Source organism: Phocoena phocoena, chromosome 19 (assembly GCF_963924675.1).
Source record: "Phocoena phocoena chromosome 19, mPhoPho1.1, whole genome shotgun sequence".
NCBI lineage: Eukaryota > Metazoa > Chordata > Mammalia > Artiodactyla > Phocoenidae > Phocoena > Phocoena phocoena.
The window spans coordinates 18,995,782-19,098,502 of NC_089237.1; the positions used below are offsets into that span (position 1 = coordinate 18,995,782).

At 49.6% G+C, this 102,721-nt stretch overlaps 5 protein-coding genes and 1 pseudogene across 9 annotated transcripts; 3 read left to right on the forward strand and 3 right to left on the reverse strand.

Annotated features, from left to right (window-relative positions):
- Positions 1-16,195: 16,195 nt before the first annotated feature.
- LOC136138665 (eukaryotic translation initiation factor 1 pseudogene) lies at positions 16,196-16,537 on the reverse strand (annotated as a pseudogene).
- Positions 16,538-19,746: 3,209 nt separating this feature from the next.
- EZH1 (enhancer of zeste 1 polycomb repressive complex 2 subunit) lies at positions 19,747-37,118 on the forward strand. Of its 3 annotated transcripts, none has more exons than XM_065897766.1 (19): positions 19,747-19,875; positions 20,000-20,128; positions 21,003-21,122; positions 22,529-22,649; positions 24,438-24,614; positions 26,013-26,115; positions 26,576-26,739; positions 27,124-27,215; positions 29,444-29,624; positions 29,873-30,069; positions 31,810-31,901; positions 32,827-32,867; positions 33,348-33,473; positions 34,490-34,668; positions 35,144-35,239; positions 35,650-35,731; positions 36,193-36,273; positions 36,691-36,775; positions 37,058-37,118. In XM_065897766.1, the coding sequence occupies exons 1-19, from the start codon at positions 19,759-19,761 to the stop codon at positions 37,116-37,118; spliced, it is 2,244 nt and encodes a 747-aa protein (XP_065753838.1). In that variant the 5' UTR covers positions 19,747-19,758. The 3 variants fall into 3 exon arrangements, with proteins under 3 accessions (XP_065753838.1, XP_065753836.1, XP_065753837.1); XM_065897764.1 differs by having other exon boundaries at positions 19,759-19,875; positions 20,000-20,101; XM_065897765.1 differs by lacking the exon at positions 21,003-21,122 and having other exon boundaries at positions 19,759-19,875.
- Positions 37,119-40,423: 3,305 nt separating this feature from the next.
- Positions 40,424-54,744, reverse strand: CNTNAP1 (contactin associated protein 1). Its single transcript, XM_065896864.1, has 24 exons — positions 54,678-54,744; positions 53,706-53,807; positions 53,418-53,611; positions 52,821-52,968; positions 52,527-52,730; positions 51,741-51,925; positions 50,979-51,122; positions 50,093-50,354; positions 49,455-49,604; positions 49,025-49,196; positions 48,453-48,559; positions 48,187-48,306; positions 47,613-47,816; positions 47,254-47,410; positions 47,039-47,166; positions 46,556-46,741; positions 45,114-45,335; positions 44,618-44,857; positions 43,360-43,713; positions 43,072-43,199; positions 42,522-42,615; positions 42,089-42,334; positions 41,933-41,980; positions 40,424-41,102 (listed from the first exon to the last, which is right to left on the reverse strand). The coding sequence occupies exons 1-24, from the start codon at positions 54,742-54,744 to the stop codon at positions 40,834-40,836; spliced, it is 4,131 nt and encodes a 1,376-aa protein (XP_065752936.1). The 3' UTR covers positions 40,424-40,833.
- An 851-nt stretch (positions 54,745-55,595) lies between these two features.
- Positions 55,596-57,716, forward strand: CCR10 (C-C motif chemokine receptor 10). Its single transcript, XM_065897286.1, has 2 exons — positions 55,596-55,634; positions 56,489-57,716. Exons 1-2 carry the CDS (start codon positions 55,611-55,613, stop codon positions 57,554-57,556), a joined length of 1,092 nt encoding a protein of 363 aa, XP_065753358.1. The 5' UTR covers positions 55,596-55,610; the 3' UTR covers positions 57,557-57,716.
- A 2,455-nt stretch (positions 57,717-60,171) lies between these two features.
- On the forward strand, positions 60,172-68,513 carry PLEKHH3 (pleckstrin homology, MyTH4 and FERM domain containing H3). 2 transcript variants are annotated; one of them, XM_065897387.1, is made up of 13 exons: positions 60,172-60,361; positions 62,375-62,430; positions 62,769-62,848; positions 62,947-63,138; positions 63,225-63,382; positions 63,494-63,614; positions 64,395-64,701; positions 65,279-65,486; positions 65,730-65,866; positions 66,158-66,290; positions 66,486-66,944; positions 67,223-67,414; positions 68,128-68,513. In XM_065897387.1, the coding sequence occupies exons 1-13, from the start codon at positions 60,200-60,202 to the stop codon at positions 68,299-68,301; spliced, it is 2,379 nt and encodes a 792-aa protein (XP_065753459.1). In that variant the 5' UTR covers positions 60,172-60,199; the 3' UTR covers positions 68,302-68,513. The 2 variants fall into 2 exon arrangements, with proteins under 2 accessions (XP_065753459.1, XP_065753460.1); XM_065897388.1 differs by having other exon boundaries at positions 60,200-60,361; positions 65,730-65,857; positions 68,128-68,301.
- Positions 68,514-69,410: 897 nt separating this feature from the next.
- On the reverse strand, positions 69,411-74,487 carry TUBG2 (tubulin gamma 2). Of its 2 annotated transcripts, none has more exons than XM_065896448.1 (11): positions 74,200-74,487; positions 73,796-73,908; positions 73,424-73,591; positions 73,047-73,115; positions 72,627-72,706; positions 72,094-72,220; positions 70,984-71,070; positions 70,721-70,870; positions 70,170-70,322; positions 69,925-70,086; positions 69,411-69,801 (listed from the first exon to the last, which is right to left on the reverse strand). In XM_065896448.1, exons 1-11 carry the CDS (start codon positions 74,246-74,248, stop codon positions 69,604-69,606), a joined length of 1,356 nt encoding a protein of 451 aa, XP_065752520.1. In that variant the 5' UTR covers positions 74,249-74,487; the 3' UTR covers positions 69,411-69,603. The 2 variants fall into 2 exon arrangements, with proteins under 2 accessions (XP_065752520.1, XP_065752519.1); XM_065896447.1 differs by having other exon boundaries at positions 69,604-69,801; positions 72,627-72,742; positions 74,200-74,248.
- Positions 74,488-102,721: the final 28,234 nt, after the last annotated feature.

Genomic DNA, 102,721 nt, shown 5'->3' on the forward strand with positions numbered 1-102,721 from the left:
TCACCTCCCCCAGGTATTTTGGACCTAAAAAAAGCATAAATGGGAATTAATATCCTTGTTCAGCGACTTTTTAAAAATTAGTAATGTCTTGGGTCATCTTTCCATGATACCATATACAGCTGTGCCTCTTTCGTTTTAACTGCAGTGTAGTATTGTCTTCAGTCTTTTTTCCTTATATCTAGTAGAGTCTAGGCTTTGAGTTTCCTACACAATCCCTTATTCCTCTGTCCTTAGCCCACTCCCACCACCAGTGCTTGGGAAGAGAGGGATCTGGTTCTGATCCAGCTGGACATTGACTTGAGATTTCTGGCCTCAACCTATATTGACTTCTCCTGGGCAGGGATCTTAACTGCCATGTAAATTTCCCTTCCTATTAGGGGCCAAAGGTCATCCTGCCTGGAGCAGGGGGAGAGGTAACTTGATCATAAGGAGGAGTGCCACTTCTAATCCTCAGCCTTCCCCCTATGCACACAGACAAGTCCAGAACAACATAGGGGGAGTCAAAAGCACTGGGGGCCTCCTACACAATGAAATTACATGCAGAGCATCCAGGAATTAGCTTTTCTACTGCATAGAGACAATCATACGTGCTGGCCTCTTCCCCAGCTGTCTGCAAAATAAAGAGCAGAGCACAGGAGAAGGTGTGGGGGAGAGCCAGGGTCAGGGAAGCCCGAAGTTCTGGCTGGGGGCAGCTAATCTTTCCAATCTGGAGAGAGGAGACAGGCTTCTTCAGAGGGCAGGGAGGCAGCAGAGAGAACCAGAAGAGCTACAGCCAGGGAGCCAGCTGGCTAAGGGAGGGAAGACAAAGGGGTAGGGACACAACTACTCCGTCTATCCCCAGCCTCCTCATCTCTAGGGTGCTGGCGTGAGGAGCCTGACCACCTCTCACAGGGAAGAATGGTTATTGGAGAAAACGCTGGCTCTCTTATAATATCTATAAGTTATATGTAAAAAGCAGAGAAAATTGTCAAGCCATGTTCCTCATCAACTGCTGGGGACTTAATAGTAGCAACGTTCATTGAACAATTACTATGTGTTGCAGAGTGTATTCCCTGACAGATATGCTGAGTGATTTCCAAGCATTTCTTAAAACTTCACCACCATAACATCAGAATTATCTTGTCCACGGGTGAAATGGGGGAAAACAGGAGTGATTTTCTCAAGGTCCCAGAGGAAGTAATTGGCAAAGCCAGGATATGAACCCAGGACCGTTTGATGCTAAGCTTCAGGTCTTAACCATTAGATTTATCACCTCCCTCTCACTCCAGATCAGAATATTGATTCTTTACTGAGTCTTGAAGGGAGGGGAGAAGGGTAGAGAGTTTCTTCCAGGACCAGATGGGCCCCTCCAGAGATACGAAGATCCTGTTTCACCCAACTCTGTACGCACAACCTCCTCCCTGCTTCCTTCCCTGACCAAGACTGAACCATGACATCACATGGTGGAGGCTGTTTTTCTGAAAAGAACCCAGGCCAGATTTATAAGAATGACGTTCAGACAGTGTGACTGAAGAGGACCATGGCCAAGAGACCACAGCACACACCCAGCAGTGCTGAGAACACTGCTGGTCCCTCGGCACCTGGGGCTGACTCATGGTTGCTGTCAGGACCCAATGCCAGATGCCAGGATTGCTTTCACCCTTCTTCCATTCCTTAGGACTGTCCTCTGAAACCATCCCCAGGAATCCTTCCACCCCTCCCCAGCACCCCAGAAGTCTAGGTGTTGTGTAACATGGGGATGCCCTGAGGGAGCCAAGCAGTGTGCTCAGTGCTTCATACAAATTGTTTCACTTAAAAATCACAACTCAGGGAATTCCCTGGTGGTCCAGTGGTTAAGGCTACACGTTTCCACTGCAGGGGGCATGGGTTCGATCCCTGGGTGGGGAGCTAAGATCCCGCATGCCTTGTGGCGTGGCCAAAACAAACAAACAACAAAAACCACCACCACCACCATCAAAAAACCCCTCACAACTCCATTATAGTAGGTACCATAGCAACCCACTTTACAAAGGAGGAAACTGAGGCTAAGAAAGGTTAACACCTGATGGAAGTCAACCTGCTGTCCAACCTGTAGACAGAAGGTCACTTATGTGACCTTGTGCAAGTTACTTAATCCCTTTGAGCTTGCCTGTTTTCTTACCTGCAGAAATGGGGTTACTAGCATGTATCTCACTGAGCAGTACCGATGAAGCGTGTTAAAGCATTTGGCCCGATGTCTGGCACTAGTAAGCATGCAATAAATGGTAGTTACTATTATAATGTGTACCACATATAGTTATGAAACTCTGTTTCCAAGATATTCTGGGATCCTTCCCATTTCATAATTTTGGTTGTTTTCATTACACAACACTCTTTATTGAAAAGAATACAGGCTTTGGAGTCAGATAGTCCTAGCCTGGGTTTGAATTCCAGCCCTCCTACTTACCAGTCATGTGGCCATGGCCAACGTTGTCAGTCTCCCTGAGCCTCAATGTTCTTCTCTGTAAAACAGGGATAAAAGTACCTACCCCCAGGCATCTTGCAAGGATTGTACGAGATGATGTAGGTTCACCTACAGTCCAATAGCTAATGAATATGTGAATGCTAAAAGCAATTTGTTAAATGTATAAAGAAATGTGATTTATTTTTGGTTCTTTCCATACAATGTCGTTCATGGAATCTGTAGATTATGTATTATACTTTTCTTTCTCCAAAAGAGTTTCCATAGCCTTGTATCTCATCCTAGCTGCAGTGGGGTGCAAAGGGCCATAGTATCAGCAGCATGGGACCCTGCGGATAAGCCAGGGAAGAAAGGGGGAGTCACAGAACCAAGGGGAACTCCCCTTTCCTGTCTGGCTAGGATTTGTTTGTCTTTCACACAGGCTGTGCCCTGCTGATATGGGGGTCTGTCCAGTGTCCAGCTTTGATTGGCATCTCTAGTACAGAGGAAGTAAGGAGCCCCTTGTCTATTAGGAACTGTTTTCCTCTGAACTTGCAGAGGAGAGTCCCAAACACATTTCTCTTCCTGGCACCACCAGTGAAAGGAAAAAACCATGGAGAAAATCCAGACTTGTGATTCAGAGCTAGAAGACCTCAGAGAAAAGAGGAGGTAGAGTGGAATGGTTTAGAGAGTAGGTTTGGAGTCAGAATGATGGGGCCCAAATCCTGGCCCTGCCATTTACCAGCTGGCTGACCTTGGCCAAGTTCCAGAATCTCTTTAAGCCCTGGTTTCCTCAGTTGTAAAATGAGTGTAAGAATATTGCTGGCTTCATATGGAACAAGATGGCCTACTGTAAAGCACTTAGCACAATGCCAGGCACCTACTGAGTGGTCAGTATTTGAAGGCTATTATTGTCTTTCTACTTCTGCAGTTTTACAGTTGAGGGCCCTGATGGCCAGGAAGGAAGCACAGCTCATTAGCTGTCCACCTGATCAGAGCTACTTCCCAGGCAGCGCCGTGCCAAGAGCGTGTCCCGTGGGATCAAGGCCCTGCATTAACTGTGCCAAGAGAGTGAGAATGGGCAGCACCACCCTAGCTGTGGGGTTGGAGCTTTCTCAGTATGTGCAAAGCAAGGCCTGAATCCCACCGAATAATCCCCCAAAGTAATTCTCCTTCCTGCTGGAATTATTTATTTTGTAATTAACAAAAGCTAAGGAGGCCCTTTCTAATATTTTGGCTTGAAGTTTCAGAGTTTAAACTTCTAAGAGCCATGGACAAGGGTTTATTGTGGGCCTGTTCTTACTTGCTGAATTGAATGCATTATTATGATCCTTAAGCAACTAGGGGTCAGGAGATAAGTACCTGAGGCGGAAAGCTGGGTTTTTGAGATTAGAAGACAAAATGTCCAGGAGTGGAGAGGCTTCAAAAATCGAGCCATGTTTCCAGGCTCGGTAATGTCCAGACCTCAACTTGCTTTGGAGCTGCCTTTGCTCTAAGTGTTCAGGGAGGGGTCTGGCACTTCAGCTGGCCCGGTCAAGGCCTGGGCAGCAGCTTGTTTCTGGTGACCTTCATGCAGGCTTTAAGGCTGTGCTTTGTTTTGTTTGCTTGTTTGTTTCTCCCCAGCAGGGTGGCCTTTCCCTGCTTCTGGGTGGGAAATGTGGGAGGAGGGAAGATGGGTTGCTCCCATCTCCACAGCTGTGTTTACATTTCCCTGTCAGGGACTGTCTGGGGCCCAACGGTTCCTCAATCCTCTGTGTCCCTTCAGAGAAAAGCTATTTGATATCCCTGTGGGCTTTACAAGGGAGGGGCAGAATGAGCAGAGGGGTTACCGTGGAAGGGAGGAAAGTTGGAAGGGAGGATGGAACAGTGCAGAAAGCCCTGTTTGAATTCTGGGAAGCATCAGCTCCCTCCCTTTCTACTAGTGGCCTGAAGACCAGCAGGGGACAAAAGTACACTTAGAACTTGCCTGCCCCAGAAGAAACAGAACACGTGACATGTCATTTCTAATCACTGGGTGGAACAAAATCTTGCTTGTGATGGGGTTGTGAATGCACAGAGCAGAACAGTCTTCCCTGAGGCTTCTTTGGGGCCAGTGGTCAGAGATACAGCATGTTAAAGCCAATAAGATCATGCTAAAATACATGCAAATTAAAAAGGATTTAAGAAAATGGTCAAGTAAATAATGCTCTTCTTCTCCAGGGAGCAAGTTGAGCTGGTATTAATCAGTATATTAGTGTTGCTGGACTCTCAGCCAAGCCCAGGAGAATGGCTGCCAAGGCAAATCAGGCATCAGGTTTCAGAAATTAAACACATTATTTTATTTTTCCACAATGGGGAACTTTCAGGAAAAAAAAAAAAGTCCTATTAGGCTACTCAGCACACTTTGTCCAGTTTCCTTCAGCCCCAGAGGCCTCCAATTTAAGAGCAAGATGAGCAACTGGAAGCCAGGAGTGACACAGTTATTCCTTTCTCCTATTAACTGCCTGGGGGTGGGGCTGGGAGGAGTGGGGCAGGGGTGATGGTACTGTTTTTCAAAGGTCTAGTAGCTGACCACTTGCCAACAGTTTTTCTACGAATTTATAGGGCAAAGACGTAAAGGGTTGGAAAAGAAAAAGTTAGAGGAAGCGCTGGCCAAAGATTGGCTGATAATGTCTCATGGACCATGGTCAGCTAAGAAGGAGCCTGGTCTCAGGAAAAACTCTCTCCCATCAGAGAGGGAGAGAGGAACCAATTGGCAGACAAATTTTCCCCAAGAACCCCATACTTACTGGTGATGTGGAAAGTTGGTTTTATAATCCTCTAGTGAACAAGGATAACTAAACCCTGGGTTTAGTCCTATGTCAAACATTGTGATGGATATCAGAGAGGTAGACAGCCTGGTAGCGAGTGTAAAGTGGTAATGGAGTTGAAGCTGGGGGAGATCCTGGAGGGCTGGCAGGAGGAGGTGGAGCTTGAGCTGCATTGTACACTCTGATATGTACAGATAGATCCCCTCTCCTTCCTTCCTTTCCACCTCAAAATATTTTTGTAACCATATTTTCTTTGTTATCACAGAATGTCTTTGTATCTCTCCTCTTGTCACTTGGCATACTTCCTGAAAACCAAGTGGTCCACTCCCATGGTATTAGTTAACAACAATGAGCTGATGCTTCTCAAACTGCTCTCCAGTCTCAGTCCTGACATTCAGATCTTCTGAACATCTCTCCTTAGATAACCCAGATTCCTTTTTTTTTTAACCTGCTGCCTGTCCCCTTCCCCCCCCTTTAAACCCATATTCTTTTTTTTTTTCTTTTTGCGGTATGCGGGCCTCTCACTGTTGTGGCCTCTCCCGCTGCGGAGCACAGGCTCCGGACGCGCAGGCTCAGCGGCCATGGCTCACAGGCCCGGCCGCTCCGCGGCATCTGGGATCTTCCCGGACCGGGGCACGAACCCGTGTCCCCTGCATCGGCAGGCGGACTCTCAACCACTGCGCCACCAGGGAAGCCCTAAACCCATATTCTTTATTTCAACAATTATTTATGTAGTGTAATGGTTCTCAAACTCGGTTACACAGTGGAATCACCTGGGATGCTCTGAGAATTCTTGAAGCTCAAGCCAAACCCCAGACCAATGTATCAGGCTCTCTGAAGGTGGGAGGAAGAAATCAGTAGTTATTAAAACTCCCCAGGTGATTTCAATGTGAACCAAATTTGAGAACCACTGGTCTAGAAAGCATTTGGAATGGAAAGGAACATCACTGAAAATTGCCAAGTATTAAGGAATATTTGCCTTGATTTGCTTGTGAATTGGATATAAGCAAGAGGAAAACAGAGAAGTCAAAGGTTCTGATATAAGGAAAAGAACACTAAATCTGCAATCCAGAGACCCGAGTTTAAGATCCGACAGAACAGTTTTTCATCTGTGTGAGGCAAGTCTTTTAACTCCTTTACACCAGAATAGCCTCGTGTGTAAAACTGAAATCCTTCCTACCTACTTCATAGAGTTGTCATGAAAATTATTTGAAGAAAAAAATGATTATAGGCTTTAAAATTATGTCTGTGGAGACAAATTTAAGGTAATGTTATTTTGTATTTTAAGTTTTAACTTTATATTTTGAAATAATTTCAGATTTACAGAAGAGTTACAAGTGGTAGAGAGTTCCTCTATGCCCTGGAGCCAACTTCCTCAAATGTTGAAGAAATGCGATTGCCAAAACCAGGAATTAAGATGGAAAAAATACTATTAACTAATCTACAGACCTTATTCTAATGTCATCAGTTATCCCACTGGTGTGCTTTTTCTGGACGAGGATCCAAGCCAGGATCACCCGTTACATTTAGTTGTCCTGTCTGCTCAGTCTCCTCTAATCTGGACAGTTCCTCACCCTTTGCCTTTTTGACCTTGACATTTTTGAAGATACTGGCTAGCTATTGTGTAAACTGCCCCTTATTTTGGATTTGTCTGATGCTTCCTCATGATTAACTCAGCTTATGCATTTTTTTCAAGACAACTATGTAAGTGATTCTGTACCCTTCTCATTGCATCCTATTGAGAGGTACCTAGTAAGAATATCTCTCAGCACTAGTAATGTTAACTTTGATCACTTGGTCGAGGTGATGTCTGCCAGATTTCTCCCCTGTAAAGTTACTCTTTTTCCTTTGGTAACTTATAGGTATCTTGTGAGAAGATACTTTGACTCAAGGCAACTGATTTGAATCTGAGTGACTGAGAAAACTATTGACAGAAATAGGGCAGTCCGGTGTAAATAAAGCAAGAATGATAACTTAGAGCCCATAGACGGGCGTTTGGGGGTATTTGTAGATGTGAAGGATCTGCAATGAAGGGGTTCCAGGTTGGTTTCAAATTATGAAGTGAGGCATGTCACTAGCGTGTGGGGATGATGCAACTACTGGATAAAGTCTTAAAGATATTAATGGCTCCGGGAGGTTTCCCAAGAGCCCTTCCTGTCCCCTGACAGCGCCGCCTTGGAAACCGTCGGGATCGGGTTGCACCACCTCGGACTCCCGAGTTTGGGGTATTGGCGCCAAACCGCAGAAGTGCGAAGAAGGATGCCCAGCCGGCCTGACCAGCGGTCGCGGGCAACGCAGTGCGCACGCGCCGGGAGGAGGCGCGGGGCGGGGCCGCGGCGTGGGGGCGGGGCCGCGGTGCGCAGGCGCCCTAGCGGCAGGTCCCTGCGGCTCAGGATGGAGGATGAGTGAGTAAACAATCCTGGGCCCGGCGGTGGGGTCGGGCCTCCGCACCTTGCCACCCGGGGCCTGAGGGAGGAAGAGTCGAAGGGGTCAGAGAACTGGAAGGAAGCGGAGGAGCACACTATCTGCCTGGCGGGGGGTAGCGGGGCGCCCACTCCCCGTTCCGAAGGCTGGGGAAAGGGGGCAGCGGGGCGAGAGAACCCCCGGCGAGAACCGCGTCTGCGGCGGGGAGGGCGGTGTGTCGGGGAGGAGGAGCGGCGGGGGCGGGCCCGGGGACGGGGAATCCCGTTGGAGGGCGGGGTGGGGTGGGCGGGAGCCCCAGCGCCGGGAGGGCGTGGGTGGGCGGTGGCAGCTGCGGGGGCCCTTAGCGAGGTGGACTCCCGGGGACCTGGGGCAGTGCACGGGAAGGACCAGACAAGGGGGCTCAGCGTGCGATGACTTTGGGGGTGTTGAGGAAGCGGTGGCAATAAAAACAGGGTGAGGCGAGTGAGGCTCCTAAGGAGCAAAATGGAAAGGAGAGCTCACTGTTGGGGTCGAGCCGGTGCCGCGTGCCTCCTTCGGGTTTGCGCACTAGGCGCCCAGCTAGCCTCCCCCTAGTCCCGGCCCTGAGTAAGAGGCTTCTCTCCAAATTTGGTCTTGCGCCAATCCCTGCCCACCCCAGAATTCTCTTGGGGATCAAATAATGTAAGGGAAAGAGCCTTGAAGCAAGGCAAGGTGGTGTATTTGGGACATGCCTGTTAGGAAATGTGGGACAAACTTATTTAGGTATAAAGCGACTTCTGAGAAATTGTTTCGGGGGCGGGGAGGGGAAGGAAGGTGGAAGGATGTTCGTGCCGCCGATGGAAATATTGAGAGTGGGCTTTTCACAGGTGAAATATGGGATTGTTAATAGAGTCGCCTAGGTATCGAGTCTAGGGCTACAGGGGTGAGGATGGGGGCTAAGAGCCGAGGTAGCCGAACCACTGGGTGCGTGCGAAGATGGCCTTGAAAGTGTAGGTCTTTTCTTCCGCGTTTGCTGCCGTGACGCCTTTGAAGAGAAAAATCCCCCACCCGGTGCTTTTAAGTTTAGGAAACTTGAAAGACGTTTCCAGCCGGAGAAGGTGCTAACTCCATCAGAGGTTTCTGTGAGAGCTTGTCTATTTTAAGCCTTGGAAACCCCAGGGCTGGGATATGTGGCATTGATAAAGGAGATTACTTAGTTGCGTAGAAGAAATTATTAGGAGATAAAGTACTTAAAACACACACACACACGTTTATAATAGAGGAAAGGATCATCTGTAAAGATGTAATAATACTGTTATTGTCAGGGTGTATGCTGAGTGTGTACAGACAGTGTGAATTAATTCTCCCAGGGCAGAGATGTTGGTTTGTTTTATCCACTGATGCACTTTAAGTACTAAAACATTACGAGGCACACAGTAGGTGCTCAATACATGTTTGTGGAATAAATAAGTAGTGGGACGATCTCTGGGACTGGGAGTTGGGAGATCTGGATCCTAGTTCTTCCACTAACTGGCAGAGTACTTATAGGCCAATCACGGAACTCGACGCCAGGGCACAGCTTTAAAACTTACTGAGGTGGAAATGACTTTTTCATTATGGTGTTACTTTATTTATTATTTTTTTAAAAATAAATTTATTTATTTATTTTTGGCTGCGTTGGGTCTTCGTTGCTGCGTGCCGGCTTTCTCTAGTTGGGGCGAGCGGGGGCTACTCTTCGTCGCGGTGCTCAGGCTTCTCATTGTGGTGGCTTCTCTTGTTGTGGAACACCAGCTCTAGGCACGCGGGCTTCAGTAGTTGTGGCACGTGGGCTCAGTAGTTGTGGCTCGCGGGCTCTAGAGCGCAGGCTCAGTAGTTGTGACACCTGGGCTTAGTTGCTCCGTGGCATGTGGGATCTTCCCGGACCAGGGCTCGAACCTGTGTCCTGTGCTTTAGCAGGCGGATTCTTGTTTTTAATTATTTTTTTAAAAGTAATTTATTATATTTTTGGCTGCCTTGGGTCTTGGTTGCTGCGCGCAGGCTTTCTCTAGTTGTGGTGAGCGGGGGCTACTCTTCATTGTGGTGTGCAGGCTTCTCATTGCGGTGGCTTCTCTTGTTGCAGATCACAGTCTCTAGGTGCACAGGCTTCAGTAGTTGTGGCTTACGGGTTCTAGAGAGCAGGCTCAGAAGTTGTGGTGCACGGGCTTAGTTGCTCCACGGCATGTGAGATCTTCCCCGACCAGGGCTCGAACCCATGTCCCCTGCATTGGCAGGTGGATTCTTAACCACTGCACCACCAGAGAAGTCCGGTGTTACTTTAATTCTCTTTGAAACAGCACTAGAATAAGGAGCCTAGGATTGAAAATGAAATTTTATTCCCAAGAAGACTTTCACGAGAAGGGAAAAGGGGAGAAAATGTAGTTGGACTTGTTTCTCTTATACTTGCCTTTGAATTAGCATGCCTTTTAAAACCATTTAAAATATTATTTATGTCTCTTTAATTCTTGAGATCTGAAATCTGGCTTCCTTAGTTCTCCAGGTAACAATTCCTGCCCTTGATTTGTGCCTTATGTGAAAATTGTAACAATTTATTTCGCTAAGTATATCTTTTTCCTGTCTTGTACTAACTTTAAAAAGTCTCTACTTTGTTGACTAGCTACTTCCCAAAGAAGGTTTGAGGCAGCAATACTAAAAACACATTACATTTCTACAAAGGATAGTTAACAACAGAGAAAGAGAAAAAAACAGGATAGGCATTTTTCCAATGGAGACAAACTGATGGCCAACAGGCACGTGAAAAGATGCTCGTCATCACTGATCATCAGGGAAATAAATACAAGTAAAAACCACAGTGAGATACCACCTCACACCTGTTAGAATGACCATTACCAAAAAAGACAAGAGATAACAAATGCTGGTGAGAATGTGGAGAAAAGGGAACCTTGGTGCACTGTTGGTGGGAATGTACATTGGTACAGTCACTATGGAAAACAGTGTGGAGGTTCCTCAAAAAATTAAAAATAAAACTGCCATACAATCCATCAATTCCGCTTCTGGGTATTTATCTGAAGAAAATGAAAACACTAATTCAAGAAGATATTTGCCTCCGGTGTTCAAAGCAGCATTATTTACAATAGCCAAGATATAGGAACAACCTAAGTGTCCATCAGCAGATGAATGGATAACATATGAGATACACACACACTCACACACACACATACACAGAATATTACTCAGCCATAAAAATTTTTGCCATTTGGGGACTTCCCTGGTGGTCCAGTGGTTAAGAATCCACCTTCCGGGGGCTTCCCTGGTGGTGCAGTGCTTAAGAATCTGCCTGCCAATGCAGGGGACACGGGTTCGAGCCCTGGCCCGGGAAGATCCCACATGCCGTGGAGCAACTAAACCTGTGTGCCACAACTACTGAGCCTGCGCTCTAGAGCCTGCGTGCCACAACTACTGAAGCCCACACGCCTAGAGCCCCTGTTCTGCAATAAGACAAGAAGCCACAGTGAGAAGCCTGCACACCACAACGAAGAGTAGCTCCCGCTTGCCGCAACTAGAGAAAGCCCGCTCACAGCAATGAAGACCCAACACAGGCAAAAATAAAAACAAATAAATTAATTAAAAAAAAATCCTCCTTCCAATGCAGGGGACGTAGGTTCGATCCCTGGTCAGGGAACTAAGATCCCACATGCTGAGGAGCAGCTAAGTACACATGCCGCAGCTACTGAGCCCTCGTGCCACAACTAGAGAGAAGCCCGTGCACTGCAATAAAAGATCCCGCCTTCTGCAACTAAGACCCGACACAGCCATAAATAAATATTTAAAGAAAAAAAATTTTTTTTGCCATTTGCAACAACATGGATGGACCTGGAGGACATTATGCTTCTTGAAGTCAGACAGAAAAAGACAAATACTATATGTTTTCTTTTATATGTGAAATCTAAAAGATAAAACAAAAGAACAAAATTTTTAAAAATATGTTGAGAAAGATGAAGAGAATTATACCAGATTAAGATTGAGGGAGAGGGTTTTAAAAGGAAAAACTTCTTTTAGAGAACACCTCCATTCCAGAAACTCCCTAGTTTTGTTTGTTTGTCTTTAATTTGTCCAAACTGTGTATTGGGCTCTTTCCTGGCCTCTTTAGTCCAACAGACTATCAATGGGGACTTCAGTGCTCCAAAACTTAAAGTCAAGAGTTCCTTAATGGGTAGAGTTCAGTGCCTCTGATGTGTTGTGTTCTCTGACACACTTGCCCTAATATTTTGATTCAAAATGGAATAACTGAAAAGTCTTGTTTTACTGAATGATAATGAGCAGTCTATATATATATATATTTTGTTGTTGTTGTTGTTTTGGCCAAGCCATGCGGCTTATGGGATTTTACTTCCCCAACCAGGGATCGACCCCGGGCCCTTGGCAGTGAGTCCTAACCACTGGAATTCCCAGCAGTCAATAAATATTAAGCTTTATGCTAGTGTAATGCAGAACCAGCCAAGGTAGGGCTCTAGCTTATTAGGAAGTTCCTTTAACTCTTCTGAATCAGTGTTGTACGTCCTAAGAGCCAGCGTTTGGGTCTCATAAAAACTAATCCTGCTTTGATATTTATCACCATTGTCTCAAGTGCACGTGACCTGATTCTTTTAATAAAGCAACACTAGAAAATATTAATGCTATAATTTTATTTTAAATAAGAATTCAGGGGCTTCCCTGGTGGCACAGTGGTTGAGAGTCCGCCTGCCGATGCAGGGGGCACGGGTTCGTGCCCCGGTCCGGGAAGATCCCACATGCCGCGGAGCGGCTGGACCCGTGAGCCATGGCCGCTGAGCCTGCGCGTCTGGAGCCTGTGCTCCGCAACGGGAGAGGCCACAGCAGTGAGAGGCCCGCGTACCGCAAAAAAAAAAAAAAAAAGAATTCAGTATCGCAACTTCTTGTTAGTAAGGTTCTTTGTGTGTGTATAGTGCCCAGAAACCCAGTGAGTTTTCATAAAAGTACACAGTCCTATAACCTTCACCACAAGCAAGGTATAGAACATTTTCAACATCTCAAAAATCTCCTTTATGCTTCTTTCCATTTAATCCCTTTCTAGAAACATTCTAGTAGAATGTCATGTAAGCGGAATCATAAAGTATGCAGTTTTTTGTGTCTGAATTATTTCGCTTAGCATAATGCTTTTGCGATATATTTTGCATATACAGGAACTGTTTGTTCCTTTTTACTGCTGAGTAGTATTCCATTGTACGTATACACTGCACTTTGTATACATTCACCAATCCATAGATATTTGTGTTATTTCCACTTTTTGGTTGTTACGAATAAAGATGCTCTGAACGTTTGTGTACAGGTTTTATGTACATATGTTTTCATTTCCCTTGGATAAATAATGAGAAATTGTGTGCCAGGTTTTACGGTAAGTATATATTTAACTTTATTAAAAAAAAAAAAACTGGCGGGACTTCCCTGGTGGTCCAGTGGTTAAGAATCCGCCTTCCATGGCAGGGGATGTGGGTTCGATCCCTGGTCGGGGAACTAAGATCCCACATGCCACAGGGCAACTAAGCCCACGTGCTGCAACTACTGAGCCCATGCGCCAATACTAGAGAGGCCATGCACCACAACTAGAGAGAAACTGGAGAGAAGCCCGCGTGCTGCAACAAAAGATCCCACGTGCCGCAACTAAGACCCAATGCAGTCAAAAAAATTAAAAAGAATAATAATAAAAAAAAAAAACCTGGCAAACTTTTCCAAAGAGGCTGTACCAGGGAATTCCCCAGTACAGCCAAGTTCAGTCGTTAAGGCTCTGCACTTTCATTACTGAGGATGCGGGTTTGATCCCTGGTTTGGGAACTAAGATCCCACAAGCCACGCAGTACGGCCAAAAAAATCATAATAATAAAAATAAAGTAAAAAAAATAATGTTGCAAAGTGGCTGTACCACTTTGCATTCCCACCAGCAATGTGTGAGGATTCCAGTTGTTCCACATCCTTACCAGCAATTAGTATTATAACTCTTTTTAATATTAGCCATTCTTGTGGTTGTATAATAGTTATGTCAATGTGGTTTTAAGTTGCATTTCCTTAATGACTAATGATGTTGAGCATCTTTTTGTATGCTTATCTGCCATTTCTGTATCTTTTTTGGTGAAGTATCTGTTCATATTTTTATTATTTTTTAAATTTATGGCTGTGTTGGGTCTTCGTTGCTGTGCGCAGGCTTTCTCTAGTTGCCGCGAGTGGGGGCTACTCTTTCTTGCAGCTCACGGGCTTCTCATTGCGGTGGCTTCTCTTGTTGCGAAGCACCGGCTCTAGGCGCGTGGGCTTCGGTAGTTGTGGCTCGTGGGCTTTAGAGCACAGGCTCAGTAGTTGTGGCACACGGGCTTAGTTGCTCCGCGGCATGTGGGATATTCCCAGATCAGGGCTCAAACCTGTGTCCCCTGCATTGGCAGGCAGATTCTTAACCACTGTGCAACCAGGGAAGCCCTCTGTTCAAATTTTTTGCCCACTTTTTATTGGGTTCTTTATTTTATTGAGTTGCAGGAGTTATTTAGATGAAGACTTATTTTTAAACTTCTTGACCATAATAGCATATTTTGGAATTTATTCTCAATGTATAGGTGAATGTAATGAAAAGCTCTTAGCTTAGTACTTAACTGGAATATAAATAGTGTTTTGTGTATATAAGTAACTAAATAACAGATCTAGTAAAATTTAAAGTATTTTTTGTGTGCCACTTCCTTTGCCTAAGATGAATGGACCCATTTCTCCAAATCTGTTCTAGTGAATGCTGAGTTTTTTGTTTGTTTGCTTTTTTTTTATATGTAATCTTGGAAGTGATAGCTGTTGTTAATGTCCAGATGCTGTGAAAACCCATCCTATGGCTGTGTTTCAGGTGTTTATTTTAATCAAACTTATCTGTTCCAAACAGTATGTTTCATCTTCCTCATTCACTTTGTGGGGATTGGCCAAGTGCCAAATAAACTTTTTGAGACACCGAAAACACATTAAAAAGCCAAGCAAAATAAATATTGACCCATGGTCACATGAGATTCAAATATCACTTAAATTGTAAAAGGAGGAAGCATGGCTTATTATACATTATGATTGGTTAAAACGCAGTGACATTTTCATGTACATGTGTGTACTGCTCTGGCCAAATAAAGCACTTGAGTAAAATTAGGAATAGTGGGGCTTCCCTGGTGGCACAGTGGTTAAGAATCCACCTGCTAATGCAGGGACACGGGTTCAAGTCCTGGTCCGGGAAGATCCCACATGCCACAGAGCAACTAAGCCCGTGTGCCACAACTACTGAGCCTGTGCTCTGGAGCCCACAAGGCACAACTACTGAGCCCACGTGCCACAACTACTGAAGCCCGTGTGCCTAGAGCCTGTGCTCCGCACCAAGAAGCCACCGCAATGAGAAGCCCGCACACCGCAACGAAGAGTAGCCCCCGCTTGACGCAACTAAAGAAAGCCCGCGTGCAGCAACGAAGACCCAATGCAGCCAAATAAATAAATAAATAGAAATAGTGCCATTAATTATTAGACTATTGTGGTGTGCTCACAGTCATCTCTTTTGGAAGACTGTAGGAGATCACATTTCAGCCATAACTCCTTTTATAATAAAAATAGTGATGTTTTCCTGTGGCCATCTCCTCTAAGAAATCTACACACACACACACACACACACACACACACGCGCACCCTAGCAGCTGTGGATTCTTTTCTTTTCCATTACTTGGCCTCCATTTTTACCCTTTTTTCTTTCTTCTTTTCTTCTTTTTTTTTTGTTTTTGAAAAGTTTTATTTAAATAAGGGTTTAAATACAATACATAACATTAAAACTGAAGGAAAAAACCAGTTACTTCACGTGGCATTGGGCAGCTGTTGCTAGTAAGTTGCGAGCTCTACAGCTACATGACTGATACATCGGTTTGAAATTTGTTCCCTTGTCAAAAGTTTAAAAAAAAAAAGTTTAACTCTGATAGAAGGTTGGCCTCACATTCTAGTTTGGACGTCGATCAGCTAGGATATGTCTGGTCAAAAAGACGTTGGTGGCAAGCCAGATGTCCTGTCACCTCAATAGAAGGAAGGTGGCTGCTCTAAGCTCTGCCCACCTGGTCACGTTGGAGATACCACGGGATCTTTCCCCTGATGATCAAAGACTCCCTCTAGCAGTACAGCTGCCGTCGCTGCCTCACCCCATCCTCCACTCTCACCTTCACCGAGGGCTGTTCAGGTGGCGACATTCTCTTAGGGCAGGGAACTCTGTAGAGGGATTGCTGAGGAGCTTCTGGCCAGACATAGCCGCCTGTGATCTTGGGGCTCTGGACTTGGCTGAAACATCGCCGTTATTGCTTTGTTTCAGGCTGGACACTGCCAGGTGCCTACTGCGTGACCTCTGTTTAAATGAGGGACTTCAAGACTAGACAGCACGGCTCTTTTCAGTTTATTGCGTGAAGGAGTTACACTAGTCCAAGTTAAAAGCAGACCCCAAATGGTTACATTACACAAGCTGTGAGGTTTTTAAACTTGTGACAAGGGACAGGAGGAAAATTCTACTCATTGCAAGGAAATCCTCACTTAAGCTTCAGTGAGCCAGGAGCACTTAGAACCTATGAACCTTCAGCTGATCGTCCTTAGCCAGTCCAATCTCTGCGAGGAACTGGCATATGTTCTTGCGCTGGTCACCCTGTAGCTGAATTACTTCTCCATATTCTGGACGCTCAATTACAGTTCCATCGCAGGCAAATTTCTTCTGAAACGCCGTCACTAGTTTCTTTTTATCGTAATCATCAGCTATCCCTTGGACAGTAGTAAGGGTCTTCCTGCCATTTCTCTGTTGAATTCTTAGATGGCTATGATCCTCAGCGGCAGCAGGAAGCAGATCATCCCCCGTACTGGCCTCAGCAAAGGGGTCGAAAGAGTGGAGGTTCTGGATAGTGGACATACCATATGATTCCTTTTCCTTGGTGGAAACGACTTGCACCTGCGTAAGACAGAAGACGGCGGGTTGGGGGGACGGAGCGTCAGGAAGCGAGGGGGCTTGAGGGGAGGCTGCTGAGTCCTCGGCTGTGGCTCAATGACTGGGACCCTTTCCTTCCTTCCTTCCTTCCTTCCTTCCTTTTTTTCTCTCTCTTTCTCTCTCTCCCCCCCTCTCCCTCTCTCTCTCTTTCCTTTTCTTTTTTTTGGCTGTGCTACATGGCTTGCACGATCTTAGTTCCCCGACCAGGGATTGAACCCCAGGCCCTTGGCAGTGAAAATGCAGAGTCCTAACCACTGACTACCAGGGGATTCCTGGTCTCCAGTTTTAAATGGATGGAGCAACCTACCTTAAGCTTACTGTTTCAAAAAGGGAAATGAGTGGGAGTTCCCTGGTGGTCCAGCGGTTAAGACTCCACGCACCCAATGCAGGGGACCTGGGTTCGATCTCTGGTTAGGGAACTAGATCCTGGGTTAGGGAACTAGATCCCGCATGCTGCAACTAAGGCCCAACGCAGCCAAACAAACAAACAAATAAATAAATAAAATTTTTTTTTTTTTTTTAAAAAGGGGAGGGCTTCCCTGGTGGCGCAGTGGTTGAGAGTCTGCCTGCCGATGCAGGGGACACGGGTTCGTGCCCCAGTCCGGGAAGATCCCACATGCCGCGGAGCGGCTAGGCTAGGCCCGTGAGCCATGGCCGCTGAGCCTGCGCGTCCGGAGCCTGTGCTCTGCAACGGGAGAGGCCACAACAGTGAGAGGCCCGCGTAACGCAAAAAAAAAAAAAAAAAAAAAAGGGAGGGCTTCCCTGGTGGCGCGGTGGTTATGAATCTGCCTGCCAATGCAGGGGACACAGGTTCGAGCCCTGGTCAGGGAAGATCCCACATGCCTCGGAGCAACTAAACCCATGTGCCACAACTACTGAGCCTGCGCTGTAGAGCCCAAGAGCCACAACTACTGAAGCCCACGCGCCTACAGCCCGTGCTCCGCAGCAAGAGAAGCCACTGCAATGAGAAGGCCGTGCACCGCAACAAAGAGTAGCCCCCACTCACCGCAGCTAAAGAAAGCTTGCGCGCAGCAATGAAGACCCAACGCAGCCAAAAATAAAGAAATTTATGAAAAAATTTTAAAAAATGAAAAAAAGGGGAAAATGAGTTCCAAAAGGAATGGGAGAGGGATTGCAGTACAAAACCAATTGTTTGGGTCATGTGGGTCTCGATAAGGGTAACCTAAGGTTTCTTAGGGAGGCATTTTGTCCTAGATTTGAATCATTTTTTCATTTCCTAAAGCAGATTATTATTAAGCTTGTTCAGGGCAGAAATTATATGAGCAACTACTTAATATTACATGTGAGCAGGGTGTATGTTCTTAAATGGTCTTTTCATTCTAAAAAAGAGTCCCTCTTTTGGTCCCCATTCCATAGAGGCATGAGAAGTACTTAAAAGATGTAGGAAGAAGAGAGATGCTGTAATTTATAGGAAAGAAATTCAGGTCTGCTTAATTTTTGTTATAACCCAGCACCGTAGTACCTTAGCTTCTGGGATTCAAATTCTTAGGTTATGGTATTGTCGTTGTTAAATTCCCTTCCCCCAGAGAGATAATATTTAACTCACAGAGAATTCTGTTTTTAAGAGCTTGAATCACTTGATTGCTTTAACAGTAAACACAGTGAGTCTGTCTGCTTCTTTGCTATTCTGTCCTTACTTCATTTATCCTTGAAGTTTAACATAGCATTACACCAATCCGTCTGGTTCTTTAAATGAAACATTCAGATATAGTCCTCTTGAAGTCCAGTAGCATGAGATATTATTATGATCTGGTGGTGGCATATGTGTGACAGTGGGTTAAATTTTGCTGTTTTCTTGTCTGTGCTGTCATTTCTTATGGGTGAAAACAGGTAATTTAAAAATGCTTCTAGGGGACTTCCCTGGCGGTCCAGTGGTTAAACCTCTGCACTTCCGCTGCAAGGGACACAAGTTCGATCCTTGGTCAGGGAACTAAGATCCCACATGATGCAGCCAAATAAATAAATAAAATGCTTCTAAACTTTAGTTTCTGTTTCAAATTTTGGCTCTTCATAGCTCCTTGTAATGTTTTTAGAAATATAGAATGTTAGGTGAAATAAATAGGCTTAGTTCTCCAGGAAACCTAAGTAGTTGATGTAGAATAAAAACATAGCCTTGCAGATTTTATTGAATCTTTACATGCACTTAATATTTGTTCTTTCTCTGAAATATTAATTTTTGGGCCTGCTGGCTGAGCCTAGAAATTGGTAATTGTGAGAATATATTTGTATGTATGACTGGAAGGATAGAATTCAATAAAATAAAGCCCACTTCTCAAATGGCATCAAGTATTATTAGGACCTGACTTATATGCAGATATAGTGGTAGCAGAGACCTCAAAGTCTTCATAGTTCTTAGGGAGCATCCTACTGAGGGAATCAGGGTCTAAACATGCTCCACTGACTCGAAACTGCTGTCTATTCTCTTTTGAAAAGCTGAACATTTGTTTGGCCTTTGTGTCTTGCCATTCCTCTGAAGAACAGAAGACACCTGTAAAACTATACCCTTTGCCCTGCATTCTACGAGGTAGGTAGAGTGTGGTACAACAAGTACTTCTTTAAAACTGTGAACCTTAATTCAAACAGTGCCCCCCCCAAAAAGTGATTTGCAATGTTACATATTTCTATTTGTCTTGATTTGGAGATAAGATTATGCTGTTGTCATATCCGACCTTTATTGCTAGGCATGTGGTAGATTTAGTCAGTTTGGCGGGTGTAGTTTTATCCTGTGGGTGGATCTTTCCACGAAGCTCTTTGATATTAACTTAGTTCTTGCTAAACATTTCTCTTGATAAGGTAGTGGGTAGACTTCCAAATTTCCAAGTAATCCAAGTTCCTAAATATCTGTGAAAGAACTTCTTGAGAGCTAAATTAAAAACAAGGTACCACAGGAGGACAGAGGCTAAGCTTGTGGGTAATCAGACCAGAAATTGCTGGTATGAAATCTTTTCTTAATTGGAAGTTTCTGTTGAACTCATAGATTTGGATTCTCTAAGCTTATGTTTTTATGACTGAACGTAACGGGAATGAAAGCATAATTGACCATGTTTATTTGAATTTGTGGAATGCTTCATTTCCAGGCAGTTGAATGCTATTTGTCATCTCTGTCTCTCTTTGATTACAGCAAAATGGATATACCAAACCCCCCAACTTCCAAATGTATCACTTACTGGAAGAGGAAAGTTAAATCTGAATACATGCGACTTCGGCAACTTAAACGGCTTCAGGCGAATATGGGTGCAAAGGTAAAAATACTTCTTAACTGAAAGGTTATGTATTTTAACATATTGATCCAATATGGAGGGGTTGGATTTCTTTTTTCTTAGTCTTCTCTTGAAATCCTAACAGTTTTTTCTTCGGCTCTGCTAGGCTCTGTATGTAGCAAATTTTGCAAAAGTTCAAGAAAAAACCCAGATCCTCAATGAAGAATGGAAGAAGCTTCGTGTCCAACCTGTTCAGTTGATGAAGCCTGTGAGTGGGCATCCTTTTCTCAAAAAGGTACTTCCAGTGTCTAAGCTCAGCCTTCCTCTCGTCCTTGAACTTAAGGGTTTTTTTCTGTATTTGTGATATTAGAAAATAAGGATAATGGATACAGCTACTGTAGTCATCTTTGAATAACTGGGATGGTAATTGTTCTCCTCAGTTAATGAGTATAATCATGAGTTTTTCATAGAAAAATAAGACATTTACTGTCTTCCATCCTGGGCTCTGTATACAAGCTTCAAAGCAGCCTTTTTTGTGTCTTGTTTGGCACCTCCACTACTTTGAAATTGGGAAAGGAATGCCATGGATAACGGATAGGAGTGTATTGATCAAAGGGACATCCCTTTCTGTAAACTAAAAAATCATCCTAGTTTCTTATAGAGATAATATTTTTAAAATATAAAAAGCAGATAGTTTATTGAGAGCAACTTTCTTTCCCAAAGCAGAATGTGTCTGTAATCTCTCTACTACTTTGCTTCCGCCTGTCCCCGTCAAGCTATGCAGCTAAGTTGATGTCCACTGTCTTAAAGTGTAGGTCTTCAGGAAAACTTCCTTATCTTCCTCCTTATCTCCCAGGACTCTCAGAGGCCCTTTGCTGTTGGGTTCAGCCCAAGGAGACCAACAGTTTTAGACTGAGATAAACATCAGTTGAGTGTGGGAGGCACTGTGCTGGACTCTGTAGAGGATGCACAGGTGAATAAGAGACCGTTCCTGCTTTCCACAGGTTTACACTTGAGTTGTTCCTTTTAGGAGCTGATTGTTACAAAACCCTCAGCTTATTAATTTGTAAGAAGTAGAAGGCTACTGGGATCATTTTGGAAGGAAACTCCAATTCTCTCTTGGGCTGTGTGCTTGCCCTTCCCTTTCCATGTCATTTCTTATATTTCAGTGTACCATAGAGAGCATTTTCCCGGGATTTGCAAGCCAGCATATGTTAATGAGGTCTCTGAACACAGTTGCGTTGGTTCCCATCATGTATTCCTGGTCCCCTCTCCAGCAGAACTTTATGGTACGTATTGAAAGTACCGTGGTGATTGTTTAAACTTAATGATTTTTTTTTTTTTTTTTAATGTTGATATGCTGGCACTCCTCTCAGGGTAAATGTTGTCAGAATATACTTAACAAAGCTTGGACCTGCAGAGCAGAATGTTTTTGTAATTTATTGACTCTGAAAAACACATATGGCAAGTTGTTCTAACTTGTTAGATTTTGGGCTCTCTGAAGTGTACCTCAGAATTGATGCTGGTTCTTTTTTGAATGAAAGAGACTGGGCAAGAGTCCAATTTTCCTTTGCTACCTTGGCCCAATTTTATAACATTATGTGCAGTTAAATGCAGTCTAAATCAGACACTTCTTTCAGCAGGTTGACAACTCCCTGCTGATGGAGCAATCCTTTCCTAATCCCCTAAAGGCAAGATGCTATGAAAGCAACTAAGATAACAGAGGTGCACATGGATCTACAGTCCTTTCATCTGCACCTTTATGCTGACTCCTACTAGGATTATTTGTGGTTCTGATAATCAGTCCTCTCTAAATATGATGGCAATCGCTTATCATGCCTGGTGACAGATAGCAGTTCTGCTGACTGGAATAGGGTATAGGTTTACAGAAGGAAATCATCTCTTAGAAGAAAACTTCAGAGTAACTTTACTTGATAGTTGGAGAACTAAGAATGACCGTTCTCTGCTGAACCAAAAAATAAAATAAGATAAAATAAAATAAAATAGAATAAAATAAAAATGATCCATTAGTATTGTTTATTGCCAGAAAATATACATAGCTTGTACTGCAATTGACTTTAGATTCCCACTGAGTGTGAGTAATTTGAATTGTAATCATAATTTTTTATTATGTTTATCCGAGGTTAGTCTTAGTCTATATAATAGAATATACAAATACTTTATGGTTGTCAGTTTCTGTTATAAACATTCCAGTTACACTGCAGATTATACTCTTGGAAGCCTTCCTTTCATCTGTCTCTCCACTTATGAGAAGAATTAGAATTGAAGACCTTCTAGGCTGTTGTTTATGTGATATTTGTACCTATTTCACAATGATGTTTAGTGGATAAAATGACGTAATAGATGGAATCACTGTGAAAAAGAAATGTGCTGTCACATTCTAGATGTTGGTGAAAATATCATTGTTAATATCCAGCTTAACATTTGGTAGTTAATATTCTCCAATAGTAAAACTGACTTCTTTTTTTCTTCCAAGAGTAGCATTACCCCCTTCCATTTGAGGTTTTGTTGGCAAAACAAAATGGCCAGTCTTTAAAATGTAGTTAACTTTGTAACCAAAGGCATTTTCAGGGGCTTCAAAGCAGCAAAAAAGGCTTGGCAAAGGTTCCTTTAAACAGGAAAGAGGAACTTCACAGTGGATTCATGGGATGAATCACATCTGGTTTGATTTCAGGTAGAAGATGAGACAGTTTTGTGCAATATTCCCTACATGGGAGATGAGGTGAAAGAAGAAGATGAGACTTTCATTGAGGAGCTGATCAATAACTACGATGGCAAAGTGCACGGTGAAGAAGGTAGTGGCACTGGGCTCCTGGACTTTGTTAGGATGGTGCCTCTTATTTGCTGCATCATTGTCTTGCTTTTATCTACTGCCTCATGGTGTATACACTGAAGAATATTTCAATGTCACCACATGGCTGGGAGTAAACATTTTATATTACCAACACCCCTGTTAAATTTTAAAAGGAAAAAAAAAAAAAAAAAAAAAATTTTAAAAGGAGTTGGGGGAATTCCCTGATGGTCCAGTGGTTAGGACTCCGAGCTCTCACTGCCAGGGGCCCAGGTTCAATCCCTGGTTGGGGAACTAAGATCCCACAAGCCACGTGGCATGGCCAAAAAAAGGAGTTGGGACATAAAAGTAATCAGTGGCTAGAGAGAAAGTTTAGCGAACAAATAAGTTTGATCTTAGGAGTTTTCCATAAATCCATCCAAGGCTGTTTTGTTCTTTGTTTCCCTTTCTGTGAGACTGGCAATGAGTATAACCTCTCTTCTTAGATCCAGATACCCCCTGGATCTCCCAGAAGTTGGTTATAATATTCTGACTTTCCTAAAAGTGTTACCAAACCAAACTTGGATCTGCTTGTCTGCGTGTAGTAAAGCCAATCTTCTGACACCAGGTTGGGGTGAAGGAAAGTACAGCATTTATTGTAGGGTGCCAAGCAAGGAGAAAAGACAGGCCATGCCCAAAGGACTGGAACTCCCTGATGGCTTTCACAGAAGGGGTTTTAAAGGCAGTGTGAGAAAGGGGGCTGCAGGTGCATGATCAACTTGTGCCCAGTTCTTGGATTGGTTGGCATCAGGGTGAAATTTCAAGCATCATCAACTTTCTGGTTTCAACCAGTCTAGGGTCTGCATACTTGTGGTCAGCAGTTTTCCTCTGGTGGGGGTCTGCTTCTTGTAAGACAACTTAAGAACATGTGTCAGGCCTGTATCTATGTCTTTTGGGGAACTGGGACTACGGTGATTCTCCTACATTGTAGGTTTATAGTCTAAACTGTTACCAGTTTCCTGGCCCAACAGCTATTCTTTGTTTCTGCATCTTCACATTTCCTAATCGTTACCTCTTGAGCCAGTCTTTTGGTGACTCAGGGAAGACCTGGGAGACTAAAGCAAAAGCCTTTTACTTCAAAGGACAGGGACACAGTGGCTTGTATACGATTTCAAAAGCAAGTCATTTGTATTTAGTTGTAGTTCTAGAAAAGGCGTTAGTGAGGCGTTAGTGTGTAAGAAGGGGAGATAGGGAGAGACTCTCCATGGACTTGCAAACCAATAGCCTCGCCTGATCTTTTGACAATTGTGGGTGCTGCTGTGATGCTGTTGAAATGCATTATTTATACACAGTGCCCCCTAGTGTTCAGAGGCTTTATCCTAAGTTGTAGTATAACCCCATGTATTGATAGTATGATTTGTTTTTTAAAGTATGCTGTCTTTTGATTCAAAGGAGTCACTACTGACCCATCAGCAGCAAAACCAAGTACATTTTCATTTTATCATCTTCCTCTGTCCCATCTGTATTGTTGGAACACTTTTGTGATATTTTGGACCATAAATACAGGTTGATATTACTGAGGAAGTGAAGACCCCAGTAAAAAGAAAGCCCATAACTGGATTTCCCACTCTAGCCAGCTGAACTGTTGCAGTTGTATGAGCCAATCCAATTATTGTAATTCCCTGGTTGTCCACATAAAAATGTACATATATTATCTATCTGGGTCTCAGGAGTGAACACAGGAAAATCTTCCGAGGAGGACTAATGGACTATAAAATGACCGCTGCTCATCCATCTAAATCTTATATTTCAGAGATGATTCCCGGGTCTGTCCTGATTAGTGACGCTGTTTTCTTGGAGTTGGTAGATGCTCTGAATCAATACTCAGATGAGGAGGAAGAAGGGCACAACGACACCTCAGATGGAAAGCAAGATGACAGCAAAGAGGATCTGCCAGTAACAAGAAAGAGAAAACGACATGCTATTGAAGGTGAATAGCACGACTTCCTAATTCCACCGTGAAAGTGACAGTGAGAGGGAGGAAGGCGAAAACGGAAGTTTATTGCTTATTAAAGGCTGTTGGTGCTTCTCATTGGTCCACATAAAAGGAAAATGTGTTCACTGACTAATGGTTTAAGATAGCTGTGATCTAGCTGAAGAGGAAAGTAAGAGAACTTAGACAGTAATCATTGTGCATTTCTAATTATAAAAATAGTGTCTTTGGAAAAGTATATAGAAGAAAATAAAATTACCCTGTTATGCTGCTGCCTAGAAATAACCAGTATTAATACTTCCTTCTAGACTTAAAAAATGTATATATATAAATATACATATGTACACCTAAAATGGGTACAATATTATATATCAATTATACCTCAATTTTTAAAAAGTACATATGTAAATTAACATACATATGTGGTATATGAAATTGGCGTCACGCCACATATGTGTGTATACCCATACATAATTTTATACCCTTATTTATTTAATCTTATACATCATGAGCATTTTCCCGTGTTAGTCAATATTTAATTATTTAATTAATTTCACATTTAATTATACTTTATGTTATCTAATTATACTATATGTCTAGACACATAGTGTCTCTCTCTTGTTATAGCGAAGTTTAAGTATCCATCTTGTTCTTCAGCATCAATATTATGGTGGGGTCCTTCTGCACTCAGGTGTCTCCATAAAAACTTCTGTTTTCACCTCCAGATTCTGTCTGGGACTGTGGATTTTTTTTTTTTGGCCACACCACACAGCTTGTGGGATATTAGTTCCCTGACCAGGCCCTCGGCAGTGAAAGCTCAGAGTCCTAACCACTAGAGCACCAGGGAATTCCCCTGGACTGTGGATTTTGTTGTTCACATGTAGATGAATCTGATTTCCTTATTTACTGGTGGCCTATTAGATAGGTCCAGGTAGCACTGACCTTCTTTATGTATTCCTAAACCGTCCATGGTTAGGTTAACAGAGCAGCTCTAATCAAAATGCTGTGACAGGGCTTCCCTGGTGGCTCAGTGGTTAAGAATCTGCCTGCCAATGCAGGGGACACGGGTTCAAGCCCTGGTCTGGGAAGATCCCACATGCCGCAGAGCAACTAAGCCCGTGTGCCATGACTACTAAGCCTGCGCTCTGGAGCCCGTGCTCCGCAACAAAAGAAGCCACTGCAATGAGAAGCCTGTGCACCGCAACGAAGAGTGGCCCTCGCTCACCGTAACTAGAGAAAGCCTGTGTGCAGCAACAAAGACCCAACACAGCCATAAATAAAATAAATTTAAAAAAAAAAAAAAAAAATGCCGTGACAAAAGGAGAGACAATCGAATAGCTTTGTTTGCATATTCTGATTATGGCACTCAGGAACTTTTTGTCATTTCTAATTCAGGCAACAAAAAGAGTTCCAAGAAACAGTTCCCAAATGACATGATCTTCAGTGCGATTGCCTCAATGTTCCCTGAAAATGGTGTCCCAGATGACATGAAGGAGAGGTAGGGAAAGCTGCCCCCTGCAGGCCACGCAGAGCACCGGGGGGCGGGGGGAAACTTTCATACAAGCTTGTTTTTGGTTAATAAAAAGCCCCATTTCTGGTAAGCGCATTATGATTTGCCTACACTTCTGATTACCTCTGAATGCCCATTCCCATATTAAGGGACATCGTTGGCTGGCTTTTAAGTAAGTCTGGGCAGAGAAGTTTAAAGATTTTGCCACTTTTCTGGAGAATTACTCCAGCACCACATTTATCAAATCTTTGCCTCCCTTTACTTTCAGACACACGCCGAGCCCAGCGTAATTACAGCGGTGAACCCACTTGGTTATACATCAAGACCTATAAAAAAACGCCCATTCTCCCTTGGCAGACCATTCGCGATGACTGTCACTACTCAGTGTGCATTTTCTCAGTGCAAACATTCCCTTGGAAGGAACTCTCACCTCTCTTTTCTTAACTAGGTATCGAGAGCTCACAGAGATGTCAGACCCCAATGCACTGCCCCCTCAGTGCACACCGAACATCGATGGCCCCAATGCTAAGTCCGTGCAGCGGGAGCAGTCCCTGCACTCCTTCCACACGCTCTTCTGCCGGCGCTGCTTTAAATACGACTGCTTCCTTCACCGTGAGTGGGGTGGCCCCGAAACGCTCTCCCGTTTTCCATCCCCAGCCACCACTTCCTTCTCTTTATTTCAGTTTATCCGATAGAGTTCCCGGCTTCTGATCTGATGAGGGTTTTACAAAGGGCCCATTCTGTTTTCTCTTGCTCAGTTATAGTGCAGTGTGCTTTGCACGGTCAGGACAGAATAACCAGCAACACAGTTGTCCCCGAGTACCCCCTAGCTTTGGAAGAAGTGTGTTGATGTCAGAAATGATTTGGTTTTGTGCACCTTGATGATAGCTGTTTATATTTAAATTCTCTTGCAGTAGCTCCCTAATTCAATTTTGTCCCTCCCCCTCCTGTCAAGTGGATGAACCACTGGCAACAGGACGGTTTTGTGTTTTCCAGCTTTTCACGCCACCCCTAATGTATATAAACGCAAGAACAAAGAAATCAAGATTGAGCCAGAACCATGTGGCACAGACTGCTTCCTTTTGCTGGTACGTTTTTAAGCTGTTCTGCCATTGTTAAACTTTGTTGAAAACTGAGCAGGAAATGGTCCTTGGGCTTTCTACCCCAGGAAAAACAAACCAAGTGAGCTGGTACATAGCACCCTGGGGGTCACACAGTACAGATGAAACATGGCTTCTGCTCTTAAGGAGCTCCCAGTTACTGCAGTAGTAGGACTGTGAAGTTAGTCTTGTGGAGCGAGGTTTGAAGAACATTGGAGGCCTTCTCGCTCTAAATATCAGCCACTCAGATTTCAGAGTCTGAAACTGTGTTGTTTGAACTGGAGCTGTATGTGTGTGTGAGACACCATTTTCTTTGCTGTCTCCCTTTAAATGCATATAAATGTAGGAGGAATAACACGTGAAGGTGCTGATGTCTTATGTGAGTTAATCAACCAGATGGACCCTTCCCCGATGGACAGACCTCATGCAGCGGCATAAAGTCTCCTGCATTCATGTGGGGAGGCGGTACACTGAGAGCTCGAAGGGAATAGGTTCAGTTGGACTTGCCAAAGACACAGTTCTGCTTTCTACACAACAGGGTGAGCTTAGGTAAAGAATAAAATACCTTGATAAAATTTCTGCTACCAATTAAAATGAGGTTATACAGCCAAGTGCCTCTGGGACCATCTTTAGTGGGATAATAGAAGGAAGATGGTAGAGAGTTTCACTGGATAAAAATCTGGAAAATGTGCCATATGGTAACGCAAAAGAGTAAATAGACTCTGTCTGATTTATTTTTTCCCTAATATGTATTAACGCTTTCCTACGTGTCAAGCAGTAGGCTGGCCCTTAACATATATTATCTTATTTTCATGCTTATAACAACACCTTGAGGTGGAGAAACTATAGGTTATAAAAGTTACATATTTTGCCTAAAGATTGTTACTGTGTCAGTGGTGTGGCAGTGAGGAAATTCAAGCTGTGGTCTAACTCCACAGTCCATGCTTTTTTGTTTTTAACACCATGTTATGTCAACATACCAGCATTTATATAACTCGGAAGGACACTGCCCTCTCCACAGTAGTTTTCCTGGAATCTTGTGTATGTCACATCATAGCATAGGCCCTTAATATCAGATTCAATTAAATTCAAAACTTCTCTCTTGGAATTTCTTTTAGGGCCTTCTGAATATCCTTAGTCATGGTAAACCTTTATCCTTTACTTGTAGATTTAGTTTTCAGAAACAGCTAGAAATCTTTGGAAACCAAGTCTGGTGAGAAGATAGATGATCAAGCTGAATGATGTTACTTGGTCTTTTTAAAAAAAAAAAAAACCCACAATAAACGTAGCTATAAAGTAACAAAACAGTATTCTTCCAAGTTTAAAATACTGACTTGGAGGGAAGTTCCAAAATTAAGTAGTAATATTATACAAATTCAGGGATTATACATTTTCTTATTGAAACAGAGACAGTGTGATTAAATGTAAAGAAGAGTGAGGCCTGGAGACCAAGAGCCCTGATTCTTGTACCTACTCTGGAATATTAACTCCATGCTCTCAGCAGGTCCCTTCCCCTCTCTGAACCTCATTTTCTTTCTTTCTTTTGTTTTTTTGGCTGCTTTGGGTCTTTGTTGCTGCACGCAGGCTTTTCTCTAATTGCGGTGAGCGGGCGCTACTCTTCTTCGCTGCAGTGCCCGAGCTTCTCATTGCGGTGGCTTCCCTTGTTGCAGAGCATGGGCTCGGCACGGGCTTCAGTAGTTGCGGCATGTGGGCCCTAAAGAGCACGGGCTTCAGTATTTGCGGCACGTGGGCTCAATAGTTGTGGCACATGGGCTTAGTTGCTCCGCGGCATGTGAGATCTTCCCGGACCAGGGATCGAACCCGTATCCCCTGCATTGGCAGGCAGATTCTCAGCCACTGCACCACCAGGGAAGTCCCTGAACCTCATTTTCTCATCTACAGGAGAATGTGTTCTCAAATTCCAGACAGCTAGCGTGCAAATGAACGTAAGATACAACTCACCGGACAGTTGAAGATGCATAGATGCATCGATTATATCTTTATAAAGATTATTTTATAGGGCAGCTCTTTGGTGAAGAGGTGTAAGTTTGTAAGCTTTAGAATGTTAAGAAACTATCATGTGGTCATACTTATGTGGTACAGAGAAAAGAAAGAAAAAGAAAAAGCCCAGATATTGAAGATAGTTTGTGGTGACGGGAGCAACGTGGTGGCTCTGGGCCTGGTTCTGTTTCCTAACTGTGACACGGCCATTGCAGGAAGGAGCAAAGGAGTATGCCATGCTCCACAACCCTCGCTCCAAGTGCTCCGGGCGTCGCCGGCGAAGGCACCATGTGGTCAGTGCTTCCTGTTCCAACACTTCAGCCTCTGCTGTGGCTGAGACCAAAGAAGGGGACAGTGACAGGGACACTGGCAATGACTGGGCCTCCAGTTCTTCAGGTACAGTGAACAGAAAATGATCTCTTCTTTCCACACGAGGTAAACCCAGGATCATTGCCTAACATCTAACATCACTACCTTTTAAAATTGTTCATTCTTTCCACATGTTCACCTGTAAGCACTAAGGACGGGGAACATTTTTGTTCCTAACGATTCTGCCTTTAGAATGAAATACTGAGTCTGTGGCGCACCACTGATGACAACTGCACTCCACCTTCTTCTGTTTCTCTTATTTCTTCCTTTCTTAGAGGCTAACTCTCGCTGTCAGACCCCCACGAAACAGAAGGCTAGTCCGGCCCCACCTCAGCTCTGTGTAGTGGAAGCACCCTCGGAGCCTGTGGAGTGGACCGGGGCTGAAGAATCGCTTTTTCGAGTCTTTCATGGAACCTACTTCAACAACTTCTGTTCAATAGCCAGGCTTCTGGGGACTAAGACATGCAAACAGGTACTGTCTGAAAGGAACAAGAACAAGCTGCTACTCTGGTGGCCCTTTTGCCTTTTTTTTTTTTTTTTTGGCTGCCTTGGGTCTTCGTTGCTGTGTGCGGGCTTTCTCTAGTTGTGGTACGCGGGCTTCTCATCGCGGTAGCTTCTCTTGTTGCGGAGCATGGGCTCTAGGCATGCGGGCTTCAGTAGTTGTGGCGTGTGGGCTCTAGAGCGCAGGCTCAGTAGTTGTGGCGCACGGTCTTAGTTGCTCTGCGGCATGTGGAATCTTCCTGGACCAGGGATCGAACCTGTGTCCCCTGCATTGGCAAGTGGATTCTTAACCACTGCGACACCAGGGAAGTCCCCTTTTTGCCATTTTGTAAGACTGCCTGTCTGGACAAGAGCTGTCTAAGGCTCAGTCCTTCATGAGCCTGTGCTTCTGGGCCATGAGGTGGGTTCCCCAAACATGGGGCCTCCTGCGAATGCCAGGCCTAGCAAGGTTTGGGGATCTGCTCTCCTTGCTGAATTCTTATTTCTGTCTCTAGCCACTCTCTACCTCTTCTGGATGTTTCTACCCTCTTCAGCTTTTGTTTTTTTTGGTTCCTGCCTTTCTTTCTAAATGTGGGCCCATTTCCTAGAAAGGACTCCTGGGTCTTTCTGGGGATCTTCTTATCTTGCATTTCCACTGCTGCTCCTGCTTCTGTAGCGGCAGCTGCCACTGCCCCCACCCCACCCCACCTGTCAGTCTTCTGAGTTGCTTTATTCTTCAAATGCTGAATCATCAGATTTTCTAAATATGACCCCTAAGAGCTGGGCCTGGAACTTGTCCATCTCACTCAGATCATCTGAAGAATCACAATCCGATAGCAGCTACTGATTACTCTGGGGGCAGGAAAAGCCTGCGGTGAGGAGACAGACTGAAGCACAGGGACAGGGAGTCAGGTGTTAGGGCCAAACTGTCCAAAGAGAGAGGAACGCCAGAGCCTGAGCCCTGCTCGCGTAGCTCCCTACCTTCTGAAAGTGTCTCTGTGACGTGTTCCTCATGCTCCCTCTACTTAGAACAAATAGAGCCGTGAGCTGAAGTGCCGTTTGCTTTCATTTTGGAGCTCACATCTCTTTCCCCAAGGCACAGGTTTTCTTGACCTAAAAATCTGCAGAAATGTGTGCAGAACCATTTTTGTGTGTATTTTCCTGAGAAGAAGATTCATAGTTTTCACAGAATCTCAAGAGGGCCTGTAACCGAAAAGGAGAAGAAAAAGCTGAAAACGAACGCTCTAAGGGAAGCAGCACATTGAACGGGAACCAGCCTTCCTGAAATGCTGTGCTGCTGAAATAGTCAAGGCTCTGACATCTTTACGCCAACAGAGGGAGCTAGTGCTTAGCCGGGTGGTACCTCTGGTCACGTCAGACTCAGGCACACAAGGTACACGGTGCTGCCCTTCCTAAGAAGAGGCAGATACTGTTGGTAAGAATCGGCCCACTCAGGGCTTGGTAGGCGGAGCAGTAGATGAAAGCTGCTGACCAGGAAAGCTGTACCTGTACTCAGTATTTCTCCTTCTCGAATCAGGATAAACACTTAAGAGTTAACTTCAGAGCCAGTAACCCGATGTCCCAGGGCCACTCTATCTCTCCCTACTGAAGATGCTCAGTCATCGGCCTGTGAGCTCTCCAGATCTCTCCCAAGCCCAGCACCTGGCTGGGTCACTTATCTGACCAATCAGCTCAAGGAGAAGTGACAGGTCCTGTTGGATTTCTCTTCCAGGTCTTCCAGTTCGCAGTCAAAGAATCACTTATCCTGAAGCTGCCAACAGATGAGCTCATGAACCCCTCACAGAAGAAGAAGAGAAAGCACAGGCAAGGGTCGGACAGAGGGCTTTCTATGGCCGGGCTGTCCCTGTGCTCTGACCTCCCCTAGGACTTCCCTTCTGCCTCCCTCTTCAGCCACTGCCCATCAGTTCAGCATCACCCAGCGGGGGGCCAGCCTTCTCAGTGCTCCCTGTGGGTCTGTGCCTTGGACCAGCCCTCCCCTTTTCCCTTGATGCTGTGGACCATGAAATAACTGGTTTTCCGTCTAAGCTCCCGGCCAGTAGGACGTGAGCTAGCCTCGTGGCTCCACCCTGAGGCCATTTATTCTCATTGGGCTGTTAGTTACCACTGTGCCCACTTCTCAGCTCTGACCAGAGTTCTGTTTTGTCTTTGGTTTTTTTTGTTTTTGGCATTTATGTTGTTTTTCTAAGTGGCATGACAACACTGCCTCCTAGCTAGTCTTTGCTTAGGGTTGGAAGTTTTTTTTTGTCTTTTGGTTTTTTGTGTGTGTGTCCGACACTCTGCCTGGCTTTATTCCCCAAGGAACTGACACCAGTTCTAGATGTAGAAGGAAATCCCTGTGGCTTCTCCCTTTCAACCTCCCCGTCCTGAAATGCCCCCACATCTCCACCTCCCCAAAGAGAGGGAGGGCAGGGGAGAGGAGACGGGGAGAAACGATAGCATTTTAATAGACGTAGAGGGTTGGGTTTTGTTTTGCATCTGGTTTTTGTTCTTTTACGTATGTTTGTTTCTTGAGAGGGGTGTTGTTCATGTCTAAATCTTGAGGCATAGGCCAGCTGCAGGTAGGATGGACTCCAGCTTCCATGGACCAACGTCCAGGCCTCCTGTGAAGGGATTTGGGGAGGATCCCCAGTCATCAGACCGCAGTCCCTCAGAGCAGGTCATGTTATCACTTACCCGAATCTGCAGAGTTCCCCAGGGCCATGACCCTGAGTCGTACCATCTCTTGCAGGCTGTGGGCTGCTCACTGCAGGAAAATTCAGCTGAAGAAAGGTAAGTTCCACCAGGGTGATCCGCTCAGGTTGCAGCCTGTGGCCGCCCCTCCCGCTGCCCCACCCATGGCTGCACTTGTTGACCCGGCACGGCCTCCACACACATTGCAGGTCCCCCTGCAGCAGCTGAGAACAGCTCAGCACCTCACTGCAGCCGAGAAGACCTCTTAGGAGGTAGAGTCACAGGCCTGTGGTCTCTGACTTTCATCATGGGCCATTTGCCAGGTTTTAGGCTTCGTTTCGTGTTTAAAATAGCTGCCCTGTGATTGGACCATTTCCACACTCTCCCCACATAGCAAATCACCCCACTGTAGCTTATGAACCATCACCTGTGATTGCTTCTCACTTCGGGTGCTAAATGTGTGTCCAAGGTTATGATCAGAACAAGCCTCCTTTGAATGGGGGCACCTGGACCCTTGGGAGGGAGGGCAGCTTGGGAGTATGGCCACAGCAGTGTCCTGTCTGTTCTTTTCTCTCCTAGATAACTCCTCCACCCAAGTGTACAACTACCAGCCCTGTGACCACCCAGACCGGCCCTGTGACAGCACCTGCCCCTGCATCATGACTCAGAATTTCTGTGAGAAGTTCTGCCAGTGCAACCCTGACTGTAAGAGTTCTCCGTTTGCTGCAGTAGTCGGCCTCAGCACCCTAGGTTTCCCTCCGCTCCGGCCCCCACCCCCCAGGCCCTTTGCTGCTTACGGGCCTTCTCATATCCTCCTTGCTGTGTTTGAAGCGTTCTCCAGGGAAAACAAGATACTTAAGATCTGGAAAAACCATTTTTTAAAAACGCTGATGTGTATGATTTTAAAAGCAACGATTACACAGAAATCAGCTGCTTTTCCAGCTTCACCTTTCAGGGCAGCATTAAGAAACAGGGGCATCTTTTTCCTTAAAGTGCAAAAACACAGCCTCCCTATCCAGGATATTGTTTTACAACGTATACAGGTTACAAATCTGTGTGTGTCTGTTTTAGTCTCATATCTGGAGTTTTAGGTCATCCAGGTCAGTCTGGATGTCAGCAGAGCGTGGAACAGGGGCTCAGAGTGCTTCTCTCTCACGTCTTATCCCCGCGTGCCCTCCTCCACTCAAGGCTGAGCAGTATGAAGGCAGCCCCCAGAGCTTGCACACCTTGGTGCCCAGGCAGTTGTGCTGGAAGCACCTCCTAACCCAGAGCAGATATCCATCTTAACCACAGTGGAGGTGATGGGTGTTCATGCTGGGAGGAGTGGAGGAGGATGATAGAACGGATGCATTCTGAAAGTGATTCTTGTTTTGGTAGTGAGGATTTACCAGTGAAAAGCACTGATTTCTTCTTCTCTGGGGCACTCTCCACCTCCCTTCCAAATTCTACTAACAAAGCAGGGGAGAGCATTGTTAGGGAATCTCTAGGAAACACATCTCCAGAGTCAAAGCTGCTTTTCTGACTTTCAGGCATGGATGTTGGTAGGCGCTCCATTTTCTCTGAAAAGCACTTGAGTATGTGATTACTGGGAAGGCAGCTTCTCTCCTCTGTTGCCACATACCCTTGAACCCATAACATGGACTTCCCTGCCGTCCCTTGAGTCAAACCCGAGCCCAGCACCAGGCTGCTTCTCTCTCCACCCTTGCCTGCACCCTGCACAGGTCAGAATCGCTTTCCCGGCTGTCGCTGCAAGACCCAGTGCAACACCAAGCAGTGCCCGTGCTACCTGGCGGTGCGAGAGTGCGACCCCGACCTGTGTCTCACCTGTGGGGCCTCGGAGCACTGGGACTGCAAGGTGGTCTCCTGTAAGAACTGCAGCATCCAGCGTGGCCTCAAGAAGGTGAGGGCTTTTCCCGGGACTCGGGGCCAGATGGAGTGGGAAGGACTGACGGTCCGAGTGGCCCCTTTCTACTGGTTCCTTAGGCAGTTTGTACACCAGTGTCGGTAAATCCTAACAGACACACGCTTTCTGAGTTTATCAAGTGTTTGGTCCCCTTGAGGGATTAGAAAAATGATCCCCTGACCTGGCCAGGCTGAGAGGAGCAGAGAGGAGGGCCATGTCGTTGACATTGTCTGTCTTTACTGGACACCCACAGTGGGTTCCATGGGCTCAGGCCCAGGAGGTCCCCAGGGCTAGAGGAAGGGGTGTCATATCTCCTTTCACCACCTCCCACCAGAACACAATGGCTTAGAGCCTTTTCTGTTTTCAGATCCTCTTACAGTTACTAGCTCTTTCCACCCTGCTCCCCGCAGCACACATCCCCCACTGGCTTGCACACGCCCTGTAGTCTGAGGTTTGACTCCCTCTTCCCCAGCACCTGCTGCTGGCCCCCTCAGATGTGGCCGGATGGGGCACCTTCATTAAGGAGTCTGTGCAGAAGAACGAGTTCATCTCTGAATACTGTGGTGAGGTGAGTGCTGTCGGTTTGGCCCACATTCTCATCTGGGGAGATACTGATGAGAAACCCTGATTTTCTGTGGGCCAGACTTCTGTGAATTAATCTCTAAATAACTCAGCTGAGTTCTCATGTGGCCTCTCGGGGGATGCCATAGAACGGTTTGCAGTCCTGAAACAAACCACTCTTTCTTGGGCTTTTTGGCAAGTCAGGCTACTCAAGGGGTGCGGGCAGGAGACTCTGGTCAGCCTTAGTGCTGGGCAGTCTGGGTGGGTGGGGATTGGGAGGAAGGAAGGCGAGCTGTCCGTCCGACGATTCTCATCGTGGTCCTCGATAAGCCCCCTCCCGGCCCTTTCTAGAGGCGGGGTGCGGAGCCCTGAACAGACAGCCACGTCCCCCTGTTTGTTCCTTGTCTGTCTCTGCAGCTCATCTCGCAGGATGAGGCTGACCGACGAGGGAAGGTCTATGACAAGTACATGTCCAGCTTCCTCTTCAACCTCAACAACGGTAGGGAGGCTCTCTTGCATCCCCAGGTGGTCTCGGGCAGGTCTTGCTACCACCTTTCCCTGGTCGTAGTACAGGTTCAGGTCAGCTCTGAGTCTTCCAGGAGATGCTCAGAGCACAGCGGTGAAACTGAACTCAGAGACTCCATGAGCCGTAGTTCACTTGCTTCGGGAGAACCTCCATTTCCGGGTTGTGTTTGTATTCAGAGCACCGAGCACTTACACCTCAGAAATCTCCCTCCCCAGTAGATGGGAGGGGAGGTATGTGCTTCCAGCAAGAAGAGGGGCACCCACGGGGAGCGCTTCCACACAAGGCTGGTTTCTAGCTCCTGTGGGTGTGCTGGCTTCAGAGGCCCCCCTGCATTGTATTGTCTCTGTTACAGTTTAGTTGATTTCAGACTCAGGCTCAGGAAGCTGTAGAGTTGCCTGGTGAGCTCATGGTCTTCCTTGGTTTACTTTATACAGATTTTGTAGTGGATGCTACCCGGAAAGGAAACAAAATTCGATTTGCAAACCATTCAGTGAACCCCAACTGTTACGCCAAAGGTGAGTTCCCAGTAACCTGGGAGGTGGGGTGGGAGATGGATGCTTCATTTACTATGATTTCTATCCATTATTCAGTTTTTTTCATAGCTGAGTTATTTCTTTGTCCAAAGATAATCACGGTTCACGTCTGGTATCATTTTGAGCCTCTCTCGCTCCGTTTTTCAATCTGCTTTTTTCACTGGATACATTATAAACATTTTCCCCAAGACATGAGTCTTTTAAAGATAATTCTTTCCCCCTGTCACTAGCCAGAATAACAGATCTAAAAGCAGAGAGACAACTACCTTCATTGAGTACTTTCTAACTCCACTTCATGTATGTTTTCACTGGGAATTTGGAGAAAATCAGCCCGGACTCACTACTGACTGTTGACTTGGAGTTAAGTAGAAATCTAGCCTTGGGTTTATCCTGTTTCAGTGGTCATGGTGAATGGGGATCATCGGATTGGGATCTTCGCCAAGAGGGCGATTCAGGCTGGTGAAGAGCTCTTCTTCGATTACAGGTGAGGTAGCCAGGAGTAGTCCTAGGGAAGTGACCCCAGAGGTATAAGGGGTGGCTGTTGAAACTGATTTGGGGACTTAAGGTGAGTGATACGGATGAAGGAGAAGATCTCATGGTGGGCAAGGCTTTTTCTTTGTTCTGATCTCTGATGCCTTGCCTCAGAGCGGGAGCCTTGTAAACTGCTGGTAGGGAGTGGGAGGGGAAGTGAAACGGGAGGGGACTCCTTATTTTCAATCTCAAAAGCCTTGGTAGTAACCTGGTTCCTCCTCCTGCTTTGGGACAGGTACAGCCAAGCTGATGCCCTCAAGTACGTGGGGATCGAGAGGGAGACCGATGTCCTTTAGGCCTCCTGGGCCCCTCGCCAGCACTTATGGTAGCGGCACTGTCCTGCTTTCATGCACACACCACTGCTGCCCCAGTTTCCTGCACTGTGTGTCTCCCACACCGAGAAACCCCCACCCGCTCCCTCTGTAGTGAGGCCTCAGCTGTGTCCAGCGGGGGCAAAACTGTCTCAGTGAGAGGGGAGACAGAGGCAGCTAGGGCTTGAGCTCCCAGGAGAGAGCTGCACAAGCGGGAGACCGATCTCAGGCCTCGGAGGAAGAGAGCACAGGCTGGGGGCGGGTGACTTACGCTTGAGTTCTCATCAGCTACCCAGGCTGTGGGCCTCGGGAGTTAACTTGGACGGTTCCTAACAAGCATTACCCTAACTTTCCAAATCAAGAGTCCTTCTGTAGTTGGGTTGCCAGCATATCTCTCTGTGGTCCTAAGACCTGGAGAGGAGAGGCTAAGTGAAGTTTGGTACCTGGAGCTTATGAGTGGTCAGGGTTCAAGGCGAGCCTGGCGGGCAGCACAGACCGAACTCAGAGGGGAGATGGGTCATCTTACTACCTCTTTCCTCCTGACAGGCTTCAAACTGAAAGAGTGTGGGTTCTAAGTAAAGATATTCAATGCTGGGAGAAGGAAAGCTGAGTGCCATCCTTCCACAGGCAGAGAGTGAGAACCAGCCTGACGACAGTAATTAAACTGCTAAGCTTGGGGCCCAGCAGGCTTTGAGCAACCTTCTCTGTATACTCTGGAGATGGATAGACACGTTTTCAGATTCCCGGGAGCAGGTACCAGTGCCCTGTCAGCCCCTTCCAAAGTTCTGGCTTAGCGACTGCAGGCAGGCATTACGCCACCACTGAAGAACTGGGGGGGGCGGGGCGGGGGGTCGTGCAGCCTGGGTGTGATGCTCTGGTTCCCTGCAGATATAGTTGTTTTCAGGCCTTTCATTCCCCTTAGAGGCTGGGAGCCACTCTTGCTCCTCTCTTCCGGGTACAGGGGTACAGGCCTGGACTAGAGAGGGGGGAGGTTAGTGGTTGATTACTTTCCTGTCTGTAGCCCCTGCTGTTGGAAAGGATGAGTTGACAGTATGTGTGGAGGTGAGCAAGGAGCTCCCAAATTGCACGTGTTTGGGATGGCATCACGCATGCGGTGCAGACTGGCAGAAGGTATCTGAAGTGTCGAGAAGCAGGCCGGCCACCTGTGCCAGTTCATGATGCCGTTCTTTCTGGGATTCACGCAAAGCACTTTATTTCCTTTAGAAGGTCTATAGATTGAGGTGGAGTTTGAGCTAAGGTCTCTGGGGTCCCTGCCCAAATCTCGTTCCTGAGGGAGGAGGGGGAAAGAGACAGCGGAAGACTCTCCTTCAGTTCTGTCTTATGTCATGGTGGAGGCAGGAGGAGCTGCCTTGAAACAGAAGAACTGAGTGAGAATGGCGCCAGCTCTGAGAGCCGCCCCTGTGTCAACAGCTGGTGCTGAGCTGCAGGGAACAAGGAGCATTGTGCTGGGGAAAAAGACATGAGCAGGTACAGACTGGCCTAGGGAGTGTTAGGTACGGGAGCGGGCTTCTCCCTTCTCTCTGGGGAATTAGAGCCTCTCTTCCCCAGTCTGTGTCGACCACCCCCTTCCCCTAACCCCACTGGCTGTCCCATGAAGCAAGGAGTAGGGTTCCCTCTGGCCAAACTGTCACCTAGGGATTTTTGTGGAACGTGCTTGCACGCACGTGCGTGCGCGCACACACACACACTCACATCCTCTCACTCACCACACTTGTGGGCACACATGCAGCCAGCACTGAGCACACGCCTAGCTAGTTCCTGACAGAAGCCTCTTTCCACCAGACTGGGCCAGCCCCCACTATGATTCTGAAATCTACACCTGCTGTGGTCTGTATGCATCGTGTATAGGGGACACCCTCTAGCTGGACTGTGGGCTCCAAATTACTCATCAATTATAGGGAAAAACCAGAGGCAGATGAAGGAGGAAGAGTTAGGGCTGTCTGAAATGCCGGGGGCTGGCTATAAGGAGAAGATGGGGGAAAAATTATATCCAGCCTTTGAGAGGCTAGGCTGACCCCACCCTTCCCTCCGTGTACAGAATCACTGTGGTTGATCCCCTCCCCCAGTGTCAGACCACTACTACTGCTGTTCCTCCAGCATTCCCGTCCTTATCCCCTGCTGTCCCCCACCTTTGAATGACGGGTCTTAACCCCTCCCCCTCAGACATGTAATGATGGATGGAGCAAGGTGCTGGGGACCGGCGGGGGGAGGCTGGTATATGTGCGGCTCTATTGCCAGTGAATTTCACGCACTTTAAAGTCCTGTGGCTTGTGACCTCTTATCTGAATAAAGTGGTAGAATCCATTTTGGCAAGTTGTATACTGTGTGCTTCGGGGTCCAGGGATGGACCCTGGAAGGATCCAGGGATGGTGGTACAGGGGCAGCTCGGGTTGAAGCTGTAGCATTCTGATCTCCGCTTGTCCACGGAGATCTGGGGTTGGGGGAGATCTGGGGTTGGGGGAGATCTGGGGTAGGGTGTTGGCAAGAAGCAAGCAGGCTTCCAGTAGGTGATGCAAGGATTTTGAGTGCTCCCCATAGAGTTTCTGGAGCCGTCAGATTAGCTGCCTTAAAATCATCCCACTGTGCCCTAACCACGACGCCAGCTACCACACACAGACTTAGGCTCTGTCACTCTGCTTTATTAGAACAGCTCCAAGTCCGAGAGCACAGCTTCAGAGTGGAGGCCGGATCAGGCTTGGGTGAATGGCCAGCAGACCTCATGAGACTTCCAACACAGGAGAAGCACACTACAGACCGTGGGCACAGCACAGGACAGGACAGTCGATTGATTTTTTTTCTTTTATATATAAACTGATAATTTAAAAAATTAGAGTAATATATAGAGTTTCTCTAGAGAGAGACATTGCAACAAAAAATATATATAAAGAATATGACCTCCGGGGCAAACGAAGCAGCATCTCTGAGCGGAGGAAAGAGGGCTCCTCATGCATTGGAGAGGGGGGCCAAGCCTTTGGACAGGCACCAAGGCTACTGCATATCTTGGAAGAGGGAGGAAGAGTAGAGGGCTGGCTAGTCAGCGTGTCTGCGTTATTCTCTCTACATTGCAAGTTTTTTATGGCTTTGGCTAAAGCATGTAAAGCAGTGGAGGTACTAAGGTGCTAAACTGAGGCCTCTCGGTCTCTGTAACAAACAAAAAACGGGGGTGGGAGACATCAGTGAAGCCCTCCCTAATCCCCAACTGAGTGGAAGCCATGGAAGATGTTCTGCAGGGGAGGGGGGAGGCTGGGGGGTATGATTCAGCAGACTCCTCCCCCCATACCCCGTGCATCCCTGCAATCCCACACACCTGTCCCTGCTGAGATTGAATATTTGAAGGGAGGCAGTTAATCCCCCCTGCACTCTGTTGTTAATCCCTGGCAGCAGCTGGGACAGGGATGGCAGGAAGGGCCTGTCTTAACCCCATGAGGCTTCTCTGGGGCAGGCAAACAACCAGGAGCCTGGGGAAATGGGGACGGGCAGGGCATTGGTTTAGGCAGTGAGGCTCAGCCACTCCCTTTGGTCCCGTCTGTAGCTCTGCCCACCACACTTGGCAGGAGGGAAATCCCCTGCATGAGCAGAGCCAGCTAAGAGGAGCCAGATGTCCCTAACGGGTGGGGTAGAGGCAGGGATTGGGGAATTTGGAGGAGATGGACTTGGTCCCTGAAGCCCTTCTCCTGATTCATTCGGACCTAGACTCCTCCAGGATCTGGGGTAGGTTTTGGTCCCGGGGGCCAGGGGCTGGGGCTGGAACTTGGGTAGAAGCTGGTGTTGGGGCCGGTTCTGGGGCTTGGGCCGGGCCTGAAGTAGGTAGGGGAGGTTTGCTGCCAGGGTGGTAATCGTGAGTGGCCTTGGGCTCATTGGTGTGGTAGGAGCCCTTGTAGCGATGATTTTGCAGATAGAAGAGCACCAACATTCCCACCAACCCCAGCAGCAAGAAGACCACCAAAACTGAAAGAGAAAAAAAGGAACAATTCAGGGCAGATCTTTGGGGCTTCACCTATATACATACACACATGTATGCTTTTGGCCTAAAGCATACGTGTACAAGAGCGTCAGCTGTATGGCCACATCAAGCCATTCCTAAGTATCTGGTAGGTCTAAATTCCTGGCTCATCCCCCTATTTCTAACATTCTCTTTCCACATCCCTGGTACTTACCCCAATTTCTCATCCCTCTGGATGTTACTGCACCCCCATTTCCTCATCCCTTAGCTTTAGCCTCATTTTATTTTTTAATTTTCTTATAACAGTTTTATTGAGATATGGTTTACGTACCATAAAATTTACCTTTTTATAGTGCAGTAAAGCTCCTTTTAATAAACAGTTCCTGCCCAGTTCTGGGACCTTTTAGGTATTGAACACCTGACTTTGGTGGAACGTAATGACCACGATCTAGCAGATAAGCATGTGACTTAAGCTGCTCATCAGGAAGTGGAGATTATCTGATCCACAAGGTCATAAGGTCAGATGTGACCAGCAGTGGACTACCACTGAGAAGAGATGGTATATGGGATCAGGCACTGATGGGCACGTCGCTGTAAAAGCTTTAGCCCCATTTTGATATTTCATTTCAATTAAAAGTCTATAGCATCCTCAGACATTTAAAAATCTCCAACCTGGTTATCAGCTACCTTCAGCATAGCCTGTCTCATCCTTCTGGGCGCCACCACGCACCTAGTGCCTTCACCACCCCTCAGCCCTGAGGATACGGGGCAGGGAGGCAACGCTGACGGCCAGAGGGTAGAATGAGGAGGTCAGGGTAGTGACTGTGCTACTCACAGCCCAAAAGTATGGCAACCCATCCGTCATCGTGGTAGTATGGGAAGTCTGAAAAAGAGAAAGCACCAGGTAGGAGAAGCCGCCTCCAGGTTAAGAATCATTTCCTTTCCCTGTTGTCCCTCTCTTCCCTTCCTTTACTGTGTCCCAGGGATGTACCTGGGGGCAGATACCAGGGGTCCAGCTCAGGTGGCACCTCTGAGACGAGACGTGGCATGGCTCCGCAGTTAGACTCAGACAGTTCTCCCTGAACGCGAAGGGCCTCAGCCAGCTCCGAGGTCATGGGTCGAGGTGTTCGGAAGTGGCTCTTGAGGGGGGCCACATTGTTGAATCGGACACCAGACAGGCAGCCCGAGAAACCTGGTGTGTTGTAGCGCTGGATCTCCGGGTCAATCACTCCCGTCTCTGAGGGAGAGGCAGCCAAGAAAGAAATGGGCTTGGACCACCAATAGCCCTGCCCCCTCTCACCATCGCTAGGTTCCCACTCTTTATCAGCACCTTCAATGCCACTCCCCGTCCTTCACTCCCCTCTGGGCTCCAGGGACTTCACCCACAGCTCCTTACCCAAAACGCCCTCTCAGCCCCAGCTTACCCATAACGCGCCCCAGATACAAGGCCTTGGGTGAGTCCAGCTGGCTGTCCACCAACAGTGAGAACTTCTGTTCTGTCAGGGGGAAGTAGTCCACCTGAGTGGGGAGGGGAAAGGAGATGAGGGAGGGAGAACCGGGGGCAGACGTAGCCTAGGCCAGGCTGGAACTCTCCTCTCCCAGTTGGTGGTGAGTCCTAGCTCAGTCCCAGGTGGGGAACCCCTGGACCCAGACATAGGATTTGGTATTAAAAACCCGACAACCTGGTTTTGAGCCCTGTCTTCGCAGCTTACGGTGGTTTGACTTTGGGAACACCACTTTACTGTCTGAGCCCCTTTAGTGATTTGTCAAACGAAGATAAGAAGAGCTGCCTACCTGAACCACCTCACAGAGAGGTTGTGAGGTCCCATGAGATTACACACATGAACATCCTCTGTAAATTGGAACATGCTCTACAAATGCTAAACATTTGGCATTTCCCACTGCCGCAACCTAGATGGCGAGGTTGAGGTCTGAACGGGCCCGCCTCCCTCGTCCCCCTCCCCCTGCACGCACCTGGATGAAGAGGTTGCGGTAGACCCGGGTGAGGTTGACGCTGTGGGGCTGGCCGTCAGTCACGGGGCGGGTGGTTAGTTGGTACACGTAGGGACTGGTGCCCAGCTGGTAGCGCAGCTGCAGGGTCCCTGTAGGGTGTGGAGGAGGAAGAGGGGGGTCTCCTCTCAGCTCCCAAAGCCCCCATCTTGTAAGAGCACTTGAGTCCTTGTATTGGTCAATCGATAGTTACGAGAATGGAGGGCACCCAGAGACAGCTGGAATTGAGAGCGAGAGCCTCGGAGGGCTTACCGTCTTCCTTGATGAGCACAGCCATGTAGTCACGCACAAAGGAGCTGACGTAGAGCAGGACGGCGGGGGCGGAGTGGGTGCTGAAGCTGAAAGACACCTCCTCTCCAGTGACATTATAGACAGGTCCACGGTAGCCCGGCACCGGCCGGCCAGGCCGCGGGTAGTCAGGCAGGCGGTACCCAGGGCCGTGGTAGCCGGGCGCGTAGCCGGGGGTGTCGTAGCCGGGGATGTAGCCGGGCTCGTAGCCCGGCACTGGCCGGCTCAGCATGTGGGAGAACTCGCGGGCTGCGGAGCGCAGCGCTGACTGGAGGTTATAGCGCATCCAGGTGCCCGGCTCAAAGAAGCCGCCAATGTCTGAAGGCAGAGGTAGTGAGGTCAGGGCCCCCGTTCCCACATTCAGACGCTGTGTATGTCATCCACACACACCCTCTGGCACGTGTCCCCAGTTTCAGCCACCACCACAACCCGTCTCCATTCACTTTTAGGTCCTCTGGCACCCCTGTATCACGGAATGGAATCTTAATATCATGGGAAATGTAAAAGATCATCTAATCTAACCCCTGTGTTTTACAGCTGGGGAAAGCGAGGCTCAGAAATGGGTAGCTACTTGCCTAGGGATACACAGTAAGTGGACAGTCAAGATTAGAATCGAGATACCATAAGCCCATCTGGTACACCTGCCACTACTCACACTTCCGAACCAAAACCAAAGGTCTTCTGTCAGTCCCTTAGTCCCTGTATCTCCCTACCTCACCAGACTTCTCCCACCAGTGACCTCCCTGCTCACTCATCCCCCTAGACCAGGCTTAGGGAGGCTGCAGTCTGGGTATATGTGCAGAATCTTGCGATGGTGAATGTCAAGGCTTGCCTTAACCAAGGACCAGGTTGTAGACATGTTTTAGGAGTGAAGCGATTGTCGAATAGGAAATGGCATAGGAGGGCATCGTGCAGCCTGAGGGGGATATGCTTGCAAGTGGGGTGACCTGTGTTCCCTCGGTGACAGTGGGAAGATGGGGAAGTTATTTGCGTGTTGCTTTTGATCTTTTTCGTGCCAGCTAGCTGTACCATCCCTTCCTTGCCCCACTTTATGCCTTTGGAGTCACCCAACATCTTCAACTGCCTGACTGCCCCAGCTCAGAGCTCAGGAGCCCAGGACGACCACAGTTTTCCCCGATGCTGACTTTGTGCCCTCCTTCCTTTCCTGCCCTCCCTACATCCCATTATGGCTCCCTGTCCTCCCATAACCAGCAGCACTAACCGTGGTTGCAATATGGCCCGTCAAAAGCCGTGAGGTCACAGTCACAGGTGTAGTAGCTGTAGCGCTCCACGCAGCGGCCTCCATGGAAACAGGGGAACCGGGGGTGGGCGCAGTGGCCCGTGCAGTTGGGTGAGGTACCCTCAGAGGCATTGGCACGGCCCTCCAGGTTCAGAGTCACTCCGTTCAGACGCATAGCCCTCAGGCAACCCACGAAGGGCCGCCTCTTAAGCTCCGCAGACCCTGGGGAAGTTGGGCAGGTCAAGAAATGGGTGTAGAGCCAGAGACAGGGATAAGCATTGGGGTTCGGAAGGGAGCCAAGGGGGCTAGAAGAACAGAATAGATGCCAGGGACTGGAGAGGAAAGGTGGGCCTTTGGCTCACTCTGAGGTCGAGGGGATCGGGACCTAAGACACAGGGTTCCTGGAAACAAGGAGAGTGGCCTTGAGAGCGGGGGAAGGTGTCAGAGGCTTCAGACCTGCCTCTGGGTTGCTGCTCACCAACATAGAGGGGCTGGTCGTACTCCAGCCAGATGTAGGTCTGCAGGGGCATCGGCCGCACCACCCAAGGCCGGTGATCCACGCGGAGCCGGGCCTGCTTCACATTGATTTCAGCCCGGACCAGGTGCCACTCGTCATCGTTGAACTCAAAGTCATCGGAGTGCACTGTCAGGTTCTCATCCCCATTCCCCACGTCGAAGGCGAAGACCACATCCCGGGATGCTGGACAACGTTGGGGGTTAGGGGGAGAGGACTCAGACCTCCAAGATCCCTCACAGGTTCACCTGATACAACCCCTCTTCTTCACCCTTTGGAGCTCCTTGAATGTCCCTCCAATCTGTCTACAGCCTGGGACAAAACCCATAAACGGCTTAAAACCTCATACCCCGGACTTCCCTGGTGGCGCAGTGGTTAAGAATCCGCCTGCCAACGCAGGGCACATGGGTTCAAGCCCTGGTACGGGAAGACCCCATATGCCGCGGAGCAACTAAGCCCGTGTGCCACAACTACTGAGCCTGCGCTCTAGAGCCTGCGAGCCACAACTACTGAGCCCACGTGCCACAGCTACTGAAGCCCGCACTCCTAGAGCCCGTGCTCCACAACAAAGAGAAGCCCCCGCAATGAGAAGCCCACGCACCGCAACGAAGAGCAGCCCCCGCTCGCCGCAACTAGAGAAAGCCCGCGTACAGCAACGAAGACCCAATGCAGCCAAAAATAAATAAATAAATACATGTATAAAAAAAGAAAAAAACCCTCATACCCCTGGTCTCTCTCAAATTCCCAGACCCATGGAGCCAGCTTCCCAGCCCCACTTCTCAGGTTAGAAGCATAGCTCATCAGGTAGAAGACCCCCACACACCAGGAGTCCAGCTTCCTTACAAGTCAGGGACCTAAGGCCCAGAGAGGCTAAGTGGGCACTCGGGGTCACGAAGCCAGCTGTCAAGACAGAGCTGGGGGACTTCCCTGGTGGCGCAGCGGTTGAGAGTCCGCCTACCAATGCAGGGGACGCGGGTTTGATCCCTGGTCCGGGAAGATCCCACATGCTGCGGAGCAACTAAGCCTGTGTGCCACAACTACTGAGCCTGTGCTCTAGAGCCCGCGAGCCACAACTACTGAAGCCCACACGCCTAGAGCCCGTGCTCCGCAACGAGAAGCCACCGCAATGAGAAGCCTGCATACCACAACGAGGAGTAGCCCCCGCTCTCTGCAACTAGAGAAAGCCCACACAGCAACGAAGACCCAATGCAGCCAAAAATAAATAAATAAATAATAAATAAATTTATAAAAAAAAAAAAGAGCTGGGTGTAGAAGCCAGCGCCATCTGAAGCCCTTTCCATGCTGCCTCGCAGAGGGGCATCTTACCCCTTGTCGCTTGTCCCAGCCTCCACCCACCCCACACCTCCCCAGGGATCTTCATCCCCCGGCAACGTCTGCCTGCTCACTGTTGAGTTCCACCCGCACGTAAGGTCGGCGCCACTGGCAGTAAGGGCCCCCTGTATTCTCCAGGAAGACTCCTGAGGGAGCCGAGGTCCTGAAGTAGAAGGAGACATCAAGGCTGTGGTTGGCCTGGATTGGGGGAAAGCGCAGTGCAGCCCCAGTGTGGAAGGCGATGGTGTTCCAGGAATTTCCTACAAAACCAGATGGAGGAAGGCCTTGTCAGCGAGGTAGGAGGGGGGAAGAGTGAGGCAGCCTCAGATCGGGGGGAGACAGGGCAAAAGGGGACAACTAGGGGTCCCCAGGGAAACTTAAGGCGTGTAATGAAAGAGAGGAAGGTGCCGAGGAACAACACAGGTGTGGGCATATCACACCAGGAGCTGGGGTGTCTGGCAGTGTGTCGTAGAGACCCCCAGTGGATCAGGTAGACTAGATTTTGGAGACTGGAGAGCTGACCCTGGGAGGGTACACAAAAAGGGTCTGTCACTCACGATCACCATAGCAGCGCAGAGGCCTCAGGAAGAACTGGGCCTCGGAATTGGAACGGTTCGTGTCCCCCACCACCACCTGAGTGACAGGCAAATGGTCCACAAAAGTCAGCAGGCCCTTGTCGGTTCTCCTGTGGGGACAGGATGTGGTGGCTCAGCCTCTGCCGCTCAGCTGTCCCTGGCGTCCTGAAAGCCCTGTCCCTTTGCCCCCCCCTTACCACTGGGGCTGGTCGGCATCACAGTTACAGTGTAGAGCGGGGTCCACACAGCTCCGGTCCAGACCACAGGCACAGCGCTGAATGCCGGGCTGCGAGCCACCCCAGTAGAAGTGCTGCTCCTCATTTCGGCCAATCCAGAAGCTATAGGGGTAGCCTCCTGGGGAAGAGGTGCAGGCAGTCTCCAGGCCCTGCCCTCCGTTAGCCTCTGGGCTCCTCTCTCACCCTTCCAACCAGCCCAGACCCGTTCTTGAATCCTGTAGCCCAGGGCTCCCTTGAACCCTCTAATCCTCTTCTCCCAGACCCCACCAGTCTCTCCTCCAGCTCTCCACCTTGCCCTCCCCACCCCCACCCCCCCTAACCTGCAGTGTTGAGCAGCCGGGAATTGTAGCAGGAGAACTCAATCCACTGTTCACAGTGCTGGGAAGCATTGGCCAGGGCACTGACTTCCTCCCAGGATGCATTCCAATACTGGACGGCCCCGAGGAATGGCCGCTCCATGCTAGAACCTGTCACCCGAGTTGTCCACAGCCTGTCATGCCTCACAACTGTCCAGGCCCGGTTCTCTGCGGGAGGGGGATGAGACAGAGCTGTGGCTGGAGACGGGCATTCCCTACCCATCTCCCTGCCCCGCCCCCAGCACCACTACTGCAATCCAGAGACAAGAAACATGGCCAGCAGCTCCATTTCAGCCCAGCTTTAGGCCCCCAACGTCATAGGCCGGAGATGAGACAGCTGGAATGGATCAGGAAGCTGGGATCTACCTGCAAGGCTAGATTACAAATCCCTGAGTGTCCCCTTCCCCCTTCTGTCCTCCTTTACCCCCACCACCATTTAATCTCACTGGCCCCTGTCCACGCTTCCATCCTTCCATTTCCCCCACGCTCCCGCATTGCCTCGTCAGCTGCCCCTCCACCACCCGTCAGAGCCACTTACCTCGGATATCACAGTACACTACAAATGGCTTCAGGGGGCCACTCCCATCAGGATCAATGGTGAAGTTGCCAGAAGTTTTCCCACTGAGCCGATAAGCCTCACAGGATTCCTTATACAAAGCTGGTTGGTGGTGAGGTGGGGAAAAGGCAGTTATAGGGTCAGGGGGCTAGGAGGGCCAGCCCTACCATCTCTAGCGGCCTCAGGATTGCCAGAAACCTCCTGACCTCCCCTGTCTCTGACTCTCCCCCGTACCCAAGCTGGCTTACGTTGGTGGCAGGTCTCCCCCTTGTAGCCTGTCAGTTCACAATAGCAGATGAAGTCATCCCAAGACTGGTAGCAGCGTCCATCATGCTCACACATATTAGGGCTGCACCTAGGTGAGGGGGTCAGCACCGAGGGAAGGAGCCTTATGGGGAGCTTGAGAGTACGGTCTGATCCTTACACGCTTCACTCCCAGCTCCTGGGAGCACCAAAACCCAGTGTGAAACCTACTCCACCTAACAAGCTTAAATGCTGGGGCATTAGGCAGGCCTCAGGGCTCAAGTACTATACTGTCTCCCCTTCCCCAAAGGAATAAATAATGCCTTACTTCCCCCACCCCCCAAATAAAACCCTCAAGGACCAAAAACAGATGCTTCGTTTCCATTCTGAGCATGTGTCACTTTAAGGGAAGAAATAGAAGGTGAGAGGACAAGGAGGAATCATCCCCAGGTAGGAGACTTTGGAGCTGGGACCAGGAGAAGGGAGATCATTGAGAAAGGCCATTCCCATCATTGGGAGACCATGGAAGAGGGCTTTGGAGGGGTCACCTCTTGTAGGGAGAGGGGCTTCTGGATACCTATCAGTGATGCCACATGTGTCAAAGAGGACCTCAGCATAGTATCCAAGCCGCCGGCCCTCCACCAGAGTCAGGTTGACCAGTTGACCATCCACCTTGAGCAGCTCCATGCAGCCATGGAACGCCGTCTGGTTGGAGTGGCAGCCCGATCGACTGGCTGGCTTGGGACAACCTGGAGCAACCACCCCTGTGAGGCCCTCCCCAGGGGAGACTCCAGCGACCCTCCCCCAGGGAGATGCCAAGGGAGAGCCAGACACGAAGGAAGGAAGGGGAATAGTAGACAATGACAGTGACCTTCCAGTCCCCAAGGCCCCAGAGGGACAAGAGGGATTTACTGCTACAAAACTCTCCATGTAGCCCTGTCTGGGTGGACTTAGATGGGGCCTTCCCACCCAGAGACAGGGGTCTAGGCAGGTCGGCCGCCACTTACCTCCAAAGAAGTATGAGGTTCCTGTACGGATCAGCAGTGGGTATGAGACCCTGACCTCTGCCCCCTCCACATCATCAATGCTGATGACTGCATGGTTTTCCTGTGCCACGAAATTCACCTCGTGCCAAAAGCCATCATTCAGGCGGAACCCTGGACAGGACAGGAGGATGGTGTGGGGGGGGGCGGAGGGGCACCACGTTCTATAAGAGTACCTAGAGCGGGGAGGCAGCAACCCCACTCTGTGTCCTAACAGTAGCCTCTGTGCCTCCCATTTTTACACTTATCAACCTGAGTGGTGACATCTCTGAATGTCTCTCTTCACTGTGTGGAACCCCAGTGGCTGACACAAAAGTCGTAACTGAACGACACCTCCAGAGACCCTCCGGAACTGGAGAGTACCAGGATTCTCGGCCTTCCTGCTTCTCCTTAGCTCCTCAGATCTGCCCCGCCCTCCAACTCCCAGCAGCCTCCATCCACTCCCACCTTTTCCCAGGGCCCGGGGACCTCCTGCCCTGCTCCCTCCCTTCACTCCCTCACCCCTCTCTGGTGTGCAAAGGCTTCAGTCCAGGCCTACAAACTCCTCCGCTCTTTGCCCTTCTCTGGCCTCCCTGTGCCTCCCCCTTCCCTCCTCCCCTCACCAGCAGCAAACTGAAGTTTCTTTCGGCCAGTCTGCACGATGGACACATTGACCTGCCCTTCACTGAGCATCAGCTCCACGTGGCCCAGCCCATCCCCCAGGCGGGAGAAAAGTAGCAGCCCGGTGAGATCCCAGGTACGGAAGCGAAAAGAGACCGCGAGGCGGCCTCGGCGAGGGAAGCCAGGCACTTGCACGAAGTTGTGAGGACCTCCAAAGTTGATGGGGTGAGGAACCGGGTCCAGGCAACGGAATGCCACCTTACCCTAGGGACGAAAGTGAGGATCCGTCAGCACCCGAGCCGACGCCCCGCCCCACCTCTGTGAGGAGTGAGGTTCCCTGGGTGCACCTGCCCATCTCCCCCAGAAACATGTCCAGCTGTGGAGGAGGTCTCCAGCCACCAAGTCGGCCTGCAGGACTCTCTCCTGATCTACATCGTCTCCAGGGGCGACGGCTCCTTCGCTTCCTTCCAGCGTGGAGAGGCGATTTCCCGCCTGCTTCCCGGAAGCAGTGCCTGATTACGCTCCTGAGTTCGGGTGGGGGGAGCACCCACACCCACACATCGAAACAGCCCTGGGTTCAAGTCCCTCCTCAGCCCCTGCGCAGCTGCGTGACCCCTGGTGGAGCCACTCAGGGTCGCTACACCTTATTTTCCTCAGTTATAATTGAGGAGATGCTTAGACCGCACCACAGCTTTTAACTGGGGGGTTGGGAGCTGGCCTTTTGCACTTCCTGTGAGTCAGTGATGACACCATCACCCCCACTTGAGCATCCAGCTGGGGAGAGGGGTCCTCGGCTTTTACATGATTCGCAATATCTCTTCCCATTCCACCTCGTGGTTCCAAGTGGCTTTGACGCCCCAGTCCTCCCAGATCCCCCTGCCCACTGGCCTCGAAGGTGATCCGTGAATGGCGCCGCACGGCCAGGTCCGCGATGTTGACTCGGTTGAAGATTACGTTTTCCATGCAGCCGCGGAAATTATGCCGATAGGCAAGGTTCTTCTGCGCGGCGCCCACCAGACCCCCGATGAACATCTGCGGGGCGGAGTGAGGAGTACACTACAAATGGCTTCAGGGGGCCACTCCCATCAGGATCAATGGTGAAGTTTCCAGAAGTTTTCCCACTGAGCCCGGCAAGCGCGGCAGCGCGCACGCCTTTCTCACGCTCCCCCCCCCCCGCCCCACCGCTGCCGTATACTTTCCCACGCTCCAGGCAGATTGAGTTCTATAAGACTTGAGACACACAGTGCCCCAGTATTGAAGCTGGAAGCTCGCTGGGCCTCCCCAGGCTTGGGTTCTAGCCCTGACTCCACCACAAATTGGCTGCATGCCCTTAGGTAAGTCAATGAACCTGTCTGGGATTCTTTATCTGCAGATCAGGGCCTGAAGGGGGCAATTTTCTCATCCTGTCCGATCCCCCAAATCCAGATTTCCAGACTCCATCTCAGTAGTTCTGGGGTGGAGTCCGGGAATCTGTGTGCTAACAGCAGCAGCAACAACAAAAACCCAGGCCTTTCTGGGAGTTTGCCAAGAGCTGCTAGCATATGCAGACACCCGAAAGCAGAGTCTTACCTCTGGTAGAGAAAAGTGCTGTCCCCCACCGGCCCACCCAGCATCCCACTTCACCAAATGGCTCCTCCCCTCTCCGCTCACCTCGGTGTCCAGGTTCAGTCTCTCGAAGTCGCCATTGAGCACGAAGCGCTGCTCGTAGCCGTCCAGGGTGAGATTTGCTTCGCGGCCAAATCGGTCCACGCGTACGTAATGCCAGTGCTGGTCATTGAGGACGCCACCAGCGCTCACGGTTGTGTGACCGGGCCTTGGCTGGATGGGGCTGCTGCCTGAGGGTAGGGTGGGGCGGGGTCAGACCTGGAACCTGGAAAACCCAAGTGAGCCCTACTGCCCAGCTAGTCCCCAGGCAGAGCAGCACAGAGGAGGGACTGCCCAGGGCCCAGGGCAGCCAGGGAGGGTGGGCATACAGAGACTGGACCACCCTCAGCCTGGGATGGAGCAGTGGCCACTGGCAAGTATGGACTTAGAGTAAGCCATTTAACCTCTCTGAGCCTCTGTTTTCCTATCAGTAAAACTTGAGGCACGATAGTTGCTTCTACCTCATCATGTGGATGTTATGAAGAGCGATTGAGATGCAAAATAATAACACTTTAGGCGTGTGTGTATACGTATATACAACGTTTTTACAATGAGGAAACAGACTGCGGGAGTGCTTGTCCCTCTGGTAGGTGGTAGAGCTGAGACTGGAATCCGCTTCTCCTGATCCCGAGTCCAGTGTTTTGCTAGCACCAAATTTTACACAAAAAAGGTGGGTTGGTCCAAACACTAAGGAAGGGAAGGATAAGGAGTGGGGTGCGGCTTCGCGGAGGAGGTGCAACAGGAGACGTGGGAGGAGAGCCTCAGGCTTTGCGCCGGGATCTCTGAGCTCACCCAGGCTCATGTGCAGCAGCAAGTGCGCCCCCTGCAGCTCGAGTGTCACGTAGTCTCCCTGGGCGCCCTCGGCGTGCAACAGGAGCCCGTCCTTCTCTTCGGTCTTGAAGCTGAAGGCGAACACGTCCCACAGACTCCGGCTGACCCCTCGCGGGAAGCGGTACGAGATGGCATCATCGCCATCGAAATAGAGCACGTCGGACTCTGCGCGAGGGGCACTAGGTGGGTTGGGGACCGGGGAGACTCTGTCTCCCGGGCACCACCCCCACCCCGCCCACGACCTCACACCCTTACTGTAAGGGCAGCCGTAGAGGCCGAGCCTCAGGCCGATCTTGCCGCGCGGGTTCCAAGCCAAGGGCACGATGCGGATGTAGCGCGCCGTGAAGTGGTAGTGCAGGTCGTGGCGAACCACCGCCGACTCGTTCACGTTACCGAAGAAGGTCTGAGGGGCAAGGGAAGAGGAGTGACCACGCCCCCACCCTCTGCTTGTTTCTCCACAGCCTCCCAGTCCACAGTTGTCGCATCTAGCCAATCTCGACTTCTGGAAGGCAAACACTCCTTATCTCCCCTGCCTTCATGGCTTTACACAAACACAGTTTCCCTAGCCTAGAGCGTCCCATTATATCCTCAAAGGTCAACTCAGATGTCACCACCTTCATGAAGCTCTCCCAGATTTTACCCTGAAGTATGTTAAACCCTGTCACTGGGAATATCCTGCACACATGGGGAGCCGACAATCCCTCCGGACTGAGTCCCTGGGGAGGAAGTCACTGCTCCTCATCTGTGCCCTCACCACTGCCTGCTGCCCCTCCCCCAAGATTGTGCCTGGCCCAGCCCAGTTCACAGAGCTGAAAAGGTTCCCCAAGTGTGTGCGCAGGGAGCCTGGAGTACCGCGTTGTGCCCTCGCTGATAGAACGGTGTCCAGCTGTCCACTCGGTCGCCATAGAGCAGCATGTAATGTGTGACCCAGTCCCAAGAGTTAAAGGAGCCCTGCGTGGCCACAGCCCGGATCCGGTGCTTCTTCATTAGGTCGATCTGGAGCCAGGGATTTGGGTCTCCAATCCGGGGAGACCATCCGCTTATGCCTATAGAAGGGGCAAGGCCTTTCACCACTGGCTCCCCATTCACCTCCAGCCCTCCAGAGTCCCCCACCCCACCATGGGGCGCCACCACGCTCACCGTGCAGCCGGGCAAAACGGGGTGCGGTGAAGAGCCCATAGTAGGAGGAGGCACCCAGGGAGCGTGCATACAGGGGCCCAACCAGCTCCTCGTCACAGCCGTCTGGGTTGGGGGAACAGACATGTTGATCAGGGTGGCCCCTCCCAGTCTTCCCAAAGGCCCAGCACGCTGAGCAACCGGAGCTCTTTCTTCTCTCTCCCCCATTGCAGACCCAGCCCTAACTTAAACCATCTACTCAACCTGGTCTGCAGCAACAGCTGCACGCTTCAGGGAGGCTGCCTTCTTCTTCTGAAAGAACCCGTAGGCCAGACCCTGCCTAGTACCAGCTGGGGTTCAGTACACCCACAAACACAATCCCAAACCTCAGCATCTTTTAGAACCTGAGTCACCCCAAGACACCAATCCAGCCCCAGCCTTAGCCTCAATCCCAGTCAGCAGCACCCACAGACCTGCACCAACCCCAAATCCAGGCCTTGGTCCCAACCCCAGCCAGTCCAAGCACCATCACCAGTTCCACGTGCAACCTTAGCATCATAAAGGGTCACCAAATACTGCATGGATCCCAACCCCAAAATCCAGCCCCAGCCTCAGCCCAAAACTCTGGTCCCTGGGCCAGCTCCAAGCCCAGCCCCAGCCCCTGGCAAAACCTTAACCCTAGCGGGGTCACTGGCACCACCCTTATTCCCAACACTCAAACCCAGGCACTAGCTCCCGCTTGGATCCCAGTCCCAAATCCCCGCCCGGGCCGACTCTATCTTCAGCTCTGAGCCCAGCCCCATCGCCGGGCGCGCGCGCCAGCCTCGGGGCTGCATTGCGGAGCGCCGGGGAGAGGCAGGAAAGGATGAAAGCGCACGAGCGCGCGCCGGCCGGGAAGGGACCCGCGACCACCCAGCCGCAATGCGGTGCGGGACCCGCCCTGCAGACCTTAGACTCCCAGGCCCAACCCCGCCTGCCTGCGAGCCCCGCACTCACAGTAGCCCCAGCCCCGGGCTCCCGAGACCGCGGCGAGCAGGATGCAGAAGAGTCGGAGACGCATCATGCAGGGCTGACGGATCCCGGCGGCCGCCTCCCAGTGCCCGTCTCCGGCTAGGGCTCCAGTTCCAGCTCGGGCTTTCCTCCTGGGGTTCGCAACGGATGGCTATCTCTCGGCCCCTTACCCACCCCTTCCTCTTTCCTCTCTCCCCCAACCTTTCTCCCTTGTCTCTCTCTGTGCTGTTCCTGGTCCTCCGCTGTTATCGCCTCTCCTTCCACCCTCTCTCTTCTCACCTCCCCCCTCCCCCAGCCTCTCTCTCCTGGCACGCGCCGCTTTCCCGGACCCCGCGCAAGCGCGCGCCTCAGCCCTACTGCGAATGGGCGGGGGTAGAGAGCCTCCCGTCGCCGGGAAATACCCTGAATAACCCGAGGCCGACAGGGACTGTGGCCGCAGGGATGGGGGAAGGGAGGCTAGGGCCGGTTAGGGGGTCCTGAAAAATCCAAGAAAAGGGAGTTGTAAGGGGAGGGTGCTTGGAGATGAGGAGAAGAGTAAGTAAAAGAATCTAACATTTTCTGACAGCAAATTATGCTCCAGGCACCCGTACAAGGCACCCTCAGCACCCTGTGAATTCTGCATTTTTACCTCACTCCACTTTGCAGATGAAAAACCTGAGGCTCAGAGAGGTCAGACAACCTACTTAAGATCACACAGGTGGCTAGCAAACGATGATATTACAAAACCCATTCTTTTTCTACTGGCACGGTAAGGAGAAATTATTTTTTAGGACGTAGAATAGGAAAGTTAGGTAAAGACGGCCCACAGACCCTAATCCCCACCGCCCTCCTGGCCCTTCACCCCGCCCCTTCCTTCCTGTCCCACTAGTTTAACTTCTGTCCCCAGTGGCTTTACCTCAGAAACCTGAGTAGCCAGAGATGGGGACTGAGCCCGCAAAGCAGGTGGGAGTGGGGGCAGGGGGGTAATGGTTACAGAGAGGGAGGGTAAGGTGAAGGGACGGGATTCTCTACCTAGCACCAGGCCTCTGCCATGCTGTGACCTACCTAGGATGCCTGGAGCCCTCTGGGACCAGGGGCCCTCCAGATAGATCGGGCTGGTAATGAGACGCTGGGGTTCGGGGACGGGACTGGGGTTCAGAGGGAGGATGAGCTGAACCTAGAGATCTAAGGTCCCAACTGAGCCCAGAAAACCTGAGCTCCAACCCTTACGACCCCCTTGTCATGAGTAGTTCAGTGCACCTGTACTGGAGGCTAAGAGGTGGGGGTGAGAAGGGGAGAAGGGAAAGGGGACATAGAAAACCTCTCCAGGCCAAGCATGGAGTCCAGGGACCAGGTGTCAGGCAAAGTCTGCATGTGGATGTTCTTCCAGGAGAGGGCGCTGCAGAGGAACTGAAGCGCTAAGATCTATTAACAATACAGACGCTTGGCCTATGGAGAGCACAGATGCTTCACATTCATTACCTTCCTTATTTCAAACAACCCTGCCGGGGGGCTGGTCAGGATTTCTAATCTCGACATTATGTATTAGGCAACTGGAGAGCCAGAAAGAGCAAGTGATTCACTCAAGGTCACCGAGGAAGCTGGATGTAGAGGCAGGAGGGGTGCGAGGGAAGCCAAGGCCTGTCTGAGGGTGTGCTAAGAAGAGTGTGGAGAAGAGTTTATGTCTTCTCCCCGGGTACTGTACCATTGTACCTGGTCACACAGGAGCCCCCAGCTTGGAATGCATGTGTGGGAGGGGGAGGTGTGTGGTGGAGGCATGCCTCATAAGGGCTCTCTTCTCATTTTGGCCTCCCCAGGTCTCCTGGGGCCCCTACTCCGGGGACGATGAGGAGGCATACTCGGCTGAGCCGCTGCCAGAACTCTGCTACAAGGCTGATGTCCAGGCCTTCAGTCGGGCCTTCCAACCCAGTGTCTCCCTGACGGTGGCTGCGCTGGGTCTGGCTGGCAATGGCCTGGTCCTGGCCACGCACCTGGCGGCGCGACGCGCTGCCCGCTCGCCCACCTCCGCCCACCTGCTCCAGCTGGCCCTGGCCGACCTTCTGCTGGCCCTGACCCTGCCCTTTGCTGCAGCCGGGGCTCTGCAGGGCTGGAGTCTGGGAAGTGTCACCTGCCGCGCCATCTCGGGCCTCTATTCGGCCTCCTTCCACGCCGGCTTCCTCTTCCTGGCCTGTATCAGCGCCGACCGCTACGTGGCCATCGCGCGGGCCCTCCCAGCTGGACCGAGGCCCCCGGTGCCGGGCCGTGCACACTTGGTCTCAGTCATCGTGTGGTTGCTGTCGCTGCTCCTGGCGCTGCCTGCTTTCCTTTTCAGCCAGGACGGGCAGCGAGAAGGCCAGCGGCGCTGCCGTCTCATTTTCCCCGAGGGCCTCACGCAGACGGTGAAGGGGGTGAGCGCCGTGGCGCAGGTGGTCCTGGGCTTCGCGCTGCCGCTGGGCGTCATGGCGGCCTGCTACGCGCTCCTGGGCCGCACGCTGCTGGCCACCAGGGGGCCCGAGCGCCGGCGCGCGCTGCGCGTCGTGGTGGCCCTAGTGGCTGCCTTCGTGGTGCTGCAGCTGCCCTACAGTCTCGCCCTGCTATTGGATACTGCCGACCTCCTGGCGGCCCGCGAGCGGAGCTGCCCCGCCAGCAAGCGCAAGGATCTGGCACTGCTGGTGACCGGGGGCTTGGCCCTCGCCCGCTGCGGTCTCAACCCCGTGCTCTACGCCTTTCTGGGCCTGCGCTTCCGCCAGGACCTGCGGAGGCTGCTACGGGGTCGAGGCTGTAGTCCAGGGCCTCACCACCGCGGCCGCTGCCCCCGCCGGCCCCGCCTTTCTTCCTGCTCGGCTCCCACGGAGACCAACAGTATCTCCTTCTGGGACTACTAGGGCTGCGAATCAAGAGGAGGGGGGCGGGCTGAGGAAATGATTCCAGGGAGGGTAGCGGGAAGGGGGAGTAGGTGGGGGACACTGAGAAAGAGGTAGGGACATCAGGAATTGCTTCTGTACTTCGGCACATTAAACTGACAACATGGAAATGAGGGGCAACACAACAACTGTTACTATTTTTGACTCACCGGCTTGGAAGTGATTTGCAGCACGGCAGAGCTGGTGGGTGCCCCACGGCCCCGCCCCTTCGCACTCCGCCGCGCTTGGCTCTGAGTGGAAGGCGCTGAGAGCCTGGGTTGGGGTGAGGGGCTGCTGAGCCTGCTAAAGCTTTAGGCACTGACACCCCCTCCACCTTCACCCGGTCTCTGCCAACAGAGGTGAGGTGGGGAAGCTGCCAGGCGACGAGGGGCGAGCGTTCCTCCTGAAATAGTGTAAGAAAGAGCTTTCTAACAACCAGAGTGCTATCCAGTAATGGCTGCCTTAGCAAGTACCGAGTTCCCGGCCTCTGGAATGTTCCGGCTGAGGCTGTCGGGGACTGTGTGTGTGCCTATGCCTGGTGTGGGGGTAGGAACGGGGCCAGGAGATTCCCGTTTTGGGTTGGATTCGGTTACCACTCTACAGTCCCTTCTAAGGTTCGCTGGTGGAGAGAAAAAGTTATTTGAAAAGTTGAGTCGCAGTTTTTCACCTTGGAGAAAATCCAAGGAGAGAATTCCAATTTGCAAATTTCCAAAGAGTGGTTAGCACGGGCGGGGTGGGGGTGGGGCGACAGCCATTCTCCGTCTTCCTTGGGGACGGGCTCAGAGGGAATGTACTGAGCCTGCCGGAGAGAGGTTAGACAAGGGAAAGAACTTCCCTGCAGGCAAGGGCCTGGGATCCAGATAGGGAAGAGAGTATATGGTGTGGTGTTTCCATCCCTAGGAAGTCTCAGCGCAGGCCACTCTCATCTGGGGCGAGGGCAAGTCTGGGATGGCCTCTAAAGACATTGATCCCTGGTCTTTGTTTTACACAGTCACGACAGGCAGGCTGGTGTCCACGTGCGACAACTCTCGCAGTTTAATATCCGGTCAGCCAGGCTGCCCCGACCACTCCAGCCTGGAGTCTGGGGACCAAGGGCAAGAGGGGCGGAGCGTGGCGGGGATGTCTCCAGGGAGGCGCTGGCCTGTCGTCCCCGCCCTGTCCCGCCGCGCCCAGCTCCGGCTAGCCTTCCTTCTCGGAGTCTCCGGCGGCTGAGACCAAGAACCACGGCCTCCAGGGGCCAGGATCCAGGGAAGTCCCGGTCACAGAGCCGATCTTCAAAGGGTCCCACACGCCAGTCACTGGGGGCCAACCTGGAACCCTCCACCAGTGATCTCAGGAATCGCCGCTGAGTCAGCAACGCACGCGCGCGCCCGCGGTCGCCCTGGCCCCGCCCCTCCTCTGGCCCCGCCCCGTCCGCTTAGAGCCTTGGTTAACCCCTTCCTACACAGAATCGCGGGACAGTCACCCTGAGGAGACTCCACTCTATTCGAAGACCACGGAATTCCCTAGAATCCGAAGTCACTCTCCCAACTGGAGTTCAGTGAGCTGTGCGCTCTACATTAGATTTTATTTCCGGCCTTGGTCTGCACTCTCTCAGAGTCTCTTCCTCAGCTTCTTCACCTCAAGAGGAGGTGACTGGAATCGCGGAACTGGACTCCTTCATCCAGGGGCGGAGGGCTACCTCTAGGGCTGTGCTTGGCGCAGGTAGCTAAGGCTCTTTCCTTTCTCTGGAACCCTGAGACGAGACAGGGGTGCAGAGGACAGCAGTCGGACCCTTTCTCTATGCCCTATGGGCACTTTGTTCTCCAAAGCTCCTGCTCGAGTGCTTTTAATTTGTTGGTTGGTGAGCCAAGAGTTAAAACAAGAGCTTGAAGGCGGGCTTCCGTGACGTCCCTAGCAGTCCGTGTCCGACCTCCGAAGCGGGGGCGTGGCTAACATCGCATTGCCCCCTCCCTCCTTATTCCCCTGCCCCTCCCCGCTGTCACCAAGCCAGGGACACATGATGCAACCCGCCGCGGTTTCAGTAGCTTGATTGGTGGCCGCGCCCGGCGCCAGGCACAGGGATTGGGCAGAGGAGGCTGTGACGAAAACTGGACACAGCCCTGTAAAGAAGGGAGGAGAGAAAGAAGGGGGGGGGGGCCGAAGGGGAGGGGGTTGGGGAGGCGGGGTCCCGGCACTGTGCTCGCGCCCCTAGCGCGCCAGTCCCGGGGCTGCAGGGAGCGCAGCGCGCTCGGCCCGGGCCCCGGCCACCGGACGCCCTACCGGACACGACCCTCCCTGGAGCTTGGACAACTGCCCACCTCGGACACTGCACCGGACACTGCCCCCCACAGGGCTGGACACTACAACGGACACTACTTCCCAGCTCCGGACATTGCTCCCTCCTCCCCCACCCCCGCTTCCCCCCTCCCCCTCCGGGGGCCCAGACTCTGAGCCCCCCGCAGGCTCTAGCTAGCGACCCCTTGCACCCCAGAGCCAGACACCGCCTCCTCCCAGTCCCCCTCTCCCTTGCCCTCCTCCCTCCTCATCTTTCCCCCCGCTCGGGTCGGAGCCCCGCCAGTTTCTCCGACCCCCTGCAGCTCGGCCCCGGCTGCCCGCACCCCAATCCCCCGGCTGCTCGCCCGGATGCCTCTCCCCGGGGGATTGTGGTGGCTCCTCTGCTGCCGTCGAGGCTTTACTCTTCTGCACCGGGACTACGGGGACGGCGAGCTTAGCGGGGACGGGGACGAAGACGAGGACGAGGAGACCTTTGAGCTACGGACCCCGAGTCCAGCGGGCGGCGGGAGGGTAAGTCCCGGGGGGTTTGAAGCCTTGTCTCAATCCCTCTCACTACAACCGGCCGTCACGCCTGATCCTGCTCCAGACTCGAGCCAAACGCCGTGCTCTTGTGGACTGGGGACTCGGGAGACGTTTTTGCCTGGGGGCCAGAAGCCCCCGAGAGCTCAAGCAGCAGCCCGCCTCGGGATGTGCCTGTGGGCCTCGCGCAGCACGCTGGGCGCTGTCCACCTGCTGGGGGCCCTGAGGCAGGGGAGGCGTCACGCCTGGCCCGACCTGGCCCAGCCTCTCCCTTCCCCGCTGGGCCCGCGTCCCATCCCGTCTCCTTCCGCCTCCGCCAGCGCCGAGGAATGTGGCGAGGCCGGCTGGGCGGCTCGGACACCTGGGTCCGCTCCGCTTCCAATTCATGAGCGCTGAGCGCTGAGCGCTGGGGCCAGATGCGGGAGTTCCCGCCGCGGGGACCTGGGCAAGGGGAAGCAGGCATCCTCAGACTGGGGTCCGTGGCGGGGACCCCATGGAGAGGGAGCTGGGGGCCACAACTCTCCGAGGACCCCTCATCATTACCCTGACACTCAGGGCCTCCCTGGTGAGGCTCCTGGGGAATCCCTGAGGGAACGGTGAGGGACACTCGGCTCCCGGGTTTTGTCGAATCTCCCCGTGGCGAAACTGAGGCTCTATTGGTGTGGGAGACCATCATCCCCTGACGTCCCCTCTCTGATGCCCCTGCACGCCAGCAAGCAAACTTCGGGCAACCAGACTCGCGTGTGCTGTGGCCTGGGTCAGGCTCCCTTCCCCCGCTCAGGGGTCCCCAGCAGGCCCGGTGGCTCAGTGCCCGGGTGGGGCGGGCTGCGCCGCTGGGGCCGGCGCCAGCACCTGGCGGAGGCGGAGGGCGGATAAATATAGAGGGGGGGCGGGGAGGGAGGGAATCAGGGGACTGCGATTAGGGGAGTTGGTCTAAGAGAGGGGTCAGCACCTGCCCGTATGGTAGTGTGGCTGAGAGCCCCTCTCAGACCCTCCAGAAGAAAAGAGGATCTGCGCCCCCGAAGGCACAGGACCCAGGCGTCCCCAAGGTTCCAGCCTGAGCAGGGTCGGCTTTGTGAACCACTGCCACTGCCTCCCTCATGCTCCACCTCTACCGCCGCCCCCCTCCTCGGAGCTTGGGGACAGGTGTCCCTGGCCCCCTTCCCCCACCTCCCCCTCCTGACTTTAGCTGCCTGGATGCAATGGGACCATGGCACAGTTCCCGCCTGACCTGGCTCCTGGCAGGGTTTTAGGCCTTTCTTAGACCCCAGTCTACAGTAGAAGTTCCAGGGCACAGGGAGTGTGGTAGGGGGAGGGCAAAATCCTGGACTGTACCTCCCATGGAGAGTATTCTTCAGCCTGGCCTGAGCCCCAGCAAAAGGACAGGGTCTTTACTTCCTACTGAGTTTCAGGGGTCCCTGTGGGAGGGTATAAGAAGCTCTTGGAGAAAGCCCTATACCGAAAGGGTCCCTCTTCCCTTCATTCACCTCCGTGCCTACTGCCTGCCTGCCAGCCTGAACGCCCGCCAGCCAATGAAGGGAGATGAGGAGGGGGGGGTGACTTCGACTGCCAGAGCAAGAAAGGACTTCATCCACCTCTCCCTCTTCACAGATCGGGAACCTAAGGCCCAAAAACTCGAAGGGGCTTGCCAGGGTTCCTCAGCAAGTTTGTAGATCCGAGTTAGCGGTTGAGCCGGTATTAGAACCCAGGTCTCCTGACTCTCTGCCCAGTGCTTTTTCTACTCTACCCCAACACCTGATCGCCTCTTTAAAGAATCACAGCGACCAGGCGAGAGTCTTGGCTTTTTAGCTTGGGCTATTCTGTAGAGACTGGTGGAAGGGGCTAGCCCAGTGGCTTCAGCTCGCTCGGTCACAGTCACAGTCACAGTCACCATCCCACTCCTTGATTCCCCAATCCTCTGAGCGGCACTGTCCTGGGCCAGAAGCCACTGGCATCCTGCGAGGAGGGTTCTTAGCCTGAGGGCCGCCCTGCCTGTTTCCCCAGGGCCCCCTGGATGTGACGCTGACTCAGCCTGTGAGGAGCGGTCCAGTCTCAGACAGGTGAACTCAGCCCCCGCGTCCCATGGTCTGGGACCCCCATGTTCACCGGCTTCCCTCCCGTGGTTGTGCAATAAGGGAAAGGCCTTACGCCGGACGCTGTGGTTTGGCCGGGGTCCCGGGGGGCGGTCCGGCTGGGGGCGCGGGGAGGAAGGGGGGGGGTCCAGGCTATTTCTGGTGCGAGGTCAGAACGGCCCAGCAGTTCCCACAGCCTGGGGGAGGGGTGCCCAGCCCGGGGAGTAGGCACCCCTCGCTGTCTGGGGAGCCCATAGAGAGGAGCCTCCTGGAGGCGGGGTGCAGGACCGGCAGGCTTGCCCAACCCTCGCTCCCTTCTTGCCCAGGCTGCAAAGCTGGGAGGAGACACGGAGCCTCATCCCGGAGAAGGGGCCGTCAGAAGACGACCCAGACGTCGTCGTGAAAGGTGGGGATCCACCTCATGCGCTCTAGAGGCCCCAGTCCCAATCCTCCACGGGATAATGTCTTCTCCTGCCGATCCCCTTTCCGTCTTTCTCCCCGCAGGTTGGCTGTACCGCGAGCCCCGCGGAGGAGGGGCGCGGCCCTGGTTGCCCCCGCGCCGAGCCTGGTTCGTGCTCACCCGGGACTCCTTGGACCAGTTCAGCAGCAGCGGGAAGGGGGCGCGGCGCCTCGGGAGCCTCGTGCTCACCAGCCTGTGCTCGGTGACCGGCCCTGAGCGCAGGCCCAAGGAGACCGGTGAGACCTCATGGGGCTTCTCCTACCTCCCTAGGTAGCTGCCCCAGCCAGCCCTGATTGACCTCCGCGGCCTCTCTTTCCCCCAGGTCTGTGGTCAGTGACCGTGTCTGGCCGGAAGCATAGCGTCCGGCTCTGCTCGCCCCGCCAGGCTGAGGCAGAGCGCTGGGGGGTGGCGCTGCGCGAAGTGATAGCCTCCAAGGCGCCGCTGGAGACCCCCACCCAGCTGCTGCTCAGGGACATTCAGGTGCGAGGGAGGGAACTCCATGGACAAAGAGGAGGGTGGTGGACCCGTAAACTTTCTGGGTTCATGGTGAGCCCCCTTCTCCATCACTTTGATCATTTCCATGGCCTCTAGGAGAGTTATGGGGACCCGGAAGCTGTGGCCCTTATTTACAGACGGAACCCAATTCTGAGGCACACTAGTGGGGCCCTGTATGCCCCACTCCTGCCCCTGCCCTACGGAGTCAGTGCCCCAGGTGAGTGGTGCCATGGCCCAAGTCCCTTGGGTGAGGAATCTGAATGCCTCACCTGATAGGGATCTAGGAGTCCTCAGGGGGCCTACCCAGCCCCTCAGTTTTCAAAGGATGAAGATGAAACCAGAAGCTGAGCAGACTGGTACCCAAGGTAGAGGGGGAGGAAAGCCAGCACAGAAAGTAAAGGCTCCCTTTGACCACCTTCTCTGGATCCCATTCTGACTACTGATGTTCCTTCATGAGTTTTTTACACCCTCTATTTTGTTATTTCATTATACTCTCAACACCATGGCATACTGCCTTTACAAGTGGTGGAAAAGCCACCACCTTGGGAGAATGTGCTGACCTCATCTAGTTATACTTCTCCCCAAAAGGGAATAGTGACAGGCCCAGGTCCTCAAGCTAGAGGATTAAGGGGAGCTGGGAGAAGAACCCTGGTTTTCTGACTCGCGGTCCAACCTGTTTTCTGGCCCATGGTGATAGCTGTCAGTACCCAATTGCAGAATCTGAAGGTTGACCCTGTGTCCTTATAGTCCATCCATCCAACTCAAAGTGCAGCCTTAGGGGATCTGGAGGGGGAGATTCCCGGGAGGCAGGGGTTGAATTTGGCTCTGTGGGGACGATTGCTTTCCCTTCACTCTTCCTGTCCTTCGCACTCTCCCCTCCTTGCCACCCCTGTCCCCTTACATTCCCTCTGACCTTCCCCTGGTTCACGCCTTCCTCCCAGGGCCCAGCTCTGTGTCCCCTCTCCAAACCGTCCCTCCGCCCCCGCCGTCCCCGCAGGTCCGGGCTACGCTCCCTTGCGCGAGGAGGCGGTGCGGCTGTTCCTGGCGCTGCAGGCCCTGGAGGGGGCGCGGCGCCCCGGGCCCCTGATGCAGGGTGTGCTCCAGACCTGCCGGGACCTGCCCGCGCTCCGAGATGAGCTCTTCCTGCAGCTGGCTAAGCAGACCTCGGGCCCCGCAGGCCCCCCCGGGCCTCCAGCTACCCAAGACCCCGCGGCCCTGCGGTACTGGCAGCTCCTCACTTGCATGAGCTGTACCTTCCGGCCTGGTGGACCTGTACGGGGGCACCTCCTGGGGCATCTGGAGAGGTGAGAGGGGAGGCGTGGGGGTAAGGCCAAGGCAAGGGAGCTAAGGGGCTGGAAAAGAATGGCAGGTCTTTCCAAAGAGTTTGGCAGATGGAGAACTTGGACCCAGACAAGGGAAGGGACTTGCCCCAAGGTCAGGGCTCTGCTAACATGCATAGTGGGAATTACAAGATCATACACCACTTGCGGGCGGAGGAATTACAAAAAGCCTCCCGCTTTGGGCAGCGGAATTATTAAAAGGCTGTTTTTCTCGGAGCTGATGCAGTCCAGCGCCAGGGCTTTTAGGTTGGAAAGAGGAATGCGGCTGGAGTTTGGATTTCAACCCGAAGGAGGATCATGGAAACTTTGGGAAGTGGGAGGAGGCAGTAAGGAGAAAGCTGCCAGGGGCCTTAGAAAGTAATTCTGCTCCATACAGAGCATCAGGGTAGATTCAGAAGAGCTGGCCGCACTGCCTTCAAGGAACTTAGAGTTGGAGGGGAGGGAATCGGCGAGGCGAAATAAACTATAAAGTAAGAAGGCAATAGGGTGGAGGTGAAGGAAAGCCCTTGGAGCACTGACTCTCCAGTTCTCCCTAACCCAGGACTGAGCAGGCGCTTCCGGACTCGGAACTGGCGGAATATGCGCGCTTCATACGAAAAGCGCTGGGCCGGACGCGCGGCCGGGAGCTGGTGCCCTCGCTGGCAGAGATTTCCGCGCTGAGCCGACGGCAGGAGTTGTTGTGCACCGTGAACTGTCCGGGGGCTGGTGCCTGCCCTGTGGCCATAGACTCCCACACCACGGCGGGAGAGGTAAGACCACAGAGAAAGCCCCTGAAACCTCAACCTTCCTCCCAGCTCCCCGTGCCTGGCTCTCCTGGTGCCTGGGCCCTAGGGTTTGCCCGAGTCTGAGAGTCATCAGCTGGGTAACGGCTGTGTGTGGCGGGACTAAGAGACCTGAAAGACCTCTTAGTCCAGTTGGACCCCTCCAGAAGTACTGGCAAGACCCCTGTGCGGTCTGGGTCTGACTTTCCTCTTATGTTCTCACCCCTCCAGGTTGCTCGAGAGCTGGTGGGGCGGCTGGGCTTGACCCGGAGCCGCAATGCATTCGCGCTGTACGAGCAGCGAGGGTCCCAGGAGCGAGCCCTGGCCGGGGGGACTCTCGTGGCCGACGTGCTCACCAGGTTTGAGAAGTAAATGTCCAGCCCCAGCCCTGCTCTCCGTTAGCCCATTCGCCTCTCGGCTTCGGTCAATCCCTAAGCAAACGTTTACCGAGCGCCTGCCGCTTGCCCGGCACAGTCGTTTCACTGGTTCACAGATGGATTCTTGTCCGCCGGCGGTTTGCAGTCTGGCTTCAAGGCTTGCCTCCTCTGTCCATTCCGCCCGGGCCCCGCCCCAAACATCTGGCCCCGCCTTTTTCCCCTGGGCCCGCGCCTTGGGGGCCCCTGCCTCCCGGACACATCGCGGCCTTCTTTATTCTGCAGCTTGGCGGCGGAGGAAGCCGGGCTGGAGGACCCGCCGGACTCCGGATGGAGACTGTGTCTGCGTCTTCACGGACCTCTGCACCCTGAGGGACTGTCCCCAGACGGTCACGAACTGCCTTTCCTCTTTGAGCAGGTGAGGATCTCTGGCCTTCACGCCCAGCGAAGACACGCGAGCCTGAACCCCTCCGTTTCTAGGCCATCGCATTTCGTCGTTATGGCAACCCCGGGGGAGGCGGTGCTCGAACCCAGACCTCAGGTGCCACACCCCTAGGTGTCTTCGAGACGGTACCCCGCCGCTCCCGCGCTGATGACCCCTGCCTCCCCGTAGGCTCAAGCTCTGCTGCTGCGTGGCCGGCCGTCCCCGCCCGACGACACGCTGCGCGCCCAGGCGGCGCTGCGCCTGCGGAGCCTGCACCGAGACTTCTCCCCGCGGGCGCCTCTGCCGCGCCTGGACCGTTTGCTGCCCACCCCGGCCCCGCCGCGTGAAGACCCTCTCCGCCCGGTGCCCAGGCCTCCCCGCTCCGCCGCCCTGCTGGCCGGGGCAATCTGGAGTCCGGCCCTGGCCAAGAGGCGGGCGGAGCGGGCCCGGCGCGGCGGGGCCGGCCGCACGGCGGGAAGCGTGGCCCGCGAGGGAGGAGGTGGCGCCGGCACAGCGGCTGCTGTGCTGGGAGGCTGGAAGCGGCTACGGGGCATGGGCCGAGCTGAGGCCATGGCTGCCTACCTGGCTCTGGCGGCGCAGTGTCCAGGGTTCGGCGCTGCTCGGTATGACGTTCTGGAGCTGAGCACGGTGAGGGGGAGAAGGGAGAGGGGGACTCTGGCGGCCCGAGCCCCACACCTTTGCCCCAGAGCCACAGGCCCCCATTGTGGGTCACTTCACTCCCTACGCCCAGCACAGCTGCCCATTCTCAAACCCCAGGAGTCACTGGCCCTGGGGCCCTCACCTCTGTGGAGCTGTGGATTATAGGGGGGGACCAGGAAACTTCTTGCTCACAGCCATCTCCCCACACCAAAAGTAATGCTGCAGGGTCCCCTCCTTCCACCCTGACTCTGCCTGTCTGTCCGCAGGAGCCTGGTGGGGGCGCTCCACAGAAGCTATGCCTGGGCCTGGGAGCCAAGGCCATGTCCCTCTCCCGACCGGGTGAGACACAGCCCGTTCACAGTGTCAGCTATGGCCGTGTGGCCGCCTGCCAACTAATGGGCCCCCACACCCTGGCATTGAGGGTGGGAGAGAGCCAGCTCCTCCTGCAGAGTCCCCAGGTGAGTGGGAAGAGGGTGTAGAAGGAGGAAGGAAGGGAAAGGATGTCAAGAAACATTTATTAAGCATTGAGCATGGGCCAGGTACAGCTCTAGACCCTGGGGATCCAACAGTGATCAAAGAAAAACTAAAGGAGCTTACATCAGAGCCAGCGATCAGACACTAAAGGAATCAAAGACTTTTTTTCTTTTTTTTTTTCTAATTTTTTTGGCCACACCAGGCGGCATGTGGGATCTTAGTTCTGACCAGGGATGGAACCCATGCCCCCTGCAGTGGAAGTGTGGAGTCTCAACCACTGGATAGCCAGGGAAGTCCCCTCAAAGACTATTTAAGACAGTGACAAATGCTATGAAGGAAAGGGTAGTAAGACAGGAAGTGATTGGAGGGGGCCATAGCATTAGGTAGGACGGTCAGGAAAAGATACGCAACAACAGTGACACTTAAGCTAGCCAAAGGAAGATCTGGGGGCACAGCATTCCAGGTAGAGGGACTTGCAAGTGCAAAGGCCCTGAGTTGAGAATAACCTTAGGATATTATAGGAGCAGAAAGAAGCAAGTGTGGTTGGCACATTGTGAGTGAGGGAGAGCGATGATGAAGAAGGAAAAAGACTGTAGGGGGCAGCTCATGTAAGGCCTTGGGAAGGAGCCTGGGTGGAGGTTAAGAAAAAGGAGAACCCAGTGGCCCCTTGTGTACTCTGACCTCTGTCCTCCCTTAGGTGGAAGAGATCATGCAGCTGGTGAATGCCTACTTGGCCAACCCCTCCCCTGAGAGGCCCAGCAGTAGTCCTCCTCCATGCCAAGACCTGCCAGACACCTCCCCTCCCAGCCAGCACCCGGGCCTGGACGAGCCCCAGGGACAGTCTGGCTGTTTGGGGCAGCTGCAGGACTGAGCTTGCCAAGAGGTCACGACCTCCCTCTTGCCTCCATCCTGGACTTGGACTGCTCTGCGATTTCAGGGAACCATGGACCCTTTTGGCCCTGCAGGGACAGGGCACACCCCACACCCAAGGGCTGCAATGGGTGCAGACAATTTTCTAGTTTGTTTCTTAATTTATTTGTAGAAGAGAAGACACACACACAAAAATTCCTTATTTACACAAACCCTTGCTGCTGTGGGAGTGTTGTCAGTGGGACAAGTTGGAGCCCCAGGGCTCAGAGCTCCACCTCCGGGGATGCCCACACTCTGGGCTTTTACCAGCACTGAGGGGAGTCTGAACACCGCAGGGCTCCACCCTCCGTGACCTTCTGGACTTAACCTCCTCCTGGCCCGTATGCTGCCCTAGGGTGGTGGTGGGGGCAGGCAAGAGGACAGTTTTGGAAGCTGGCAATCACCCTTCTTCCACCGAGTGGCATAGGGGTGGCCTCTTGGCATCCCTGAGGCCCGAGGACAGTGAGTCATCAGGACTGGCACTACCCAGTCCTACCCTGGTGTCCAGCTTCTGGGTCTTGGTTGGGTCCATCTTTAATGTCCCCACTGCTTTGGGACTGGAACGGAAGAAGCTTGGGGCAGGGTCAGACCCAAGAACTGCTCTGGCACAGATTAAGAATTTATCAGGATGGGCTCAGCCCTGCTTTTATCAGATTTGGGCTGAATTAGATCGACTCCTGAGGATCTAATCGCCTTGTGCCTGGGAATACAGTCTTGGCTCTCCTGACCCGCTCAGAATGCTGCAGGCTGTCCTTCAGTAGCCTCTACAGCCTCTGCCCTGAGTGGAGGAGGCTGGGGCACTATGGGCAATATTGATCCACCCTGGGGCAGGAGCTTAGGCGCTGAGGAGACAGCAGGCAGCAGTAATCCTCTATCGTCTTGAGAGTAGGACTGGCTCCAGAGCAGCTTGGTTCTAGGTAAGGGATGCTCATGGAAACAGTGGACACACAAAGACCGGGACTCAGCTAGAGCAGGTAAAGGCCACCCTACCGACATATGCCTGGGAACTGTGGGGCACCATGGAGATACTTTTATCATCCCCCATACTCACAGACCAAAGCCTGACTATTCTCACAATGCAGCTTTATTACTTTATTAGAGCTAAATAAGCAAATCAAGGGTCAGGCATGGAAGGGAGGGAGCAGGGCCAACTCCTGGGCCGAAGAAGAACCTAGAAAGGTTGTTGGTGAGGGGAATTTGGACCAGAGGGACCAGGCATGATGGAGGCTGTGCATACTGTCCAGCGGGTGCAGTGGGGAGGAATTCACTGCTCCTGGGTGCCCCAGGAGATGTAGTCTGGCCGCGTGGCTGCGTGGTACTCATCAATGAGCTCCTGCACGACTTCCCTGGACCTGTCCAGCTCGTCAAAGTTCTCCTTGAAGATGTCCTCCTTGCGGAACTGCTCCAGGAAGGCCTCCCGCTTCCGCAGCTTGTCGTACTGCTGGCAGGAACTTTCAAAGAGCTGCAAGAGATGGAAATCTTCAGGAGCCAGTGCAAGATAAGGGCTTGGAATGGATCTGGGGGAGAATGAGGAAGGTGGCTAGTGGAAGAGAGTGGCCAAAGAAGACCAGGAGGCTAGGCTCACCGAGGAGATGCTGGTGTGGTTGGCCATCATGAGCCCGCTGACCCTGTGGGCAGAAGGCAGGTAGGGCGACTTCCTGGACAGGGCCACCTGGATGCTGGCTGGGCCCCAGGGGATGAAGTTGGCCAACTTCCGTTCCCGGATCCTCTGCAGGCTCTTGTGGACCTGGGGTGGGCACAGGAGTGGTGGTGGTAGCCTCTCCTCTACCCCTGTGGGCTCTGGGGGTAGAACGAAGGGGCCTCACCTACCTGGGTGGGGTCCACCTCCCCCTGGATGATGTTGAGGATGGCGATGTAGCAGTGGTTGGTCTGGCGGTCCCGGCCTGTGGACACCATCACGTTCTTGGGCTGCAGGAGCCTCCTCATGACATCCAGGACCGTGGTCTTCCTCACGCTGGCCACCTGAGGGGACAGTGGCCACAGGGCACAGTTGAGAAACGCGTGGACAGAGAGCAGTAGGCCACACACGTCCCCGTCAGACTCGGGGTAGTTTGGCCTCTGTGGGGAGTGTCCTTAGATTCTGGCCCACGCCGAGCCTCTGCTGTGGGGTCAGGGATCTCAGTCCTCCCGAGCTCAGCAAACTCACGCCCTCGTGCAGGAGCATCAGCGGACCCCGCGCAGCCCGGGCCCTGCAGGGAGCCACAGGCAGAGGCGAGAGGAGCGCAAGTCAGCCAGGAGGTCGCCCAGCCTGTGCCAGTCCCTGAGCGCAGGGCCTCTGGGGGCCGCACGGGGCGGCTCCGGGTGCAGCAGGGAAAGAGAAAGGCAAGTCAGGGCCTGCTGGGCCTGCGGGCTGCTCTTACCGACTGGTCCGTGGTGAGGGGTGTGTAGCCGGTCATGAGGAAGTGCAGCCGTGGTGTGGGAATGAGCGAGGCGATGAGGCCGATGAGGTCGTTGTTCATGTAGCCGGGGTAGCGCAGGGTGGTGGTGCTGGCCGACATGATGGTGGACACCTGGGGACAGGGGTGCTGTGTCAAGGGCCTTGTCCTGCGAGGCCTCCCTTCCCCAGACGGCACTCCGGCGAGGCGGGGTTCCAGTCCAAAGGAGTCTAGGAGTGAGGGCTCACCAGCTGGTTGATCTGAGAGAAGGATGGGTTCTGGATGTGCAGGCGGTCTGTGGCGATCCGGTTCAGGGCTGTGTTGTCCAGCACCACCTGGGGGGACAGAAGAGGGTCACGGCACCTTTTTGAGGAGAAAGGGGGCAGAGAAATAAGTTATTTGCTTAGTCCCCCTCTGAACTCCAAAATTAGGAAGAAGTCCAAAACTAGAAAGTAGGTGTGCTAATTTAAAGGGCAAGTACTGTCTCTGGGGCATCAAGAGACACGTTTCTACCACCCAGTGCATTAAACAAATATTTACTTGTCCAACATGTGCCAGGCATGGTGCCTAGAGAAACTATGGAGAGTACAACAGGCATGGTCTTCCCCCTCACCACATCTACAGTCTAGAGGAGGGAGACCGACATTAAATATAAAACAACAGAAAAGTATAGTTATAGCCTGAAATATGCACAAAGGAATTTGACCTTGTCTGGGTGGTCAGGGAAGGTTTTGCTAAGAAAGTGACCCTTGGGCTGAGAATATAAGCATGAGTAGGCATTAAACAGGCTAAGTGGAGCGGCTTCCCTGGTTGCGCAGTGGCCAAGAATCCGCCTGCCAATGCAGGAGACAAAGGTTCGAGCCCTGGTCCGGGAAGATCCCTCATGCCGTGGAACAACTAAGGCCGTAAGCCACAGCTACAGAGCCTGCGTGCCACAACTACTAAAGCTCGCGCGCCTAGAGCCTGTGCTCTGCAACAAGAGAAGCCACCGCAATGAGAAGCCCGCGCACCACAACAAAGAGTAGCCCCGCTCGCTGCAACTTGAGAAAGCCCGTGCGCAGCAGTGAAGACTCAACGCAGCCAAAAATAAAATAAATTAGTTAATTAATTAAAAAAAGAAAAACAGGCTAAGTGGAGACACGTGAGGTGGGGGCGTGTTATTCACTTTGCTGAGAGTCTTGCTGCCTAAAGGGACTATAAGAAACTTGGGATCAGGTCCTTATTTCATAATTGGTCCACCAGGTATGGCTTTGTTGGTCCTCTGTTCTCTGGGCAAGGGCTTGGGAAGGACAGGGTGTAGATGTTTCTCTGGTTTGGGGAGGTCGACCAAAGCCCCCACTCCCTCCTCGCATGCTCACCACACAGTCTGCGTTCTGGGTCAGCCTCTTGAGCGTGAGCAGTGAGTTGTAGGGCTGGACCACCACATCGCTCATCTCATCCTGGTTGGGAAACACTGAGTATGTCTGCACCAGCTTCTTGGGATACCTGGGGGTAAGGAGGAGGGAAAGGGGAAGGTGACATAGTGAATTGGAAGGACTCTCATCACTGCCCATCTCTAGCTTCTCTAGGGATAACAGGGGCCATTCCTTTCCAAGTGCCACCAACGTCTTATACAAAAGGGGTGAGGGCAGAACTGAGTCTTCAGAGCCCAGAAGCCAAAAAAGATAAGCCTAAAGCATCAAACCTCGTAGGTCCCCTTCTCCCCCTAGGCAAAACCCCCACCTGGGAGTTACTGCTTCCAAGATGTTCCCTGGGTGGCCAGGCTCTGTTCCTACCTATGACTCAAAGGTGGTAGTGGCAGGCCTTCCAGTCCGAAAGAAAAAAGCGATAAAAAGGAAAGACATTACCCAGGGAAACAGGGCTAATGCCCTCTCCCCAAACACAGGCTTACCTGTCATTCAGTCGCTCTAAGAGGTAGGAACCCAGGCCAGAACCGGTGCCCCCAGCGATGGAATGACACAGCACAAAGCCCTGCAAGGGAGGGATGGAGAGGCAGTCTCCAGGGATCTGGCAGAGAGGCTTCAGGCTCGTGTCATTCCCCATTCCCAACACGCTAATGTGTCAAGGCTTCCTCTATGTCCATCCAGGCTGAGGCTCCTTGAGAAGGAAGGAGCTGATGCCATCCAGATTGGGATCTCCTTGAGGACAAGGACTGTACCTTATTTACCTCACTGTCTCACATCTGATACTCAATAGAAGAGTTTTGAATTGAATTGCCCCCCTCACACATCTGATCAGGCTACCTCCTGACCTTTCCCCAGCACTTTTCAGCTTCCTCCCCACCCCCACCCCCCCAGGGGGGCAGCCTCACCTCTAGGCTGTCACTTCCATCTGCTTCTCGGTCTATGATGTCAAAGATGTCTTCATGGATTTTCTCACCCTGTATAGAGACATGAGGAGGGAGGATGAGGATGAAGTTTCTGGAGAGCATCTCTTTTCAGCACCAATAATTCTACTGTCGGACACTGCTGCCACCTCAAACAGAGGGCTATGTCCCTCCCCCCAGAAATGCTACTTTGCAAATGGTTTGCACAAAGTTTGCATCAACCTCTCTCTGGCTGTCCCTCTTATCAGGGTAATCCCTTTGTCTCTTATTTATTGTCAGTGTGGTCAAATTCCCAGACTGCTTGTGCCTGCTTTGCCCCAGGAAGGGAACATCAAGAATCTCTGGGATGGCCACCTGGATACCTGGGAGAATCCGCTGGCCCAGTTGTTGCCAGCTCCTCCTCCATGCTCTGACAGGTAGATGTTCTCTGGGTTGTAGAGCTTGGCATAGGGGGAATTGAGGATGGAATGGATCACCCGCGGCTCCAGGTCCAGCAGCACCGCCCTGGGGATGTAGTGCTCATCGTCCGCCTGTCAAGGGGAGTCCAGGATCGGGCCCAATAAGCTCGGGCCCACCCACTCCTCCAGTCCTCCCAACTCTGGCTCCTGCCTGCCCTCCCTCTTCAAGCCAGCCGCCCTGGCTCCTCTGCCCAGCGGGTTTCCAGTACCAAGCCACTGCCCTTCCCTTCAGGCCCCCTGGGCCACTGCCGGCCCGGGCCAAGTCGCTGGGGGCACCTGGTAGAAAAAGACGTCCTTGCGGTCAGTGCCTTCGGTGGCGAACTCCTCCACGATGCCCTCGGGGCTGATACCATGCTCGGCGCACAGCTGTTTCCAGAACTCGAACCCAACTGGGGGGAGAGGAGAGACGCCTGGATCTGCTAGAGCCGTAAGGCCTCAGGAGCCCAGGGTGAGGCTCAGAGGCTGTCACTCTCAGAGGGTGGGCCCAAGAGTCTGGGAGCCGTGACAGCCGGGGGCTGGAGGCAGGGCTCTCGGTGTGGGGTCCGGGGCTTGGTTCATCATGCGCAGTAGGGCAGGGGGTTCATGGAAGGGAAAGCGGGGGCTGGAGGATGCGAAGCACTCGGGTGGGACCCGAAGGGGCAGAACCGGAGACTGGCTGGGCCCGGCGATCGTTCGCTCACTCTGGTTGCCGCACTGGCCCAGTTGCAGGGTGATGATCTCCCGGGGCATTGCTTTTCAGACGAGGGCGCGCCAGCCCGTCCGGGCCCAGCGGGAGTCACGGCAGGGACTAATGCCTGGCAGCTGGACGCGCAGGACGTGGCGAGCGCGCGCTCTCTTCGGCTTTTGACGCGGATGCTCAGTCTGCGCGTGTGCAGTGCGGGCCTCCCCTCGGCCGGCGGCCGCGGAGCCCAACCTGGGCATCTTCTCCCCCACAGCAGTTGCAGCTGGAATTCCGCACAGGCGCAGAGTGAGGCCACGCCCCTCCTGCCCACCCACCCCAGCTCCGCGTCTGCGTAGTGAGACTTGCCAGGCCGCGGGGTAGCGACTGAGTGTGGGGGAGGGGAGGGGAGGGGCGATTCAGGTGTCTGGAATCAGCCGCGCTTCACAGGTAGGTGAGTGGTTCTGCCCGCTCTGCTCGGTAGAGGAGCTGGATTCAAGCCAATTTTCTTCTTTTAAATTTCTATTTTTAAATTAAATGTACCTAACAAAATTTTCCATTTTAAACTACAATTCTGTGGGATTAAGTACATACACATTCTGCAACTGTCACCACCATTCATCTCCAGAACTGTCACCTTCCCAAGCTGAAACTGTACCCCTTGAACAGTAACCCCGCCCCCATCGCCATTCTACTTTCTGTCTCTATGAATTTGACTACTCTAAGTAACTCATATAAGTGGAATCACACCGTTTTGTCCTTTTGTGTCTAATTTCATTTAGCATAATGTCATCAAGGTTAGTCCATGTTACAGAATATATCAGAATTTTATTCCTTGTTAAGGCTGTATAATATTCTGTTGTATGCATATACCACATTTTGTGTTTAATCCATCCATCCATGGACACTGGAGTTGCTTCCACCTATTAGCTATTGTGAATACTGCTGCTATGAACATGGATGTACAAATATCTGTTTGACTGCCTACTTTCAATTCTTCTGGGTATATGCCCAGAAGCGGAATTGCTGGATCATAGGATAATTCTGTGTTTACTTTTTTTGAGGAATTGCCATACCATTTTCCACAGTGGGTGCACCATTTTACATTCCCACCAGCAATGCACAAGAGTTCCAAATTCTCCACATCCTTGCCAACACTTGTTACTTAAAAAAGAAAAAAGTAGACATCTTAATGAATGTGAAGTGGTATCTCATTGTGGTTTCTATTTTATTTTAAATTTAAAAAAATGTTAAACATACAAGCATGATTTTGTATTTTTACTATATATATTTTTGTTTTGAAATTTTACATAAATGGTATCAGAGTGTGATATCTTTTGTAACCTGGTTTATTTCACCCTACATTAGAATTTGTGATTTAGCCATGTTGACACGTGTAGATTTATTTCATTCATTTTAACTGCTTCAAAGTATTTCATTGGATGAATAAAACCAGTCTATTCTATTTCCACACAGGGCCAGTTAGATTGTCTCCACTATTCTCTCTTACATCAAGTGAGTACAGGACTCGTCCACTTGTGAATGTGAAGGAAAATATCTCTACCAAGGAGATAGCAGCTTCAACTTTACAAGGTTTGGCATATTTTTTCCTAGATGGTTGTACCAACGTACACTTTTACTAGCAACATAATTCTCATTTCTCTATACCCAGTTCCACACGGGTTATCAGATCTTAATTTTTGTCAATCCCACAGATGCTCAATGGGATCTCATGGTTGTAACTTCCAGTTATGATCACAAGTAAAGTTGATTCCATTTTCTTTTGTAACTGACCTTCTGGAATTGCCTGTTCATTTCCTTTGCCCATTTTTTTTTTCTATTGAGCTGTTTCTCTTAGACATTTTAAGATATTCTACGAATTTCTTCTCGGTTGTATGGGTTGCAAATATTATGGGGTCTTTATGGGGTCTTTATGGCTTGTCTTTACACTTTGCGTGTGATGTCTTTTGCCTTAGAGATGATTTTCATTTTAATGTAGACAAAGTTATCCATCTCTTCATTTACATTTTGCACGTTTTAGACCTTGTTAAAGGAACTGTCCCTTCTCCCACTATTATAAAGCTGTCCTTCTGTGTTTTCTTCCCAAAGCCCCATAGTAGTTGTGCTTGTTTCCTGTAGGTCTTTAGTGCATCTGGAACTTATTTGGAGGCCTGCTGTAAGATAGGGATCTACTTTATCTTTTCCATATGGATGGCCAATTGTCTCTGAACCAATTATGGCAGCGTCGGTGCAGTCCGCCCTCACCCCCACCCCAAACTTCCAAGCACCCGCTCCGACCTGGGCCGGCTTCTGGCCGCAGTTGGGCTGTCGGTCTGTCCCCGTCTGGCGAGCTTTCTCTGGGAGCCGTTGCAGAGGCGCTGGTGAAAGCACCGCGGCCAAGAGTCATGCTCAGACGAGGTGTGTTTTTTTTTTGGTTTCTTTGTTGTTGTTGTTGTTTTCTCTCTCTCTCTTTTTTCAAAAGAGAACTCGGCCGCCTTCCAGCTCCGGCCGCCAAGAATCTTCAGGGCTTCTTTAGAAGGCTCTGGCTCGCCCCACGCCTGCCCCCTCCCGGGCTCAGTTTCCCTCCCCTCACCCCACCGGGCCTCCCCGCCCGCTCCCTCCAGCTCCCGCCGGGCTGTCGGAAGAGCTCGAGCGACCTCCTGGAGGATCTGCAGCCCAGCCTTTTCAGGGAGGATCTGGCGGCTCCCTTTGAAGTTTGAGGGTGGGGTCGGAGTTCCTCCTTCAGCCCCGTAGCTCCCCTCCCCCGACAGATCCGCTCCTTGGGGCTGCCTGTCTTCAGAGGCTTAGCCAGGCCCCTCTCCGAGTCTGCCCAGGTGAAGTGGAAGGCTTCTGAGGTGGGAGTGAACTTGCCAGCCCTCCCCTCCTTGTGGCTCTGGAACGGCTGTTTGCTTCCTTTAAAATAATAAGCTGAAAAAAAAAAAAAAAAAAGCTGAAAGCAGTTTATGAACACTTGTGAAACGCGAGACTTTAATTTCAGCCTTTTTTTGATTAATAACAGTGCCTTGCTCCTCCTTCTAGTCTCCCAGAAGTGGGGCAGCTTCCTTCAAATCTTAGCTTATAGGCAAACAGGTTAGAACGTGTGAATTTCTCTGAGTTGGAGAAGTTGCAGTGTAAGTTTTCTCTAAGAAGCCATCTCTGACAAGCTAGAGGCTCCTCCAAGTCTGTAGACATGGGTTGGAAACTGAGATGCTTGTGTACACTAACAGAGATGAACATAAATCCTCCCAGTTATTAGCAGGCTGTGCTTTCCATTTCTGCTGAGAACGGACCTGGCTATCTGGGTTAAATGAGATGATGCATGCCTACTTAGCACAGGGCCTGACATAGTCGATGCTCAACAAATATTAGCCGCTGCTATTATCACGAGTTGCAATTGGAACTCAGGTATAGCTTGGCGGCTGCTGCTACAGATAAAGATCTTATTCAGAGTAAAAACAAAATGAGTGATCGCTTTAAATACATTTGAAAAAATTAAAACCTAATTACTTTGTGATGATCCTACAGATTCAGTTTCAGATCTGACTTCTGCTGAGGTTGAACGGAAGGCCCAGGTTCATGGTCCTTCTCATAGGGTCTCAAGTTCATTACCCATGGCTTGATTATTGAGTGTTGGGTTTAATTTGCTTGGTTGTTGGTTTAATTTGCTTAATATTCTCTGAGCCAGGTTATGATAATGTAATGGGGATGTGACATTCCTTTGTCTGAGGCCTTGGTTTGTGTCTGATGATAAATGTAGCATTTGTCAACTAACAAGTTTGTATATGTCCTAAGCATTTATTGAACATTCCAGGTCGAATAAGACATAATTTTGACTTTTTTTTTTTTTTTTGCCTCACCTTGCGACATGAGGGATCTTAGTTCTACAACCAGGGATTGAACCTGGGCCCTCGGCAGTGAAAGCACGGCATCCTAACCACTGGGCCACCAGGGAATTCCCAATAAGACATTATTTTGAATGTACCTTCGTCTCTGGCCTTTCCTGGATGCCTGGCCCGCAGTATGCCAGGAGCATGGGTATCTTGGGAAGTAAGGAGGCAGAGGTGTGAGGTTTGGAAATGAGGGTGTGTCTCAGGGGCTGGGAGATTTCGGGTCTTGAGACTGGGATCCTAGGACCCCAGGGACTTTAACTTTCAAAACGAAGCCAAGGAAAATAATTAAACAATGAAGGCAGAGAGCTGAAGCTCTTTCTGTGAAAGGAGTTGTGATAAATTCATATTTGGTTATGAAATAGAATAAAACTGGCTATTTTGTTCTGTATCGTTTTCTCAAGGAATAGGGAAAAGAAAATAAGCCTGAAGGTCATCCTATTTGCCAATTATTTGCTCATTCTTTTATTATGTGCCTATACTACGCAGGGCACGCTAATATGAACTGGGGAAATAGAGGTAACAGACCTAAGCGCTCATGAACTTGTGGAGGAGATAAACTCACAGCAAGGTTGATATGTAGACAGTGCAGAGTTGGGGGCTTAACTTGAGGGTAGAGGCAGGGAGAGGCCAGAGAACTGGTGAAGACTTTTTGGAGGAGGTGGTACCTGGCCTATCTTGAATGTCTGGTAGGAATTAGGCAGGTGGAGAAAGTGGGGGTGGGGGAGTGGGGGGTGGATACAAATCAATAAGAAGAAAACAAACACTCAGAAAAAAATGGATGAAAGGAATAGATGGTTCATGATAAGTAAAAAACATATAAAAAGATGCTCAGTCTCACTACTAATCAGAAAAACACACATTTAGGGACTTCCCTGGTGGCACATTGGTTAAGAATCCTCCCTGGTCCGGGGAGGGTCCGGGAAGATCCCACATGCCTTAGAGCAACTAAGCCCATGCGCCACAACTACTGAGCCTATGCTCTAGAGCCCGCGAGCCACAACTACTGAGCCCACGCACTGCAACTACTGAAGCCCACGTGCCTAGAGCCCGTGCTCTGCAACAAGAGAAGCCACCATAATGAGAAGCCCGTGCACCGCAACGAAGAGTAGCCCCCACTCGCTGCAACTAGAGAAAGCCTGCACGCAGCAACAAAGACCCAACACAGCCAAAAAATACATAAATAAAAATAAATAAATTTACTAAAAGAAAAAGAAAAACACACATTTAAGGCAAAAAATTATATGAGCAAAAATTTTAAAGATTGACAATATCTAGTGTTGATGAAGATTCTGAGAAATGGGTGCTTTTATACACTATTTCTATACACTATTAGTGGTAGTATAAATGGATACATTCTGGAGGTAAACTGGCAGAATTATCGATATGTCCATCAATAGAGGTATAGTTAAATAAACTACTCTTAGCCCTACTAAGGAACATAAAGGAGCCATCTGTAAGAAAGATAAGGTAGGGACTTCCCTGGTGGTCCAGTGGGTAAGACTCCACGCTTCCAATGCAGGGGGCCTGGGATCGATCCCTGGTCGGGGAACTAGATCACACATGCATGCCACAACTAAGAAGCCCACATGCCACAACTAAGAAGCCCGCATGCCACAACTAAAGTTCCCACATGCCCGCCGCAACGAAGATCCCTCGTGTGCAACTAAGACCCGGTGCAGCCAAAAGAAACAAATATTAAAAAAAAAAAACAAAGATAAGGTAGAGCTATCATTGGTGTGGAAAGGTGGCCAAACATGGCAGCTGACAAAAACAAGTTACAGAACAATATGCACGGTCTCATTCCTTATGACAAATCAGAAACAAAAGTATTTTTGGAGTGCATGTGGAAGGAAAAAAAAGGGGTGTGTGTGTGTGTTTGTGTGTGTATGTGTGTGTTGAGGGAGTTTATGGTGTGGAAGAAATGGCATATGTACAGTCCAGATGTGGGAGATGGCATGTTGAGTTTAGGAGGAACGAGGGAAATTTCATGTAGTGAACTGGAGACGTCAGCAGGCACCAGACCTGGATGCTCCTTGAGGACTAGGAAGCCACTGAAGGATCCTGAACAGGGCTGGGACAGACTCAGATTTGCCTTTTAGAAAGATGCTTCTGGTATCAGCGAGACAGGCATGGAGTGGAGCAAGAGGCAAGGTTACCAGCCAGACCTGAAATGAGGAGGGCCCTGCCCAAGGGACAGAGTTTAGAGATACTGAGTGGAGAGAATCTACAGCAGTTCAAGACGACTGAACGTGTCATGGGGGTAAGGGAGAGGGAGGACTCTGAGTGGACAGATTTCAGTCTTGGGATGTTGGGTGAAGGTAGGGCCATGTACTGAGACACGGGGAATTCAGGAGGAGTGTGTTTGCACAGGTTGAGTTCGAGAGGCCTGAAGAATATCCAGATGGAAGTCAGGGGCCAGTACGCAACAGGGAATACACAGGCCTAGAGCTAAGGAGCAATGTCTAGGTGGAGAGTTGGCTGTACCCAAGTGGCAGTTAAAGCCATAGGCCCGAATAGGGTCACTCAGGGAGACTGCATGGTGTGGGATGGTCCTAGCTTGGAAGAGGACTGGAATAGAACCTGATAGAATACAACACCTAAAGGGTAGGAAGACGGTATTGCAAAGAAAAATGAAGGAGCAAGCAAAAAGGCAGAAGAAAAACTAGTGCATATCCGTGAAGTTTGATTGCCTACCCTCTTCATTCCTGGCAGAGCCCTATTTTGTTCTGCATTCCACCTTTCCTCCAAGCAGCAGTAAATCCTGATTAATCCAAGCCAACTATGGTTATCACAGTGTCCTTGCCAGCAACTGATTTAGGAAGGGACATGTGATGCAATTTAGGTCAGTGAGATGTAAGGAAAGACATCTGGGGTCTTCTGGGGAATGTCTCCTCACTGGATAAAAATAGATAGGAAGAGGGAATTCCCTGGCGGTCCAGTGGTTAGCTTTCGGCACTTTCACTGCTGAGGCCCGAGTTCAATCCCTGGTGGGGGAACTAAGATCCTGCAAGGTGCGAGGCATGGCCAAAAAGAAAAGAAAGGAAGAGACACACTCTCTTCTTCCACTGCATGTTGGGGGGCTTCCCTGGTGGTGCAGTGGTTAAGAATCTACTTGCCAATGCAGAGGACACGGGTTCGAGCCCTGGTCCGGGAAGATCCCACATGCTGCGGAGCAGCTAAGCCCGTGCTCCACAACTACTGAGTCTGCACTCTAGAGCCTGTGAGCCACAACTGGTGAGACCTCGTGCCACAACTACTGAAGCCTGCGCGCCTAGAGCCCGTGCTCCGCAAGAGAAGCCCCCACTCGCCACAACTAGAGAAAGCCCGCGTGCAGCAATGAAGACACAACGCAGCCAAAAATAAATAAATTAAAATAAATAAATTTAAAAAAAGAACACAGGTTTGAGCCCTGCTCCGGGAAAATTCCACATGCTGCGGAGCAACTAAGCCCGTGCACCACAACTACTGACCTGCGCTCTAGAGCCTGCGAGCCACAACTACTGAAGCCCACGCACCTAGAGCCCGTGCTCCCAACAAGAGAAACCACTGCAATGAGAAGTCCGCGCACAGTGACGAAGAGTAGCCCCCGCTCAACTAGAGAAAGCCCGCGTGCACAGCAATGAAGACCCAATGCAGCCAAAAATAAGTCAATAAAATAAATAAATTTATTTTAAAAATTGCATGTTGGCACCTGGAACTGCAACAGTCTTCTTTTAACTGTGCAGAGAGCATCTTGAGGATAAACCATCGTGCTGAGGGTGGTAGAGCAGAAAGATGGAAGGCACCTGGGTCCCTGATGATGACACTGATCCGTCAGATTAATCAGCCCTGGAGCTGCCTCATATCTGGACCTCTTAAAATGTGGGATATTTCCTTATAGTTTAAATCTTAAAAAAAAATTTTTTTTTTTTACTTGCAGCTGGAGTCATGGCCATAGAGAAGGATACTGCGGAGGCCTAGGAAGGAGAAATTTCCAAGTAGGAAATGATTTGACATCTGAGGCTGCAGGGAGATGGAGTAATATGGAGATAGAAAAGAGTCCTTCTAGTGTGGGGGAACACTGGTGACTTTGGTGAGGATAGTGACCCTGGGCTACGAGAATAAAAACTAGATTGCAGAAGGTTACTTACCCTTATACATAGTTGGCACTAATGAATCCTAAAATTAAGACATGAATGAAAGATAAGGAGGTGGGCAGGGAGTATAGACTTTAAAACAGGGGCTTTAATTTGGGGCTCACTGATCCCCTCCAAGGGGTCTATGAATAGAATTCAGGGGAATCCATGAACTTGGATGAGAAGAAAATTACATTTTGATTTTTCACTCACCTCTAATTAAAATTTAGCCTCCCCTTCCATTATAACTGTAGGCATCACATTTCACGAGTATTAGCAGTGACTGTGACTTTGTCACCTGTAAAAATCACAGCTATTTTTAGATCACATGACAGTTGATGCAGATGTTGCAAAATATTGTTTATAATCATCACTGCTTGCGAATGTGGGAGTTATTAGACTCACTTCAAAATCTTATGTTTTTATTTTCTTTTAAAAAAATATTTATTTATTTATTTATTTGGCTGCATCGAGTCTCAGTTGCAGCATGTGGGATCTTTGTCGCCATGTGCTGGATCTTTTAGTTGTGGCATGCAGGATCTTTAGTTGTGGCATGCTAACTCTTAGTTGTGGCATGTGGGATCTAGTTCACTGATCAGGGATGGAACCCGGGCCCCCTGCATTGGGAACTCGGAGTCTTAGCCACTGGACCACCACATAAGTCCCAGTATCTCATTATTTAATGCATTCATGGATGACAGAAAAATAAAATGAAAGAAGCACATGTATTACTGTGTCACAAATTTTAATCTATTGTAACAACTGTATTTCAATATAATTGGTTTCCATGGTAATTCTATGTGTATTTTTTTTGTTTGTTTTGTTTTGTTTTTTGTGGTACGCGGGCCTCTCACTGTTGTGGCCTTTCCTGTTGCGGAGCACAGGCTTCGGACGCGCAGTCTCAGCGGCCATGGCTCACGGGCCTAGCCGCTCCGCGGCATGTGGGATCTTCCCGGACCGGGGCACGAACCCCTGTCCCCTGCATCGGCAGGCGGACTCTCAACCACTGCGCCACCAGGGAAGCCCTGTTTTGTTTTTGATTATGAAATTTGTGCTTTTATTTCTAGGAATTGGGTTCATAGTTTTCATAAAATTCTTAAAGCCAGAAAAGGTTAACAAACCCTTGAATCAAAATGTGCTATTCACCATTCTCTAGAAATGCCCATTTTCCTGCAGCTGATTTCTTGCTCTCTATTATTCTTACTCTGTTCCATCTCTGCCAGTTGGAATCTTATCAGTTTTTCGAGGCCCTTCTCAAAGGCTACTTCCTCCATGGAACCTTTCCTAATGTGATCTCTTCCTCCCTTAAATATCTAAATCTTCTTGTTTGTAACTCTTTGGGGGACAATTAGTATATTTTCCCTCACTTCTACTATTCTTTATGCTTGTTATTCCCTCTTCCAGATTATGAATATCTTTTTTTTTTTACATCTTTATTGGAGTATAATTGCTTTACAATGGTGTGTTAGTTTCTGCTTTATAACAAAGTGAATCAGTTATACATACACATATGTTCCCATATCTCTTCCCTCTTGCATCTCCCTCCCTCCCACCCTCCCTATCCCCTATGTGTATTGTTGTATGCATTCAGAAATCTACCAGACTGCCAAAAGCATCCGTGGTGTGAAAAAGTTTAAGAATTCCAGCTTTAAAGGGGAAAAGAGAGAAAGGGAGACTTTTACAGAGGAGGTGGGAATGTAGCGTCTGGGGAACACTGTTTTTTAGAACATGGGAGAAGCTTGCAAAAGCCTCCGTATTTCAACATCATGTTGAAATACTGAAGGGACAGAGAGGATTCTAAGAACCAAGTCCCTGAGGAGACTGGAGCTATTGGGATGCAGGGCTCAGGTGGAGGGATTAACTACAGGAAGGAAACTTTTCCCACAATGAAAGGGAGGAAAGGATGAGTGTGGATAAAAATAAGTGTTTTAGTGGGGTGGGAGTGGGGGGCAGGAAGTTGAGGGGGATTCTGCCTGATGGCTTCTATTTTCACTGTCAAGTAGGAGTGAAGTGAGAGTGAGAGGGGAGGCGACAAAGGTTGGGAGCAGAAGAGAGGGCTGACAAGGACAAGTAGAAGGATTCCCAGCCCAGTGGCTGGAGAAGGTTGGGGCAATTAGGGACCATCAGCATGTCAAGGCAATAGTCTGCGGCGGGGGGAACGCTGCCTCGGCAGTGTTCAGCTGTCCAAATGTGGGTGTCAGAGGCAGATCAGTGAGAGCCAGGGCTGGCTTTTACCAGGAGGATGAGGTAAAGATCTGGGGAATAAAGGAGGGATGGATCAGATTATCCAGACTGCCTGGACAAGAATGTAAAGCTAGGAAGGGGCTGATTGCTTGGGAGAGTGAAATCAACATTAGAGAGAAGAATGGGACAAAGGGAATGAGAAGGTGGAGGTGCAGGAAGCTGTGGTGCAAGAGTGAGACAGTCAAGTTTGAAGTTAAGGAGTAGTTTGTAGGATGGCAAGTGCTGAGGTCTGTCCGTAGTGTGGGTGACAAGTAGAGAAGTGGTAAAGGACATTGGAGGTGAGGAGGTCAGGGAACAGCCAGTACAGTCAGGACCATCCATATGATGGTGAGGCTTGGAGTGGAGGGGAAAGTCTGGAGAATGTGGAAGAATGATTTGGAAGTAGGTAGGTCTTTGGAGCAAGCAGTAGAAGAGTGTGGTGGTGGATAACAGGTGCCTCAAAGGAGGAGGATGGGTGCTTCCCTGGTGGCGCAGTGGTTAAGAATCTGCCTGCCAATGCAGGGGACGTGGGTTCAAGTCCTGGTCCGCGAAGATCCCACATGCCACGGAGCAACTAAGTCCATGTGCCACAACTACTGAGACTGTGCTCTAGAGCCTGTGAGTCACAACTACTGAGCCCACATGCTGCAACTACTGAAGCCTGCATGCCTAGAGCCCGTGCTCTGCAACCAGAGAAGCTGCCACAATGAGAAGCCCGCACATCGCATCGAAGAGTAGCCCCCACTCGCTGCAACTAGAGAAAGCCTGCATGCAGCAACGAAGACCCAACACAGCCAAAAATAAATAAATAAAATAAATAAATTTATTTTAAAAAAGAAAAGGAGGAGGAGGGCTTTTTCAACAAGGTAAAAGAGTAATTCTCTAAACCTATGGACTGGGAGAAAATATTTACAAGCAATGCAACTGACAAGGGCTTAATTTCCAAAATATACAAACAGCTCATACAGCTCAATAACAAAAAAACCAACAACCCAATCAAAAGTGGGCAGAAGACCTAAATAGACATTTCTCCAAAGAAGAATACAGGTAGCCAATAGGCACATGAAAAGATGCTCAACATCTCTAATTATTAGAGAAATGTAAATCAAAACTACAATGAAGTACCACCTCACAGCAGTCAGGATGGCCATCATTAAAAAGTCTACAAATAACAAATGCTGGAGAGGGTGTGGAGAAAAAGGAGCCCTCCTACACTGCTGGTAGGAATGTAAATTGGTGCAGCCACTGTGGAGAACAGTATGAAGGTTCCTTAAAAAACTAAAAATAGAGTCGCCAAATAATCCAGCAATTCCACTGCTGGGCACATATCCAGAGATAACTGTAATTTGAAAAAATACATGCACCCCAGTGTTCATAGCAGCACTATTTACAATAGCCAAGACATGGAAGCAACCTGAATGTCCGACGGATGAATGGATAAATAAGATGTGGTACACATACACAGTGGATTATTACTCAGCCATGAAAAAGAATGAAATAATGCCATTTGTGGCAACATGGATGGACCTAGAGACTAACATACTAAGTGAAGTAAGTCAGAAAAAGACAAACACCATATGATATCACTTATATGTGGAAGCTAAAATATGGCACAAATGAACCTATCTACAAAATAGAAATAGACTCACAGACATAGAGATCAGACTTCTGGTTCTGAAGGGGGAAGCAGGGAGAGGGACGGACTGGGAGTTTGGGGTTGGTAGATGCAAACTATTACATTTAGAATGGATAAACAGCAAGGTCCTACTGTATAGCACAGGGAACTATATTCAATATCTCACAATAAACTATAATAGAAAAGAATCTGAAAAATAATATACCTGGATATCTATATATATCTGAATCACTTTGCTATACACCAGAAACTAACACAACATTGTAAATAAACTATACTTCAAAAAAAAAGTAATGTCCAAAATTAGCAATAAGGAGATGAAAAATGCCTACCCACCATGAGGTGAAAAGTGAGGACCCATGCTCCTGCTGTGTCATCAGGCCTTCAAACAAATAAACAAACAAACCAACAAAAGAAAAAAACAAAAAAACACTAGCCTTTATCAAAGAGGCCAGGAAGAATCACATGATTTTGGACCAGACACCATATAGTACGATGGTTTCCAACCCCAGAAGGTAGTCCCCTACCATGCTCCACCCCAACCGAAGGCATGAGCAGGAAAACAGCAGAGGCTTATTTGGTTTTATCACAAAGGTGGGTGTGGGCAATACTGAGTACCTAGAGATCAGAGTTACTAAATGTCCTGCAACATACGGGACAGACCCATACTGCGGGTGAGTTGTCCTGCCAAAATGCCAGCAGTGTATCTCATACACTTTACAAATGAGGAGACTGGGGGATCAGAGAGCTGACACATGTACTTAGGTTTTGGAGCTTCTGTTTGTCATGTTGTTATGTTAAGATCTGTGTCTGTGTCTTAGATCACTGTGGTAGACATTGTTGGCTGGCGAGGCCAATCCCCTCTGTCTAGTCACCTTCCAGTGATTGGTCTATGGTTGCCTCAGTTCTGGCCAGTGAGATGTAAGCAGAAGCCATGGAGCGAGACTCCTGGGAACACTTTTTCAGAAGGGCAAGTGCAGCTGGATGCCCCTTCCACCTTTGCTCTATTCCCTTCCTTCTGCTTGGAACTTGGTTCAGCAACTGTCTTGTGTCCATGAGCACAAAAAGCCACACATTAGTGATGGAAGAACACAAAGATAGAAAGGCCATGTGTCCTTGATGGCTTCCTAATAGGTACCTCAACCCTGGACTCCCCACCTCTGGGTTTACCAAGTGAGAAAAACAAACTACTATTTATTTAAGCTACGCTTAATTGAATGCTCTTTTAATTGCAGCTGACTGCATTTCTACCTGATGGAGTCAGAGGGCCAGTTAGTAACAGAGAGGCGGTTAGACCCAGGTGTTCTCTCTCCCAATCTAATATTCTTTCCTTGAGAGCAGTGATTCTCAAAGTGTGGATCCCAGACAAGCAACATCAGCATTGCCTGGGAACTTGTTAGAAATGCAGGGAATTCCCTGGCAGTCCTGTGGTTAGGACTCGGTGTTTTCACTGCCCGGGTTCAATCCGTGGTCAGGGAACTAAGATCTCATAAGCCTTGCAATGCGGCCAAAAAAAAAAAAAAAAAAGAAATGCAGAATTTCATTACCCCACCTCAGATCTGGGGGTGGGGCCCAACAATCTGGTTTAAGGAGCCCTCCCCATGATTCTCACGCACCTCAGTTTGAAAGCCATTGCTCTCTAGCTATGCTCCTCAGATATGGGTCTGGCCCAGCAGGATCAGCCTCACTTAGAGACTTGTTAAAAAGTAACAAGGTCCCACCCAAGATCTACTGGATCAGAATCTGCATTGTCAGGAGATCCCTGGGTTATTTGTATGTACATTGAACTTTAAGGAGCATTACTCAACAATATGCTCGATTGAGTCTTTTTATTTCTCTTATTGAAGCAAGAGTGCTGAAAACGTAGATCACTGACCAGGCTGAAATAACACACTCAGGATTCAGCTATGCACATCACGTAACAAAATCTAAACATTTTAAAATTAAAAAGATATAATCTATAATTAAACTTTCAAACTTTTGATTTTGGACATTTAAAAACATAAAAAGTAGCAAGGATCATATAATTGCACCCTATGTACTTCATACTTGATTTCAAGTGAAGAACTTATCCTATGTATAAATTGGAGAACATTCTTTTAGGAATCTCTTGAATGCTAAGGTAAATTTGTGTATGCCATCAGTGCTCTGTAAAAAAATCATGCACTATTTTAGGAATAAGTGATTGGGGCTTCCCTGGTGACTCAGTGGTTAAGAATCCGCCTGCCAACGCAGGGGACACGGGTTTGAGGCCTGGTCTGGGAAGATCCCACATGCCGCGGAGTAACTAAGCCTGTGCGCTGCAACTACTGAGGCTGCGCTCTAGAGCCCTTGAGCTACAACAACTGAGCCCACGTCCCACAACTACTGAAGCACGCGCACCTACAGCCCGTGCTCCACAACAAGAGAAGCCACCTTAATGAGAAGCCTGCGCACTGCAACGAAGAGTAGCCCCCACTCGCAACTAAAGAGAAAAGTCCGCTTGCAGCAACAAAGACCCAATGCAGCCAAAAATAAACAAACAAATAAATTTATTTAAAAAGAATAAATGATGGTGTTTTAATATCTTTATACCCACTAGAGAAAGGATAGGGGCAAATTTCAATTTTTTGATTTTATTACTTATTTTTTGCATCCTTTTTTTATACTACTTATTGGAAATTATGTATTTCATGATGACAGTTTCAGGATTCTGTGTTTGTCCTTAGTTCATGTCCATGTTATCCCTGTAACTGTGGCTGGGGAGAATGTAATGGCTACATTCTCTTAGTTGGTAATAGCTACAGTTACAGCCATCAAATGGATGACCTTAGGCCCTCATTTCAGTCTGCCCTAAAACACATTTTGCTAGGAATGCCTGCTTTAAAATGTATTTAATTCTTTTAATCTTGATATTCTTTAAATGTACTTTCCAGAAAAGTAGCTTTTAGAGAGAGAGAAATGTTTCTGTCATTTTCATTACTTGTTATAACTTCTTTGTGTAGAACGGGGGGGTTCTGTCTATTCAAATTGTTGTCACTGCATTTATTGGAGACACAGTGACAGCATGCTAGAGCTGGATGGGACATAAAGATCATTTATTAACTAAACCTTCTCAACCTTTCCCCCACAGTGTTCACAGAGAAAATGACAACTACACCTTAAGGAAAGGGAAGGGTAGAGGCAGTTCTCCTCGGGAGGGGTTGCCTGGGGGCTCCTGTCACCCCTATAGCTCATTTACCATTATAACCATTTTTAAATGTACAGTTCAGTGGCATTAAGTACATTCCCTCTGATGTGCAACCATCGAGATAGCTTCTCTTTTTTTTTTTATTGAAGCATAGTTGATTTATAATGTGTTAATTTCTGCTGTCTAGCAAAGCGATTCAGTTATACATGTATATACATTTTTTAATATTCTTTCCATTATGGTTTATCACAGGAAATTGAATATAGTTCCCTGTGGTATACAGTAGGACCTTGTTTTTTACCCATTCTACGTACAATCGTTTGCATCTGCTAACCCCAAACTCCCAATCCATCCTTCCCTATCCCCCAAGATGGCTTGTTTTTTGTTTTATAAATTTATTTATCTGTTTACTTTTGGCTGCTTTGGGTCTTCATTGCTGCGCGCAAGCTTTCTCTAGTTGTGGCGAGTGGGGGCTACTCATCGTTGTGGCCCGCGGGCTTCTCATTGCGGTGGCTTCTCTTTTTTGTGGAGCACAGGCTCTACGCGCGCGGGCTTCAGTAGTTGCGGCGCATGGGCTTAGTTGCTCCGTGGCATGTGGGATCTTCCAGGACCAGGGCTCAAACCCGTGTCCCCTGCATTGGCAGGTGGATTCTTAACCACTGCGCCACCAGGGAAGTCCAAGATAGCTTGTTAACGCATAAAAATTTTGATCACTAAATCCTCAGTCTATTTTAACTTTTCATTTCATGAATGAGGAAACTGAGGCTTGTTTCTTTTTCAAAAGAATATCTTTGCATGATCTACTAGTAATAATATCGTGCATGGGCTGTATTTTCTGTATTGTGAAAGTTGTATTTTTTTCTCCTTCTAACAGTAAAGATGATTTCTCTTGAAGTCATGATATATTTGTGCTGGTGCTCTTGTCAGAATTCCTTTTTAAGATCCTATTTTCCCAGCCATGAAAAAATTAAATCAGATTTTTTTCTGATGAAATAAAAAAAATATTTCTACTGTGGTAAGATGTAATATGTTCTGTTACTGCTTTAATATGTTATATTTAATAATTTGATCTCCTCAGGTATCTGGGACTAAGTTATTATTTCTAGGGCTTCCACTGTTTTTATATGTGTGTTGAAATTTGTAGTCCATTTTGACCTTACTGATGTTTATTATGCTATCAATATGTCTCTCCAGCTATGCCGGGCTAGTATATTTGGCTAATTAAAACTATTAGGGAGATTATTAAAAATTAACTTTTGACATGGTTTTAGTTTCCTGCTCTCTATCATTTGGTTTGTTAAATCAGCCCAACAAATTTCTAAGAATAGTTACTTAACAGTTTAACTGAGAATTGGAAAATCCAGCCCTAGCACTTTTTATTAATGGTTTTTGTTTGTGTGTTTTGGAGCTCTTGTTTTCTTAGTCCTGGCCTGCCTGCCCCTCGGGCTCCTTACCTCTCCAGTTTAAGACTTTGGCGGTTGAACCCCAGGGTTTGCAGGTCTCAGACAGTCCTTTTGTGCAGGGTCTCAGGGGGGATCTGCGTCTATTCTGAGGTTTCCGAGTGAGAAGTGTCAGAGTCCCTTCCCTTACGTACTTCAACCCCATCTGTAAATGTGTGATAGAAGCAAGTCATCGAGTGTGTCTTATGGATGGATCAAGACCAAACAGTGCTCCCTGGTTGAATCACCCCGTGATCAAATAAGATGAGAGTCCAAGGAACCCTGGAAAGCCTGTGTCCACTTCCCTCTGCCATAGTTCCTCTATGGCTCAGGAATGATACATAACTTAACGGTGTTTTTCTGTTAATCACATGTTGAAGCAAAGTCATTCTCAAATTGTTCTCATGTGTTGAATCAAAGTAATTTTTTTTTTTTTTTTGGCGGTACGTGGGCCTCTCACTGTTGTGGCCTCTCCCGTTGTGGAGCACAGGCTCCGGACGCGCAGGCTCAGCGGCCATGGCTCACGGGCCCAGCCGCTCCGCGGCATGTGGGATCTTCCCGGACCGGGGCACGAACCCGTATTCCCTGCATTGGCAGGCGGACTCTCAACCACTGCGCCACCAGGGAAGCCCGAATCAAAGTAATTTTAATCTTATCTTCCCTAATCTGGGTTGACATCTGTTGTGTCATGGCTCTTCCTCTTTGGCATATCTTAAAAGCGTTTTAGTGTACAGAAAAGAAGATTTTATACTCTGGTAGTCTTTGCTTTGTTAATGTAGAGATATCTTTTTTTTTTTTAAGACAAGAATAGAACTGTATTTACAGAAGACATAAGACAAGATTGTACATAGAAGATCCTAAGGACTATTCCTTCAAAAGCTACTGAACTAATAAGGGAGTTTAGAAAGATTACAATACAAGGTCCATATGCACAAGTCAATTGCATTTTTAAAAATAAAACATTTTTAATTATTTTTTTAATGTGGTAAAAGATACATCCATAAAATTTACTCTTTTAACCGTTTTTAAGTGTACAGTTCAGTGTAATTTTTTTTTTGGCAGCATTGGGTGTTCGTTGCTGCACGTGGGCTTTCTCTAGTTGTGTCAAACAGAGGCTACTCTTCATTGCGGTGCATGGGCTTCTCATTGTGGTGGCTCCTCTTGTTGTGGAGCATGGGCTCTAGCCACACGGGTTCAGTAGTTGTGGCACGTGGGCTCTAGAGCGCAGGCTCAGTAGTTGTGGTGCACGGGCTTAGTTGCCCCACAGCATGTGGGATCTTCCCGGACCAGGGCTCAAACCCATGTCTCCTGCACTGGCAGGCGGATTCTTAACCACTGTGCCACCAGGGAAGCCCTCAGTGTAATTTTTACGTGTAATATTCAGTAAGTACATTCACATCGGTGTGCAACCATCAAGGTGGCTTCTTAACACATAAAATTGTTGATAACTGTATATTTTTAATAAATATATATCAAATATACATAGATATACTTTTATCAAAAAAAAATATACAGGGCTTCCCTGGTGGCGCAGTGGTTGAGAGTCCGCCTGCTGATGCAGGGGACATGGGTTTGTGCGCCAGTCCGGGAAGATCCCACATGCCGCGGAGTGGCTGGGCCCGTGAACCATGGCCACTGAGCCGGCGTGTCCGGAGCTGTGCTCCACAATGGAAGAGACCACAACAGTGAGACGCCCGCGTTACTGCAAAAAAAATATATATATATATATGTATATATAACTATATATAACTATATATAACTATATATATAAAACATTAACTGATGAAGAATTGAAAATGGGATGGGGAAGCCTTGTATTTTACCTGTACTCCTACTTCAAGATAGAACAAAATGTAAGCACTGAATTGTAGATATAACTGGCTTACCAGTCATTTTGCATGTGGCAGTATCAGATTCCACACACTACCTTGGGAAGACAGGAAAAACTAATAAATATTTTACTGGGAGAGGACACACCTTATTCTATGTAAAATAATGACCTTACCAGGTTTAAATATTACAACATCAAAACATATTTATTGGGCTTCCCTGGTGGCTCAGTGGTTAAGACTCCACCTGCCAATGCAGGGCACACGGGTTTGAGCCCTGGTCTGGGAAGATCCCACATGCCACGGAGCAACTAAGCCCGTGCGCCACAACTACTGAAGCCCGTGCACCACAATTACTGAAACCCGCATGCCCTAGAGCCCGTGCTCTGCAACAAGAGAAGCCACCACAATGAGAAGCCCGTGGGCCACAATGAAGAATAGCCCCCGCCTGCCGCAACTAGAGAAAGCCCGCGCACAGCAACAAAGACCCAATGCAGCCAGAAATTAATTAATTAATTTAAAAAAATTTATTGTAGTAAATATAGAAAAAACAGGTAAGCAGAAAAAGAAAATAGCTTGGAAGGATTGATATTGATCTTTTAGGCATTCACAACTCTGTTCCTCTCAGTATTTGAGGATTTAAATTGTATTAACTAGTGCTTGTGAGTTAATTGTAAGCCACATTTAGCAGACTTTAGTTCAGTAGCATCTCAGGGTGAATGAGTTCCCAGCAATCACAGATCAATAGGTTTTATTTCTGGGTTTTGTTTGAAAGAAAACCTTATGATAGATTCATTTTATGTGTGTAGGGGTTTGGTTATTTTCCCCCTCCTAAATGATGTGTTTGTTTCATCAACTGGTTAAGTATATATGTGGCATAAGTATACATAATGTGTTTTCTGACCTTTGAGTCGGAAGAGACTTGATTTCACCAAGTGTCATTTACACTCGTAGGTAATCATTGGAATTGGATATTGCAAAGGTCTGATAATGAGAATCTGGCTTCTATTCAATTTGAAAGAGGTATTGGTGCCAAATGGTAAACTGCCAATGGTAAATGCCTTATCTGCACTAGTGGAGGGGTGGTTTGCACACATTTCCCTGAAGTGAAATATCCGAATGGCTGCTGGGCCCTTTTGGAATGCATTATGATCTTAGAGTAACAGACTCTTTCATCTGAAGTCCAACCCCCTTATTTTTACAGACCCCTCTGCCCCAGTCAGACACAGGTTCTCCCCTCCCAGTTTTCCTCTAGTACCTTGTCTGGCCTCCATTATTACCCTAGTGTGTTATTGCCCTAATTATGTGTTAATGTAAATAACTCATTCAGCCATGTGATGAGTTATTTACATTAATACATAAACAATAGAGTGGGAAATTCTTCAGCCAGTCTATATCTTGCTAATCTTTGTTGTCATTAGCACTTAGCACAGTGCCTGGAGCTTACTAGATTCTCAATAAATGTTTGCTGAGTGAATGAATGATGAAACAGAGGCCCAGGGACAGGAAGTGCCCTGCCCAAGATCACAGATCTAGTTAGTAACAACGTTCTGAGACATAGGTTATGATAACATTTTAAGTACATTGCACTGCTTGACAGCATGTCGGGAGAGGCCAGAATTGGACTGAATCTTGGAATAAAACTCTGGTGACACGTTATTCACATGGATTTCTAATTCATGTGATGGTCCACAGCATCAGGAATTGACTCTGAGGTCCGTCCTGAGAGGTTTTTTTTGGTACCTTACAGTTTTGTTTCTCCTGGCTGGACCTCAAGGATGAAATGCTCTACCGGTAGGAAAGATGGTATATGTGGGGAGGAGGAAGCTTTCCCACGATTGGGAAAGGCTAGAGTGGGAGAAGTCCCTAGTCTATGGAAGGGCAGGGAAATCTCTCCCTATCCCTGGGGTCCACAGACTCTAGATTATGTTCATGGTCAGTCTTTGTTAGAAATATGTAATCAGGGACTTCCCTGGTGGCACAGTGGTTAAGAATCTGCCTGCCAATGGAGAGGACACGGGTTCAAGCCCTGGTCTGGGAAGATGCCACATTCTGCAGAGCACCTAAGCCCGTGAGCCACAACTACTGAGCCCGTGTGCCACAGCTACTGAAGCCCATGCACCTAGAGCCCATGCTTTACAACAAGAGAAGCCACCACAATGAGAAGCTTGTGCACAGCAACGAAGAGTAACCTCTGCTCGCTGCAACTAGAGAAAGCCTGCGCGCAGCAATGAAGACCCAACGCAGCCAAAAATAAATAAGTAAATAAATTTATAACCAAAAAAATGTTATGAATGCCATGCAATACATTATTGACTTTTTTTTTTTTTTTTTTTTTTTGTGGTACACGGGCCTCTCGCTGTTGTGGCCTCTCCCATTGCAGAGCACAGGCTCCGGATGTACAGGCTCAGTGGCCATGGCTCATGAGCCCAGCCGCTCCGCAGCATGTGGGATCTTCCCGGACCGGGGCACGAACCCGTGTCCCCTGCATCGGCACGCGGACTCTCAACCACTGCACCACCAGGGAAGCCCTATTGACTATTTTTTTTTAAAAAAAGATATGTAATCATTTTGAGCATTGGTTGGGGAAGGTTGGTGGCAACCCTCTGTGTGTGTGATGACCACTTAGTTTTGTGCCAAGATCAAGGCTGTTTTGTTTTGTTTTGAGGCAGAGAGTGTTGGAGTAGGATGTCAGCATGAGAATACCAGCTCCGTGATGGCTGTGGCCTTTGAGGAGGTCACAGTGACCCAGGAAATGTAATCTGGACAGTGGCTGGGTGACAGTCATGACTGAGCTAGGCAGAGTCATCCCTGAAGATGTGCTCTGGGAGAAGTGCTCCGAGGGGGGCCTCAAGATGCTGACACTGGCTGTTCTCCTGAGTGACAGCTGGAATGTGTGTGTGTGTGTGTGTGTGTGTGTGTGTATGTGTGTGAGAGAGAGAGAGAGAGAGAGAGAGAGAGAGAGAGAGAGAGATGAAGGTAGAAGAAGGAAATATAGAAAAGGTGTGGCCTGGCAGACCTGGAGGAAGTCCTTTTCATCCACTATTTCAAGGTGACAAGGTAGCACCAGAGTCACCTGGCATGCCTGGATGGCCATAGGGGAAAGGTGTGTAAGGTCTGGGCTAGCCCCATAGGTGGGAGTGTGTTGGTGTGGGCAAGGGCAGGGGCCTGTGTCTGCCAGCCTCAATGAGGAGATGCTGCCTCGGTTGGTCGTTACGAGCCTAGCCTGCTGCCTGAGCTCGGTGGACAGCTGAGCACAGCACCTGGCTGGACTTCAAGGATGAAACTGACAAACTTTTGTCCCCAAATCTTCTGCAGGCTTTTATGCATATGGAGAGCAAGTAGGTTAAGCTGTTGCTCTTTTTTATTTTTCTTTGTCCGCGCTGCGTGGCTTGTGGGATCTTAGTTCCCTGACCAGGGATTGAACCCAGGCCCAGCAGTGAGAGCCCTGAGTCCTAACCACTGGACTGCCAGGGAATTCCCCAGAGCTCTCACTCTTCTGACTGCCTGTCTCTTTCGAAGGGTCATCATTTCTTGCCATCAGGAATTGTTAGCATTGGGTTGGAGTCCAAAGGATGGGCTTTAGGAATCAAGAGCCCCTTAACATTATTTTCAAATTCATATGTTTCCATTTTTCTGGGGAAAGGTTCATAACAGATTCTCAAAGTGATCCATGCACCAGCAAAGGTTAAGAAGTCTTGGTGTAGGGGAAGCAGAAGGAATGCTTGCATTTATAGGGGGCCTTGCTGTTCACATGGCAAGGATATAAGTGCATGGAGTATGGCAGGGTAGGAGAATCAGTTTAGTGGCTCAGGGCCTACGGATTAACAGCTGCTGCATCTCCTGATAACAAAACTTACCTGAAGGCATGCACTCACATGTGGGTTAGAGGCAGTGGTCAGAAACTTACTGAATGAGCAAGGGACAACTGCAGTGTACACAGAGAAATAAATAGCGTGAGGCCAAGGGAACATAGCTGGTTGGAAGAGAAGAGTCACTATGGGGAGATCCCTGAACACAACTGGACACCAGAGCAGAGTATCCCAGTGCTCTCAGGAGTCCATTTACAATCCACGAGAGAGTGAGGTCACAAGGATTTCCAGGGGCCACACTAGACTTCAGTTAAGGTTGTCCCAGGGCTTTGGGTGGGGGACCCTCTTAAGCTTTATCGTCTATAGTTATGTCCTAGAAGCAGAGGTAGTAGTCTGGCCTTCATTAGCTCCTTGACATAAACCCTAGTATGCTCATCGCTACTTGATCCTTTTCATGAACCTCAGGTGACTTGGTGTTTTTTTCACACCAACTCTGTGGCCAGTGCCCTGTGTGATTCCTTTCTGCCCTTGGGGTCCTCCCCGCTGATAGGATACTCAGAATAGTACCATTTCCAGAACTGGAATCTAAGTGGGCAAGAGAAAAGTTTTGGGGAGCGGTTCTCTCTAGGTTCTGGAATCCTAAGGAAGAATGGGACATGGTGGGAGGTAGGGCCTCTCAGGGAGGACTGTAGGTTGGGGAAAGGAAAATTTTCATTTTCCTTGAATCATTTTCGAGTCTCTGGGCAAGGTTTGGGGCTCTTTGGCCCAGTGTTTTTCTCATTGGCCCAACCAGCTGTAGTTGGGTGTCGATGAAGCTCGCTCTCATTCCTCACCTCCTCCTTTCTGTCATCTCTTGGCTGCGGCTCTGCTCCTTGAGAAAGGCAAGCCGCTGCAAAGTTGTTTCAAAGGAGCACATCCAGTTGGCAACTTTGTTTTACCCTGTGGGTGACCTTCCCGCTGTGCCAGTTCTGACGCCCTCTTTCCCAACTGACTTTGCAGGGAGGGCCTTGGAACTGCCATACCTTCCACTGATTTTCTGTTTTGGTGCAGCCGTCTACAGATCTAGTTCGTGATTCATGACTATTATTTGATCTTGTAGGAAGTAAAATACTCCTAGTCACTAGTTTGTTTCCATTCAGGCGCTAATGGCACATTGTATAATGTATCCATTGGGAAGATTTCCAAAGGATCAAATATCAGAAATTCAGCTACAACAAGCCACTTGGTTCCTGATACCATAAAGCTATTCAGTGTAAGAATCTGGGGATAGCTTTCCTTACGTCATGCATAAAAGGAATTGAAAAAAATTTGTCTCTGTAAGTTGCAGAAATGACATCTCTTGCCCCCTTTTCCCTCCTTTTTTTTTTTTTTTTTTTTTGCGGTAGGCAGGCCTCTCACTGTTGTGGCCTCTCTCATTGAGGAGCACAGGCTCCGGACGCGCAGGCTCAGCGGCCATGGCTCACGGGCCCAGCCGCTCCGCGGCATGTGGGATCTTCCCGGACCGGGGCACGAACCCGTGTCCCCTGCAGCGGCAGGCGGACTCTCAACCACTGTGCCACCAGGGAAGCCCTTCCCTCCTTTTTGAAAATGGTCTGGGATTAAAGTCACAATGTTCTTGATCTGAAGGCCAATGTGGTGAACACACAAATTTATCCTGGGGTACACTATTATGTGATTGTGTGGCAAGTCTTTTATTGTCTCCTTGTTAGAGGAAAGACAGTAGAAGCTATGGCCTTGACACTGTTCTTTCACTTATTTAACAGATGTTTGTTGAACGGTTACAATGTGCCAGGCCTGCGGTAGATATCAGGGCTACAGAGATAAAAGACCCTCTCCCAGCCCACAAGAAATGCATAGACCAGCGGGGGAGACAGAGAAGTGAATCATTAATTGAAATGTAGTGGAGTAATTGCCAGGAGAGCAGTGAACAGGGGGCTGGTATCCCAGAGGAAAGATACTACCTCTTTCAGTGGAAAATCAGTAGTCCCTCACTGTTTAACAGGAAAAAAAAAAAAAAAGATTTTCCATGTAGATAAGTGGATTTTCCAGATAACCAGGCTTATCTCTTTAGGTCCCAGAACTTAAAACATTTATATATATATATATATATTTTTTTTTTGATGGGAGTATATGTAAAATGTACTCTTCTCTTTTTTCTTAAATGGAATATACTGAATGAAATTCAATCTTTTCTCGTTGACTCGAGGCACTGCATGAGTGCTAGGCTTTGAGTTTGGCTGTGCTGCCCAAAGACTCTTAGGTTCCCCCTAAGCCAAATGGCCCTTCCTTGTGGCTTTTGGTAATGTTTCTGTTTCTTCTCTCCTTATCAGGATGTTTGTGCTGGTCCTGACTGCTTTCTACTTGACAGTCCCTAGTAGCTCTCTCCTTTCTCCTTTCAAATTTGTGTTGGTCTAGGAATTCATGCATCTAAACAGGTCAGACTTTTATTTTTTTAAAGGATTTAAAATTTTTTTAAACTTATTTATGGCTGCATTGGGTCTTTGTTGCTGTGCATGGGCTTTCTCTAGTTGCAGTGAGCGGGGGCTACTCTTCATTGTGGTGCGCGGGCTTCTCATTGTGGTGGCTTCTCTTGCTGTGGAGCCCGGGCTCTAAGCGTGTGGGCTTCAGTAGTTGAAGCACACAGGCTCAGCAGTTGTAGCTCATGGGCTCTAGAGTGCAGGCTCCAGTAGTCGTGGCGCATGGACTTAGTTGCTCCAAGGCATGTGGGATCTTCCCGGAGCAGGGTTCGAACCTGTGTCCCCTGCATTGCCAGGTGGATTCTTTTTTTTTTTTTTTTTTCGTTTTTTTTTTTTTTTTTTTTTTTTTTTTGCGGTACGCGGGCCTCTCACTGCTGCGGCCTCTCCCGTTGCGGAGCACAGGCTCCAGGCGCGCAGGCTCAGCGGCCATGGCTCACGGGCCCAGCCGCTCCGCGGCATGTGGGATCCTCCCGGACCGGGGCACGAACCCGCGTCCCCTGCATCGGCAGGCGGACTCCCAACCACTGCGCCACCAGGGAAGCCCGCCAGGTGGATTCTTAACCACTGCGCCACCAGGGAAGCCCTAAAAAGATCAGACTTTTGTTTAAAGTAAGAGTAAGTAGACTATGGGTCAACACTTGACAGTACAGGGACTTCTCTGCTGGCCCAGTGGTTAAGAATCTGCCTTCCAATGTAGGGGATGTGGGTTTGATCCCTGGTTGGGGAACTAAGATCCCACATGCTGCAGGGTAACTAAGCCCACCCCCGTGAACTTGGCTATCCAGAGTGCCTTTCTTTAGTTTTCTTTCTGCCTCGTATTTACATTCATTTGAGGGACATTTCTTTTCTTCTTTTCTTTTCTTTTCTTTTCTTTTTTTTTGCCGCACTATGCAGCATGTGGGATCCTATTTCCCCAACCAGGGCTCAAACCCATGTCTCCTGCATTGGCAGGCGGATTCTTAACCACTGCACCACCAAGGAAGTTCCAACATATCGTTTTTTTTTTTTTTTGGTTGCCTTGGGTCTTTGTTGCTGCGCGTGGGCTTTCTCTAGTTGCGGCGAGCAGGGGTTACTCTTCGTTGCGGTTCGTGGGCTTCTCATTGGGTGGCTTCTCTTGTTGCAGAGCATGGGCTTTAGGCACGTGGGCTTCAGTAGTTGTGGCTCTCGGGCTCTAGAGCACAGGCTCCGTAGTTGTGGCGCACGGGCTTAGTTGCTCCGTGGCATGTGGGATCTTCCCGGACCAGGGCTCAAACCCGTGTCCCCTGAACTGGCAGGTGGATTTTTAACCACTGCACCACCAGGGAAGTCCCAACATATCCATTTTTATATTTCCTGTATTTGTAGAAATTAGTTCTGAGGCAAAGTTTGATTTAATGTATAACTCTTAGGAATTATAATTTTCACAAATACTTGTTTTTAAACAATAAATCTTTTTTTTAAATTTATTTTTATTTTTTTGGCCACTCTGCAAGGCTTGTAGGATTTTAGATTCCCTACCAGGGATTGAACCCGGGTCCTCGGCAGTGAGAGCACAGTGTCCTAACCACTGGACTGTCAGGGAATTCTAACAAATCTTTTTTAAAATAAAGAGCTAAATTATGGGGACTTCCCTGGCGGTCCAGTGGTTAAGACTCCACGCTTCTACTGCATGGGCTCGGGTGACCGATCCCTGGTTTGGGAACTAGGATCCCACGTGCCTCGGTGTGGCCAAAAAAAAAAAAAAAGCTAAATTATGTTTGGTGAATATTAAGAAAAGAGAATTTCTTATCTATATTACTTTCTACTATGGAAATAGATATAGGAATGTAACATCTAGTTGATTATGTAACTGTATTATTCAACTCACTTAATAAGGCACTAGTTCTTAAGTTAGCCATGGGGAAATTGGCCTTTTCTATTATCTTGATTGAATCATGGTTATATGACGATTAGAAATTGCCTTATAATTGTCTTCTTCAACCTTACCCCTGGACCCAAAGCAATATTTTATTTTGCCCATATTTACATTCTTATAAAGGGGCAAGCCTTCATATCTGTGGTAGATTGTTGCATTTGGTGGCCCCTAATGACCCTGACTCCCAGTATTCCTGCCTTTGTGTAGCTCCCTCCCTAATCAACTTTGGACTTTACCAAGAGACTCATGAATCACACAAGCACAGGAGGGTAAGCACTTGTGCACTGGGGCTTGCCCTCTTGGAACCCTGTCCTGGACCAGTGTCTAGTCTACTGGAGGTTGGGAGGTCACAAGAAGAACTGAGACTCCCTGCCCAGCACCAACTGTCAGACTTGTGAATGAGGCCAACTTGGAATAAATTTCCAGCTGTTCCAACCATCTGTAGTAGCCCAAGTGAGCCAGAAAAAGAACTTTGCAATCAACTAACAGAATCAAGAGAAACAATAAATCAATATTTTTTGCCTCTACGTTTTGCGATGAATTTTTATGCAATCAATAGATAACTGAAACAATGTCCTTTTACTGTGTTCAAGTTTAACCTTATAAAGGCGGGCTAAGATAGAATTATGAACAACGCTTAGATGTTTTACCTTGTAAATCGCTCTATGGGAGATGGAAAAAATTTTACACCTGGAAAGGAAGGGCTTATTTTGATCTGTTGGTAAAGTAAACTTCAAAACAAGTTAAAATCTACCAGAATTGTTTCCAATTTGAAAATTGTTGGATCACGCTATTATAAATACTATGGTATATGCTTTAAATTTCTTCAAGATATTATCCTCATAAAAGTAATGGATTCTCACTGAAGAAAAATGGAAAAGACTGGAAATTGTAAAAATAAAAAGTAAAATAAAAAATAAATCAAGCATTATTCCACAATCCAGACATCTATCGACAATCGTTTTGCTGTATTTTCTCTCAGCAATTTTTCTGTGCTCCATTTAATATTTTTTCATATTTAAATCAGGCTGAGGGGAGGGTGAGTGTGGATATAAAGGGGTGGCATGAAAGAGTCGTGGGATGTTGTCACAATGAAGTATCATGTTTATTGTGGTGGTTACATGAAAGTACACATGTGATAAAATTGCATAGGGCTGCACACACAAATGAGCGAACTATATATAACAGGTGAAGTCTGCTTATGCTCTGTGGATTGTGCCAATGTCAGTTTCCTAGTTTTGCTATTGTACTATAGTTATGCAAGATGTTAACATCAGGGGAGGCTGGGTGAAGGGTGTCAAAGACCTCCCTGTATATTTCTTTGTACTTTCCTGTGAATCTATCATTTCAAACTAAAAAAAAAAAAAAAAAAAAAAAAAAATCAGTCTGTAGCTAGAGTTTTGTACCCTGCCTTTCCCTTTATATTTTCATTTTTAACGAAAAAAGAGAATGTCCATGTTTCATATCCACGTCTTGATTACTTTAAAAAATGAACTGAAGAAACTGTCTTAATTATAGAGTTAACTGCTAAGGAAGGGGGTACATTTCAAAACCAGCTTTATTTGTTGGAACTTAATTATTGCAAGAATGCCAAAGCATTGTATGGACTACATGGGGTTGTGTTTGAGAGTTTAGAAAAGGAAATTACATGACAAAAATATAACTATAACACTAACAAAATATTGTGAAATTACGCATCTGGTGGACTGCAGACAGAAGGGGGAATGTTGTGGTTGAGCTGGGGGAGGAGGCCTGGCTGAGCCTGTCAGGAATGATTTGAGGGCTTTGGGGGAGGGAAGGAAGCAGGGCAGGCGCTGAGCAGAACTGGTCTGGGGCAGCTTAGGGCAGGGCAGGCCATGGCTGCTCAGAAAAAATGATAAAGAGCAGGCCGTCAGCGTGCTGGCAACAGCGTCTAAGAATCCACCTTCAGAAAGGAGTGGCAGGGCATAGACAAGAGTTTCGACATCAGATTTGCCAAATATTGGTTGCAGAAAAAGTTAGGGAACAGGAGGGAAGAGAAAGCAGGGGATGAGCAAAGCAATAGAAATAAAAGCAAAAAT

Bases quoted from the DNA above. Each gene is read 5' to 3' on its own strand.
- EZH1 (XM_065897766.1), top strand. From the start codon at position 19,759: ATGGATATACCAAACCCCCCAACTTCCAAATGTATCACTTACTGGAAG. The intron at 20,129-21,002 runs GTACTTCCAGTG...CTTATATTTCAG, and splicing joins GGCATCCTTTTCTCAAAAAG to TGTACCATAGAGAGCATTTT. The intron at 35,732-36,192 runs GTAGGGAGGCTC...TACTTTATACAG, and splicing joins CCTCTTCAACCTCAACAACG to ATTTTGTAGTGGATGCTACC.
- CNTNAP1 (XM_065896864.1), bottom strand. From the start codon at position 54,744: ATGATGCGTCTCCGACTCTTCTGCATCCTGCTCGCCGCGGTCTCGGGA. The intron at 42,335-42,521 runs GTAAGCTGGGGC...CCTCTCCCTCAG, and splicing joins GTATCTGGGGCGCGTTATGG to AGACGGGAGTGATTGACCCG. The intron at 41,103-41,932 runs GTGAGTAGCACA...TTTCTCTTTCAG, and splicing joins GGTTGCCATACTTTTGGGCT to TTTTGGTGGTCTTCTTGCTG.
- CCR10 (XM_065897286.1), top strand. From the start codon at position 55,611: ATGGGGACTGAGCCCGCAAAGCAG. The intron at 55,635-56,488 runs GTGGGAGTGGGG...TGGCCTCCCCAG, and splicing joins GGACTGAGCCCGCAAAGCAG to GTCTCCTGGGGCCCCTACTC.
- PLEKHH3 (XM_065897387.1), top strand. From the start codon at position 60,200: ATGCCTCTCCCCGGGGGATTGTGGTGGCTCCTCTGCTGCCGTCGAGGC. The intron at 62,431-62,768 runs GTGAACTCAGCC...CTTCTTGCCCAG, and splicing joins AGCGGTCCAGTCTCAGACAG to GCTGCAAAGCTGGGAGGAGA. The intron at 67,415-68,127 runs GTGAGTGGGAAG...GTCCTCCCTTAG, and splicing joins TCCTCCTGCAGAGTCCCCAG to GTGGAAGAGATCATGCAGCT.
- TUBG2 (XM_065896447.1), bottom strand. From the start codon at position 74,248: ATGCCCCGGGAGATCATCACCCTGCAACTGGGCCAGTGCGGCAACCAG. The intron at 72,221-72,626 runs GTAAGCCTGTGT...CCTTACCCCCAG, and splicing joins TTAGAGCGACTGAATGACAG to GTATCCCAAGAAGCTGGTGC. The intron at 69,802-69,924 runs GTGAGCCTAGCC...CATCTCTTGCAG, and splicing joins ACCACACCAGCATCTCCTCG to CTCTTTGAAAGTTCCTGCCA.